We start from the raw sequence: 140,139 nt of genomic DNA, 5'->3' as shown, positions 1-140,139 counted from the left end.
TTTTCCTGTTACAAATAGTATAATCCTATTTTTTAACTTTTTTAAAGATTTTAGCCCTGGCTGGCGTAGCTCAGTGGATTGAGCACGGGCCTGCGAACCAGAGGATCGCAGTTCGATTCCCAGTCAGGGCACATGCCTGGGTTGCAGGCCAGTTCCCGGCAGGGGACACATGATACATTGTGTGTCCTCGGCAGAGGCAACCATACATTGATATTTCTCTCCCTTTCTCTTTCCCTTCCCCTCTAAAGATAAATAAATAAAATATAAAAAAAGATTTTATTTATTCATTTTTAGAGAGGGGGGAAGAGAAGGAGGGAAAGATCAATGTGTGGTTGCCTCAGTTGCCTCTCCCGCGCCCCCTACTGGGGACCTGGTCCACAACCCAGGCATGTGCCCTGACTGGGAATCGAACTGGCGACCCTTTGGTTCACAGCCTGCGCTCAATCCACTGAACTACGCCAGCCAGGATAATACCATTTTTTAATTTTAAAAAGTATGTGTGGTTTTTTTCCCTACAGGGTGGGCTTTTGAGTGATTTCTTTTCTTTTTCATGTCTCTACATTTCTAAACTTTTTAATAATGAATATTTATTTTCCATATAATGAGATATATGCAAATGTTTTAATAGAAAATAGATCCTTACTACTTATGATGAATTTACCCTCAAAGTAATCTCTCTGTCAAAAAACGTAGACATACCACTCAATTTCCACAATAGTTATGCATGTCTATACCACCTGATAGCTTTGAAGCAATAATTACAGTCATAAAGCTTTAATGAGATTATAGGGGTAAATTTTGACTTCTCTGCACCTCATTCTGGAACTTGGGGAATTGTCAGACTTCTCTGCCCTGGAGTTTCTGGTCCCATTTCTCCCCTGGCTGGGCGCAAATTAAGAGTGATATGGGCTTTGATGGTCCAACAGCCTTTGAAAACATTTTCTTTGTTATGTTTATATCCACTAATGATCATTTTATGATATAAGAAATTGAGGGAGCTAATTTGGCACATTATTTTAAATCTTTCAAAACAAGTAAGTCTCAAAACTTGACAAGCTAATTAATTTACAAACTAGATACTAAATTCTTATTGCAGCTTCTTCAAGATCAATGGGAGAAAAACAAGCTCATATAAGCAGCAGTGTAATGTTTAAATTTAACCAGCAGTTCCGATTTGAGGTGAACACATTCCTACACACAAAAAAGGGAGATGTTTATGAACAGTTTTATGTGTTTCCTTCCATGGGATTTGAAGGGATTTACAATTGAGAAGCAGTAGTGTATTATTCTAACTCCAGCTACTTTAACAAATTTCAGGATGGAGCCCAATTCACAGGTGGGGTAGTCTCATAGGAGGGTAGCACTCCATTACTCAATCCCAGAGAGATTAAGGCACCCAAGTCACATGGTTACAAGAAGAGCGATATTTAGAACCTTGAGTTCCCAACTGCTGAAATAATCAAGGAGCCCTGCCTGCTGTTTGCCTGAATCACACAGACCTCCTTTACAGTTTTCAGCCTCTACTATCTCCAGTACTCACATATTTGGGCTTGTTGTTTTGATCCTGCTCTTTATTCATTCATTCAACAGCCGTTTTTGAACACCTGTGTCCATGCCAACCACTGTCTCAACCGTTGGAAAAATAACCAACACATTGCAGTGTTTGCCACTCACAAGCCACTTTCATAAACACCGTACATATCATTTGGCCATGAAATGTGAGCTATTTACATCCAAGACCCAATACTCATTCATTCTCTAGTCTGTCATCTGGGACTTAGTTTGGTGCCTTGCTCAAAGCACCCAATGTTTGTTAAATAGATGCATAAATGAAAATGAAGGAGTGAGTAAATATATAAGCCTTATAGCCTTGGTCCATGCCATTTTTTATTTTGATAGGATTGTCAAACATTTACTTTTCTCCTTAACTCTTTTTTTCCCTTGGAAAAGATTTCTGGTCCCTACTCACTTCTTTCTCCCCTGTAGAGCACCTCCTAACGATGCTTAGGGGGCAAGACCTTGGCTTCTCAGTAAACAAGCTGCCTTTTTCTCTTGGCTGGGACCCTTGCCATTGGCTGCTAGCAATCTCTGGATGAGGGGACACTGTGAGTCAGCTATGCTCTGGCCCCTTTTTGAAACTGACCACCTCTTTGTGAAGAGTTTAGCAAATGATATGAAACAAATTTTGTCACTTTTCTTATTACTGTTATAGAATAATTTTAATTGGAATAAAAAGCTAGGCTTTTATTCTAACCTAGTTTTTATTCCAACTAGGTTTTCCTTGTTAAATCAGAATCAGGAAGGCAATATGTCAAGAAATCTAGGCAACATGGCCTTGGCCAGGAGGCTTAGTGGGCTAGAGCATCGTCCTGATACACCAAGGTTGGGGGTTTGATCCCTGATCAGGACACACACAAGAATCAGCAGATGAATGCATAAGTAAGTGGAACCACAAATCAATGTTTCTCTCTCTCTCTCTCTCTTTCTTTCTCAAATCAATAAGTAAAAATTTAAAAAAAAGAAATCCAGAAAACAGCAGTGGAAAACATAAGCTAATACTGATGTGCATTTAGTGCTATGGGGAGGACAGCAGGCAGAATCAGGAAATGGATGGCGTCCAGAAATTGCTACAAATATTTTTTTTTAATTATCTACTAGTCTCACAAACCAAAATGGGTCTTTTTCTATTTTTTAAAAAATACCTTACAGATCAACTAAAAATGTTAAAACCTTTCAAAGCATCACCTTGAAAACAGCCCCAAGGATAGATAAGACTCCAAAAAAACCAAACCCACCTTTCCCACCTAAAGCGGCAATGGCCTTGTTCCTTTGTGCTCTCAGTCAACAACTACTTACTGAACATTTATTTGTCAGGCATTTGGGGAGATACAGTGGTTTAAAAAAAGACAGACAAGTTTTTAGCTTTCAGCTCAGAGGAGGCCTAAGTGTGACTTTCTTCTGTCGTCCAGAACCTGGGTTCTACTGACACTGGCCGCCTCCACCAAACCACCTAAGTTCAACCCCAACAAGACCGAAGTCATATACCTGAAGTATCCTGATGGCGAAGTCGGTGCCACATCTACCCTGAGTCCCAAGAGGGGTCCTCTGAGTCTGTCTCCAGAAAGCGCTGGCGATGACATCACCAAAACAGCCAGTGATTGGTAGAGTCTGAGGGTTACAGTGAAACTGATCATTCAGAACAAACAGGTCCTCAATCAGGACCTGTTCTCTGCCTCTGTTCTACCTTCTGCCAGTTCTACCTTCTGCCTCTGCGCTGATCACCACAGCCCTCAAAGTACCGCCGAGAGACAAAAGGAAGCCAAAAAAAAAAATTAAGCATAGTGGAAATACCATTTTTTATGGGATTTTCAACTTTGCCCAACAGATGTGGCACTAATCTTTAGCTAGAGAACTCTCTGGAACCATTAAAGAGATCCTGGGGACTGCCCAGTCTGTGGGTTGCAGAGTTGATGCCCAGCCTGTTGATTCACAATGCTATCTTTTTTTTTTTTTTACTTGTTTGTCTCCCTCACTAAACTCACTAAAGGGAGAGTCTATAAGTTATCTATTACTCCCCAGCACCTAGCACAGTAGTTGGTGTTGGTGTAGAAATGAATACGTAGTAACACGTAGTGTAATGCTCAGCTAATTAAGAACTACAAAGGAGCCCTCACTGGTGTGGCTCAGTGGACGGAGCATCAGAATCCAGACCAAAATTCCTGGTCAGGGCACATGCCTGGGTCGCAGGCCAGGTCCCAAGGTGGGGACGGGGAGGAGGCAATCGATCGATGTGTCTCTCTCCCTCCATTCCCCTCTCTCTAAAAATAAATAAGTATAACCTTAAAAAAAAACTACAAAGGGAAATGTTTCAATTAAAGATCATTCAACAACCAAAGCAAATGACAGAGAGGGACACTGCTGGGTGGTAGTCAGAGAAGGGGACACTTCAACTCAGCCCTGAGGACGAGAGAGAACAGCACATGCAGAGCTCCTAAAGCAAAAAGTTCTGGGCTGCTCCCTCAGCTAGGAGAACAGACGGGGAGAACATGTAAGATGAGATCTGAAATGGAGCTAGAGCCAGACAAAGAAGGGCCTCAAGTTAGAGGACGCAGTTGGCTTTTATTCTGCGTCCAGTGGAGACCCCTCAGAGGAGTGGAGTGGCAGGTTCTGGTGTGGAGTTTGTTTGTTTGTTTGTTTGTTTTTAAAGATTTTATTTATGCCCTGGCTGGTATGACTCAGTAGATTGAGTGCTGGCCTGCAAACCAAAGGATCACTGGTTCAATTCCCAATCAGGGCACATGCCCCAGTTGAGGGCATGTGAGAGGCAACCACACGTTGATGTTTCTCCCCTCTTTCTCCCTCCCTTTCCCTCTCCCTCAAAATAAATTATTAAAAGATAATTCAGTATTAAAAGAATAAATTAAAAGAAGTTTTTTTTTGAGAGAGAGGGGAAGGGAGAAAGAAAGAGGGAGAGAAACATTGGCATGTGAGAGAAACATAGACTGGGTGCCTCTCGCATACACCCTGACTGAGGACTGACCCAGCTTGGCAACTTATTACATGACAGGCTGGTGAGGGAAGGGAAAGTGCACGAGGGAGGTAAAAATGGCTTCAAGGTTTCCCAGCCAGTAAATGAAAGACCCCTTACCCCTGATTTCCCTATTCTGTGAATGGTACTACCATTCTCCCAGAGAAGAGGATACCGTCTGAGAATACTCAGCAGACTTGGTGTCTTCGCTGTCCCCACACTACCCAAGTGACAACCTCCCTCTGGATGTGTGGTGACAGCAGTTGCCCTCAGTAGGTCCTGGGCCTGGGCCTCCTCTGGTCAGCAGGGGCTGTGGCTCCCCGGGAAGCTCGGGAAGCTCCCCGAGAAATGGAGGTCAACTGCAGTCTGAGATTACCTCCTCTCGTTTCTAGATCACAGCCACAGCTGCTCCTGCTTCTTGTTTCAAGGAATAAAGTGAAGAAATAAAATGGAGTCACTACGGTCAAGCTGCTAAATGATTACAATTAAGTAGGATGAGGCATGAGGAAATGATTCTATTCTTGCCCTAACTAGCCTGAGAACTTAAACTTCTGAACTTTCCAGTCCAAGTCAATGCCTGGATATACATCAGATCCTCAGATGACCATCTGAATGACCTCAGGAAGAAATTGTTCCATTGTTTTGACCACCAGACATCTGAAGATTAGCATCTTGGACCAATGGACAGGCTAAGAATGCAGGACCATAAGACCCTTTAATATTTATTTCTAGCGAAAGCCTCCTCCTGACTCTTTTTGAGTGTGTCTGAAAGAACCCATCTCCTAATGTTGTATCATGTCTGGCTCCAACAACAATTTGTTGTTGTCATTCTTTTTTGTGTAATGCTACAAACCCTTGGTCTATATTCCTGGCATAGAAACAAAGAGCTGGTTAAAGATAATGTGTTGTTCTAATGGAGCCGTGGAGATCAAAGCCAGAGGATGGGGTGGGCAGCTCTCGTCCATGGGCCTGGAAGCCCTTTTCCTGCCAGCACAGTTTTGATGGTCTCCTTTCCTCTGTTTGCTCAGATGATTCTTAGCTACAATAGAATCCTCTTGCTCCACTTGCAGCCTGATGCCAAGGGAGAATTCATGCTTACTTATTAAACCTTTGGAAAGAATAGAGTTGAGTAGGATGAAAATTAAGAATAGAATCAAATCAAAGGCTTAGTTGTTTTATTATGCATAATGCCACCCACATAGCCCAGGTCTGCTGATTGAGAGATAAGTGAGAAAGGGCTGGAGGAAAGAACCAGAGAAACAGGTAAAAGGAAAGTTTTCTTTACTAAAACTCTTCTGGTCCACAGCTCTTTGTCACCCAGTAATTTGACTACATTTCAGGGCCACTGTAACATACTAGGAGTACAGGAGAAATGCAAACCTTTCATTAATGCATTCAACATTCTGAGCACCTACTATGTGGTGGATATTGTGTAAGGAGGGCTCTGGGAAAATAAAGAAGAATTAATATACACTCCCTGTTCTTATGTAGTGGCAAGGATTAGGGATTAAAGCCTGGTACCAAGCACACAGAAGAAGGAACTGCAGCTACCTTCTGGGGAAGTTGGGAAGGCTTCAGGGAGGAGGCGATAATTCAGGTAATTCTGCAATGAGAGTAGGAGATAGCTAAGTATTAGAAACAGTATGTACTAAAGTACTGAATTGTAAAGAACATATTTTGTTCAAGGAACGTTAAGAAACTGAAGGTTTATATAATTTAGGCAATGGGAGGGGATGTGGCCAGAGAGGCAGGCTGGGAATGTACTATGAAGAACATTTTCTACCACACTAGGCATTTGGATTTTATCAGGTCATGGAGTTCTGGGAGTCTTTTAAGTAGGAGAGCTGCTTAGTGAGATTTTCATTTTAAAATGATAGACTGGATCCCCTAGAGCAAGGGATGTGAAGAAAAGAATAAACAAATGGGACCTCATCAAAATTAAAAGCTTTCTCATGGCTAAAGAAAACAGTATCAAAATAAAAAGAGAACCAACCGTATGGGAAAACATATTTGCCATTGATACCTCAGACAAGGGTTTAATCTCCAAAATATATAAAGAACTCACACAACTCCACTCTAAGAAGATAAGCAACCCAGTTAAAAGATGGGCAAAGGACTTGAACAGACACTTCTCCAAGGAGGACATATAGAGGATCCAAGGACTCATGAAAAGATGCTCAGTATTGCTAGCTATCAGAGAGATGCAAATTAAAACCACAATGAGATACCACTTTACACCAGTCAGAATGGCCATCATAAACAAAGCAATAAACAAGTGTTGGAGAGGTTGTGGAGAAAGGGAACCTTAGTGCACTGTTGGTGGGATTGTGGACTGGTACAACCACCATGGGAAACAGTATGGAATTTTCTGAGAAAACTAAAAATGGATCTGCCTTTTGACCCAGCAATTCCACTTCTAGGATTATATCCTAAGAACCCTGAAACACCAACCTATGCACTCCAATGTTCATAGCAGCACAATTTACAATATTCAAGTGCTGGAAGCAACCTAGGTGCCCATCAGTAAATTAATGGATCCAAAAACTATGGTACATTTACACAATGGAATTCTATACAGCAGAAAGAAAGAAGGAACTCCTACCTTTTGTGACAGCATGGAAGGAACTGAAAAGCATTATGCTAAGCAAAGTAAGCCAGGTATTGAAAGACAAATACCATATGATCTCACCTTTAACAGGAATCTAATCAACAAAACAAACAAACAAGGAAAATATAACCAAAGACACTGAAATTGAGAACAGGCTGAGAGTGACCAGAGAGGAGGAGGAGGGAATTTCAGGGGAAGGGGGAAGGGTTTGAAGGATCTAGTACAAAAAAACACACGGACAATAACATGGTGGAGTGGAGACAGGAGGGAGGTGGGGAGAGCTGGGGAGTGGGCTGAGTTGGGGGTAAAGGGCAGAAAACTGTACTTGAACAATTAAAATTTTAAAAATTAATTAAAAAATGATAGATTGGACTAAGAGCTGAGAGATTAAGGATAAACAATGGCAGGCAAGGGTGTAGAGAGAAGGGAACAACTGGCAGAAAAGACGGAGAGGAGACTGTCAGGGTGAACTCAGAAATTCCTGGCTGGGCAACTGCATGAGTGGCAGTGCTATTCACAGAGATGAGGAATACAACATAGGCAGCCGGCTTGGTCGGGGATTTACACCTTCATTTCAAACCTGTTTAATGCACCTGGTGCTCTCCAGGAAGACACCCAGGAAACAGCTGACCATACAACTCCACAGAGCAGGAGGTAGGGACTTTTAGCATTGTTAGCAACAAACCTGTGATGGAGATGCACCCACAGATGGAGAATCAAATGGATGCTACCAGGCAGTACAGGAGTTAAGTGTGAAATTTGTGAGTTTCTACAAACCAGAAAGAGCTCAGAAGAGCAGGTGACCCAAGAAGTGAAGAGTTGGTGACCCAGGAAGTGGGAGCATAATAGACAGAGAAAGCTTTAAGGAGCAGGTATATTCACCCAAGAACACATGACTCTTCCACACCAGGCGAACATCCGTGGTGAAGGTTAAGAAAACCCCTCAGGTGGAAGGCAGTTGAAATTCCTGCCTTTGTCTTTGTTTGGCTCTGTTCACTGCCTCTCAGCCTCATCTCTACTTCAAATCTAACCCTTTAAGTCCAGGGGAGTCAACATCATGTGGACACATTAGTTCTCTCCTCAAAGGCTCAGTTGCTACAATCTCGGAAGGAAAACAATTCATTTTTTTGTTATAAGATTCATGTTTTCACCATTATGAAATGAAAGATATAATAAAAGAGCCCTGGCTGATGTCGCTTAGGGGATTGAGCACAGGCCTGCAAACCAAAGAGTTGCCAGTTCGATTACCAGTTAGGGCACGTGCCTGGGTTGGGGGCCTGGTCCCCAGGGGGGAACACATGAGAGGCAACCACGCATTGATGTTTCTCTCCCTCTCTTTCTCCTTCCCTTCCCCGCTCTCTAAAAAATAAATAAATAAAATATTTTTTAAAAGAAAGATATAATTAAAGAAAATTTAAAAACAAAAAAGGAGAGACTACCTAGAGTTTCAGAAATCACAGTAATCTATGGTATATATTCTTCCAGTGTCCTTCTGTGTACATTGGGGTTTTGCTCATTGATACTTTTGTTTTATAAATGCACATAATGGTTCATTTGAAATGATATTATAAACTATGTTTCTTTTTTTACTGATCAAAATATATTAGACTCTTTTTTGTATTTTTATTACCATTTATCCCTCCACACCCTCTTCCACCTCCACCCACCCCTCCTACCCACAATATAAGCTATGTTATTATACATGTTTCATAACATCACATATAAGGCTGATTAAATTGCTTCCATTGGGAACAATAACTTATTTGAATAGGTTATAACATGTTCTGGTAAAAAATTCCAAACACAAAAAGGGTGCACATGAAAACTAAGCCTCTCCCATTCTTATCTCGCAGCCACCCAGGTCGCTTCAAACAGAAAACCGGTTCCAGTCTGGTAAGTGTTCTTTCCTTTCCCCCCTAATGGTAGTATATCACACACAGTGCCTGCGCTTTTCTTTTTCTCACTTATCAGTGTATCTTGGAGCCTGCTCCAGATTGCCAAATTAAAGCTGCCTTGTTTTATTGATTGGAAAAGCAATTTCTTAGGATGCGTTTCCCAGGAGCAGCTGGGTCCTCCCTCGAGCCAAGGTGGCAAGAAGTAAGTGTCCTGCTTGCCAGGTCTTCCCACATGAGCCAAGAATGTGAAGCCTGAGATTTCCAGCCCACAGGATAGGAATACTCTCAGAGGCCCAGGAGACAGGAATGTCTCGTGATAATAAATGGAAGCAGCAAATACAGAGAAAACAAGACTGGAAGAGTGAAATCTGATCTAGAAATAATGTTTTCTATCTCTCATTCACTGACTTGTACAAATCCACATACTCCAGGAAACCTCCCAAACCTCCCCAGCCTTCAGTCTCTCCAATACCTCATATGCAGATGGGTTCAATGGCCCTGAATAAGTGATGGGATATTCTTGGTATCCATATGGGGGCTGCTCAAGTAATGTTTCTTGTGTCCTTCCTCGCAGTCCTTTACTGTCATTCTAACACAGGTACTTGTCATCTATGATCTGGACTCTGACAAAGGCTTTCCAATTAGTGTTCCCCCTTCTGCTCCAGTGCTCTGTATTGATCAGGAATGTGTTCAGCTGTAACAGGAATCCCTACCTCAGTAGTTTAAACAAGTAGGGATTTAATATTCTCATGCAACACAAAGTCTCGGCGCAGGCTGATCAGCATTTGTATAGCTGTTCAAGGGTGTCATCTGAAAACCAAGCTCCTTCTGTCTGCCCATTCTATATCCTTGATATGAAACCTTCTTCCTCATGGTTGCAAGGTGGCTGCTGTATCTCCAGGTATTATATCCTTCTCTCAGATAAGAAAAAGAAGAAAGAATGTAAGGCAAAGTAACATATATTTTTATCAGCTAAACAATAGTTTTCCCTGAGACTATTAGAAGTCCACTCAGTAGACTTCCAAATTACACCTCAACAGCCACTTATATTGTCACATGACCACCCCTTGTGCCAAGGGAACCAGTCAATTTGCATTTTTGGCTGAACACATCAATGCCTCGAACAAAAAAACAAGGTTTTGTTAGTAAAGAATTGATATCTAGAAGCATCTGCTACATCTCCTTCCACATAGCCCCTGCTTCAACCCCTGCAGCGGCCTTTTACTGCTCTAAAAGAAACTCTAAAATCCTTAAAGTGGGAGCTTCCGGTGGTAGGGTCTGGGGAAGGGGCGGCAAGCACCATGTTCCGCCATGAAGGCGACAAGAAGAAGCCCCTGATGCAGCCCAAGAAGCAAGCCAAGGAGATGGATGAGATAGGGCATTCAAGCAGAAACAAAAAAAGGAGCAGAAGAAATTTGGAAAGCTAAAAGCACAGGCCAAGGGCCCCCTGGCTACAGGTGAAATTAAGCAATCTGGCAACAAGTGAGCTGTTCTTGTGCCTGAGGCAATGCTGGTCCTTCCTTCCACTCCTGTTTTAACATCTGGATTCCCTGTCATAACATCACTTGCCACCTATAGCTGGAATGAAGTGCTGTCCTGGAGCCTGTTGTACCTTTAATAATAAACTTTTGTTATCATTATCATCACGCAGTGGCTGTCTCATTAGTTCATCTCACTGCGATTTCAGCCTTAGCTGTGAGGTCAGAGTAAACCCAACCCAGAATCCCGTCAAAGTGTGTTCTTCAGTCTTTGTTCCACCCAGAATCCTGTACCAGCTGGAATTAAACTAACTCGTTTCAAATGGCAAAATAAAATAAAATAAAATCCTTAAAGTTGCTGTTAGGGATGGAATTGTGTTCTTCCCCGCCCCCCCCCACCCCCTCACTCCCACCCCTCTCATCCCCACCAATTCATTGTTGAAACCCTAAGTCCTGTTAGGAGATAAACTGAGGCACAAATGGATTTGAATCAGGAAGTATCCAATCAAGTAACTAGAAAGAAGCTCTGAAAAGCTGTGCAGAATGAAAGACTATTCGTAGGCAGAAGGGAGGCAGAACAAGGAAACTATTCTAGGCAAAAAAGATGGTTGGTTATTGGAAGGCCACTTTCTTGCAGTGGTGTCCAAACTGCAGCCCAACACAAAATCGTAAATTTACTTAAAACCTTTTTTTTTTCCCCACAGCCCTGGCTGGTGTAGTTTAGTGGATTGAGCGCGGGCCTGCGAACCAGACGATCATGGTTCGATTCCCAGTCAGGGCACATGCCTGGGTTGCAGGCCAGTTCCCGGCAGGGGCCAGTTCCCAGCAGGGGATGCACAAGAAGCAACCATACATTGATGTTTCTCTTCCTCTCTCCTTCCCTTCCCCTCTAAAGATAAATAATTTTTTTTTAAAAAAACTTTTTTTCGCTCATCAACTTTCATTTTTTGTGTATTTAATGTGTGGCCCAAGACAACTCTTCTTCTTCCAGTGTGGCCCAAAGACACCAAAAGGCTGGACACCCTGAGAAGATATCACAGGAGTCTATCTGCAAATTACCTAACTGGTACTGATGAAGTGATTCCTAATTGACTGGTTTAAGATTCCTTTCCCGAGAGAGGTGAAACTAAATGTTCGTTTGATGACCTGGGACTTAGTGTAAATGACCCCATTTTTGGCCTGTTGTCTTGTTTTTCCACAACCAAGTACTTCAGAATATAACTATGTTTGGAGCCAGGGCTTTTAAAAAGGGTAATTAAGTGAAAAGAATGCCTTTAGGATGGACCCTGACTCAAATTTGACTAGCACCCTCATAAGAAGAGTAGATTAGGACCTACAGAGAAGTACCTACCAGAGATGCTTGGGCACAGAGGAAATGCCCATCAGCAAAAAGGACACTATGGGCAAACCAAGGAGAGAGGTCCAAGGGGAAACCAAGCCTGTTGACCCCTCAATTTTGGTCTTTTAGCCTCCATTTCTCCACTGTGTGAAAATAAACTTCTGTTATTTAAGTCATCTCATCTGTGCTATTTTGTTATGGCAGCCTGTGCTGTTGTGATTTATAATAAGTAGTATATATTTTGTCTTCTCCCTATTCCTGGCACTAAGCTGCTAACACCCTTGGGATTTTCCAAGTGCTGAGAGCAGAAGAAGGTGTCTTTGTTATGTTAATGAGGCTTTTGGAAAGCCCCTAGGTAACCTGTGGATGGGGGCTGGTTGTCAGGGGAACCAACCACGTGATTAAAGGGTTGAAAATCCCTCACCCAGCACCTTCATTTCTGGTGAGAGGGGCTGGAGAGTGAATTCACTCACTGGTGACCACTGATTTAATCAATTGCTCCTATGAAATGAAACCTCCATAAAAACTCAAAGGGCAGAGTTCAGAGAGCTTCCGGATTGGTGAACACCCAGAGATTTGTGGAGAATGGTAAGCCTAGAGAGCAGGAAGCTTGGTGCCCCTTCCCACGCTACCCTAAGCACCTCTCCCATCTGGCATATTTCTAAGTTACATCCTTTACAACAAACCAGTGATCTAGTAAGGAGAATGTTTCTCTGAATTCTGGGAGCCAGTCTAGCAAATTAATCAAGCCCAAGAAAGAGGTCATCGGAACCTCCAGTGTGCAGTTGGGTTGGTCAGAAGCACAGGTGACAACCTGGACTTGCAATCGTGTCTGAAGGTGGAGGCAGCAGCCTTACAGAGCTGAGCCCTTGACCTGTGGAATCTGACACTGCCTCTAGGTAGATAGTGACAGGACTGAGTTACTTATTTGGCAGTGTGGGGGGGAAAAAAACCCTTCACATATCCTAAAGCCCTAGTAAACTAATACAGTTGCTGAAAGCAGCTCAGCATGATCCGGATCCCTACTGATCTGAGCTCCCTCTGCTGCTGTTCTCCCTTGCTCACTGCCTTCAAGAACCGCAGGCTTTCTCTCCCTGCTAGAACAGGAGAGCCCAGTTTCAGGCTCTGGCCTTTGTGTGCTTTGTTCCTTCTCCCTACAGCTCTGTTCCCCACTTGCTTTTGAAATACCCAACTCCTTGTCCCGTAGCTCACTGATCCCTTCCTCAGAGAGGCCTCCCTGACCACTCCATAGAACAGAGTGGCTCCCTGATATTCTTGATCCCAAGCTTTGGTATGTTTCTTCTACCGATCTTACGAAAGATTATGACATATAATAATTTAGTTTCCTTTTGTCACTATGTTGTTTGTCTTTTCCAGTAGAAGACCTCAAGCTCCATGAGTGTGGGAATGGATCTAATTCATAGTTGTGTCTCTATGCCTAGGACATCCTATGCTTTCAAGAAATAATTTCTGAAAGAATGAATGGAATGTATGTTGTGTGGTATTTTCTGTTGCTTAGATTCATTTTTTAACTATGTGTTGAATGAGAGGGGGAAGAACAAACCTGGCCTTTCTGGATGGAAGGTGGGTAGCAGGTGGATATGATCACTGCTAACAAACACAGCCCTGGAGTTTGAGGGGGTGACACTCTCCCCCTTCCTTTAAGCCATTTAATGACTTTTACTGACATCATTGGCATGGAGCAAAGATGATCTTCCAAACAGCTTGCTTGTTAGTGGTTCTAATAACAAGCAGCTCAGTGAGGGAAGAGTTTGCAAGTAGTTGTGTGACTTAAAATTGGTCAGAATTTTATTCACTGCAGTGTATTTTTTTAAAATTTTATTTATTAATTTTAGAGGGGAAGGGAAGAAGTATCAATGTATGGTTGCCTCTTGTGAGTCCCGTGCTGGGAACTGGCCTGCAACCCAGGCATGTGCCCTGACTGGGAATCAAACCACGATTGTGTGGTTCACAGGCCCATGCTCAATCCACTGAGCTACACCAGCCAGGGAGATTGCAGTGTATTTTCTTCTAACTCTGCTCCAAATTCTACCTAGTTTGTTAAATAAAAACATCCAAATGTATTCAAACCCTTATGTGTTTCCTTTGTAACACCCAACAACATAAAACCCAAGCTATTTTATAAGTTTTATAGATAAGAACATTATCCCAACCACCACGTATTGTGAAGGCTGAACTATTATTCAACAAAGAACTAACAAATGGAAATTGGAATCTGCTCCAACCCTCTAACACTCAGCCAGCGGCAAAAGGAGTCTGTTATCATCTCCACATCTAACATGAAACTGAGACTCAGAGCAGTGACTGCCCTGCCTTGGCTGGCCCTAAATATCTCCCGGTCTGAAAAATCCATGCCTGCCAGATTGCTGGAAAAATGCAACATTATTTCAAAACAACTAAGTGTGGGCAAAAGCAGTGAGAGCAATTAATAAAAAATAAGAATATAATGAGCTTGTGAAGTTTCATTACTAAAATCTACTTCAAAAGTTATTTGTATTCTCTGTCCCAAAGGTTTCTGAGTTTCTGAACACATTTAAGAGAAGCAAAAATATTGTTTGCATTTTCTTGCTAAATGAATCTAATATGAACAGAGTTGGCTAATCACCTCAATAATTAGCTCAGGGCTTTACCTCTAAAAGAAATCCAAATATTTGCATTTCCATTTTTCTCATTTTATAACCATAAGGGTGTCTTATTTCAAAAGTCCCTGACTGGTGTGGCTCAGTGGATTGAGCACAAGCCTATGAACCGAAGGGTTGCCGATTTGATTCCTGGTCAGGGCATATGTTTGGGTTGCAAGCCAGGTGATAAATGTATCTCTCACATGTCAATCTTTCCCTCTCTCCAAAAGTAAATAAATAAATTTTTTTTAAAAAACAGACCATTGTATTTCTGAAAGGTTGTGGGTGAACAACATTTTGGAAATGTAATCAGCTCATATCTAAAGATGCCAACTATGTCCTCAGGTGAGAATAAAAAAATTAAGATGCCAACTGTTAGGGATCCTTATATTGAATTTTGTTTGCAATGTTAGTAAATATGTTTTGATGAAAATATTCACTTTCTAATTCTTCCATATTTATAAAGTAGATTTTAGAGGCTCAGATTAGTTTGTCTTAGAGAGTTTAAAAAGGATTACACACTATGAGCAAGTAGGATTTATCTCAGGAATGCAAGACTGGCTTAACATCTAAAAGTCAATTAATGTAATGCATCAACCAATAGTATAAAGGTTAAACTCCATGGGATCATCTCAGTAGATGCCGAAAGTTTTTTTGACCCTGTCACAAGAAAAAAACACTTAACTAGTAATAGAAGGAATTTTCTCAACCTGATACAGAGCATCTACAAAACCCACAGTAAACATTATATTTAATGGTGAAAGACGGTGCTTCCGCACCAAGACAACGATCAAGACCAGGGTGGCCTTTCTCCCATTTCTGTTCAACACTGGGCAGGACATTCTAGCCAGGGAAATTAGGCAAGGACAAGACATACAAGCATCCAGATTGTAAAAGAAGAAGTAAAACTATTCTGTTAGCTGATAATGTGAAGTTACATATAGGAAATTCTAAGGAGTCCACTAAAAAAATGGAACTAGTAAAAAAGTTCAACAAGGCTGCAGAATACAAGAGCAGTATACAAATACAAATTGAACTTCTATACTAGAGTTACAATGAACAACCAAACATGAAATAAATAAAATATTTGCATTTGTAACAGCATCAAAAGTAATAAAATACTTAGAACTAACTTTAACAAAAGAAGTAAAACTTGTACACTAAAAACTATAAAATATCATTTAAAGAAATTAAGGAAGACCTACAAAAATGGTAAGACATCCCATGTTCATTCACTGGAAAACTTAAAATTTTTAAAATGGGACTATACCTCCAATTGATCTATAGATTCAACACAATGCCGTATCAATCCATATCACAGCTGAAGCCTTTGCAGAAATTGGCAAGTTGTTCCCAAAACTGATGTGGAAATTCAAGAGTCCCAGAATAGACAAAGCAATCTTGAAAAAGAACAAAATTGGAGAACTCACATTCTCCATTTCAGAACCCACTACAAATCAACAATAACCAAGACAGTGTGGTACTGGCATAAAGATAGACATATAGAGCAAGAAATAGAACTAAGGGTCCAGAAATAAACCCTCATATTGACTGTGAGCTTATTTTTCACTAGGGTGTAAGACCACTCAATTGTAAAATTAAAATAGTCTTTTCAATAAATGGTGCTGGCCCTGGCTGGTGTAGCTCAGTGGATTGAGCATGGGCCTGCAAACCAGACAATCGCGGTTCGATTCCCAGTCAGGGCACATGCCTGAGTTGCAGGCCAGTTCCGGGCAGGGGATGCACAAGAAGCAACCATACATTGATGTTTCTCTTCCTCTCTCCTTCCCTTCCCCTCTAAAGATAAATAAATAAATACTTTTTAAAAAAAGAGTTAAAAAAACAATAAAAAATGGTGCTGGGACACTTGATATCCATATGTAAAATAATAAAGTTAGACCCCCATCTCATACCATATATAAAAAAAATTAACTCAACATGGATCAAAGACCTAAATGTAAGAGCCAAAACTCTAAAAATGTTCAAAGAAAACATAGGGGTAAGTCTTAGGGACCTTAGAATAGGCGGGGGGTTTTTAGATGCCCAAATAATTAACAAAAAAATTAATAAATTGAACATCATCAAAATTTGAAACTTTAGCCCTGGCTGGTGTGGCTCAGTCGATTGAGGGCAGGCCTGCGAACCACAATGTCGCTGGTTTGATTCCCAGTCAGGGCAGATGCCTGGGTTGCGGGCCAGACTCCCCAGTGGGGGATATGTGTGAGGCAACCACACATTGATGTTTCTCTCCCTCTTTTTCTCCCTCCCTTCCCCTCTGCCTAAAAATAAATTTAAGAAAAAATATAAATAAATAAATAAAAGCCCTGGCTGGTGTAGCTCAGTGGATTGAGCATGGGCCTGTGAACCACACGATCGAGGTTCGATTCCCAGTCAGGGCACATGCCTGGGTTGCAGGCCAGTTCCGAGCAGGGGACTCATGAGAAAAACCACACATTGATATTTCTCTCCTCTCTCCTTCCCTTCCCCTCTAAAGATAAATAAATAAAATATTATAAATAAATACATAAATAAATAAATATTTGAAACTTTAGTGCTTCAAAGGACATCAAGAAAGTGAAAAGACAGGTCACAGAAGAGTAAAAAATATTTGTTAGTTACATACCTAATAAGAAATGTATGTAGAGTACATAAAAAAACCTTTACAACTCAAAAATAAAAAGACAACACAATTAAAAATAAAGGGGGATCTAAATAGATATCTTTTTCAAGGAAGATACACAAATAGCTAATAAACACATCAAAAGATGCTTAACATAACTGGTCATCAGAGAAATGCAAATCAAAATGAGAAACAAATCTGTCTGGAAACAGCTTATGGCACACTGTTATTTGTAAATCGCATTCAAAAAATAAAAAACACACAATGAGGTATTATAGTTTGGAAATTCCTCAACAAGTTAGACATAAAGTTATTTAATGAAACTTTAAATCATTTATTTATTTATTTATTTCTTAGAGAGATGGGAAGGGAGGGAAAGAGAAACATCAATGTGAGAGAGAAGCATCTATCAGTTGCTTCTCATATGGGCCCCGACCTGGGACTGAACCTGCAACCTTACTGGGAATTGAACCTGTGACCTTTCAGTTTGCAGTATGAAGCCCAACCAACTGAGCCACGCCCACCAGGACTTTTTTTTATCTCGATAATAGTTAGACAATGTGTTTACTTTGTAAAAGTTAATCACATTTACTTATTTAAGCACTTCCCTGTATATGGGAATTCATTTAGGAAAACTTTTTTAAAATTTGCATTTTTTAAAAAGTAGAACTCCAGATAATAGAATAAGATATTTTTATTTTGAAACCTGTATTTTTAAGAAATGGAAAGTAATACAGCAATATGGTAATAGGTGGTAAGATTATAGGTGACACGATTATAAGTGACTTATTTTCTTCTCTGCCACTTTCTCTTCAATAATCAGAAAATGATTTAATTTTTTAATAATCAGGTTAAAAATCAGCCCTGGCCGGTGTAGCTCAGTGGATTGAGCGCGGGCCTTCGAACCAGACGATCGCGGTTCGATTCCCAGTCAGGGCACATGCCTGGGTTGCAGGCCAGTTCCCAGCAGTGGACCTACGAGAGGCAACCATACATTGATATTTCTCTCCTTCTCTCCTTCCCTTCCTCTCTAAAGATAAATATATAAAATATTTTTAAAAAATAATCAGGTTAAAAATCAAACTTGTATTGCTTTCTAAATTGTAAACATATACAATGGAAGGCATTATTCTAGCACAATGCTTACAACATAATGCTTGAGAACTATGGAGTGAATGATTACTCCTCTATGTACTAGGTGAGCGCTCCTTTCCAAAAAGGACGGAGTTCAGCTGACACTCTTAACTCAAAGAAAACTCCTGCTGGTTCCTAGCAATGACTAACTCCATTTCCAAGATCTCACAACCACAGCTTGATGATTCTTCCCCAAGTCAGCAAGCCAGGGCCAGATTTAGAAGATAACTACCTCTCCCCTTACTCTACTTTCCTTACCAGGGATTCAAGTCACTCCAGTTGGCCAGGTGCTTTCCATACCCACCTTGAGGTCAGGATAGGATTTCCCTCTGGAGCCCCATCTCAACCATGATGGCTCTGCTGCTTTTATAAGCATGGAAATTATGTGAGAATTCTGCCAGCTAGTATGTACCACCTATCTTATTAGGACTCTTAAAAAATTCTTTGTTATACTGTGTTGTAGACTGCTCTGCCTGGTTTTAGGAATTGTATCTCTACCCCTTGTGGCTAAGGGCGAGGAATGACCTCTGGAATACGAGCCACAGGAGACAAAGCTCGTCTCTGGTAGCAAACGCTGCCTCAGTTTCCTCTTCCTGCCCCCAAAGCTTGTTCGGAAGTCAATGACGGATAAGAGCCCTCACAGCAGGGGGGCGACCTAAGCCAGACTTGATCACTTGGGAGGCCTTCATGGAAGGACTTGGGGGGGCTGCAACAAAGAGCAATGGACTCTCTCCCCCTTCCCCTCCCCTCGCTTTGACATAGCCTGAGTCCCCATATGCCCTGGGAGAAGCACTTCCTGTCTCTAATCCCCTTAAGCCCGAATACCTGTTGGGAAAAGTGCAGCTCCTTGCCTTGCTAGAGCATGTCCTGGGGGAAAATCTGGCATCACAAAGACTTCCTGATAAACCTGTGAAATCTGCTCTGCTAAGAGTGCTTTCATTCATATGTTAAGGGTTTGAGCAGGAAACCCTAAAACTCTGTTCCTGACAGACTCAGACTCATAGTAAGCCGTCAGATTTCTTTGAAATGTTTTCTACTGTTTGATCCTTGCCGCCCTGTATTCCTGTGTATTACAACCCAATAAAAGGCTATGGATGAGGGGGCTCAAGGCCTTTTTCTCCTCAGAGAAACTGGACACTGCTGGCCTTTTTCCCCTAGAAACTGGCCACAGCTCATCCCTCCTCCCCAAGGAGATCACATCATATCTTGGTCATGATTCACTCTCGTGCGTGGCACAAGGCAGGGGAGGAGGCTTGCGAGGAAGTGGCCCCCACAATACTGCTACCACCACCACCACAAAACAAAACAAAACAAAGCCTCGTTTATTTCTTTTGCACTTCTGGAAAAATGCTGGGAACTGCCACTTGTAACTTATAGAACCATACCACTCATTGGTCTTGCCCATGGTTTTGTACTGTTTTTAATTGGATCTTTGTCCCTTTAAATCTTAGCTGAGCCCTGAGAGAATACCAGAACTGTCAGTTTCTTATAATGCCACAACTTTCAACCCCAACACTGCATTGCCTGCTGTCCCTCCCTCACAGATATGCCACTTTTGAGGAGCTCCCATACCTCTCCAGCTTTATTTGTTTATTGATTTTTTCAGGATTCTGTCTAACTTTCTCCAGGGTCTCCCTGTATGGTGGAAGTGCTGGGGATAAACCCAGACATTCCTGACATGGTCTAGCTCTCATTGATGAGCCCAATGGATGGAAATGGGGTCTAATAGGGACTATAATGAATTCTCCTGCTCTTTCCCTCCGTGTCATAGCCCCCAAGCTGCCTCTGAGCGGCTGAGCCAGAGGTGCTATTGCAGGTTGTCATTTACAGTAATGACCCAGTTAGGTCACTTTCCCATCTACTTTTGTCACATGACTCTGGGGAACTAGCTAAGGGACTGGAAAATACACCTTTCCAAGTCCATTTGAAAGGCATCAGTTATATAGATTGTGATCTGTTGTCCAGAAACCTCTTTCTGAGCTCACTTGCCATATGAGAGAGGGACCCAGGGGTTATCTGGACACAATCTTAACTCCAACTCCGGCTGCAGGTCCCTTCCCCTGGTCTAGTGTCCGGGACACACTGTGCCTCTGCAGCCCTGGGCTGCAGCTGAGTGGCGGAGTGTGCTGCACTGAGCCAACATCTGCCACTGTGCTTCTCCATTTGAGCTTGAGGAATCAATCTCAATCTCATAAGGGTACTGGAAAACCCAGGAGCTTTGACTTTTGCTTGGCAAAAGCCCTAACTGTGAAATACTAGGAGCTTCGCCATTTCCTCTTTATCTGCCTTCTTCCACTGTGGCTCCTCCCCTGCTTAGTGGCAGGCGTCTGCACAATGTCAGGCCTTTCTCTATGTTTGGAACACCCCAGAGTGTGTGTGCAAGGGTCGGGTGTGGATGAGAAGGGAGGAAAAGGGAAGAGAAAGTTCTTTAAAGGAAGAAGCAGAACAAGAACAGATGAAAAAGCACGGTTATCTACAAAAAAAGGCCTATCTTGCATTTATGTCATACATAAAAACTTTTTTCCCTAAGGGCTTTGAAATGGAAAAAGTGCAGACTGGCTTCCAATTCAACTATTGCACAGTTAAAAATCCTAACATGGCCCACTCTGGGTGGTACAGGAAACACAGTGATATCTTTGCTGCTTTTAAATGTGTACAACTTAAATTGTTGTGAGAGGAAAGCAACATACATTTACAAGCAAGTTGACATTCTTCTCACAGCTAGCATAAATCTCAAACCAGCAAGCCCATTTTATCTTGTTCACAGTAACTTATTTCAATGGATATGAATAATAAATACTCCATATAATGTTATGTTTATATGCTAGGATGACTTCAGTGCAATAATAGGATGTTTTCATCATTTCTGTGATGTATTAAAAGTGCATTAAGGACAAATGAAGACCTATTTTTGCAAGTTCTTAATTTTAAAATGGACAAAGCACTGATACCTGATTTTATTTTTTTGTTTCTACTTTTTTAAAAGCATATATTTTATTGGTTACACTATTACTATTGTCCCAATTTTCCCTCTTTGCCTCCCTAAGCACAGTACCCTCCTTTCTTCCAGCAATCTCCCCCCTTAGTTCATGTCCACGGGTCATGCATGTAAGTTCTTTGGCTTCTCCATTTCCTATACTATTCTTAACATCCCCCTATTGTGTACTTACTAATTATGCTTCTTAACCCCTGCACCTTTTCTCCCATTCTCCCCCTCCCAGTTGATAGCCCTCCAAGTGATCTCCATATTTATGATTCTGTTTCTGTTCTGGTTGTTTGCTTAGTTTGTTTTTTTAGATTCAGTTATTGATAGTTGTGAATTTGTTGCCATTTTAATGTTTATAATTTTCATCTTCTTCTTTTCTTTAAATAAGTCCTTTTAATATTTCCTGTTAAAATGGCTTGGTGATAATGATCTCCTTTAGCTTTACCTTGTCGGAGAGCACTTTATCTTGATAGCTTTGTTGGATACAGTAATCTAGGTTGTAGGTCCTTGCTTTTCATTTGTCCCTTCTTGCCAGTCTCTTCTTGCCTGCAAAGTTTCTTTTGAGAAATCAGCTCATAGTGTTATGGGAACTCCTTTGTAGGTAACTCTCTGCTTTTCTCTTGCTGCTTCTAAGATTCTCTCTTTATCTTTAACCTTTGGCATTTTAATTATGATGTGTCTCGGAGTGGGCCTCTTTGGGTCCAACTTATTTGGGATTCTCTGTGCTTCCTGGACTATGTCTATTTCCTTCACCAAATTAGGGAAGTTTTCTCTCATGATTTTTTCTTTTTCTTTAATTTTTATAGTATATTTTATTGATTATGCAATTCAGTTGTCCCATTTCCCCCTTCATTCCCCTCCACCCTACACCCCCCCACCCCACATTCCCCCCCCCTTTAGTTCATGTCCATGTGTCATAAGTTCTTTAGCTTCTACATTTCCCACACTACTCTTGCCCTCCCCCCATCTATTTTCTCCCCACAATCTATGCTACTTATTCTCTGTACCTTTTCTCTGCTTTTCCTTCTCCCACTCCCCTGTTGCTAACCTTCCATGTGATCTCCATTTCTGTAGCTCTGCTCCTGTTTTAAGTGTCTGCTTAGTTTGCTTTTGTTTTAGGTGTGGTTGTTAATAACTGTGAGTTTGCTGTTCTTTCACTGTTTGTATTTTTTATCTTCTTTTTCTTAGATAAGTCCCTTTAACATTTCATATAATAAGGGCTTGGTGATGATGAACTCCTTGAATTTGACCTTATCTGAGAAGCACTTTATCTGCCCTTCCATTCTAAATGAAAGCTTTACTGGATAGAGCAATCTTGAATGTAGGTCTTTGCCTTTCATGACTTGGAATACCTCTTTCCAGCCCCTTCTTGCCTGTAAGGTCTCTTCTGAGAAATCAGCTGATAGTCTGATGGGAACTCCTTTGTAGGTGACTGTCCCCTTATCTCTTGCTGCTTCTAGAATTCTCTCCTTCATTTTAATCTTGGCTAATGTAATTATGATGTGCCTTGGTGTGTTCCTCCTTGGGTCCACCTTCTTTGGGATTCTCTGAGCTTCCTAGACTTCCTGAAATTGATTTTTTCAATTAAGTTTTCAATTTCTTGCTCTTCCTCTTCTCCTTCTGGCATCCCTATGATTTGGATGTTGGTACATTTGGAGATGTTCCAGAGGCTTCTTATATGTCGTTATTTTTTTTCTTTTTGCTGTTCTGGTTGAATGCTTATATCTTTCTTACGTTCCAAATCACTGAATCTCAGCTTCCTCCATTTCACTGTTGATTCCCTGCAGATTTTTTCTTTATTTTACTTAGTGTAACCTTCATTTCTTCCTTTATGTTGTTCCTGTCCTGTGAGGTGACAACATCCTGATCACCAGTGTTTTGAACTCCACATCTAATATGTTGGTTATCTCCATTTTGTTTAGTTCTTTGTTTTTTTTTTCTGTTCTTTCATTTCCATTATATTTCTTTGTCTCCTCAATTTGGCTTCCTCCCTGTGTGTGTTTCTGTGTATTAGCTAGAGCTGCTTTGACTCTTTGCCTTAGTAGCATGGTATATTATAAAAAAGGCACCTGTAAATTGTGTGGGGCAGAGCCTTATGTGGTCACCAGAACAGGGTAACCCATTTCACTGCTTTGTGGGTCTATGTAGAAGAAGGGCTTGGAGATGGGACAGTGCCAATTTCTGGCTTTTGGAGGTTTGACCCCTGGCACCCTTCCAGCTGTTGCCCTGGTGGTGAATCCCAGAGTGGATGCTTTGCATATGTTCTGAGACTGTGCAGATCCTTTAAGCGATGTCTTCCCACCCTCCCCAAATCTAGGCAGAATCTAGGGCAGACAGAGTTGTGTGGCTCTGGGGCAAGGACCACTCCACTAACCTCCCTCCGAGCCTGACCAGCAACTGCCACTCACAGAACATCTAAACCCTTTGAGACAGCCAGGGAGCTGAGATCAGGCTCCTTGGGGAATCTGGGACAGACTGAGTTGTGGCTCTAAGATGGGGGCCAGTTTTCCCTTGCATGTCTGACTGGTGTAGAGCCCTCCCTTCCATACCCAAATCTTGGTCTATCTGGGCCTGATACACTTTGCTGGCCTCACCCTGACAACTCCCTGAGACCTGCTCTACCACAGAGATGTTCGAACACCCAGAGTATGGCAGCTAGACTTGCTATACCCTGGGACATCTGCTGAGTGGCCTCAGACCCAGCACTGGCACTGAGTTTGAATTTGTATCAGTCTGGTGAACACCAGTCACCACTACCCGGTGACTCACTGAGAACCTACCACATACAACTCAAGTACCACCAGAGGGTCTTTCAGCAACCAAGACTACAAAGTAGCCTGTAGATGGAAGCGTATCTCTGGGTGCTTTGAGAATTTTGCTGACCCATTTCTGGTGCTGGTAAAGCTGGCCTTGGGACACAGCCTGGTCCTCACTGCATGCACCCAGGCCCAGCAGAAGGAGCCACAAGCTGGGGGTCTCTCATAGCTCCAAACAGGTTGCCCAGGGCCAGTCATTATGGGCAGAATCTGGCATAGGCCAGCACCAGAGTCCATCAGAAAGGCCCAGAACCTATATTCCCAGTGGGCAGACAACAACAGGGCAAGATCCAACAAGTTTCACAAGCAGCACAGCCAGAGATCACGAAACCCTGCTGAGGCAAATTCTGCTTCTAGTGATAAGCACCTGCACAGCAGCTTGCACACTGTGTTGGGTGTTGAGTTTCACAGCCAGCCAGCCTGAGGGTCAATCCCATGCACAAAAGAGCCAATAGCAATCGAGACTAAATTATAACAGGAGGAAATACATAATGTACAGAAGGGACATTCCTAGAATACCCAGCTCAGGTGATCAGGGACACTATACCACTGGGTCTCACAGGATGCCTACTACATTAGGCAACCCTAGCAATACTGGGAGTCACAGCAGAGCTACCTAATACATACAAGCAAACACAAAGTGGAAGCCAAAATAAAGAGACAAAGAAACATGCCCCAAATGAAAAGAACAGAAGAAATCTGCAGAAAAAGAGAGCTAAAGGAAACAAAGATAAGCAATTTATCAGATATAGAGTTCAAGAGAAGTGATTATAAGGATGGTCAAGGAACTTAGTGAGAACAGCAGCAGCATGAAGAAGGACATAGAAACCATAAAATGAACCAGTCAGAAATGAAGAATACACTGCAAGTAACAAACGGTTGGATGAAGCAGAAGACTGAATCAGTGATTTGGAAGACAAGGTGGCAGAAAACACCCAATTAGAACAGAAAAAAATTTAATTTAATTTAAAAAAAATGTAATGAGAATATTTAAAGAATCTATGGGACAACAAGAAGTGTAACAACATCCACAACATAGGAATTGAACCAGTGGCTTTTGGTTTGTATGACAACGTTCAACCCACTGAGCCACACCAGTCAAGGGTAACGAGAGTGTCAAAAGTAGCAAGAGAACCTTGGCTAGGTGTGGCTCAGTTGGTGGGGCATCATCCGGCAAAGCAAAAGGTCGCGGATTCAATTCTTGGTCAGAGCTCATCCTGGGTTGCAGTTCTGTCCTCAGTTGAGGTACGTGCAAGAGGCAACTGATTGATGTTTTTCTCCCTCTCTTTCTCCCTCCCTTCCCCTCTCTCTAGAATCAACAGGAAGAAAAACAAAAAGCATTAAGAGAAAGACAGTTATTTACCTGCATGAGAGCTCCCATAAGACCGTCAGTTGATTTCTCAAAAGAAACATTATAGGCAAAAAGGAATTGGCATGAAATAGTCAAAACGATGAAGAGCAAGGACTTCACATCAAGACTACTTTGCCAAAAGTCGGTTATCGTTTAAAGCTGAAGGAGGCCCTGGCTGGTGGGGCTCAGTGGACTGAGTGACAGCCTGTGAACTGAGAGGTCACTGGTTCAATTCTCTGCCAGGGCACATGCCTTGGGTCCCCGGTTGGGGTGTGCAAGAGGCAACTCATGTATTTCTCATGCATCAATGTTTTTCTCCATCTCTTTCTCCCTCCCGTTCCCTCTCTAAAAAATAAAAATAAAATCTTTAAAAAATAAAACAAGGCTCATATATATGCTATCTACAAGTGACCCACTTCAAAATGAAAGATATACATACACTAACATTAAAAGGATGGAAAAATTTTTCATGTAAATGGAAATTTTTAAAAAGCTGAAGTAATGATACTTATATAACAAAAAATAGACTTTAAAACAAAGACTACAGTATGAGACAAAGAAGGTCACTACATAATGATAAAGGGAAAAATCCAACAAGATGATAGAACCCTTGTAAACATTTATGCACCAAACACAGAGATACCTAATGTATAAGCAAATCTTGATGGACATAAAGAAAGAGAGCAACAGTAATACGGTCAGGACAGAAAATCAACAAGGAAACAGTAGCCTTAAAAGACACACTAGATCAGATGGATTTAATTGATATCTTCAGACAATTACATCCCAAAACAGCATAATATACATTATTTTCAAGTGCACATGAAACATTTTCTAGGACAGACCATATGGTAGTACATAAAACAAGTCTCAATAAATTTAGGATTGAAATCATATCAAGCATCTTCTCTGAACATAATTGTATGAAACTGGAAAATCACACACACAAACACAAACCCCCTAAAAACACACAGAGACATTAAGGCTAAATAACATGTTACTAACCAATGAATGGATTAACAGTGAGATCAAGGAAGAAATCAAAAGATACTTGAAACCAATTAAAATGAGAACACAACAATCCAGAATCTATGGGACACAGAGGAAACAGTCCTAAGAGGAAAATTTATAGAATCACAGGCCTACCTCAAGAAATCAGATAATCTCAAATAAACAACCTAACTTCACATGTAAAGGAACTAGAAAATGACAAAGCCCAAAGTGAGTAAAAGAAAGGAAATAATAAAGATCAGAGAAGTAATAAACAAAATAGTCTTAAAAAAATAACAATATAGAAGTTCAATGAAACCAAGAGCTGGTTCTTTGAGAAGATAAATAAGATTGACAAACCATTAACCAAACTCATCAAGAAAAAAAGAGAGAAAGGACCCAAATAAATGGAATCGGAAGTGAGAGGGAAAAAATAAAAAAGTAACAACTGACCCCCCCTGAAATACAAAGGATTGTAGGAAAATATTATGAACAACTATATGCCAATAAACTGAACAGCCTGGACAATATGGATAAATTCCTAGAAACATGCAATTTTCCAAAACTTAATCAGGAAGAATAAAAAATTCTGGATAGATTACAACTAATGAAATTGAAGCAGTAATAAAAAAAACTTCCATTATTTTCAGATGACATGATACTCTATATAGAGAATCCTAGATTCAATAAAAAAACTAAAACTGAAAAATGAAATCAGTAAAGTAACAGGACACAAAATAAATATCCAGAAATTAGTTGTATTTATAAACAGCAATAATGAATTATTAAAGAGAAATAAATATAATCCTATTCCCAATTGCATCAAAAAATAAAAAATTAAGTACCTGGGAATAAATTTAACCAAGATGTAAAAGATCTGTACTCAGAAAATTTTAAGACACTGAAGAAACTGAAGACACTATACTACAAGGCCATAGTAATCAAAAGAGCATGGTACTGGCATAATAAGTAGACACAGCATCCCCAGCCATCTCACCTACCGGGCCATCTATCCTGCTGTTGCCACTGCTGTCATGAGCTCCATGCAGTTTAACTAGTGGCCCTCACACAGGATTTCAGGCCAAGTCAAGAACTAGGTCCTACCTAAATATAACCCTCAGAAGGCAGAACTCTGTAGCTGGATTGAGGGACTCATGAGCCTATTGGTTGTCTTCCAGAACAGTCTGAAGGACGTGGTTATTCTGTGTATACTCAAGAATAAGCTGCAGCCTGGCACTGTCCCGAAGATCAACCACTCCATGCAAAACTGGTACCAGCTAGAAAACCTCTCCAATTTCATCAAGGCCATGGTCAGCTATGGCATGAACTCCATGGACCTATTTGAGGCCAATGATCTGAGAGTGGAAATGTGGCATAGATCCTGGTGTCTCTTCTGGCTCTGGCGGGAAAGGCCAAGACAAAGGGGCTGCAGAGTGGTGTGGGCATCGGCATCAAGTTCTTGGAAAAGGAGTGAATTTTGATGACACTACCTTGAAGGCAGGCCAGTGCGTCATTGGGCTTCAGATGGCAACAAGTGTGCCAGCCACTCAGGCATGATAGCATATGGCACAAGAAGACGTGCAGGACCCCAAGAACCATATCCTGCTGCCACATCCAATGCTAACCAGGTTGGCTGACACAGTCACGGCTTGGGGATGCCGCATCCAGTGCTAACCAGGTCGGCTGACACAGTCATGGCTTGGGGACAAAAGCTTCACAGAAGCATTTTCTAACCATGTCGGTTGACACAGTCACGACTTGGAGATGACGGCTTCACAGAAGCATTTTCCAGCAGGACGGATGTGGCATTAGTGGATATATGGTGTTGCTTTTATTCTTACTGTTTCTTAGTATTCTAACCTTTACACTTCTGATAATTTGGAATCTCCTAGAATTAATGACCACTCTCAGAGAAAAAACAACAGTTGGCTCAAGTCCTAAGCAATATCACCCTGGCTGAATTAAGGCATCGTACTTTACTTATTTGTTCCTGTGAAAGCCACCCAAGAAAGAACAGTTCAGGGAAAAATATGTATTCCCACAGAACTGCCTCATAGAATAGCAAAAACCCCTTTAGAAAATAGCCCCTGATTGTCAAAGAGTTGTTAGAGTAACAGCCCCTCCTTTACCTTGAATAGGAATATATATCAATTAGAATTAGACAGGCATAAAAACAGAAGAAGCTGGTTAGCTATTACAAACTAAGCACTTAGAAACAACTACCAAGGAGTCAGAGTCCTCAGTATACAAAAAACATTTTAGACAGCAAGATAGATAGCTAAGTTAGATATTACAAAGGCTTATAATGAATTTCCTAACCTCTGCTCGGTCTAAGCGTACCTGTTGCCCATGACAATTTCTGAGAACTTTAATAAACAATAAGACATTCAAACTGTATACATAGAACTATTTCAAATTGTCTGATTAATGGTTCTCCTGGTCAAAATAACTTTTGTTTAACATAACTGAAACTATGGGAACTTTCATACTTTTCCTGGTTACCTTTGTATTGATTTTTTCTGCTTAACTGATCATGCTGTACACCTGTAAATGTTAATCTATGCCAAAAATGAAAATATAAAAAATCAGCTTGTACTTGCAATAAACGGAACAGTGCTTCACCTGCCTTTGAGCTGTGTAGTTGCCTGTCGCCCAGCGCCGACACCTACTCTCACCTGAGGGACCCTTAGATGAGCTGTGGCCGGACTGCGGCATCCTGCCACCTATGGACCCTTAAACCTTCAGCTTCCAAGTAGGTGCCCCCAGGTGCCAGCCAGGGGTGCATGATGGCTCCTGGGACCAGGTAGCACACCTATGACACCAAGTTGGGGAACAATAACCGTGACAATTCCTCTTGTGCTTTGGATGGGCTACACACAGGGCACCAACCAGAATGGCTAGGTCTTTGGCTGGGGCCAGCACGATCCCAAGTGCTGCCTAGAAGGCCCAGTGGCCAACAGGGCTCCTGGGTCAGCAGGTGACTACTCAAGCCCAGGGAGGGCCCAGAGTACCCCACCCCACTACCGAGAGGAGGCAAGCTACTGAGGCCCTCCTCATGGGGTGTCTCCCTATAACATCACCTCATCTAGAATTTCAGGTTTTTCTGTCTTCATCTTCTTTTCCTATGTTCTTCATCTTCTTTTCCTATGTTTGAGGCTCTCTAAAGGCCAGATCCAGATGCTAGGGGTGGAAGGAACCTGCCAGGGTACATTTAGGTAGCAAGTTTCCCAGGTTTGGGCCAAGCTGTGGGGGGAAGAAACCTGCGCAAGGAAGGAACTGGCCCCAAATGGCTTCCAGGTTTTTCCGCCCCTCCACCCCTTCCCTTTTCTCTGCTGATCTGTTTGTGGTTTCCATTCACCCAAGTTTCAGGCAGTTTTAACAAAAGTAATTGGTGGGGGGGGGGGGGGGCAGTGATATAAGGGAGGGTGCTGGAAGGGAAGTCCCCTGGAATAGAGCCCGGCGACAGGCACCAGACAGTTTAGGCATCATAAGGGACTGAATTTCCCCAGGACCCTCCCAAGGGACCCAATGAGGAAACTGAGGCCCAGACAGAACAATGAAGTTCTGAGTGGTTGAGGCAAAGCCAGACACCCCTCTTTCACACTAGCCCCTTCTCCCCTACAAAGTACTATACAAGGACCCCCACCAGGAGGCCCTCTCTGGGACAACCCCACCCAGGAGCCCTAGGAACAAGAGATAATATGAAATACCAACTGTAGACCAAAGGCAATAAAAATCTTTTCAAGGGAAAACAAAGAACAAAAAAACCACACAGAGATTTACTAAACGGAATGGACAGCCCAGAAATAAGCCCACGCCTTTATGGCCAATTAGTATTTGACAAAGGAGGCAAGAACATACAATGGAGTAAAGATAGGAGTCAATAAATGGTCAACAAATGGGAAAACTGGACAGATATATGCAAAAAATGAAACTACACCACGTTTTTACACCATATGCACTTTGAATGCAAAGTGGATTAAAGACTTGAATGTTAGACTTGAAAACCATAAAAATTCTAGAACAAAAGAGGCAATAAAATCTTGGCTATTTCTTCTAGCAGTATTTTTCCTAATATATTTCCTTGGGCAAAGGACATAAAAGAAAAAATAAACAAATGAAATTATGTCTAACTAAAAAGGTTTTGTACAACAAAGGAAGCCATCAGCAAAATGAAAAGAATCTATGTCGAAAGAACATATTTGTCTATGATACATCTGACAAGGGGTCAATAGCCAAAATATATTTTTTAAAAAACTTCAAAAAAAGGAGAATTTGGGCCAAGAACAGGCCTAAGTAGAGACGCTTCGCTTCCTCACACAACCAAAGGGATAACAAACAATCCAAAAACAATAAACAGTCAGAAGTACCAAAAAATCAAACTGCACAAAACTCTACCAATGGAGTTAAAGAAACATTCACCCAGACCAGTAAGAGGGGGGGCGACAGGCAGCTGAGCTGAGAGGACTTGTGGCACAGTGGCAGACTGTACGAGCAAGGCAGGGCTGGCTGAATGGGAAACTAGACTCAAAGCTAGTAAAGTACTGTGGGGCCGCCACAGTGGCCAAAGGTCCCAGTCTCACATGAGAGTTTGAGTTCATTGCAAAGTGGGGCTAGAGTGGAGCAAGCCAGCCGAACTGTTCCCTCTCTGACCTTCCCCACAGACAGCGCCATAATGCAGCAGAGAGGGTTGCCCCACCCTCTGGTGTAGGAGACAAAGAAATACAGCCCAGATGAAAAATACATCAGAACTCCAGAAAAAGAGCTAAGCAACGAGGAGATAGCCAACCTATCTGATGCACAGTTCAAAACACTGGTAATCAGGATATTCACAGAACTGATTGAGCTCAGTTGCAAAATGAAGGAACAAATGAAGGCTACCCAAAGTGAAATAAGCAAAATATACAGGGAACCAACAGTGAAGGGAAGGAAACTGGGACTCAAATCAACGATTTGGGGGGAAAAAGGAAGAAATAAACACCCAACTGGAATGGAATGAAGAAATAGGAATTCAAAAAGATGAGAGGCTTAGGAACCTCTGGGAGAACTTTAATGTTCTAACATCAGAATCTGGGGTGTCAGAAGGAGAACAGGAGCAAGTCAAAAACTTATCTGAACAAATATCGAAGAAATACTTCCCCAATCTGGTGAAGGAAACAAACTTCCGGGAAATCTGAGAGGTCCAGGAAGCCCAGAGTCCCAAAGAAATTGGGCCCAAAGAAGAACACACCAAGGCACATCATAATGACATTAACCAAGATTAAAGATAGAGAGAATCTTAAAAGCAAGAGGAGTTACCTACAAAGGAGTACCCATAGGGCTACCAGCTCATTTCTCAAAAAAAACCTTACAGGCAAGAAGGGGCTAGAAAGAAGTATTTGAAATCATGGAAGGCAAGGACCTACATCCAAAATTATCTATCCAGCAAACCTATCATTTAGAATGGAAGGGCAGATAAAGTGCTTCCCAGATAAGGTCAAGTTAAAGGAGTTCATCACTATCAAGCCGTTATTATATTAAATGTTAAAGGGACTTATCTAAAGAATTGAAGATCAAAAACTATGAACAGTAAAATGACAACAAACTCCCAACTATCAACGACTGAACCTAAAAAACCAAAAACTAAGCTAACAACTATAAGAGAAACAGAATCAGAGAAATGGAGATCACGTGGAGGGTTTTCAGTGGGGAGGGGGTGGGGAAGAATGGGGGTGGAAAGGTACAGGGAATAAGAAGCATAAATTGGTAGGCACAAAATCGACACGGGAAGGTTAAGAATAGTATAGGAAACAGAGAAGTCAAAGAACTTATAGGTACGACCCATGGACATGAACTAAGGAGGGGGATGCTGGAGGGTTGGGGGTGCAGGGCAGAGAGGGATTAAAGGGGAAAAATTGGGAAAACTAATAGCATAACCAATAAAACATACTTAAAAAAAGGAGTGGGGATTCAGGGAGAGGGGGAAGAGGGATAACTAGGTGAAGCAAAGGGCACTTTTAGGTCAGTAAAGCTGTTCTTTATGATACTGTAATGGTGAACACACAATGCATTTGTCAAAACCAAAGAACCACTGAACATAAAGCGTGAACACTAATATTTTTAAAGTGTGATTTTTCCTTCCTGCTAAAAATGTTGACATTTTAAAAAATGGATGAAGGACCTGAACAGACACTTCTCCAAACAGGACAGACAGATGGCCAACAGACATATGAAAAGATGCTCAATGTCACTAAATTAGAGAAATGCAAATTAAAATCATAATGAGATACCATCTCACACCTGTCAGAGGGACTATCATCAGTACGTCAACAAACTCCAAGTGCTGGCGAGGATGTGGAATAAAGGGAACCCCCGTCTACTGTTGGTGGGAATGTAGATCTCTGTAGCCACTGTGGAAAACAGTATGAGGTTACCTCAAAAAATTAAAAATAGAACTGCCTTATTACCCAGTGCTTTCACTTCTGGGAACATATCCAAAGAAACCTGAAACACTAATTTGAAAGAATATATGCATCCCTACATTCACTGTGGCATTATTTACAATAGCCAAGAGTTGGAAGCAGTTCAAATGCCCATCAGTAGATGAGTGAATAAAAAAGCTGTGGTACATTTGTATAATGGAATACTACTCGCTATAAAAAAGGAAAGCTTACCTTTTGCAACAGTATGGATGAACCTGGAGAATATTATGCTAAGAAAAATAAGCCAGTCTCTTAAGACAAGTACCATATAATTCCACTTACACATGGAAACCAACGAGGAAAATAGAAACAGACTCACACCGACAGGTGTCAGGGGAGGTAACTAGGGCAGCTGCGTGAAAGAGATAAAGGGATTAAGCAAAAAACAAAAACAAACTCATAGACACAAAAAACAGTATGGTAGTTACCAGTGGGTGGGGGGTGGATACAAGTGGGTAAAGGGGGCATAAATGGTGATGGAAGGAGACTTGACTGGGGGTAGTGAACACACAATACAATATACAGATGATGTGTTAACTGTACACCTGAAATCTATATAATTTTCCTAACCAATGTCACCACAATACGTTGAATAAAAGGTTTAATAAAGAAAATTTCATGAAATAAACTGTAATGGGCAAACCAGAGCCAGAGGCATTGAATTGTGGAACAGACTGATAGCTTTAAGAGGAGGCCAGTGGGGTCTGGATGAGAGAGGGTGAAGGGATTTAGTCAAAGAACATACATGTTGGACCCATGGACATGGACAATAGTATGGGGATTGACTATGGAAGTGGGGAGCTAGCTGGGTGGAGGGGGGCCGAAAGGGGAAAAACTGGGACAATTGTAATGGCATAAACACCAAAACATTGAAAAGAAGGAAATTTCAAAATAAGCTGTTTGGCTTACTTCTGTTCAGTGTGCGAACACAAAGGCCCTTTGTGTGACCTAAATTTAACTGCCTCACACTGTAAAGTGTCCTGTGTCTTAAATTCTACCCACTCTCCCCCTATTAAAACTTCCTTTCTGTCAGAGAAGGGAGTAAGGCTCCACTTAGTGGCAGAATCTCTTGAAATAATCAATAGTTAGGTAATATGTCAATGATCAGGTAGTAAACATCTCTGTTAGAGACCTATGTTTTATGACACAAAGCTTAAAATCTCAAATTAATCTCCAACTAGTAGAATTTCAGGCAAAATAACTGAAAAGTAAAAAATAAAAGTCAGATTGTAGGTATGTGTTGGAGACGGGACAACTTTCCAGGTCATACTGAGTGTGTACACGCTTTCTTTGGACCATTTGTACTTTTCATGGCTTCTTCTTTTTACCTAAAGCTAAACTCAGAAACTCTCTGAGATACCAAAGGCTGTTCTGGACATCCTTCCTCATTCACCCAGCCAATGAGATGGGGGACTTCGCAGGGTAGGTGTACAGAAATATATCTTGGAGAAAAAAAAATGTCTCTAGTAAGAGGCTTACTTTCAGTCTAATAATAGTACACTACTGTTCATAATATATATAATTTACACTTCAGGTACATTATTATTATTGTATAAAAACATATAATAAAATCTTGTAAGAAACTTTGAAATAACCGATGCTCAATAATTCTCTAAATAAACAGATATCAATAAAACTGGTTATTGGCTAAGTTTCATCAATTTTTTTTAATTCTCTTTGATTTTTTCTCCTGGTCTTCTGTTATCCTTTCTGCAGGTCGCTTCTTCAATCCCTTCATTTTCCTGGTTTGTAGTTTGCTCAAGTCTTGCTTCTGCATATGAATCCTTCCGTAAGTTGTACCAAAAGTATCATGGGAGATATTTTTCTTCTTCTTTGGCTATGAAACAGAATATATCTATTTAACGGTCTCTACTATGATGACCTGATATAAAATCTAATGTATAACGACCGCACTAACAATCCCCATTAGTGAGCACGCCCACTCAATACTGTAGTCTGCGGTCCCACTGACCTCCTCAAAGTCAAATGTACATACAAATTTGCAGATCTTGTTAAAATGCAGATTCTAATTCAGTAGGTCTAGGGTGGGACCTGAGATTCAGTATTTCTAACAATTCCCAAATCAACAATTCCCTCATATCAGAGCCCACTTTGATATGCAACACAATAGACTACGCAAACCTTTAACATGTGCTGAGAGAATTTCCTGTGTTTAGCTTAAAGAATTGTGCCTATCACATCTTTATTGGCATTCCAAAGATGCCATCTCTACGTGTCCTTTAAAACCATTCAAAAGTCAAAACACATTTTATGCAAGTGCAGATTACACATCCTGTGCTCTAAATCCCCAGTCTTCACAATGCCCCAAACAATTCTCCTTTTTCCTGAAAACTGGCATTCCTGGCTACCAGAAAGTCCTCAGATACACTTGATGCCTGGTTTCTGCAAGCCTTTTATTTTTCCTTTGTGACCGGCTTATTTGCTTCCTTCTCCTTTTCTTAAAAGTCTAATTTTACCTATTGCATTTATCTCTTTAGGTATGTCCTTTTATGCATGCCTTTTTGAAAAGAGTGAGATGTACAATCCACAAATTATGTACCTTGAGGGCTTTTGGCATTTTCATGGATAACTTATAAAGGTCATCTGACGCCAGATGTGTCCTCCTCAGAACCAGATCCAGTGAGGGTCCCATCTCTTCTAATTCAATCCGTGGTGTCCTGCAGCCAGATTTTTTCAACAGCAGCCTTTGCCAAACAAGGAAAGACAGCTGTTACTCTGACTTTGATAAACATCCTGTTCCCACCAAATATTTTTGTCCAAGAAAATTACAGTTCCATAAAACAACAAAATCTTTAGAAAGGCTAAGCATCTTAACTACTTTATACATTTTGGCCAAATGTATTTTTGATTTGCACATTCTTTAAAATAAAAAAAGAGTAGCCCTCGATGGTGTGGTTCAGTGGATTGAGTGCTGGCCTATGAACCAGAGTTTGGTTCAATTCAGTCAGGGCACAAGCCTGGGTTGCAGGCTGGGTCCCCTGAGTCCCCGGTTGGGGGCATGTGAGAGGCAACTGATTGATTCGATGTCTCTCTTCCTCTCTTTCTCCTTCCCTTTCCCTGTCTAAAAATAAAATAGCAATATTGTTGAGAAGCACCAAGTGAAACAGACAATTCTTATAAGAAATGGTCTTGGATTCAGGGGATTTCCAGCCAAGATGGTGGTGTAGGTAGAAACACTGTGCCTTCTCACATGACCAAAATTAAGGACAACAAAGATTTAAAAACAAAAACACAACCAAAACAGACAGAAAATTGAACTATACGGAAGTTGAGCAACCATTGAACCACACTGGTAAGAGAGGCGGAGTCGGCAGCTGGCGGAGAGGGATTGTAGCAGGAAAAGGTGGTGGCTGCCAGACCTGGGCATGCGGGTGGGCGAGCAGGCGGTGCAGGGCGAGCAGAAACTGGGCATGGGGAGGAAACGAGCAGAGCGCGCAAGGTGGTTGGCTGACCACAGTCACACTTTCATGTGCAGATAGTTTATCTGCCTAGTTAGGCAAAAACGGGCAGTGAGAGGGGCAGTGAGACAGACCACACAAACCAGGGCCCTAGCCCTGGGAAATAAAGCCTAAAACCATCAATGGAAAAGGTGCTGGGAGAGACTCCCAGCCTCAGAGGAGAGTTCATTGAAGAGACCCATAGGGTCTTTGAACATACACAAGCCCATCCACCTGGGAACCAGCACCAGAAGGGCCCAATTTGCTTGTGGGAAGCGGCAGAAGGGACTGAAATCTGAGAGAGAGCGGAACAAGCACCATTGTTCCCTTTTTGACCCCACCCCCACACACAGCATCACAATCCAGCAACTTAGGTTGCCCTGCCCTGGTGAACTGCACCCTTCATATGTAACAGGTGCAACCTGACGAAAAATGGCTCAAACAGACGAACAAATCAAAGCCCCAGAGCCAATACTTTTAAGCGAGCAAAAGACAGCCAACCTATCAGATGCACAGTTCAAAATACTGGTGATTAGGATGCTCACAGAACTGGTTGATTTTGGTCACAAATTAGATGAAAAATAAAGGCTACACTAAGTGAAATGAAGGAGAATGCACAGGGATCCAATAGTGATGGAAAGGAAACTGGGACTCAAATCAATGGAGTGGACCAGATGGAAGAAAAAACCACCAAACAGAAAAGAATAAAGAAACAGGAATTCAAAAAAATGAAGAGAGGCTTAGGAACCTCCAGGACATCTTTAAACATTCCAACATCCGAATTATAGGGGTACCAGAAGGGGAAGAGGGAGAGCAACAAGTGGAAAACTTATTTGAACAAATAATAAAGGAGAACTTCCCCAATCTGATACAGAAAACAGACTTCCAGGAAGTCCAAGAAGCCCAGAGAGTCCCAAAGAAGGTGGACCCAAGGAGGAACACACCAAGGCACATCATAATTATATTAGCCAAGATTAAAATGAAGGAGAGAATCCTAGAAGCAGCAAGAGATAAGGGGACAGTCACCTACAAAGGAGTTCCCATCAGACTGCAGCTGATTTCTCAAAAGAGACCTTACAGGCAAGAAGGGGCTGGAAAGAAGTATTCCAAGTCATGAAAGGCAAGGACCTACATCCAAGACTGCTCTATCTAGCAAAGCTTTCATTTAGAATGGAAGGGCAGATAAAGTGCTTCTCAGATAAGGTCAAATTCAAGGAGTTCATCATCACCAAGCCCTTATTATATGAAATGTTAAATGGACTTATCTAAGAAAAAAAAAGATAAAAAATATGAACAGTGAAAAGACAGCAAACTCACAGTTATTAACAACCACACCTAAAACAAAAGCAAACTAAGAGGACAGCTACATCAGGAGCGGAGCCACAGAAATGAAGATCACATGGAGGGTTAGCAACAGGGGAGTGGGCGAGGGGAGAAGGTACAGAGAATAAGTAGCATAGACGGTGGGGAGAAATAGACGGGGAGGGCAAAGAATAGTGTGGGGAAATGTAGAAGCTAAAGAACTTATGACACATGGACATGAACTAAAGGGGGGGAATGTGGGTGGGAAGGGGTGTGCAGGGTGGAGGGGAATGAAGAGGGGGAAATGGGACAACTGTAATGGCATAATCAATAAAATATATGGAAAAGAAAGAAATGGTCTTTTTTTAATTAAAGATTTATTTATTTTCGGAGAGAAGGGAAGGAAGGGAGAAAGCGGGAGAGAAACATCAATGTGTGACTGCCTCTCATGCACCCCCTACTGGGGACCTGGCCCAAAATCCAAGCATGTGCCCTGAACTGGCAACCCCTTGGTTCGCAGGCTGACACTCAATCCACTGAGCTACACCGGCCAGGGCAGAAATGGAATCTTTTGATCTGACTTCATTTTACATTAAGATAAAATAATTTTAATTGGGTGTTTAAAGCATTATGTTTAAACAATTAACAAATTCTTTTTTCTCTAAGGTGCATTTAGAATCAACTTTTCTCCATAGCATGTACATTTACTGATCTCTATAGATTATAATGAACCTTTTAAATCTTAATATATCCACAACTTTCTAGATACCATTTTTCCGAACAGCTCTGGATCTGGAAACACAGGGGGTATAGTGAGGAGGCAGGGAGATCAACAAATTCTTTCGATGAGTGATACCACAAAAACAGCTGAAAGACCTTAAGATAATCTTAGCTGACTCAATTTGTTAGAGTGGCCAGATCTCCACATGGAAAGAAAGAACTGACTGAATAACAATGTTTATACAAAGTCAGCCTTTTCACACAAAAAAGTTGGTGTGTGGGAGAGGCAACAGGTGGTGCTATGAGAGGAAAAAAGAGGAAATTACACATAAGATTTCAATGAAAAAGTTTTCTGCTTAAAATGTTTACCTCCAACTAAGTGGAAACCTCGCCGATCCAGGACAGTGCAAGCCCAGTAAGCAGCACCCAAGGCAGAGGCAAACAATGGGAAGAAGTGCATCTGCAAAAGCCAATCATCAGCCCTTGGGCCTTACGTGCATCACATGCAGATGGCCAACCAATACAGTCCACCCACGGGAGTTGCATTTACTGGCTGCAGGAAGAGTCACAGGGATAAAGGACTATAAATTACTATGACTGTATCAGACATAGTAATTTATACCCAACTGATCAAGGGGAAAAAAAGGAAAGGAAAAAACCCCCACCAGCCTAGGATATATAAAGATGTTAAAACAAAAAAGACTATACTAACACTAAAAGATAAATGAGTATTAACATGGAACCTGAAGGGAGCAAGCACAGGGTAAAGAGCCACTCCCTTTACGTGGTTCCGGGAGAAAGGGAACACCTGTCTCAGGCTCACTGAGGGGAAAGTATTTTTAGAAGTTAGAATTGGCTGGCTCAGGGCATGTTTGCAAAGAACTAGTCTGAAGCCTACAGGGCAGTGATCATTGGACTGTCATATCACACACTGTTCTGCATTTGCACCCACATTTTCAGCACCTCCAAATTAACCATATTTATAATGCTGAACATATCAAGATTAGTGTCTTAATGAACAACACATCAAGAAAAAATGTGTTCAGTTGGCTACTTAAGAAATCGGGGAGCCCTGGCTGGTGTAGCTCAGTGGATTGAGCACAGGCCTGTGAACCAGAGGATCGAGGTTCAATTCCAGTCAGGGCACATGCCTGGGTTGCAGGCTGATTCCCTGCAGGCCAACTCCCAGCAGGGGATGCACAAAAGGCAACCATACACTGATGTTTCTCTCCCTCTCTCCTTCCCCTCTAAAGGTAAATAAATAAATAAAATCTTAAGAAAAAAAGAAATCAGGGAAATTACACATAAGATTTCAATGAAAAAGTTTTCTGCTTAAAATGCTTACTTCCAACTAAGTGGAAACCTCGCCAATCCAGGACAGTGCATGGCATGCCTAATGGATTCAAATCAGCCAGGCACCGCTAGAGGCGACAAAATTGTTCTAAAGCACCTTTTTACTCATAGAAGGGTCCTCCTAGCAAAGTAACCCTAGTGGTATATAGAATTAAGATGGTTTCTGAATAACTACATATGTTGCTATTTATCAAAGAACTAAGTGAGAGTGCCATCCTATTTATGTAAATGACTCATCTTAATCACTTCATATTTACTGACATCAAGTTGATAAGAAACAGAAGGAAATGTTTTAGTTTTCAGTTTCCTGCACATGGTTTCTGGTGACAGGCCTATCATCCCTTCTCTTTATTAAGCTTTTAATATATAGAATCTAAAATTATCTCTTATTAATCTAAAAAAAAAACCTGTTCACTCTTTCTCAGAGGAAATATATTAATAGAAAATTTACAATTTTTGTGATCATGCTATGAAAAACAAAGACTACTGTTAACTCATCAAAACCATTCCCTTCATCTTTATCCCATTATACACACTGCAATTCTGGTTTTTTTTAATTGTTTTTATTTATTTATCTTTAGAAGGGAAGGGAAGGAGAGAGGAAGAGAAACATCATTGTATGGTTGCCTCTCCTGCATCCCCTGCTGGAAACTGGCCCCTGCCGGGAACTGGCCTGCAACCCAGGCATGTGCCCTGACTGGGAATCGAACCGCGATCATCTGGTTCACAGGCCCGCGCTCAATCCACCGAGCTATGCCAGCCAGGGCTCTGTTTTTAAGATTTTATTTATTTACTTTTAGGGGGGAAGGGAATGAGAAAGAGAGGGAAAGAAACATGCAAGAGATAAATCAGTTTGTTGCCTCTTGAGCGCCCCCAGGTGGGGACCTGGCCTGCAACCCAGGCATGTGTCCCGACTGGGAATCGAACTGGTAACCTTTTGATTTGCAGGCTGGTGCTCAAGCCACTGAGTCACACCAGCCAGGGCCACACTGAAACTTTTTTGAAGAAAATACAGTAGCCCTGGCTGGTACAGCTTAGTGGATTGAACATGGGCTTGCAAACCAAAGAGTTGCTGGTACAATTATCAGGTCAGGGCACATGCCTGGGTTGTGGGCCAGGTCCCCAGTTGGGGGCACTTGAGGAGCAACCACACATGGCTATTACTCTCCCTCTTTCTCCTTCCCTTCCCCTCTCTAAAAAATAAATAAATAAAATCCCTTAAAAATGATAACAGTAGTGCTGCCCCCTTATGCATGGTTTCATTATCCACAGTATACTGAAGGTAACATATTAATATTAATTAATATTAGAAGAATAAGGCCCCGGCTGGTGTAGCTCAGTGGATTGAGCGCGGGCCTGCAAACCAGAGGATCGCGGTTCGATTCCCAGTCAGGGCACATGCCTGGGTTGTAGTCCAGTTCCCTGCAGGCCAACTCCCAGCAGGGGACACACAAAAGGCAACCATACATTGATGTTTCTCTCCCTCTCTCCTTCCCCTCTAAAGATAAATAAATAAATAAAATCTTTAAAAAGAATAAAAATAAAATAAAATAAAATATTAGGAAAATATTAAATGGAAATTCCAGACATAAATTATTCACAAGTTTTAAATTGCGTACTGTTCTCAGTAGCACGAAGAAAACATGCACCGTCTCATTCCGTCAGTCCCGAGACGTGAACCATCCCTTTGCCCAGTGTGCACATCTATACAAGCTCCCGGACCGTCACACGGCAGCCGTCTCAGTCATCAGATCCACAGTCAGGGTACTGCAGTGCTCGTGTTCAGGTTGCCCTTACTTTACTTGCTGATACAGACATAGTAATTTACAACCTCATGGAAATCGGGTTGCCCTTACTTTACTTTACTTACTTGCCCTTACTTTTAATGGCCCCAAAGTGCAAAAGTGGCGACTCTGAGAACTCAGATATGCCATCAAGTGCTTCCTTTAAGTGAAAAGGTGAAAGCTCTCAATTTAATAAGAAAACTCTCATATGGCAAGTAAGGGACGGCTACAAGTGACGCATCACACCATTTACTGCAAGTACGGGACGGCTACAAGTGACGCATCACACCATTTACTGCACGTACGGGATGGCTACAAGTGACGCACCACACCATTTACTGCACGTACGGGATGGCTACAAGTGACACACCACACCATTTACTGCAAGTACGGGACGGCTACAAGTGACACACCACACCATTTACTGCAAGTACGGGACGGCTACAAGTGACACACCACACCATTTCCTGCAAGTAAGGGATGGCTACCAATTCAGGAATAGGTTTGAACTGAAAATATAAAAATTACTAGAGGCAGCATCTGCTGCTGAAGAAAATGACAAGTTGATGAAGTTGATTAGGGTTCAGTATTATCCTTGGTTTCAGGCACCTTCTGGAGGTGGGGGGTTTGGAACACATGCCCCTGGGATAAGGTCACGCCAATGGCACAAAGCCACACTGAACGGCTGGCTTTCAGGCTACCCTGTCTGCCACAGCTCAAAGTCAACATCAGTCTGAGTTAGATCTTCAAAGCAAGACCATTTGTCCAAGTCAATGTGCTCTCTAGGAAAGCATGGGCTCTGTCAACTCAAAAGGCACAACTGCAGCATGTCATAAGCTATTTAAGAGAAACAAAATCAGCTGGTTGCGATTTATATTGTGGTGGGGGCAGGGGTAGTAGGTCTGGGCTGAAGAATGAGGATAAAATGAATCTAGGCACCAAGTCTTCCTATTCCCTTCAGACTGTTTTTCAGACTCAGGGTTTTGAGATTCACTTTGGCTGGCCTAAGTCTCACGGCCTGGTACTCTAAGTCTGGTCAAGAAAAACAAGGAGATCCTGCATCGGACAGGGTCAAGACTGCAGTAGTGCTCTGAGCTCAGCGGGAGTGCAGTGGTAGACGCTGGGGCCCTGGAAAAGCAGGGATTCATTCAGACAGAGGTGAGCAGGGAACACGCTTGCGGATCAGCGGGGGGCAGGGGGCGGCTGGGCCACTGCTGGTTGGCAAACTCGCCCAACTTCTGACCCAATATCAATTTCAAGTCTGAGCTCTGTAACGGTCATATTAAAATACTAACCATGGGGGTTAATAAAAACATGTTAGGAAAGGCACTTACTTATAGCTTCGAAAATAAATCTTCCCATTCAGTGCAGTGAAGTGCAAGACATACTCTAACCCAGCCAGGCGGATATTTGATACCGTGGGGCCTCTGAAAAAATCTAAAAGCACACACATTAGACTGTTAAAAGTAATTCCTGAAAAATGCCTGATTGCTCCATCCCACCCCTCCGCTAATCTCATGACTGTATTTCTGTTTAACTTACTAAGCCATTTTATTTTTACTATTATTATAATCCTCACCCAAGGAAATGTTTTATTGATTTTTAGAGCAAGAGGAAGAGGGGGAAGAGAAAGCAACATTGATTGCTTACTTCCCATATGTGCCCCCAGGTATGTGCCCTGACCAGGGATCAAACTTGCAACCTTTTGGTGTGGGGGGAACACGCTCTAATCAGCTGAGCCACCTGGCTAGGGCTAAGCCATTTTAATCTTTCAGTTTTCAAGTTCTCCCTCTAAGCCAATGCTCAGCATAGAAGTGTGTCATATTTACCATGGATATCAACTATCAAGGCAGAAAATTTTAACCTATAAAACAGGCAGGTTAAGATGGCAAATTTCTATAAAAGTGGATGTTGAAACATTGACTATTAAATCAAACAAGACTGTTCTATGGTGGAGGCCACACAAAGAAGGAAATTCTACCAAGAAATCTCAATTGTTAAAGGCAAGAAAAACCCAAGATCCGTGATTAGGCTGTTTTTCCCAGATTGATACAATTGTACCACTGGTGGCACATGAGATTATCTTAAATTATAAACAGGCAGATATAATTTACTCTATATTATTTATTTTGTTATACATCATTTTTCACTCATGGTAGGGACAAAAAAGTTCCTTTTAAAAAAGAGAGTTAATGTAAAGGAAAACCCCCAGTGAACGCCACCATGGATGCTAACTGCCTGGACTGGGCTAAAGCTACGAAGATCGCATACGAATGAAGGAGTCTGGTCCCTTCATTTTACTGCTAAGAGCACTGAACCCTGAGGAGGGTAAATGGAAACACACAAATAACACTGAATAAGAAAAGCACACGTAAGTCTATCCAACTGGAGTTCTCACACATGTTGGTGGAAAAATGCAACTGGACAACCTCATGGAAATCGGTTTGGCAGTTTCTTCAAATGCTGAACAGGTACCAGTCAAATGACTCTACCATATATGTTCCTAGAAATGAAACCATGTGTCCTCACCAAAATCTGTATGTAAATGTTTATACCAGGTCTACTGATAACAGTCAAAAGCTGGAATCAACCTAAACATCTATCAACAGATGAGGGAATAAACAAATTATGGAACAGCTATAAACAGAATACTGCTTGGCAATAAAAAGAAGTGACTATGGATACACAGAGCAACATGGATGAACCTAAAAACAACTGAGTAAGAAGACAGGCCAAGAAAAGTACACACTACAAAATTCCATTTATCTAAAATTCTAGAAAACGCAAACTAACCTGTGACAGACAGCAGATCACCATTTGCTTAGAACAGAGAAACAGGATGGACTGCAAAGGTGGTGGGGAAATTCTGGGAGCTGGCGGAAAGGTTCTGGTCTGCAGTGGTGTTTGCACAGGTGTACACGTGTCGAAATCCATCAAATTTTTAAACTGTAAATGTGTGCCTGGCTGTAAATTACACCTCCAAAGCTGTTTAAAAACAACTTAAAATGAAATAATTTGAAGTAATCTCTAAAGTTCAAAACAAAATGAAATGAACCTGTGTACTGAGCTGCAGGTATAACCCCACAGAAAAGATCTTTCAAGTGACTTCAAAACACTCTTCCCAACACGGGGGATCACACATAAACACAACCGTAAAACAAACGAAAACCAAAAGCACTCACGTGCACTCAACCGTCATAGAACCAGTGGTAATACTGGTGCTTTATGCTGAGACTGTGTGTACAGCACAGTATAGAGCACCTGCACAATGATGCCGAAGTCCCTGAGAACCTGGATTGTTGTCACGGATGAAAGAAGGTACTTCAGTGAGATCAATGAAAGATGGTTTTGTCCTAAGTTTTGGTGTGAACTCAGGATGTATTTTATCTCAGCAAATAAACAAATTTCATAGTTCTGTCAACTAAAAATGCCTAGAAACAATGATTAACCCAGAAACAAACCAGAGCACCCTGATTGGTGTGAATCAGTGGGCTGGGTGTCATCCCAAAGACTGAAAGGACACCAGTTTGATTCCCAGTCAAGGCACATGCCTGGGTTGTGGACCAGGTCCCTGGCTGGGGGCATGCAAGAGACAACCAATAGATGTTTCTCTTGCTCATTGATGTTTCTCTCCCTTTCTCCCCGACTACCCCCCTCTCTAAAAATAAATAAAATCTTAAACAAACACGGCTCCTTAGAGAAATAGCTGATCCGGGGTTAGGGCAATAAAAGAACAAGAGGAGCTTGAAACATCAAAGGGGTGATGTGATGATGGATGACACTGAACCCTGGACACTGCCACAAAGGCGCACCCTAAAACAAGCAGAAATGATGGTTTGGGTATAACGGAAATGAGTACAGAATGGGGTATTCCAGTCAAACAGGACTAAGGAGGTGGAAGAGGCAGAAGATAAATTGGCTGTAATCAGAAAGAAAGCCCCAGTTTGGACATTTTTCCAATGGCTCAATTCTAAGTAAAAATAAGATCTGAAATATTATGTCCCAAATTCATTGGGAAAGGGCCAGGGAATCTGTGTCAGAGAATAAATCAAACCCTGATTCTACCACTTACAGCTCTTCATCCACAACATGGGAATAATATTACCATAATAAACTGAATGTTTGTGTTCCCCCAAATTCATAGGTTAAAGCCCTAGCCCCTCGTGGCTGTATTTGGAGGTGGGGCCTCTAAAGAATGAAGGTTAAATGACGGTTTTATGAAGGTTTTCATTCCCTCCCTCTTAACACTGCAGTATGTGGTTATCCCTACTAACATCCAGTAGAAGCACAAAACACCTTTGAAAAAAAAATTTTGGTCATTGTCTTTCATATATTATTTTTTTTAATTCATTAAAAATACAGGTTAAAAGCCCTGGCTGGTATGGTTCAATGGATTGAGCACTGGCCTGTAAACCAAAGTGTTGCCAGTTCAGTTCCCAATCAGGGCACATGCCTGGGTTGCAGGCCAGGTCCCCAGTAGAGGGTGTGCAAGAGGCAACCGCACATTGATTGATGGTTCTTGCCCTCTCTTTCTCCTTTCTTGCCCCCCCTCTAAAAATAAATAAATAAAATCTTTTAAAAAATACAGGTAAGCACCTGTAGCAAAGACTCTACAAGGGAATTGTTCACTACCGGACAATAGGGGCAAAAAAGCTCAGGGTTTTGATTCTGGCTCACCTACTTAATAGCTCTTAACCTTTCTGAGCCTCCATTTTCCCACCTGTAAAATGGAATGTCACATATTCAAGAGCTTTAGAAAGGACTGAATAGGTTATAGTGATACCCAAGTTTTCTAAAATTAATCATTTATTAATAAAGAAATGAAAAGTTCAGAAAACTGTTAAACCCAGCAATAAGACCATAAATAATGCAAATAAGGAAAATGAAAGCAATGTGTCTGTCCACAAACCTTTTTTGGTCAACATCTGTAAAGAGCATGTATACAATTTATTTGTAATATATAACCAATGCTTCAGAAATGATCTAGGGCAAAATATATAAAAACCCAAAAGAAGGGCAACCGAAAAAGCATACGACCTAGCTTATAAGCTTGTAAAAATGATGCAAGAAAAGCTGAAATGAAATAAACTACTTAAACTTGGGATAATGCTACTGAGTATCAGAAGTGTCTGTATACATAGGCACTAACTAAACTTCTTTCCAGAGTTAGAAAAGAGCTAGCAGGTGTGACTGCAGAATGAGTATTAAGAGCATTTAAGAAATCTTGGAGAACAATTTATGCCAACTTTTCAAAAAAGAAGAGAAAAAGTGGTTTGAAATTGGCAAAATTAATGTCAATCCAAGACGATGACAATAACTACATATTCGACTTTAAGAAGTTGACTTATGAACACATAGGAAAGAATGTAGCTGTAATGTAAATCATCAGGAACTAGCACAGTTCAATAAGAAATCTACAAAACAATCTTACAAGGTCATTGTGAGAACGAAGCAATATATGTAAAGCACCTAAATACACCTGACATGTCGGATAACAACAGGGAAATAACCGGAGCTGAGGACGTCACTGAGGATTTCCTGGGAGAAAAATGAAATTTGTGAGAATAGAAGAAACCTGATAGATAAGAGGGAAACTGGAAAAAACAACAGGAATAGGCATAACATACTTTCAATAAACCACTTTTATTTGTTTTAAAGATTTTACTTATTTATTATTAGAGAGAAGGGAAGGGAAGGAAAAAGAGAGGGAGAGAAACATCAAAGAGTGGTTGCCCCTCACACACCCCTCACTGGTGACTTGGCCCACACCCCAGGCATGTGCCCTGACTGGGAATTGAACTTACAACCCCTTGGTTCGCAGGCCAGCTCTCAATCCACTGGGTTACACCAACCAGGACCAATAAACCACTTTTAATGGAAAAGTAGGAAGAAAATTGGGGGAGATAAAGAAAGCAAGTTATAGTAGGAAAAACCTTGTATATCAGATTTTAAAAAACTAGTAGAAATTTTAAATGGAAAGCGAATGATGTATAGCCATCTAGAAAACTTAACTTTTCAACTTTCTAAATTTAATGATGTCAATAATGACAGGAGACAATTGTAAGCATTTTATAGAGTATAAAATGCTATGTAAATGGGTTGAGACCAAAGTTACTATAGCAATAACAAAAATAATGATCTATAGAATATAGTACCCCTTTAACTCTCTCATTAGTGGAAAATAGAAAATAATGAAAAGGGTCCTGGCTGGTGTGGTCCAGTGGATTGAGTGTTGGACTGTGAACCAGGTCCCCAGTAGGGGGCACTAGAGAGGCAACCACATTGATATTTCTCTCCCTCTCTCCCTCCCTTCTCCACTCTCTAAAAATAAATTTTAAAAAATAATGAAAAGGAAAAAAAGAGATCAAAAAGAAAAGGCTGTATACCTAGAGTGAAGTGGCAGAGCCACCAATAAGCCTTAGACTGCCTACCTGAGCTACCCTGCAGATAAGTATTAGAACACTTACCCGTAAGAAGACTTTTTAGCCTTCTGTAGTCTTCTGTTACATCAAAATCATTACCAGCGAATATTAACATGGGTTTTGTTCCCTCAGGGCATTTACTATTCTATGAAATAGGGAAAAATAATTATATAATTATCAAGTCTAAATTGTTATATGCTATTTTAAAGTTATTGATACTTACACATAATGATTCATTTTCAGTATTTCTTAACTGTCCTAAAACTATGTCTACAAATAATGATTTTAGATGTAAAACCAGAGATGAGATTTTGAACTTACAGATTTTTAGACTGAAAATACCTTTCATTCCACCACCTCATGTTGCCAAATTAATTAGTCAAAGAATGATATAAGCTACCTACTAACATTATTCTATGCAAAGAATTAAAAAAAGCTAAACTCGCTATAAAACAAGCATAGCACTCTAATAGCCAAAGTCAAAATAAATTTAACTGTCTTTGAATTATTTGTACCACTGTGCCCTTCCTACTATGTTACATAAACAGTATTTTTAAATGAAAGCTAAATTAAATTACCAACTAAACAGTCATGTGGGAACCAATATAATTTTATACAAGCTAGAGAAAGAATGAGTTAATCCTCACTCAGCAGGACTGAAGCTCTTACTAGAAAAAGTATTTTGTCCAGCTCTGGGATTTCCTATACTAAGAAGAATGTGATATAAGTAATAAGAGGATTTAAATTTAAAAGCTATCAAAGTGAGTGAAAATCAAAGAAAAAAGTTTAACTGAAGGATTAATTTATAAAGGAAGGTAAATGGCTGTTGGTCTGAGCTCCCCACTGATTCTAGTATCTCTGCTCTGACATCAATCAAGGATTACTGGAGGCTAGCAAAAGGCAGGCAGGCAGGCCAAAAAAAAAAAAAAAAGTCCTCTGCCGTAGGACTATAAGTCACCTGTTGCTTCCCTGTTCACCATGACCTCTCTTGTTGGCCTTCCCTGCTTCCAATTCTTGAAACTTAACTGTCTATAATTCAGAGATGTGCCTAAGATCTGTCTGTCTGATCAAGGACCCCTAAATGGACTTTCCAGACCCAGTGACTCCCCTGTGCTCCAACTGTCCTACCTGCCATCCTACTGCTACCTCTAGGTCGTCGGTCTCCGGGGGTCGTTTAAGTAGTAAGAGAAAGTGAGGCAATACCAACTATAACTCTGGCTTTTACACCATCCTAACCACAATGCATAGTAAAAAAAAACAGTATTTCAGGTCAAGACCCAGTATACACATCATAGAAATGCAACAAGTTATGCGAAACAGTACTTATCATATAGATCACAAACCCCGAATAGAAAAAGACACAAAAGAGCTTTACTTGGATGGCCTGGAGGTATTTAAAATTTTTTAAAGTATATACTATGATACAGTACACTAAAAATGCTGTAATTATGATGTCACTGAACTAACCCTTTTTTATAAAGAAGTGACATTTATTACTTATGTTAGTGTGATGTACCTTTTATTTTTTAATTATATTTTTCATATCTGAAACTAGTCTTCACATAGATTACATACATTCTATGAGAAATCTGTACTTTCACATATATAAAACCACATATTCACATGAACTAACCTTCTGAAGTGTTTTTAAACAAAGAAAAATAATTCTTATAAATTATACACAAACTTTTCAAATGTAATGTATTTTGTGCTACCTGAAGTAAAATTGACTAGCCTTAAATTTTAACCATCTCACTCATAAAGGTTTATTTTATGCAGAAAAACCATCCCTAGAAGTTTGGCCATCTTCAAAAACAGGTTCCTCGAATAATCACTCAATTTCCTGGTGAAGTCTAATCTAATGCCGCTTAAGTGTTATCGGGGATGAGGCCTGGCAATAAAGGAAAGTGAGAGAAGAAACACCTGGGGAAGATGTCTTAAAAATGAGAAGGCAGAATAAAGAGTAAATAAACATGAAGAAAAAAGTAGAACAAAACATGCAATCCAAAACAGACTAAAACTATAAGCTTGTAGCCAAATAACGTGGTAAAAAGTGACGGGCTAACTGACTACACGGTGACTGCCAATGTAAGCATATACTCAGCAATTAACAAATTTTGTGGTTATGGATATGCTCCGTGAGTGAAAGTTTAGTATTCCATTTAAATGGTTCTCGTTAAGAATGAGACCTGAAAAACCATGCGTGGTCCAGTTTACAAGCAGCAGTGACAGTGGAAAGAGCAGGGGGGTTGGTGTGCATGCACTATCAGCCAGTGCTCAAGCCCACTAACTGGTGACCACGCTGGCAGAAGTGGTAAAGGCAACACGCTGCTCATTTCCAAGAATCTGGGCACAGTCACAAAGAGAAACTAAAAAATGATGGCTTCCACGCTAATAAAGCACCACAGTTTACACACTTTACAAAATGCATTCCAGTACATTATTTTCATTAATAAGCATTTTCTCGTATATTTTCTCATTTGATGTTGTTACACCTATTTAATACTTCATTGAAATTGAGCACTAGGGAAGTAACCGACTTTATCAGGTTACAAATGTCATCTTAAATGGCCAAGACAGGCCTCAAACCCAAGTGTTTTCCCTCTAATCCAGTCTCGAGCTACTGTTCTACACCGTGCCTGAGGACACTGGTGTAGCTAAGTGGGGATCTGGTAAGAACCGTTTTTTCAAACGCGTGGGAAACCTGAAAGTTACGTCCTCTTTTTAGAAGACACTGGGGGAAGGAGTTATTACAATATTTGCTATAGTTCTTTCAACTTACACCATCACCCTAAAAGACCCATAAACTGAAGCAATTACATAACTTTCCATTACAAACTTCAGTATCCTTTCTTTCAAAGTCCTTGAGTCCTAACTGTTTATACCCTTTACTTTACGTATGACTCCGAGTCACCACTGGAATTCCTCTGGGCTTCAATCTCTAAATGTATACAATAGGGAAAGTAATTTCTGCCTTTCACAGGATAGTTATGAGGTCTAAGTGAAATAATGTATTTGATGGAATACACTAAGTCCAGAAGCAGAGTTCTGAGGGAGCAGAAGCCCAATTTGGACCCAGCAGCTAAATTTCTTGCTATTTACTACTTTCCATCTCATAATCCCATTCAAACAAAGGAGGCACCAAGATCCAAGTCTTAAAGGGGAGGACTGAGCTAACAGCTGGTGACTAGTAACCAAAATACTGTAGGATCAGTTAAAGCTTCCTAGGTTTAGAACAGGACTCACTTTGAAAATTCAAGAACTTCTGGAGTTCCATGAAATAGGTACTGTGATAACTCAGAGGGAAACAATAGCATTTAAACTATGGGCCCAGACAAGAGTTAGTAACCACTCTGAAGTCTAACTACCAGGAGACCCACATGTGCTATACATTATAAATATATTCTTTTTAAAGTAAAGGTCAAATGAAATTGTACTTTCATCTTAGAGCACATTAGTATAAAAACAAAGTTCTTTCTTATGGTACAAAATTGTACCAGCACTGTTCACCACAAGATGTCACTACTGCCCAAGCAACATTATAAAAAATTTTTTATCACCATCTTACCTTAATATCTTTTAGAGAGACAAACTTCTCAACACCTAATTCAATCATATCTAGCACATGGTAGTCATACATACGACCTAGAAGGAAAATCATTTTCTTTTAAAACATTTATTTTTCCCAAACAGCTTATCTGCAATGTTCAAAACGTTCCGGTATCTGCCTCTTTTCTTTTGGCTTATAACCCTCAAACACGTTTCCTCTACTTTAAATTCTCAACATTACCTAGGATAGATTGTTGCAATCTAGGTCCTTAAAGGATCTTAGAAATAGCCAAACTCCCTTATTTTACAGAAGAGTAGACAGAGGCCCACAGAGGGTACGGGGTTTGCTTGCCTGACCCACTGAGCATGCCAGACTATGTCTCAGAACACCCAGGCAAGGTTTTCCTTTTCTTTTTAAATGTATCCATTATTAAACAGATATTTATTAGGAAAGGGTTAATCTATATAGGTAGGAGGGCTATTTTTTTTCTAACTTTAATACTGATTTAGGAGATATATGTCTTACATTAAAAAAATATCTGCAACTTGAAGTAGGGCAATATTTATGTCTACTCTTTCTTTACCTGAAGACCAGTAGACAAAAAAATTTATTCAAACTCACATGGAAAAAAAAATTACTTTAGAGCTTAGTAGTCACTCCTGAATCCTCAGTATCATCACTTGTCACAGAAGTGACTCTGTAATAAAAATATCACAAAGTAAATGATACTTACCTATTACTAGATTATTTGGCCGCTTCTTATTATGGGAGCCAAACATAAATAAAGAACAATCTGACTTCTTTGAAAAGAATTCCTAAAAAAACAAAGAAATCCCATTCAATCAATGAATAAAATAAGAAACTTAAGAACTATACCTCTGAACTAAATATGTGTGTGTACATATCAGTTTTTTCCCAGTGTACGTTAATGAAGACTTAATAAATTAAATGGGAATGAAGCTGAAAAGAGCTTTATTTCTACCTCTTACTTCAAAGTTGCAAAGACACAGAACTTCAAAAATAAATATATGTGAAAACTACTAGGTTAATAAATAAATGGAGACCATTTATATTTTCAGCTATACAGTTAGTCTGAAACAGCACACCGAGTATTTAATTTGCTGAACAAGTACCTTTACTCATGGGACATTACTGCTATCATTAATCAACGTGGTGCTTTTGGAATTTTACAACTGGACTCAGAAGCTTACAGCGCATACATCTACTTTTCATTACAAACTTCGTCCACACAAGGATCTTGCCCTAGAACCTCTACACCACCCCAGCTGTGCCTAGTTCCATTTTGTGTACACAGCAAAGGCTGACTGACTGAACTACGTTGTCCTACCAGTAAGAATTACCTCTTCCATTAGGCTCTCCAAAGTGCTGACTTCCATACAGATCTGATAGGACTGGAAAGTCATCCTGGACAGCTCCTTTTATACGGATACACATACTCACTATACCCTACAGTTTGATTCAGTTTACTGAGATTCCCAATCTCAGCACAAAAATTAGATTCAATGTGTTCCAGTCTAGTTGGAAAAGGTTCTTAAGTTAATTATGAAACATTAAAGAGCAGATAAAACTATCATGATCCTCAACTTCTCTTTAATGGTTACAAGACTCCCTGAGGTGTGGGCCCCTGGTGTGGTTATCACTCATTCCAGTGTTTGAGCAGATGCAAGTGGGGAAAATACCCACTTGCCTACCCACTACCCGTGTGGAGGATGCAAAGCCAGAAAGCCCAAGGATTCTAGCTGTTATTTACAATGGAAGGTGGTCCACCTTTCTGAGAATTTTATCACGTGTACATCAGGGGTAAAAACACCTCAGGAAAAAATCTTTAAGGCCCACATGATTTGTCATATATGAAAGTACCTGAAACTGTCTCGGGCACAAAATAGGTGTTCAAAATGTTTTTTAAATGGCCAAATCAATAAAGATGCTTTCTTAGCATGTTTTTTTTTTACATCCTCATGTTATGACTAACACTCCAAGCTTTCCATAAACTACCTTTCACATATATACTTCATTGGCCAGAAAGTTTGTTTTTTTCCCTCTAAGATGGCTCTAGTAGTGCTTAGTTGTTTAACTTTATTCAAAACAATTTTGTTAGACTGTATTGTGACAGCTGTCATAAGAGTATGCATTTAAAAAAATTAACAAAATTAATGAATTTTTGTGGAGCCATTTTAATATTGAAAATGGAAGAAAACACACAATATTTTGGGCATACTATGCTTTACTATTTCAAGAAAAGTAAATATGCAACTGAAATGCAAAAAAAAAAATTAGTGCAGTGTATGGACGTGGTGCTATGACTGACTGAGGGTGTCAGAAGTGGCTTGCACAGTTCTGTGCTGGAGATTTCTCACTGGATGATGATACTCCATGGTCTGATAAATAAGCTGAAGTTGACAGCGATCAAACTGAGACATTAACTGAGAACAATCAACATTACAACATGTGGGGAGGTAGTCAACATACTCGAAATACCCAAATCAGCAAAGTCATTGGCAAAAATGAAAAATGTCTTTTATTTTACAAAAAAATCATATAGACCTCTTGGCCAACCCAATAATACCTTTCTCTCTGCTGTTTTTCTCTATAAAGCCCACTTTCTGTTAAAATTCTAGAACAAGGTTTTGTCAAATTATCTGCAAAATGCCAGAGTGAATGTTTTAGGATTTTTATATAATTAAAAAAAAAACCTTTAAAAATATAAAAACCATTCTTAGCTCTTGGGCCTCACACCAACAGGGATCTGGCCCACAGGGAGGTATACTTGCCAATTCTTATTTTTATTTATTTATTTTTTAATCCTCATCTGAGGACATGCTCACTGATTTTTTTTAAAGAGAGGAGGAGGGAGAGAGAAGCATCAATGTGAGAGAGAAACACCGATCAGTCGTCTCCCGCATAACATACTAGTCACAGTGAAAGGTACGCTCTATAGTCATATTTTAAAAGTATGAAAGCCTTATCTCCCCTCTATTTTATACCAAAATTTTCTTGCACAGGATAATTTCTAATTTAAAAAGTATGACATATTAGATGTACTAAATAATTGGTCTGAATAATCACTTACATGCTGTCTTAAATGAGAAAGATTTTCATACTTACCAATGATGTCTGATCCTCAAATGGTCTTGTAATATTTTTCCTACAAATATTTTTAAAAGGCAAGCTAAGGTTTAATAATCTTAATAAGTAATTCACCCATAACATATAATATATAAGTATATTTACTTAACATTACTTACTTAATATTCAGATGATCAAAAAAAAGAAGCTAGGAAGATACTCATTCATTGAAATATTTATTTAGGACCTATTATGTGCCAGACTCTGTTCTAGGAGCTAGAGATACCCTAATGCCATGTCAAACAAGAGCCTTGCTTTCTTGGATATTACATTCTAGTGGAAAAATTAAATAATTTCAAGAAGTAACAATTATTGTGACAAAAAAAAATAAGGTATTCTCCCAGTGTGAAAAGTAGAAAATGAATATTTGAGCTGACACCTGCAAAATGAGGAGTTAGCCAGAGTAAAGTTTGGGGGTTAAGACTAGGAAGAGGGACTAGACTAAGCAAAGACTCTGAGATGAAAACAAGCATAGACTATTCAAGAAACAGAAAGCAGGCAAGTGTCACTGGAACTTAGTGAGCAAAGGAACAATAGTGGTTAAAGATATAGTACCTTTCTGGGCAAAGTTAGGGAATGTACACATTAAAAGAGAAAGGGAAGGCACTACAGAATTTTAGGCAGGAGAGTACTATGAATGCATTCAAGTTTTCCTCCCAAAGGACTGCTCTGCCTTCGGTATGAGAATGGCAGGTAGTATAGTAAGAGTGAATGGCATCAGTAAGGACCCATATAAGTAATATAGGAAAGAAAAAAAAAAGATGTAATGGACCACAACACTAGTAGAGGAGATGGAGAAGCAGTAGGTAGAGAAATGGAGAACATGCTATCTTTCATGTAAAATAAGAATATATACTTTTATTTACTTAAATATGCATAAAGAAATTCTGGTAAAATACATATAAGAAATTAGGAATGTTGGATGTTCTGGAAAAACGTATTTATATTTTCAGTGTATTATTTATGATTTTTAATCAAATAATATAAAAGTTTATAATTTTTATGAATTTGAAGAGAAAATCATATATACAACATGATCTCAATTTTGTTTAAAGAATAACTGTACAGACATAAAAAAGATGAGCAATAATTATGTCAAAATGTATGGTGCTTATCTATGCATGATTATTTACTCATTATTGTAATTATCTAACATAAATATATCATTACTTTTTTTAAAAAGATTTTATTTATTTATTTATCTTTAGAGAGGAAGGAGAGAGGGAGAGAAACATCAATGTATGGTTGCCTTTTGTGCGTCCCCTGCTGGTAGTTAGCCTGCAAGGAACTGGCCTGCAACCCAGGCATGTGCCCTGACTGGGAATCAAACCACGATCGTCTGGTTCGCAGGCCCAAGCTCAATCCACTGAGCTATGCCAGCCAGGGCAATATATCATTACTTTTAAAAGAGGTAGCTTGATTAATAGCCAACAGCAATTTCCAAATAAGTAAATATGACCTGTTGGAAACATATAGAAGTGTAAGTGAAACAAAATTATCGTTTTCATTTATCAATTAAAAATTAGGTAAGTAAAAACAGCCCTAGCTGGTGTGGCTCAGTGGATTGAGCGCCACCTTGTGGACCAAAAGGCTGCCATTTCAGTTCCCAGTCAGAGCACAAGCCTGGGTTGCAGGCCAGGTCCCCAGCCAGGGGAGAGGCAACTGATGGGTGTTTCTCTCTTTCTCCCTCTCCACCCCTTTCCATAAAAAAAAAAAAAAAAAAGGAAAGAAAGAAAGGAAGACAGGAAGAAAGAAAAGAAAATCTTTGAAATAAAATAAACCAATAAAACAAAAGTAGGTAAAAGCCCATGTAACTTTTATATTGCACTCTGTCAAAAGGACAAACTTTTCAAAAAAAACAATAATGTTAATATGCTATATTGAGCATGAAGCTGTAACCTGTAAACACAAGTCTAGGCACCTCATGTAGGATCTAATTCAAAAGATAACTCATTTATGTAAAAATGACCACTTTAGCATTATTTCTAAAGACAAAAAAGTGAAAAACCTAAACACTTCCCATTTTAAGGAATTTTAGTATAACCATTTAATAGGCATTATACTAGCATACTGAAAGGACCACTATTTATAACATAAATGGAAAAAGCTTGATACAAAAATGCATGTTCGGAACAACAGATAAATTTTAAATTTTAAATTCTTTCATTGCTAATGAAAGAATATAACGTCAGAGGCTGCATGTTGTGTAATTTGATTTACACGAAATCCTGACAAAGGAAAGACTGTAAGGATGGAAAACAAGTCATTGGTTACAAAGGAGAGAAAGGGGGAGAACTATAAAGAGCACAGCACAGAGGAATTTTCAGGATAATGCAACTATTTCTGTATGGCTGTTATAGACTCAATGCATCTGTCAAACCCCACAAAATTGTATACCACAAAGAGTAAATTTTACATACATAAACTAAAACCACCACCAGGATGCAGCTGAAAACCCAAAATAAAAATACAAACTGTAAAAAATTAACTCTAACTGTAGTATAAATAAGTAACAGTCACATTAAAGAGGAAAAGCAAACAAACAAAAAAGTATGTAACCTAAGTTATATTGGAAAACAGTACTTTGGTTGGATACTGTAAGGTTAAACACACAAAAAATTCTGTACTCTAGTTAGTACATTGTTTCTTATAGGGTTAGAAATTCTGAAACTATGCGTATACTAGAATTATACATATAGATAAATATAAATAATGGAAGCCAGGTTTCTCACTGTTAGAAGTTACAAATAAGAAAAGGAGAAAGATGGAAACGAAGTCTGTGGTACAGAATTGAAATTGAAAGTATCATTATGAACTCAGGGTTTTTAAATATACAGTGTGGGGCATAGTACGCTTACAGTTGTTCATATGGAAAATAATAATTAATAAATAGTAATACAAGAATAAACAGTTTCATGTACTCACAACTGTAAACCTGTTGCTCTGCCCCATGAAGGTAAATATAAACAAATGGAGATGTACATGTATGCATTGGTTAATTTATATAATATGCATTTTTAAGATCTGGCTGCCCAGAGCACCTAGAGACAATGACATTTCAGTAGCAACTGAGCACACTTAGTGCCCAGATCTTTGTTTCTCCAAGGCTCCACCGAGCAGGGGCTGATTCCAGGGCTGCAGCAAGGAAAATACAAGATGAGCCTGGAGTATGTGGGGTCCCAGAAAGTAAGGACTCAAACAGGGTACATGCTGAAAGGGCATAGGAGCCAACCTGAGAGAAAGCTCATTGGACAAATGTAGAATAATATAAACAACAAAAATAAATAATAATAGCATGGGATTATAACTCAAAAGAATATAGTAAGTATCTGTAAGCCCACACTAATAAATAAATAAATAAACAAACAGAGAAGGGACAGATTTTCTTTACAGAATTCCAATTAATAATATAGAAGAATGAGGAAAATGGAAAACAATTAAACCACCACTATAATCACTGTTGTAGACCAGATCCACAGATAGATGCTAAAATTAATAAGTAGAAGTTTCAGGAGAAAAAGGATTATTTGCAAATTTGACCATTTGTATGGTCTCAAAGTATCTCCTCCAAACTGTAATGTACTAGTTGCAAAGAGAAAAATGGTAACTTTATAATGGAGAAACCCAGCAGACACCCCTGTAACCAAGGTTAATGCCACCAGTATAAGACATCATCACGTACTCCCCAGTTTGATTTTCTGAGAAAAAGCACATCACTATGGTGGTATTCTTGCCAAAAACGCACAATCTCGATCTATTAATGAGAAGCTTAAGGCAAATCCAAAATGAGGGATATTTTACAAAATAACTGATGAGTATCAGGGTCATGAAAGACAATGAAAGATTGAGGAACTGTCACAAACTGGAGGAAACTAAGGAGACATGTTGACTAAAGGCTATGAGGGATCCTGGGAGAGAAAAAGGACATTAGTGGAAAACTAGGTCCAAACCAAACCAAGTCTGCAATTTAGTTAACACTATTGTACCAGTGTTAACCTCTTATTTTTTATCATTGCACTATGGTTATACAAGATAAACATTAAGAGAAGCGGGTTGAAGGACATATGGGGAACTCAACTATTTTTTGCAACTATTTTTTTTAGACTTTTCTTAAGTCTAAAATTATTTCAAAATAACATATATGCTACTATTACAATTATGTAAGAATATTCAATACATGTGAAAACAGACTAGAAAGAAATAAATTTTAAGAAATACAAATAGCTATATGTAAGGAACTATAGTGTTTAAAAAAATATGTTCCTGAATCTTTCTTAAAGTGGCTGTTTGTTATTTTTATAATAAATTAATATAATTTAAAGTTAAAAAAACTTACTTTTTATACAGGACTCCATATGGTTTTTTCAGTGCATACTGTAAAACATAATTTAGAGCTTTCAAAACAAAACACATTCAGTAAAGCAGAAGTAAAAATAAAGCATTGTAACAGTCATTATACAAGATAACTCTGCTCCCTAAACCCTATTCTGATGTCCTCTGCTTGGCTCCCTTTTGATCACTTACAACAACTTGCAACATAAGCTTAGTATTTTAATTTAGCCCGGACTTACCTAGTTATAATTTTCTATGCCCTTTCAATTGTCTATCCAGCTTAAATGCTTCTCTTCATTTCTTTAAATTCTACCTACTCCATTCTTTTCAGGCAAACAATCTGAGAGTAGAAAGACCAGAAGGAAATAGAAAAAATAAATACTACCAGGAAAAGCTGATAGAATTTAAATAGTGTCTGGAAATGAGGAAACTGAGACAGTTATAATGATGGCAATCAGAATACTAGCCAGTTGAAGCCCTGGCTGGTGTGGCTCAGTGGATTGAGTACTGGCCTGCAAAATGAAGGGTCTCTGGTTTGATTCCCAGTCAGGGCACAGGCCTGGGTTGTGGGCTGGGTCCCCAGTAGCGGGCATGGAAGAAGCAACAAAATACTAGCCAGTTTAAACACAGCCCTTAAAAAAGTTTGTTATTCACGTTGGCTGGTGCGGCTCAGTGGATTGAGCACCAAACTGTGAATCAAAGGGTCACAGGTTCAATCAGGGCAAATGCACGGGTTGCGGGCCAGGTCCCAGCATGGGGCATGCAAGAGGTAACCACACACTGATGTTTCTCTCCCACTCTTTCTCCCTCCCTTCTCCTCTGCCTAAAAATAAATAAATAAAATGCCCTGGCTGGTGTAGCTCAGTGAATTGAGTGCGGGCCTACGAACCAAAGGATTGACGGTTTGATTCCCAGTCGGGGCACATGCCTGGGTTGCAGGCCAGTTCCCAGCAGGGGATGCACAAGGGGTAGTCATACATTGATATCTCTCTCCCTCTCTCCTTCCCTTCCCCTCTAAAGATAAATAAATACAAATTAAATAAATAAATAAATAAAATCTTTAAATTTTTTTTCCTGTTTTTCAACCCTCTTTTCATTTTTCTTCCTACTTATTTTCACCCATCCACTAACAATCAAATTATTACCTATATAGTCAGTGCCACAGGGAACAACAAAGATCTAAGACATTACCCTGCATTACAGAAAGGTAAATGAATGAAAACAATGAAAAATAAGGTGAAATGATTATTCATTAACTATTACTGATGGTGATCAAAAGAAATCCACCAACCCTGGCTGGTATGGCTTAGCTGGTTGGAGCATTGTCCCATGACTGAAAAGCTGCAAGTTCAGTTCCAGGTCAGGGCACATGCCTGGTTTGTGGGTTCAATCCCTGGTTCAGGTGTGTAAGGAGGCAACCCACAGATGCTTCTCTTTTGCATCAGTGTTGCTCTCTCCCCTGCCCCATCCCCTCTCTCAAAGCAATGAAAAAAATGTCCTGAGGTAAGGACAAACAAAAAAAGAAGGAGAGAAGAAATTCACCAGTTAAATCTATCTTTTTACTAACACTTATCATGATTCTTGACCATATTTCACCACTCTGTGGAATGAAGATTACCACCTATTCCTTTTTTAAAAATTGATTTGAGAGAGAAGAAGGGAGGGAGGAAGGGAGGGAGGGAGTAAGTAAGCCACAAGGATCTCCTGTTCTACTCATTCATGCATTCACTGGTTGATCCTTGTATGTGCCCAGACCAGGGATCAAGGGTGCAACCTTGGAGTATGGGGACATCACTCTAACCAACTGAGCGACCTAGCTAGGGCCATTACCACCAATTTTTGACAACTCAGGAGTCATCAATAGGAGTGTTAACTATAGTAATAATCTGTGATATTGTGCTGTTCTTAGAGATTATGTAAATACAACACAGGGTTATTGTGTTGAAAGGATATTGGGAGGACAAGAGCAGTACCCCATCAACACAATGACATTCAGACAAACAAAAAGAATGAATATATGTTAGATAGCTGAATTGACTGCTGTTTAAATATCACAGGGAGTTTAGTCAAGTTTTAAAATCTATCCAATTATTTAGTTGATTTAACTCCAAGAGTCTATCTGCTGTACTCAAGCACCTATTACCGACTATGCCTTTCACTCACTGATTAAACATTTACTGAGCAACTACTATGTGCCAGATACTTGGCCTGACATGAGGCTACAGAGATACATAAAACTTTTATCTTCACCACTTAAATTACATGTTCTAAACTGAACAAATCACTTTCCCCCCCAAACCTGCTCCACATGATTTATTCTTTAATTGGATTATCACTCATCAGGCATCCAAGCAGTACCTGGTAAGTCATACTTCTCACTCATGCACATACTCTTCTAACCTTAACATCTATTCTCTCTGATCATCTCTCATTTTCATCATCACCACTGTCACTCTTTACCTGGCTGACAGCAAAGACTTAAATAGTTTCCTACCTCTGTTTCAACCCTCTTTAGTCAAGTTGATTAAATGGATCAGATCTCTTACTTAAAATCTTTCAATGGTTCCACTGAGCTCAAACTTCATATTATGTTATCCCTACCTATTCTTCTAGTTTTCACCTAGCCCACTTTTCTTTGCCACCCCAATTATTTTCAGTTCCCCAAATGCATCATGATCCTTCACACTTTCTTGTTTTCTTTTTTATTAAAAAATATATTTTATTTATTTATTCTAAAAGAGAGAAAGAGAGGGAAGAAACATCAATGTGTGAGAGAAACATCGATCAACTGCCTCCTGCTTGCCCCAACTGGGGACCCGGCCTGCAACCCAGGCATGTGCCCTGACAAGGAATTGAACTGGCAACCTTTTGGCTCGCATGCCAGTGCTCAATTCACTGAGCCATAACAGCGAGGGCCTTGTTTTCTTAATCCTCAGCCAAGGACATGGTCATTGATTTTAGAGAGGGGGAAGGGAGCAAGAAAAAGAGGGAGAGAAACTCTGATGTGAGAAACACCAATTGGTTGCCTTTTGCATGCACTGCAATCGGAACCAAACCCACAACCCAGGCATGTGTTCTGACTGGGAATTAAACCTGCATCCCTGCAGTTCACAGGCCAACCAACCAAGCCACACCATCCAGGACCACACTTCCTCTGAACAAGCTTTTTCCTCAGCCTTAGAAAACATCTCTTCCTCACCTAGATCTTGTTCCAGCGCTGCCAACCATCCCACCCTGTGCATGCTTCCAGCACAGCACTCAATACACAATGCTGTAATTTTTTACTTGTCTGTCTCCCTCACAAAGCTCACTGAAGAGACTGCTTCATCTAACTATTAATCCTCAGCACCTAACACGGTTAACTGCTGTTGGTGAACAACTATATAGTAATATGCGGTTATTTCACTTTACAAGTTAGATATGTTCCTTAAATGTGAGTAAATCAAATGTTAAAATCAAGTGCTTTAAGGAAAACCAGTACTCAGTGCCTCGGCAAGGCAAATAACCTTTACTTGAGCTTTTCTCCAAGGCTAGCCCTTGTTAAGGCTACGATAACGTATCTACGCATATATTTCTCCAGCAGCCCAACTCGTATGCTGGAAATGTCCTAAATGATTTCAAAACCATTTTAAAATACGTATATATACATACCACATCCCTGAGTATTTGTGTCACTGTCGAGTTTGCATTTCCCCCTTTAATAAGCATGGCATTTTTAACATTTTCACTGAGTTTCGGTTCTCTCTTCTCAAGGAATCTCTTCGCTCTTTTTGTTTTAGGTTTTCTGTTCAGAAAAATCACAATACATAACAACTTAAAATATTTTCTTTATATTATAAAACTTTAACTTGGCTAATGTGTAAAATCTTAAAAATCAACAGAAACATTACATAACACTTATCTGTTAGAATTTCACCACTAAACAAAATCTTTCTAGGGAGATAATTAGTAAAAAAAACCCAAAAACCATTCAGTTATTACTGTTAAATAAGTTCATTTTATTAGCTTTTGAGGTTTTTTAAAAAATGGCTTTCATTTTAATATTCCCAACATTCTTTTATTACTGCTTCTTCATAAACCTTTTTTTATTAAAGGGGGAAAAAACTCAAGTGAATACTGTTGATATTTTTACTTCATTTTTTCCTCAATCTTAAGACAATCAAACTCTACTCTGTAACCTACCACAAAGAACTGCACACCAATTGCTGATCAACCTGTGGGCAGTTGCTAAACACAAAGAGGCTCATTATTGCTCATCCTTTCTCCAGGTTTAAGACCACAATGCTTGCCAAGAATTATACACTATCCCACTCCAACAAAACTGCTGAGAAAGTCACACATTATTGTCATCAAAGGGGAATAATGGCTGATACTTATTTATAGAACCACTCTATTAAGGCTTAACCTTCACCAAGACCCTATGAAACAAGTTCAGTTATCATCCTCATTTCATAGATGAGGTCCGTGAAGCCAGAGAGGTAGAATGCCCAAGGTTACACAGCTTGTAGATTGTCAAAATCTTCAAAATGAGCTAGATTTTAAAACTCATCTAGACCAATCACCCTGCAAAATACGAAGGGAAAACAAATTCAGTGTTCTTGTTTTATAATGTGACAGGAGAGGTGGAATGGGTTTTACACATTCCTGTTCAGAAAAAGAGCTTCACCTCTGCTTCCACTACAGTGAGATCTTGCTTTTCCAACAGTTCTCTGCCATTTACTGAAAGAACTCCTCCTCTCTTAAATAATTATGACCATCCCTCCTTCTACCAGACCCTATGGACACTTCAGGAAGGAGAGAAAAAAACAAAACAGAATGTACACATACTCTGGTTTGCCATGCAAATTTTTGAAAATTCCCTTCCAGATAAAATGTCAAGCACATATAAAGCTCCTAATAATTTATATTAATAATTAATATAATAGTCAAGACATATTTAGTGTGTTTACATGGCAGTATAAATGCTATTTATATTGTACATGTACCTTCAGATAGTTACTTCTCACCAGCCAGCAAAAAATGCAAGTAACACCTTATGTTTTATTTGTTCCCCAAGTAGATCGTAAACTAGTCTTACTCATCTGCTCCAGTCCCCACATCTAGAGGAATACATAGCAAATTCATTTTAGAAACCTCTAAATTAATGACTAAAAGAATACTTTGTTAACCCAGGTATTGGAAGAAAGTAACAGCAAATAACAGCAGGAATATTTAGGAGACCAACAAATATTTTTCGAATTAATTTATTAATAAATAAATTTATTTTATTTTTATTAAATAAATTTATTTAGTTTTATTAATTAATAAATTTATTAATTTATTTAATCAATTAATTTTAATAAATTAATTCATTGAAATATTTTTTCGAAAAATTAATTTTTCGAATTAATTTAAGGATAACTCGGGGAAGTGTACATGGTTGGGAGGAAACGAAACGCTAACGAGCATTTTTACGCTGTAGCAAAGGCTTACATACGTTCTCCCAACAAACCTCACAGTTCTATGAGGTACCTTTAAATCACAGAGGTACGATTATGAACACTTGCGAGACAGTTCACAAAGCGAGACTTGGGGAAATTGAATGGTCCAATGCCACAAAGCGTAAGTGGACGCGCCTGTTCTGTCATCTAGATCTGTCAGACAGATTCCGAGGCCTGTGCTTGTAATGCCCCACCCCCCGCCCCCGCCGCCCCACTCTTCCACCTCCCTCACACCTCGGAAATCGCAACATCTGTATTTGGCTACAATCAAAAAGCGGCCAAAACTCCTGCGCAACCTCTCCCTTCACCCGCCCACCTCTGCGGCTACCACGGTGGGCTTCCCCGCGATCCGGCTCGGGGTAGGCAGACCAACCCAAGAGTCCCAGACGAGTGAACTGATCGGCCTCCACCCGTCTGACTGGCAGGTATGAGGAACCAGGACGGGATGAAGAAGCTACAACACTCCACTCCTCCACTGGCGCCCCTCTCCCAACGTTGCTCGCGGCTTCGAGTCAGAAAACTTACACAACCCGATCCAAAGCATCCATCGCTACCGCTGCGCGAACTGAATGAACACACGTGCACCGCGCGGTTACTGCGAGATTGGACAGTGACCCGGAACAAGCGGAACCGGAACTTCCGTGTGACGCCAGTTCCGGGGGCCGGCGCGTCGGGGATGCCTAGAGATACCAAACTTGGAGGGGATTGCGTTCTGTTCCCTCGGTTACGTGTTCTTTTTTTTTTGTTGTTTTGGCCCTTCTGTCGTGGAAATCGACGTATTCAGGGACCTAGTGCTCTTCTGGGACTGCCCCCGGATAGTAAAAAGGTTGATAGGTATTTATGTGATCACTAGAAATATATCAGTGTGAGGTGTGCACAAAATTACACGACGGATTGTGATTTTTGTTCCAATTTTTTAATTAACATATACTTAACATACCCTTTAATTTACCCCCATACAGTGTACAATGCAGTAGTTTTTCGTATATTCACAAGGATGTGTCACCATCACCACTATTCCCAGAACATTGTATCTCCCTAAAAGGAAATACCCGCTCTTTGCAACACAGTAGCAGTTACTCCCCATTTTCCCCTCCGGTTCCCATCCTCTGGCAACCGGTAGTCTATGTCTCCATGGATTTACCTATTTTGAACATCATACAAATGGATCCAACCCAATGTGGCCTTTTGTGTCAGGCTTGTTTCACTTTGTATGATCGTATGTATTTGTGTTTAAGGTCCATATATATGCTGTAGCATGTGTCAGTAATTCACTTATTTTTTGAGGACTGAATAATATTCCATCCTATGGATATACAACATTTGTTTATCCATTCAAAAAATTATGGACATTTGGGTTGTTTCCACATTTTGAGTATTATGAATTATGCCATTTTAAACATTCACGAACAAGTTCTTTAGTAGACTTTTATTTTCAATTCCCTAAGAGTATATTTGCTGGATCATATGGTAACTCTATACTTAATATTCTGAGGAACTGTCAAATTATTTTCACCTGCACCATTTTACACTCTCATTAGCAATGTAAGAGTGTTCGGTTTTTTACTGTTGCTGTAACAAATTATCACAATTACTGGCTTAAATAACACAAATTTATTGTTACAGTTCTGAAAGTCGTAAGTCTGAAATTAGTTTTGTAGGTCAAAAATTAGAATGGGACTGCATTTTCAGTAGGACTGCATTCTCTTGGAATGCTCCAGGGAATAATCTGTTTCTGTGCGTTTTCTAGATTCTAGAGGCTATCTGCATTCCTTGGGGTTCTTTCATCTCCAAAAACCATGGATTGAACTTGTTTCCATTGTCACATCTTTTTCTCTGGCTCTGACGCAACTGACTACCTCTCATAAGACCCCTGTGGCCCTAGTGTATGTTGCTTTGTTGGTTGGAGTGTTGTCCCATTATCTAAAGGTTGCAGGTTCAATTCCCTGTTGGGTCACATACTTAGGTTGTGGTTGTACCAGTAATCCCTGGTCCTGGCATGTATGTGAGGCAACCAATGTGTCTCTCTCACATCGACGTTTCTCTCCTTTCCTCTCTCCCTTCCTCTCTAAAAGCAGTGTGTGTGTGTGTGGGGGGGGGGATGTCCTTGGGTGAGGATTAAAAAAAACACCTTTGTGCTTATAGGGGGCCCACCTGAATAATTCATGATGATGAACCAATGTCAAGCAAGCAGCAAATTTTCTTTGGCCCTTTAAGGTCTTTTGATGGGAGTCTTAGTCTATCAACCATATATTCTAATTTCTCTATTCCTCACCAAAATTTGCTATTGTCCATCTTTTTTTTCCCATTAAGCGACCCTAATGGATGTGAAGTAATACATCATCGTGGTTTTCACTTGCAGCTCCCTGATGGCGGGGAGATGCAAGTGAGCATCTCCCTGTTGAGCATCTTTTTAGGACTGATTGTCCATTTTCATCTATTTAAGTTTTGAAATTTGCCCATTTTTAAATGAGTTCTTATTTTATTGTTGAGTTATAATAGTTTTTATACATTCTAGACACAAGTCCCTTATCTGGTATATAATTTACAAATATTTTCCCTCATTGAATAGATGCCTTTCATTTTCTAGATAGTGTCCTTTGAAGCAAAAAAGTTTTCAATTTTAATAAAGTCAAATTTATCAATTTTTGTTCTTCTTGCTTATACTTTTGGTGTCATGTATAAGAGGCCTATGTCATGTACAAGAGGCCTATATATTCATTCCCTAATCCAAGGTGATAAAGATTTACACCTATATTGTCCTCAAAGAAGTTTTATAGTTTTAGCTCTTACATTTAGACCTTTGATCCACTTGGAATTAATCTTTGTGTATGGCATGAGACAGGGGTTCATTTCATTCTTTTGCATATGGATATCTATTTGTCACAGCACTATTTGTTGAAGAGACTGTATTTGCTCCATTGTATTGCCTTTGTTCTGTGGTCTAAAACCAATTTACTGTAATTATGGGGATCTATTTCTGGGCTCTCTGTTCTGCTCCATTGACCTCTTAATCTGTTCTTTCACCAACACCACACTGTCTCTTATCACAGCTCTACAGTAAATTTTTAAGTCACATAGTATCAGTTCTCCTACTTTGTTCTTCTTCAAGAGAAGAAGAATGGCCACTGTGTTGGCTATTCTGGGTCTTTTGCCTCTCCGTATAAAGAATAAGTGTATTAACTGTATCCTGCCTCCCTGCTGTAATTGCTTTTTAATTCCAAGAGGTTTTTGTTGATGCTTTCAACTTTTCTACATAGGTGATCATGTCATCTGAGAACTATGACAGTTTTATTTCTTCCTTCCCAGTCTGTGTACTCTTTATTTCCTTTCCTTGTCTTATTGCATTAGCTAGGACTTCCAGTGTGATGCTGAAAAGCAATGGTGAGAGGGGACATCCTCACCTTGTTCCTTATCTTAGCAGGAAAGCTTCAAGGTTCTCTCCATGAAATATGATGCCAACTGTAGGGTTTTTGCAGATAATTTTTGTCAAGCTGAGAAAGCTCCCTTCTGTCCCCAGTTTGCCAAGTGCTTTCTTAAATCATAAATTGGTGTTGGATTTTGTCAAATGCTTGTTCTGCTTCTATTGATATGATCATGTGATTTTTCCTCTTTAGCTTTCCTATTTAGCTAATGAAAAATCATTAGTTTTTGAATGTTGAACCAGCTTTGCATACTTGAGATAAATCCCACTTGGTTATGGCGTATAATTCTTTATATACATTGTTGGATTCAATTTCCTAAGATTTTGTGAGGATGTTGGGGTCTATGTTCATGAGATGCTGGTCTGTAGTTTTGTTGTAATGTCTGTGTGTAGTGTTGGTATTAGGGTAGCGCTAATAGAATGAGTTTGAAGGTTTTCCTTCTGTTTCAAGTCTTCTGAAAAACATTGTAGAGAACTGGTATAATTTCATTCTTTTTTTAAAATTTTTTTAAATATTTTATTTATTTATCTTTTTAGAGGGGAAGGGAAGGAGAGAGGAAAGAAACATCAATGTATGGTTGCTTCTCGTGCACCCCCCGCAGGGAACTGGCTCCTGCTGGAAACTGGCCTGCAACCCAAGCATGTGCCCTGACTGGGAATCGAACCGCGATCGTCTGGTTCACAGGCCTGCGCTCAATCCACTGAGCTACACCAGCCAGGGCTAATTTCATTCTTAAATATTTGGTAGAATTTACCAGTGAACTTATCTGGGTATGGTGTTTTCTGTTTTGAAAGGTTATTAGTTACTGATTCAATTTCTTTCATTGCATCTTTTGACGAAAAGGTCCATTTCATCTAGTTATGAGATTTGTGGACACAGAGTTGTTTATCATATTTATTGATTGTCCTTTTATGTCCATGAGATCTGAAGTAATGTCTTTTTCATTTCTGATATTAGTAATCTGTGTTCTCTCTTCTTTCTTAGGTAGCCTAGCTTTAGAATTATTGATTTTGTTGATCTTTTCAAAGAACCAGCTACTGGTTTTGCTGATTTTCTGTATTGATTTCCTGTTTTCAGTTTCATTTGACTTCTGCTCTAATATTTATATTATTATGTTTTTCTTTTGCTTATTTTTAATTTAATTAACTTTTTCTGGTCTCCAATGTGGAAGCTTAGATGGTTGATTTTAGAACATTCTTCTCTTCTAACATATGCATTGAGTGCTATAAACTCCCTCTAAGCAGCCCTGGTTGGTGTGGCTCAGTGGATTAAGTGCCAGCCTGTGAACTGAAAGGTTGCTGGTTTGATTCCCAGTCATGGCACATGCTTGGGTTGCAGGACTGGTCCCCAGTTGGGGGTGTACAAGAGGCAACGGATCAATGTCTCTCTCACACATTGATGTTTCTCTCCCTTTCTCCCTTCCACTTTCTCTAAAAATAAATATTTTTAAAAAAATCCCTGCAAGCACTGCTTTCACTGCAAAACCCAAGTTTTGATAAGTTATATTTTCATTTTAGTTTAAAATATTTTTAAATTTCTCTCAAGATTTTTTTTGACCATGTGTCATTTAGGAATGTGTTGTTGAATCTCTTGAGCATTTTGGAATTTTCCAGCTCTTTCTGTTCTTGATTTCTAGTTTAATTCCATTGTTGTTTGACAGCAGACATTATATGTTTATCTTTTTGTATCTGTTAAGGTGTGCTCTGTGGCCCCCCAGTGTATTGTGTTGGTGAATGTCCCATATGATCTTGAGAAGAATGATATATTCTGCTACGATTGTGTAAAGTTGTCTATAGCTGTGCATTGTATCCAGTTGATTGATGGTGTTGAGTTCAAATGTCCTTACTGATTTTCTGCCTGTTGGACCTGTCCATTTCTGATAGAGAGGTGTTAAAAGTTTCCAACTATAATATTAGATTCATGTACTTCTCCTTGCAGTTCCATCAGATTTTGCTATGTATTTTCACTCCTTTTAAGCACATACACATTGATTGTTATGTCTCCTTGGAGAATTGAGCCTTTACCACTATGCAATGGCCCTCTTTATCCCTGATAACTTTCCTTGAAGTCTTCTCCATCTGAAATTAATACAGCTACTTCCACTTTCTTTTGATTAATTTTACATGGTATATCTTTCTCTAGCCACTTACGTTTAATCTGTGTCTTTATATATAAAGTGGGTTTCTTATAGACAACATTGAGTTGGGTCTTGTTTCTCGAACCACTCTGACAACGTTTTAATAGTGCAATTGGACCATCGACATTCAAAATGATTTTTTTAAAGTTGAATTAATATCTACTATATATACTGTTTTCTATACATTGCCACATTCTTTGTATTTTTTCTTCCAATCTTCTGCCTTTTGCAGCTTAATTGAACATGCTATATAATTCCATTTTCTCTTCTTTCTAGCATATTTGGTTATACTTCTAAAACATTTCTTAGAGATTGCCTTTTATAGCACGTAGGCCCAGGGAATGGCCTGGAGGCTGAAAATCTATCTCAAGCAGAGGGCAGTGAAAGACTGAAGAAAAAGGCTGGCCACTTTGGTATGGTGATTAGTAGTTCATCAAGGGGAACTTACAGAAGAGGTGCATTTTAGGAAGATGCAAGATGAAATGGACCCCTGTGCCACTTGACAGATGTTATATAGGGTGAAGTGGGGGAGGACTGATATGGGTATTAGTACCTGAATGCTCCCAGGTACAAGAAATTACATGCTTGGCCAGGCCAGGCCAACAGCCTGTTCCAGGAACCAGCACATAACAGGTGACAAGGTATTGATGTGCTGGTGCACATCAATATGAACATCAATTATAACTTCTAAGGGAGGTCTGTGGTAAGCCATCTCTATTCTGGCCATTTGTTCTGGTCCAGCTCCTGTGTCAGACAGCAGTCACGTTCCTAGAAGCTGGAAAAGGATTTTTAGGAAATGGATTTCCCTCTTGGAGCCTCCAGAAGCAAGGCAGCCCTACCAACACTTTGATCTTATCTCCCTAAGATTGAATCTTGGAATTTGACCTCCAGAATTATAAAATAATAAACTTATGTTATTTTAAGCCACTAAGTTTGTGGTAATTTGTTACAGCAGCAATAGCGCACTAATACTGTCATAAATTTGGAGCCTGGAATATGAGTAGGAAATAGAAGCTTGTTAAGATATGAAAATTAAAATCTTATTTTGGATATGAGAAAACTAGAACCTTGGCCACCTTGACATTATTATTAACGATATGTGTGTGTCTCCGTTAAACCCAGATACAAAATACCAGTAACCCACCCCTTCAAATATGAACAACCGAACCTTTAACAGGAGAGCCTAGGCAGGGCTGCTTTGGCCATCTAGGAGTGTTATGGGAACAAAATGAGCCTAGTGGGGCTACTTTGGCTCACTGAAAAGTCATGGAAGAGGGGCCTTGGAAACAGGTTTTGAGGGTTAGCCTGGGATGAGCTACCACTGACTATTACTTCCCTGGTTGCAAGGCTCTTGGGGAGCCTTAGAGTTAGGAGATGCATACCTGAGAGGAAGAACAGGAAGAAGGAAAAGACGTGGGCATGCTTCCCAGAGGGGGGGAAAATGCATACCAGAAAAAAAATTTCAAAGAAGGAAAAAAATGCTTAGAAACTTTGAAAATGCTTTGGAAAAAATTTTTAAAGAAAGAAAAAAATGCTTAGAAACTACAAATTGTCATTGAAAAGGCATATTCACTCTGTGATGGATTAATAATGTACAGTGTACTTCTAGACAATTTTATAAACAGGATTTTCTTATTCTCCAAGGGAAAATGATGGAAGTCATAAAAGAGAGTCATAAAACTATTTCCAAAAACCACTAAGAACATTTCTGGAAGATTGCTCTATGCAAACCTGACACATTTAGAAGCTTGTTCGGTTTCACATAAGCTGTTGGAACAAAAGGAAATGAAAACAGTAGGTTTAAAAAAAAACAAAAAACCCCTTAAACTGCTGCTAAATGAATAGAAAAGCATACATCAACAGCTTCACTAAACTGGTCATATCTGTCAATAAACTTATGATCATCCATCTATGGCATAATGAACAAATGAGTGGATTTTCAAACATTTCAATAATGGACTGAAAAATAATTCCTACTGAGGCAGCTTAACAGCACAGCCCTTTTGAATAGAATATTATCTGTAAGCAGAAGCCACCCACTGCGTTCGATGACAGTAGTGTGTGGTGGGACACTATGTAGGGACTGGCTCCGAGATTAGCTTGTAAGTAACCCTAGTAAGTTAGTAAAACAGATCAATGGTGTAGAAATTCTAGTTTTACAAAGTATTTCACTGTTGAAAAATAAGATTTAACCCTACTTAATTCCAAGCATTTCACCTTAACATGTAAGAAGCTGAAACATACGTTCTCTTCAGAACTTATGACTATATTTTCCTCTTCAATTTAAGGTACAACGTACCTCGGTCTAGATGTTACTTTTGCAAGATTACAAATCTTGAGAATCTTCCTCTCAACTTTATACTTTTCTAAATATTTAAAGTTTGCTGAGCCCTGACTGGTGTAGCTCAGTGGATTGAGCATGGGCCTGCAAACCACACTATCGCGGTTCAATTCCCAGTCAGGGCATATGCCTGGGTTGCAGGCCAGTTCCCAGCAAGGGACTCATGAGAGGCAACCATACATTGATATTTCTCTCCTTCTCTCCTTCCCTTCCCCTCTAAAAATAAATAAATATTTAAAGTTTGCTGAAATACATAATGTATCAATTAGGAGTGTGTGTCTATTACAGGGATTTCTTTCTTTCTCAGGTAAAGACCAGGGGTGCACAGTTACAATGAACAGCAGTAGTCATCAAGGGTTTGGAATGACAGTCACACTCAAGAGGTCCCAGCCTGGCACTAGACTCATTTATCTTTACAGGAAATGTCACAACAGCATGAGCCTTGTTTCAGCAGGAGTCTTTACTCCAGCTGCCTAAGTGTCAACACAGATGTAAGGGAACAAGACCCTTTGGGTGGGTGCAAAAGTTGTGCTGGCTTAGAAGCTTCATGCTTTCTAAGCATGAAGAACCAGTATCTCTCTCTTTTTTTAAATAGTAACATCCTTCTTAGCATTTTTTTTAGATTTTATTTATTTATCTTTAGAGGGGAAGGGAAGGAGAGAAGGAGAGAAATACCAATGTATGGTTGCCTCTCATGAGTCCCTTGCTGGGAACTGGCCTGCAACCCAGGCATGTGCCCTGACTAGGAATCGAACCGCGATCGTGTGGTTCGCAGGCCCACACTCAATCCACTGAGCTAGACCAGCCAGGGCAAGAACTGGTATCTCTTGAAATAGTATGAGTGTAGCTTCAAGGGATCTTAGTGATAAGAAACATACACTCTTTTTACAGCCCAAAGCCCATCCTACCTAGTTAGCTCAATCAGTTAGAGTATAATCCCAAGACACCAAGGTTGGAAGTTCAATCCCTGGTGAGGGTGCACATAAGAAACCACCAATGAATATGTAAGTGGAGGAGCAAATTGGTGTTTCTCTCTCCCCGCCTTCCTCTCTCTAAAAATCAATAATTAAAAGTTTTTTTTAAGTCCAAAGCCCATGTTTTCCAATAGCTATTTATAGTTCTTTTCACAGTCTTCTTGATCCAGATACAATTTACCAGCATTGTTAATCATAAACAGTATTGCCTGGCATCACAGCTGATGGGGTTTTTTTTTTTAGTATCTTGTCTAGTAAGTTTCCAGAGAAAACAGTTCTGAAAGGTAAAAGTGAGGTCTTTTTACTGGGAGAACTTTATTAACTCTACTCAGAGCAGTCCAGGGCAGAACCATAAAGTTAGGCCCCAACCTTCTGTCTCACTTCGCCACCATGGCTTCTATTTCCAAGGTTCCTTCACAGTCCAAGAAGCCTGCTGCAGCTCAGTGTTCTAGCAGGAAGAGAGGACAAGCTGGCCCATTTCCTTTCACACCTAAAGTATAAGGAAACTTCCCAGAATTACCCATCACTCAACACTTCTGATTCTATGTCATTGGCCAGAACTTAGTCATATGGATATATATATATATATAAAATCAAGGAAAGCTGGGCACACTGATGACCTGAGTAAATTCTGGGATTCTATTACAAAGTAAGAAATGAAAGAATAGATACCAGGTCAGGTAATTAGAAGTCTCCCCTACACATACATATGGTGCAGAAAATAAGCTTTTTATTACACAAAAGCTGAAACTAAACAAGTCATATAAAAAATGGAAGATACACATGCTTGTGATTTGGAAAATTTTTTAATCAAGGTAAATTGTTTTTTGTAAAGAGTTACAAAACTTAAGGAAAAAATAATTCATTCCATAACATTAGTTCTCTAACTTCTCATACATAGTTATATTTTCCAATAGTTATGATATAATTAATATAGATGTGTTTTAACTTATTAGTACCAGGTTAAGCCACATGAAATTGCCTGCTTTTTATAGTCTGAAACAATCAGATATTGGAAATTTCATGGTTCGATCTGTAAGAAGGTAGAGTTTGTGAATATTTTATGTACAAATTAGAGCAGATCCAGGTCATCATCATAACAGAGTGGCTGTTACAGCCAAACGCCAACAACCTTTCTCCAGTGGTAAAGGAACGAAATTACAGCTGGAGTAGCAGGAACGTCACCTTCATCCTTAAGCACTTCTGAATTATTTTTCTGTTCCTGGACACATAATACTTACTGTGGTATGGCAGACTGGATAATGCCACTGCCCCTTCCTCCCACAAAGATTCTCTTGCCCTACTGTTCAGTTCTATACCTATTTATGTTAAGTGACATGGCAATAGGGACTTCACAGATCGATTAAAAGTCACATAAGAGGGGCCTTGGAAACAAGTTTAGGGGGTTAGCATGTTTTTTTTTTAAAGGTTACAGACCTTAAAAGAGTGGATCAGTCAGATGGACCCAATGTATTCAAATGGACTATTAAAGGTGGAAGGCAAGAAAGGTGGGTCAAAGATAGGGTAATAGAGGGGTGGGATGGGATGGGAGTAATAGACAGAAAACTGTACTTGAAAAATAATTAAATAAAAAAATTGGAAAAAAATTTAAAGAAAAAAAGATAGGGTAATAGAAGAAGCAGAATAGATTTTAAGCAGGAGAGACACTTGACCTGCCATTGCTGGCTTTGAGGAGAAGTGCACCATGAGCCAAGGAGTGCAGGCAGCCCTAGATTAGAATGATCTTTAGCTGACAGTTAAGGAAATGGAACCTTGCTCCTTCCATTGCAGGGAAATGTCCTCTCTACCCCTACCTCCCACTCCAGAGAAGAATGAAGCCCTCCCTACACCTTGATTTTAGCCCAGGTGAGACCCATGTCAGACTGCTGGCCTACAAAACCGTAAGAAAATAAATACATTTGCATTGTTTCAATAAAAGTTTGTGGTAATTTGTGATAGCTGCGATAGAAAACTTACACACTTACCTTAGTAAACCTCCAATTTAAAGGACTCATCAGAGAAGTTTTCCTATAGTTATTTTAACCAATTTTTAAAAATTCCATTTATATCTGGTCCTTAATGACTCTGGCATATTAAGTAGGAGCTATAACTGAAAATATTACCAACAAAAACAATAAAAGAATGAAAGCTTCACAGGCAATCATTTTATATAAAACTTTTCAAAGTTCATCACTATTTATTACAAAAAGCATTTCATTTAGGAGTGATTTCTTTTTTTTTTTTTTTTAATATTTTATTATTTATTTATCTTCAGAGGAGAAAGGAAGGAGAGAGGAAGGAAACATCAATGTATTTTTGCTTCTCGTGCATCCCCTGCAGGGAACTGGCCCCTGCTGGAAACTGGCCTGCAACCCAAGCATGTGCCCTGACTGGGAATCGAACCGCGATCGTCTGGTTCGCTGGTCTGTGCTCAATCCACTGAGCTACACCAGCCAGGGCTTCATTTAGGAGTGATTTCTAAGGCAGTATCCTGAGTTTCCATAAAAACAGAACTTTCTGTTTCAGAGGAAATACTGGTAAGAGGAACAGAATGCTCTACTTCCAAGTGTGGTGGCTTCTCCTGTTCGTAATTCAGGTTTGAATTATCTTCCATTTGAATCTCTTGTTCTTCCAACTCCAAAGGTTTATCTGGGGCTGGGGCTACTTCCTCATCTTCATTTTCATGTAGAAAACTACACATCATGTTGGGTCTGTAGGAGAACTCGTTACCTTCGATTTGCAGCCATTCCACACCATCTAGCCGGGGCGGAAGGGGTGATGGTAAAGAGTGGGAAGACAAACCAAGAAAGAAACATGAGAAAGGAATTTCAGTTACTTAAGTATATTTTTCTTTAAATTTCCATCATATCAATATATGTCTAAGTAAAACCTCAGCATGAACCAAGGTAACTACTGATAAACAATAACACAATTCCCATCTTATATGGAGACCTTGTTATGCTTTACAGGGCACACATCATCAAAATCACTAAAAGTAATCTACTGCAGCTACTACTCTAAGCTTTTTCTTCTTTTCAAGGATTTTATTTATTTATTTTTAGAGAGAGGGGAAGGGAGGGAGGGCAAGAGGGAGAGAAATATCGATCTGTGAAAAACATTGTTCAGTTGCCTCTCACATGTCCCCAACTGGGGACCAGGCCTTCAACCGAGGCATGTGCCCTGACCGGGAATCAAAGCAGTGACCTTTCGATTTGCCTGATTGCACTCGACCAGCTGAGCTACACCCGGCAGGGCCAAGCTTCCCCCACCAACGGTTCATTTTTATCTCATTCTGAGAGATAGTTGAGCTCTCACTGCCATTTCATGCCTTAAAGAAAACTGTCACTTCTCTACCATTGTCTCCTTACACACTTAGATTTCCTAATACCATGGATGATTCTATTCTATCACCTCAAATTAGCACTTATATGTTATTCTGAGTTGGGACACCCAATTGCAAATAACATACCGCTCAAAAAATAAAACTTGAAAAAGTGTTTGTTCCTTTCCATACTCGCAAAGCTACAATCCTTCAATACACCTATATAACCCTGGCCGATGTGGTTCAGTGAACTGAGTGCTGGCCTGAAAACTGAAAGGTCGCCGGTTCCATTCCCAGTCAGGACACAGGCCTGGGTTGCCGGCCAGGTCCCAGGTTGGGGTGTGCCAGAAGCAACCGGTTGATTTATCTCTCGCACACTGCTGTTTCTCTCCCTCACCTTCTCCATCCCTTCCTCTCTAAACATAAATAAATAAAATCTTTTAAAAAAAGAATTATTCCAATGCTTTTTTAATTTTTGTTACCCTTTCAGGCAAATATCTTCAATGGATCTTCACTAATTTTTTTCCTCATTAATTTCTTTAGCAAGCCCAAAGCTATTTAGTGTTAACCTTAAATTCCATGAGATGTTAAGATACTCCAACCTATATTGCCACCCTATTCACATTTCCATCTGCTCTTATTCCTCACCATAAACTCCTCTGCAGTTGTTTGTTGAAACTTCCTAACTGCCGATCTCATGTCTTTTCATGTTATTCCTATTAAAGTCACCATCAAAAATTGATTAGTCCTTTTCTCTCCAGTTCAGCTTCAACCACTGACTTTCCTATTTTCCCCTGCAAGAGCAACGTCCTGCCAGTTCCCCTTGCGGCCATTCTTCACTCTCACTTAGCAAAATACTTGCCACATAGCAGGTACTTAAATTACCATATTTTGCCATGTACAATGTGCACAGACATTTTTGGCCCAAACTTTCAGGGAAAAAAATCACTTTAATTTTTAATTCGATTATTTGTTTTTCATATTTTGAAACAAAACCGATTATCATATTCCAGGATATCATTTTGCATATGGATATAATTATTGCTTTCTAGAGTTACACTTTTACCATATAAGCATAAATAAAATAATTAGCATTTATATAGACACAGAATTAGTACTACCCGTGTATAACATGCATCCTTATTTTTCCCTCAAAAAATCTGGGCAAAAAAAGTATGCATTATACACAGCAAAATACAGTAAGTTGAATGAAATGAGTGTTGTAACCTTCAGCCATGTGCAGCAATGTGATTTACTTTTAGAGTGCAATTTCCTAGAAAGTAAGGGCCACGTCTCCTATCTATTCTGTTCTGCCTCCAGCATACTGCCACATTTGATAGCCATCATCCAGTTGGCCTCCATTGACCCTCACCTTCTTGGTATTCAAGCTCATGTAGTCCTCTCCCACACTCAACAGGATATTGTAGAAATGACAGAGTGACTTCTAAGACTAGTTCATAAAAGACATCATGGCTTCTATCTTGTTCTCCCAGATCATCTGATCTGGGATAAGCCAGCTGCCATATCAGGAGGGCACTGAAACAGTACCATGGAGATTCAAGGAACTGAGGTCTCATGCTAACAGCCAGCACAAACTTGTCAGTCATGCGAGTGAGCTATCTTGTAATTAGATCTTCCAGTCTTACCCAAGCCTTCCGATGCTTGCAGCCCAGCCAACATAGTGACTGGAACCTCATGAGAGGCCCAAGCCAGAACCACCTAGCTTAGCTACTCCCAAACTCTAGATTCACAGAGACTATGTAAGACACCCGGTTCTTTTCATTGTTGTTATAAGCCATTAAGTTCACAGGTAATTTCATATGCAGCAATAAGTAACTAATACAGCCTTAAATAATTGGTTACTAATTTATTTGATTAAACAAAACACCCAAATCTTCATAAAGATCTATCAGGTTATTAAAGACTATAGGAGAGGAAATTCTGTAATTTCCTTATACTAATAATCAGAGTATCAAAATACTAGCCCAGCTTATCTGAATGTCTTCAAGTTCATTCTATAACTTCAAAATTCCTCCCTCTTTCTGTTATTTTCAACGTGCCTAAAAAAGGGGGATAGTTTAGGTACATGCCTGGTAAGAACCAAAATTTCTTATGTTGTTATCTGTAGTTGGTACAATTAAATTCTGCATGACTAATGTACTTTCAAATGTTTATTCCTTAAAATACAATACATCTATTAAGCCATAAATATTCATCACTAGAGTCACATTTACGAGAGTTTTAAATATGTCTTTTAGCAATGAGCTTTTAGAATTTTTATTTTCTATTTTCTTAATCCTCACCCAAGGATAGATTCGTTGATTCCAGAGGGAAGGGGTGGGGGGAAGAGAGACGCAGAGAGTGAGAGAGTGAGATTGAGGGATAGGGGGAAAGGGGGAGAGGGAGGGGGGAGAGGGAGGAGGGGAGAGAGAACGACTGGTTGCCTCTTGTACACACCCCAATCAGGTACTGAGCCTGCAACCCAGGCATGTGCCCTGACCAGAAATCAACCCATTACCTTTTGGTGCACTAGGTGATGCTGCAATCAACTGTGCCACCCATCCAGGGTGCGCAATAAGCTTTTATACCATCGGGTGATTATCTGTTCATCTCTACAAACACGTAACTGCTACGGTGCAAGCAGCACTGGCCTCAAGCCTAATCTCGGACAATCGGCAACTAGAGAAGATTACGTGAATGTAATGAAGAACCAGACTCAGGAATAGCAACTGTGGCCCTAGAGTCCCTCCCTCACGTATAAAGCTAGCTTCTTCCAGTCATAAGCTTCTTAGGGAGGGCTTGCTGCAGCCGCCAAGTTTCCAGGAGATCCTCTGAGGGTACATCTTCGGAATCTAGAACTGCTAATACATCTTCTCCACTTACAAAGAATTTTTTTTAAACATTTTTAAAAAGATTTTATTTATTTATTTATTTTTAGAGGGGAAGGAGAGAGGGAGAGAAACATCAATGTATGGTTGCCTTTTGTGCGTCCCCTGCTGGTAGTTAGCCTGCAAGGAACCAGCCTGCAACCCAGGCATGTGCCCTGACTGGGAATCAAACTGCAATCGTCTGGTTCGCAGGCCCGCGCTCAATCCACTGAGCTACGCCAGCCAGGGCCAAAGAATTTTAATTAAGGGAAAAAACAAACAAACAAAAAGGCGACTGCTGATTTCCCCAGGGGTTGGGAATCACAGCAAGCTTCTCGACAAACACCTCCCAAATATTTCCAACGCAAAGCAGAGATTTCTTATATGTTTTCAGTGTGCTCTGCTACATTAGAGTTCAACTGATTTTATTTATTATTATTATTATTATTTTCCTCACCTGAGGTTTTTTTTTTTTCAATATTTTTAGAGAGAGAGGAAGGGAGAAAGAGAAACATCAATACACACCCAGACCAGGGATTGGACTGGTAACCTATGCGTGTTCCCTGACCAGGAACTGAACACACAACCCTTTGATTATGGGACGATGCTCCAACCAACTGAGCCACACTGGCCCAGACTTGAACTCAACTTCAAATCTATGTTTGGTACTTTTCATGGAGTACCTTCAATAACATATTACATATAGTTGTTACTACAAAGTACAAAAATGCTCTGGTAGCAATGTGTCACTGTCAAAGACAACATTAAATCACCCGTTTTCAGAGAACTATGTGAACTAACCTATGTTTTCTTCTCCTTCCTTCTTTTCTGTCAGAAGAGTTCTTGTCATGCTGAGCTTCTTCATTGTATGGCATTTATATTTTAGCATTGTTTTATTGTTACCTTCTGCATCCACTAAAACATAAAATGAGCTCAATTATTATACTGCTTAATGCAGTATAGTAAAATAAAATACAAATAAAATAATCATGTTAAGCCTGGATAATTCCAATTTAGGGAGTTAGACTAAACCACTTCTTGTCTAGATAGGTGAGTAAGTTTAAAAGTTAACTCATCCCTCCCACTCCAAGCAGAGAAATGACAGACAAAACACAGTAACGATGGAAGGCAGAACTGGACTCCAAACAACAAACAACTCCAGGGTACAGCCACACAAAGCTATGAGATTAAAACTATGGGCCTACTAGGCTCCAGCCTTGGAGGAGGAAAGTGAAGCCAGAAATTTGGCTGGCTCTGTAGGGTAATGAGGCCTAAAATTCTATCACACAAATGAAGGACCAAAGTGAGACTTTCTACTTAAAGCCAGAGACAAGAGTCAGGACGTTGTCAGTCATGGAAGTAAGGCTGAGAAAAAACATGATGCCAGCCCACTGCTTGGGAAGAGAGCTTTACAGAAAACTGTGGGCATAGGCAGGAGGGAGGGAAGATGAGGCTCTGAGCTAAGGATGTGAAACGCACTGCAAACTTCCGTACACTGCTGCTGTGAATGTAACTGCTACATGTTAGAAAGCAACAGTCAGTCGAGCTACATGAAATTGTCAATACTCAGCCCAAATTGGTTATTTCATACTGTTGAACCAAACACATAGTCATCGATCTAGCAACTCCATTACTAAATATATACCTTAAATATTTTTACACATATGCACAGGGAGACATAAAAATATTCACGGAAGCATTTTTGTAGTGCATGAATAATCATAATTAAGTACATGGGCTCTGGAGCCGACCATCTGAGTTCAAATCTGACCCTGCCTCTTACTTTGAGTATGACCTTGGGCAGGTTATTTACCTCTCTGTGCTTCAGTTTTTTCCACTGTAAAATGAAGATAACATGTGGTCTACCTTGTAGACTTGTGAGGATTAAATGACTTAATACATGTAGCACTGACAATAGTGCCTGACACATAGAAGATACATGATAAGTAGTTATTAATAAGCACTGGTAAAAATGGAAACATGTCCATTAACTGGAGAATAAATTGTGGTATAGTCACAAATGGAACACTAAGAAATAGGAAAAACAGAGTTATGTAAATCAGCATCTCAAAACATATCTCTAATTGAAAAAAAGATTATAGAACAATGATACTATGCTATAATTGATATTGTTTGAAAATATACAAAAATACTATTTATTTTTTGTGCATACACACTATGTAATATAAAATTAAGTATAGGAAAGAAAAACATCAACTTCAAGTAAATGATTATGTCTGAAGACCAAAGAAAGAGAATAAATTTGGAGAGGTGCATACAAGGGGCTTCAAATGTATCTGAAATGCTTTTTTCACTGTGTGGCAAAATGGTATGATTTGATACAGCTAGACAATGGGTACATGAAACGTTTAATTTTAATATTCACTGTACATAAGTATGTTTGAAATATTTCATAGTAAAAAGTCACCATAGCAATGACTTACCATGTTCCACATTTTCTTCAAATATAACACAGGTCCCAGGAGTGTCTGTGAAAAAATTTAAAGACTTGATGACAAATAACAAAGTTGCTTTCTTGGAAAAGCATGTAAAAAAAGGAGTTTCGTCTATCTGACATCCTCCTACCTTCATACTCTCCAGCAAAGACATAGCCGTCCACTTGCAGAATGGGCCTCTCTGTGTCAATTCCCTACATCAGAATAGAAGATCATAACAAATCATCGTCAGAAAAAGCCTTAGGAGTTGGGTAAAATGGGTGAATGTGATAAAAAGAAACAAACTTCCAATTCTAAAATGCATAAGTCCTGGGGATGTAATGTGCAGCATGGTGACTACGGTTAATAATGCTCTATTGTAGCCCTGGCTGGTGGTAGCTCAGTGGGTTGAGTGCGGGCCTGCGAAACACACGATCGCGGTTCGATTCCCAGTCAGGGCACATGCCTGGGTTGCAGGCCAGTTCCCAGTAGGGGACTCATGAGAGGCAACCATACATTGATATTTCTCTCCTCTCTTTCCCTTCCTCTCTAAAGATAAAAAAAAAAAATAATGCTCTATTGTATATTTGAAACTTGCTAAGAGAATAAATCTTAAAAGTTCTCATCACAAAAAAAGGTAAAATTTATAACTATGTGGTGACAGATATTAACTAGACTTTTGCAGTGATCTCTTCACAATATGTACAAATATTGAATCATTATGTCATACCCCTGAAACTAATATGTCAGTTATATATCAATTTTTAAAAGATTTTATTTATTTATCTTTAGAGGGGAAGGGAAGGAGAGAGGGAGAGAAATATCAATGTATGGTTGCCTCTCATGTGTCGTCGTCCCCCGCCCCCGCCCCTGAAACTGGCCTGCAACCCAGGCATGCGCCCTGACTGGGAATCGAACCGCAATCGTGTGGTTCGCAGGCCCACGCTCAATCCACTGAGCTACACCAGCCAGAGCTATATATCAATTTTAAAAAAAGGAAAGAAAGAGAAAGGCTTCCAGATGTAACCTTGTTACCAAAGTGAACGTCTAACAGAGATGTCCAGCCTGCGGCCAGGGAACCACATGCAGTTCAGGATGGCTATGAATGTGGCCCAACACAAAATGGTAAATTTACTTAAAACATTATAAGATTCTTTTGTGATTACACGTCGAGATTTATTTAATGTGTGGCCCAGAACAACTCTTCTTCTTCCAGTATGGCCCAGAGATGCCAAATGGCTGGACATCTCTGCTCTTGTCCCAGCAAGTACAAGATAAGCTAAACCTGCTCTGATCACAGCACCTACAACCTGCACACTACTTAATTCATACCCCAGCAGACAAGTCTATTTCAGTCAACATGCTCTTCAAGTTAGGCTAAGAAGAGGGCAAGTTTTGTCAACAGTAGCTGAAAGATTTTAAGGCAAAGTGATAAAACAGATAACTCAGAATACCATACATAACTCAAGGCAGCAGAGTGTGAAGTCTCTGAAGTATGAGGTTCTCTCAGTAGGCACCTTCTCTCCCTTCTCTGAATGTAACCTGTGTGCACATCCAATTACCCTCGCTCCTCTCAGACTAAAACAATGTATTTTTTCAAATTACATCGTTCCATTTCAAAATGCCACCTCCTCCAAATCTTGAACTCTCTGCAGCCAAACATTCGACCACTCGAGCAGAGTTAAACGTTTTCTCCCTTGCGTCCCCCTGTACATCTATGACTGTCTTCAGAGTTCACTGCTTTGTAACATGGAATAATATCAATCTTTGGGGATAGATGGGTCACCATTCATTCTTTTTCTAAATTTAAGAACATCTAGAACCATCCTCCACTTCCAGAAGACTTACCAAAATCTTGCATTTATTTTCACATTTTGAGAGAAAGTCTGAATCAATAATTCCCGTCAATTCCACCAGAACCAGCTGCTCCTGGAGGAAGAAAGGGGGGTCTACATGCTAGCCTGCGATTGGTGTGCAAGAAGAGGCAGTTAACGAGAGCACCCCAGAATCACCAGTGCAACAATCCCACCCCTGTGAAAACTACGTCTTTCCAGGTGAAGAAGCAAGCGACGTTACCCTAAGGGAACTACTCTACTTCCCCACTCTGACGACAACGCAGCAATTAGGCTTGAGGCAAGCTCCCCTGCAGCCCGCCCGCCCCCTCCCCGGACCTCCAGCAAAAAGCCCGCAAGGCGCCCCTGGGGGTCCGTGGTGCCCGCCGCATCCTCGCTCCCTTCCCCTCTCTCAGAAGTGCGGCTCTCACCGCCACCGCCCCTCGCGCAGGCTTTCGTAGCACTTACAGCCTCCTCTTCCCCATCTCCGGGACGCCGCTCCTCGGCTGCCGCCATGATCCCACTGCTCCTTGCAGCCACTGAGAAGCTGGCCACGCCCACTACGGGCGCCATCTTGCGTGTGGGCAGCGCCCCGCCCCCAGTCCTTTCTGCGTCTGGGGCTCTGCGAACGACTCCTAGGAGGGGGCGAGGAGGTCGCGGCTGTGTCCTCGTGGAGGTGGCGTCCAGGCTCGCCTCTGTTCGTTTGTTTTTCTTTTTCTTTTCCTCTTATTCCTTTCTTGCGGGCTGGAGCCGGGTCCCTGGCTGGCTGGAGGTCCGGTGACCTAGGCACCCCTTAGCCGCCCCCAGTAAGAGGAGAGGACTGGTGGGAGGGGAGGGGGATGGGACAGGGAAGGTGCGAGCGATCGAGCCACCGCCTGCAAGGCGATGGAGTGGTCTTGTGTTAGTTGAGTCTGCTTTCTTGGGAAGAAATTCTTAATACTGTGGAGGGGCAAGTAACTTCACTGGGTGATCCGAGTATAAGTTCCTAACTGGGCTGGTCGTGGAGGGTGGTTACACCCTAGGCATTAACTTCTTAGTAAAAGGCTTTTTATCCAAAGGTAAGTACGCTCTGTGCATCTAGGGCAATACACCTTTGAAATAAGCAGTAGCCACCTTAAAGAGAGCGCATACTCTTGTTATCTGTCCTGTAATCCAGTCCCTGCATTGCTTTCTCCCACGTGCGTGAAAACTTACTCAGTTCCCTCACTTATGTGATGCATAAAAGAAACATTCTCTGGAGCATTTGAGATCTCGCTCCCTGGCATATGCATCAGTGTGGCTCAAACTCATAAAATTCTCCACAGGTATGGACACGCCTATGTGATGATATCCTGCACCACTAATCCCCAGTTCAAGTTTTCCCTGAGCCCATTTCATGTGGATGAAAAGAGGCCACAAGCTAAACCTGAGAAGTTTAGGGGACAGCGTTTAGGGGAGAGAAGTGACAGCGTTACAAACTCAGAGACCTAAAGTAACCACATAAAATGGTCTGAAATTAAAACTTTCTAACTAAAAGCAGGTCATGGCCCACGGTGATGTCCAAGACTAGAATCTTCCCTGACAAGTCAATCTTTACTTTAATCGAGATTATCGTCTTCTTGCATCTGCAATAACATACTTTTGAAATCCCAGATTTCCTTTTTCCAGACCCACGTCAAAGCACAGGCACTCAACAGAGTGAAGATCACAAATTCCCTCAGTTGTTGTTGCTGTGTTAATTGCTGACTGTTAACTGTCCTGTATCCACCCATGTAAAAGAAGTATATCTCTATCATTTTACTTTTTTATTCAATCCCAGATGTACCCCGCCCCAGCCTGACTTTGCTTTCTCCAGCCTCCCTAATCTATCCCCAGTGAATTTCATGTAACCCCCTTAAGCCTTCTGTTTTGGTTGTACTATGTAAAATAAGGTGCAAAACTGCCATTTTCTGGATCATGTACTCAATCCACTGAGGTTTTGTTTCCCAGCAATCATCTTAAGTTGGGCTCAAATAAACTAATAAAAATTCTTAGAGGTTTAGACACTTCTTATGGTAGAGCACTCAAGAATTGGAAAATTTTAGTTTAAGGTAGATAAGTAATAAGCCTAGTAAGTAATGCATATGTTAAGGCTATTGTTTCAGAAACTACAGATAAGGCCCATCGGAGCTCTGGGGAGAGACTGCCAACCTCCTGGGGCACTGCTAAAGATCACCGCCTAGGGACAAGTGGAGGCATCCGGGCCATTGTGTTCCAGGGAGAGACAGCCAACCACCCACCACTGGGAACAGCCTAACTGCTTAGAGCGAGAATACTGCAGTTTTTTAATCTAATTTTCCCTGAATTTCAAAACCCCTCACTGAACTTTGTTCTCTGTTATAAAAACACTGGCCCGGGAAGAAAATGTAAGATGGTTTGTTAGGGTACAAACCCGCCATCTTCTCAGATCACCAGCCATCTGAATAAAGCACCCATAAAAATTTAATCTCGGTCCATGCTTATTTGGTTTGGTAGTGACAGGCAGCACAAGCTTTGGTGTCTTTTCCAGTTTCACTTACATTGACATTAAGAACACGTTTCAGATTAATTAGTGTGAGCTACCCAAGTGACTTCTGGCCAAGGTGGAGGTACAGGTAGACACACTGCCTGCTCTCACAACCGAAAGAATGAGGACAGCAAATTTAAAATAAAAAACAACAGAACTAACAGAAAATTGAACTGTATGGAAGTCCGACAATCAAGGAGTTGAAGAAACATTCAGACTGGTAGGAGGGGCAGAGATGGGCAGCCAGGTAGAAAGGACTCGTGGCAAGGTGGCAGTTGGAGGACTGGGCAGTCCCACATTTGCGTGCAGATAAACCAGGAGGAACAACTGGGGAGCAAGATAGACAACAAGATAGCACAACCCAGGGCCCCATTGTGGGAAGATAAAGCCTCAAAGTCTCTGACTGAAAACACCTGTGGGGGTTGAGACAGCAGTAGGAGAAACTCTCAGACTTACTGGCGAGTTCATTGGAGAGACCCACAGGGTCCTAGAACGTACACAAACTCACCCGCCAGGGAATCAGCACCAGATAGAACCAATTTGGTTGTGGGAAGCAGGGGAAGTGACTGAAAACTAGCAGAGAGAGGAGCAAGTGGCACTGTTCCCTCTTGGACCCCTCCTCCACATACAGCATCACAAGGCAGTGATGTAGGTTGCCCTGCTCTTGTGAACACCTAAGGTTCCGCCTCTTACTAGGGAACAAGCACCCCAAGACCAAAAAAAATGGCCCAAATGAAAGAACAGTTCAAAGCTCCAGAAAAAATACAATTAAGTGACAAAGAGATAGCCAACCTATCAGATGCACAGTTCAAAATATTGGTTATCAAGATGCTTCAGGAACTCACTGGGTACTTCAAAAGCATAAAAAAGACCCAGGCAGTAATGAAGGTTGCATTATGTGAAATAATGCAATTTCTATAGGGAAATCTATAGGGAAACAACAGGGACAGGAAGGAAACCAGGACTCAAATCAACAGTGTGGACCAGAAAGAAGAAGGAAGCATTCAACCAGAACAGAATAAAGAAACCAGAATTTTTAAAAAATGATGAGAGGCTTAGGAACCTCCAGGACATCTTTAAGCATTCCAACATCTGAATCAGGGGTACCAGAAGGGGAAGAGGAAGAGCAAGAAATTGAAAACTTATTTGAAAAAATAATGAGAGAACTTCCCCAATCTGGCCAAGGAAATAGACTTTTAGGAAGTCCAGGAAGCTCAGAGTCCCAAAGAAGTTGGACCCAAGGAGGAACACACCAAAGCACATCATAATTACATTAGCCAAGATTAAAGATAAGGAGAGAATCTTAAAAGCAGCAAGAGAAAAGGAGAGAGTTCCCTATAAAGGAGTTCCCATTAGACTATCAGCTGATTTCTGTAAAGAAACCTTACAGGCAAGAAAGGGCTGGAAAGAAGTACTTGAAGTCATTAAAGGCAAGGACCTACATCCAAGATGACTCTATCCAGCAAAGCTTTCATTTAGAATGGAAGGGCAGATAAAGTGCTTCCCAGATAAGGTCAAGTAAAAGTTCATTATCACCCAGCCTTTATTATATGAAATGTTAAAGGGACTTATCTAAGAAAAAGAAGGTAAAAAATATGAACAGTAAAATGACAACAAACTCATAGCTATTAGCAACCAAACTTAAAAAAAAAAAAACCAAACAGCTAGAACAGGAACAGAATCACAGAAATGGAGATCACATGGAGAGTTATCAGAGGGGGAGGGGTAGTGAGGGGAAAAAGATACAGAGAATAAGTAGCATAAATGATAGGTAGAAAATAGACAGGGGGAGGTTAAGAATAGTATAGGAAATGTAGAAGCCAAAGAATTTATATGTATGACTCATGGACATGAACTAAAGGGGGGGAATGTGGGTGGGAGGGGGTGTGTAGGGCAGAGGGGAATAAATGGGGGGAATGGGACAACTGTAATAGCATAATCAATAAAATACATAAAAAAAAAAGAATGAGCTACCCAAAAATGTGCTCCTGGGCAGAGTTTTCTTAAAGTAGCCTCATGGATCGTTTTGATGATAAATAAGGGATTTTTGTACATGAGACAGGATGATCTAGCTCCAAAGAGTATGAGCTTTGGGTCTAATGCTTGTCCAGTTTTACTGCATTATTATCAGCAAGGCCTTGTACAAGTTGGTTATTGTGAGGATTAAATGAGATATGTCATATCAAATAGATTTAGCCCAGCGTTTGGCACATATTAAGCACTTAATATGCTTTTAATATATTACTAGTAGTAATATACAAAATTCGAGAATATTACAACTTTAAAAAATATTTTCACATATGTTTTTCAGGTTCTTTCTTTTTACACACTTTATTTAAAGATTTTATTTATTCTTAGATGGGGGAAGGGAGGGGGAAAAAGAGAGGGAAACATCAATGTGTGGTTGCCTCTCACACACTGTCTCCTGGGCACCTGGCTTGCAATCAAGGCAACCCAGCCATGTGCCCTGATCTGGGAACTGAACCTGAGACCCATTGGTTCACAGGCCAATGTGCAATCCACTGAGCCACACCAGCCAGGGATATATAATGGAATCCTATCCAGCTATAAAAAGGAATGAAGTACAGATACATGCTACAGCATTGTTGAACTTGAAAGCATTAAGAAACCAGATACAGAAGGCCACATACTGAATGAGTCCATTTGTAGGAGAGATCCAGAATAGCAAACCTGTAGAGAAAGAAAGTAGATTATTGGTTGTTAAAACCTACAGGGAAGACTTTAATTCGGGGAATGACTGCCACTGGATGTGAGGTTTCTTTTGTGGTTGATGAATATGTTCAGAAATTAGGTCTCACACCTTTCTCAATATACTGAATTGTATACTTTAATAGTGAATTTTATAGTATGTGAATTGTACCTTTAAAAGCAGTTATTAAAAAAATACTAACAACAGTAGAAGCAGCTAGTTTTAAACTGAACAGGGAAGAGAAAATTGCTTGGGTGATTAAGAAAAAAATCTTTGAAGGCTAGATCCAGGCCAGATACCATTGAAGCTGCGTAGCAGAAGTATAATTTGGTCCTGAATCCAAAACCAAACCAAACAATAGCTTAAGAACCGATATCTGGGAGTCAGAAGGAGCTGGTAAGGATCAAATATCATTAGCCTCTTTTAATTGGACCCTTTTAGGCCTCACAACAGTCTCAAGAGGTAATAATTATAAAGAGTGATATTCAAAACATATAATGACCAAAAGGCACAGCACTCAGCCATGCTGGAGTCAGGTCGTGGGAAAGCTGGGTAATGTCTAGAGACACCTGGAGGCTCGAGGCAGTTTCTTTTCACTGAACAATAGGGCAGTTTCATTAATTTAACAGCTGGTATGGTTTAACCACTACATACAAGTTGACTATCAGCCTTCAGTAGTCTAACTTCCATTTTACACATCAGAAAACTGAGACAGAAAATTAGGAAACTTGCCTGTCTGACTTATTCCTCTATACTGTCATCTTTTCTGGGAAAGGAGAGAACCTTAAAGGACAGAGTAGAGATGCCAAGCTCTGCATCAGGCTACCTAGAGTCAGAGAAATGAGATAGAACATCCAATCTTTTTTTTTAAAACATTTTATTTATTTATCTTTAGAGGGGAAGGGAAGGAGAGAGGAAGGAAACATCAATGTATTTTTGCTTCTCGTGCATCCCCTGCAGGGAACTGGCCCCTGCCGGAAACTGGCCTGCAACCCAAGCATGTGCCCTGACTGGGAATCGAACCGCGATCGTCTGTTTCGAAGGCCCGTGCTCAATCCACTGAGCTACACCAGCCAGGGCTTAGAACATCCAATCTTAACAGTGTTGAAAGGGGAGACAAAGAACGAGGGAGCCGCACACCTGATAAAACTGGGCTGGCCTCATCCTTCTGTACTGCAAGACTTGAATGACGTTACAACAAGTGTCACTTTTTCTGTGAAATGGCCATCACTGTATGATTGCCAGAAGTAGAAACTTGATTTTCTTTACTTCCTTGTTTTTATTTTTTAATTTTTCAGTTATTGATTTTTAGAGCGAGAGGAAGGGAGGAAGAGAGAGAGAAATATGGATGTGTTGTTCCACTTATTTATGCATTCATGGCTGATTCTTGTATGTGCCCTGACTAGGGATCTAACTGACAGCCTTGGAGAACTGGGATGACACTTTAATCAACTGAGCTACTGGCCATGGCAGGAACCTTATTTTCTTCAATCTGGCCTTTGTTTTTGTTTTTTATTTTTCCTTTGACTCAAACTGACCTCACCCACCTCCTGTCCCCCTTTTAATCATTACCCCCTTAGGACAATGAGGTTCTGATCAGTACCCAGGAGTCTTAGAAACAAGGTCCTGGGACTATTGACCATTGAGACAGAGTTTTCTATCAAACTAAACATAACATCTTGGCCTCGGTTGTATTTTCGCTCCAGACCCAGGAAAGCAGAACGATCCCACAGAACAAATCCTTGCAAAATTGGACAGAACAACTCCATGGCTGATTGACATCAGGACCAAATGCAATGATCAGTTACCTCTATCCTAGCACCAATCAGTAGAGACCATGATCCTAACTGTATTAGACATCATGATTAATGATTACAAGCCAGCTCTTAGTCCACTGAGCCATACCAGCCAGGGCTAATGATTGTTTTTCTTTTTTAAAAAATATTTTATTTATCTTCAGAGGGGAAGGGAAGGAGAGAAGGAGAGAAATATCAATGCATGGTTGCCCCTCGTGATTCCCCTGCAGGGAACCGGCCTGCAACCCAGGCATGCGCCCCGACCGGGAATCGAACCTCGATCGTGTGGTTCGCAGGCTCTCGCTCAATCCACTGAGCCACACCAGCCAGGGCTGATTGTTTTTCTTATATAATCCACATTCTGAAACCATTTGGAGAACCAGGTCTTTGAGCATGAGCTATCTGTGACTCCAGGCATGGCACCTCCTTAATAAATCCTTCCCTCCTTGGCTGCACACTCCTGCTTGTGTCTTATTGGGCTTTGGTGCATGCAGGCAGATGAACCCCTTCAGTCCAGTAACAGCTATATTCTACATCTCCTTTTGCTTTGTTCTTTGTTGTAGTTCCTAGTATGTGAATTGCAACCACAAACTTGGGTGTATAAGAAAAAACATGTTTTGCCCTGGTGGGTGTGGCTTAGTGGATTGATTGCTGGCCTATGAACCAGAGGGTCACTGGTTCAATTCCCAGTCAGGGGACTTGACTGGGCTGCAGGCCAGGTCACCATCTGGGGGTGTGCAAGAGGCAGCCAATCAGTGTATCTCTCACACATTGATGTTCCTCTCCCTCTCTTCCTTCCCCTCTCTCTAAAAATAAATAAAATATTTTTTTAAAAAAGAAAAAAACATGTTTATTTTCTTAAATTAAATTAAACTCGATTGAGTCCCTGTCACATCAGGATGGCATAAAAATTTAATCTCAATTTACTCCCCTTAATACCTCCAGATTATACACAGTATTTGGAGAGAACTTTCTAGTGTTCAGTCTGCATTGTTTAGTGCTGAGACTCCTGTGGTTGAAGACACAGATCCATGAAGGTCAGGGGCTCTGTGTCTGCAGAGCGTGGGAATCCCTGCTATGTTTGGGAACCTTAATGTCTGGTCATTCTAACCAGACCACAGGTCCTGGAACCTCTGCAGGGTACTGCTGGGGCAATGAGGGTACACCAGTTTACACTCCTCCCAGCCTAAACAAATCTCCATTTTTTTTTCCTTCTATTTTGAACAAAGGCACCCCTCTACTTTTCTCTCTCAAATATCTAGCATAATTTCAGAGGCACACCCTTCAAGTAGCTTCAGCTTTTCATTCTTTAGGCATTCCAGACAAAGGACTACAAATGGCCTGACTACCTGTCTGGAAGGAATAAAGCAGAATATGTAGGGCATTAGTATCTCCATAAAGTAACCTGTTATATCAATAAACTCTTTTGGGAAAAAAAGCAAACCTTGTCTTGCTGGTTTCAAAAGAGTTGAAGGAATTAGTTCACACCCCAGGTCAATATAGCCTGGGAGCCTGAGGGCTCAAAGTGTTCACTGGGGAGAGATTTGGTGGCAGTGGCCATCCTTGTGCCCAGGTCTGGCATGGTTCCTCGGGCATTGCAAGAAAGTGGGTGGTGGGTCGTGGGAGGAACATAAACCCGTGATGTTTCCATCCCCTAAAGGAAGAAAACTCATTTCCGAGTGTTCTCAGTAATGAAGTTCTACTGCTAGAAATTATGGGTAAAAGTAAGAAAGAAAGAAAAAAGAAGTTGTGGATAACAAAAGGAGGGAAAAATTAACAAGTCCAATTAAAAGCCATATAAGAGACAAATTGCATAGTTTTGTGTAACTGTGGTTAGATATAATAGATAAAAATCTATTTAATTTGGTGGGGAGGGGCAATTGATTTGAATTGTGCTAAATAGAGGACTATCAAGAAAAAATTCAGAAATATAATTTCTGAGACATATAAATGGGTGTTGTGCTCAGTATTTAAAAGCCTGCCACTAGGAGGAGACAAACGAATTAAACATTATGTAGTCTGCTCTTCAGAACACATTTCCAAAGTTAAGAAGAACCTCATGAAAAATATATTTAGTAGAAGAATTTTAGTATGAGTCTTTGATGAATATTAACATTTAGTTTTAAAAATGAGCATTTTAACTTTAAGTAAAGTGTATACTAATTAAGGCCTTTTAAAAAAGCCTTTTCTTTTCTTAAAAAGAAAAGAAAAGATTTTCTTTTTTTAAAAAGATTTTATTTATTTATCTTTAGAGGGGAAGGGAAGGCGAGAGGGAGAGATATATCATTGTAAGGTTGCCTCTTGTGCATCCCCTGCTGGGAACTGGCCTGCAACCCAGGTGTGTGCCCTGACTGGGAATTGAACCGAGATCCTTTGGTTCACAGGCCCTCGCTCAGTCCACTGAGCTACACCAGCCAGGGTAGGCCTTTTCTTTTTTCTAATCTATATCTTACTCTGTTTTATCTGACAGCTAAATGCTAGACTATTGGCTCTCAAACTTCAGCCACCTCAGAATCGCCTGGAGGACAGATTGCTCAGCCCCATACCCAGAGTTGCTGATTCACCAGGTCTGGTAGAGAACAGGACAGAAAAACGTCCATTTCTAATAAGTCCCACATGATGCTAATGCTTCTGGTCTGAGAAACACATTGTGCTACAGAAGTAAACCCCTTGCCAACAAACAGATTCAATTCAATATTGAAAACATACTAACTAAAGTATTTCAGTATGTTAGGATGTGACTTAGCATTGGAAGTAAGATTGAAATGATAATTTTTGAGGGCTCTGAATCCAAAAGAAAGCAATCCAATAGCAACACAGTACCACTACTGCGGCGTGTGTTTATGCAGTGGTGAAGTTAAGTGGCGCAGAGAAAGACTGAAGACAGAGACCAGGTGGAGCCTACAGGGTCCTTCTCAACCAAGGGCACAGGTACCCTCTATCAGGGGTGTCCCCCCCACCCCGTTACGTACCATACTGGTCCGAGACCAGTTAGAAACGGGGCTGCACAGCAGCAGGTCAGCTTGAATGTGATGCACTTGGATTATCCTGAAACCATCCCTCTCACCACGGGCCATGGGAAAGTTGTCTTTCACAAAAGTGGTCTCTGGTGCCAAAAAGATTGGGGACCGCTGCCCTATATGAGGCCCAGAAAAATATAGGAAATGTTTCCAAAGCATCATTTTTGGTTCACTGACCAGTAACTACTAAAAGCAATCTTTTAATGTTAAGACAAAAATAGATGGAGGGTGAAAAATCTGCATTTTTTTCAGAGATTGACCCCTAGGGGGTGCTCCATTCCCATAGGTACCACAATACCGGGTGGTATGGAGCATGGTATGGATAGAGCAACTCCTATTCCAACTCCCTGCTCCAAAAATCCGTTTAACATGTTGCATGGGATAGAGGATGTATCAGATGTTACATTGATAAGAACTGGCTTGATCTTAGCCAAGGGGCTGAGAAAAATTGCATAACTTTTATTATTTTAAAGATTTTATTTATTTAGAGGGGAAGAGAGGGAGAAAGAGAGGAAGACAAACATCAATGTGTGGTTGCCTCTCTCACACCCCCTACTGGGGACCTGGACTGCAACCCAGGCACGTGCCCTGACTGGGAATCCAAACTGCGACCCTTTGGTTCTCAGGCTGGCACTCAATCCACTGAGCCACAAGAGCCGGGCTGCAATTGCTTACCTTTTAAAAAATTATTTATTTATTTTTAGAGAGGGGGACAGGAGGGAGAGAAATATCCATCGGTTGCCTGTTGCATGCCCTCAACTGGGGACCTGGCCTGCACACAACCCAAGTGTGTGCCCTGACTGGGAAGTGAATGATGACCCTTCAGTTCGCAGGATGATGTGCAACCCACTGAGCCACACTAGCCAGAGAGACAGGAAATGGGGGAGAGAGAAACATGGATTTTTTCGTTCCATTTATTTATGCATTCATTGGTTGATTTTTGTATGTGCTTTGACTGGGTTCGACCCTGAAAACATGGCATATATAGGGATGATGCTCCAATCAACTGAATTATGGGGGTGGTGGTGGCAGGGCCTCTCCTATCAATTTTAAAAGTTATGCAGTCACAGCCTTGGCTGGGTAGCTCAGTTGGTTGGAATGTCCTCCTGATACATGATGGTTGAGGTTTCTATCGCATTCAAGGCACATATAAAAATCAACCAATGAATGAATAAATAAATGGAACAATAAATTTGTTTCCCTTTCTCTCTTTTTCTTCTTTTTTCTCTCTCTTAAAGTCAAGAAAAACTTTTTTAAAAATATATTTTATTGGCCCTGGCTGGCGTAGCTCAGTGGATTGAGCACAGACCAGCGAACCAGAGGATCGTGGTTCAATTCCCAGTCAGGGCACATGCCTGGGTTGCAGGCCAGTTCCCTGCAGGCCAACTCCCAGCAGGGAACGCATGAAAGGCAACCATACATTGATGTTTCTCTCCCTCTCTCCTTCCCCTCTAAAGATAAATAAATAAATGAAATCTTTAAAAGAAAACATATATATATATATATTTTATTGATTATGCTATTACAGTTGTTCAAATTTCCCCCCCTTTATACTCCTCCTCCCAGGACCACCCCCCTCCATTTCCTCCAGCATTCTCCTCCACCTTAGTTCCTGTCCCTGAGTCATGCCTATAAGTTCTTTGGCTTCTCCATTTCTTATGCTGTTCTTAACATCCCCCTGCCTATTCTGTACCCACCAATCTGTACTTCTTAATCCCTGCATCTTTTCCCCCATTCTCCCCCTTCTGTCTTCCAAATGATAACCATCCAAAGACCTCTGTATCTATGATTCTATTATGCTTATTTGATCAGTTTGTGTTTTAGATTCAATTGTTAATAGGTGTGAATTTATTACCATTTTAGTGTTCATAATTTTGAGCTTATTTTTCTTGAATAAGTCCCTTTAACATTTCATAGAATAAAGGCTCAGTGATGATGAATTCCTGTAGCTTTACCTTGTCTTGGAAGCGCTTTACCTACCCTTTAATTCTAAGTGATAGCTTTGCTGGATAGAGTGATTAAGGTTGTAGGTCCTTGCTTTTCATAACTTTGAATACTTCTTGTCAGTCCCTTCTTGCCTGCAGTTTCTTTAGACTGGGAACTCCTTTGTAGGTAACTATCTGCTTTTCTCTTGCTTCTTTTAAGATTCTCTCTTTATAATTAATGCTTGGTATTTTAATTATGGTGTGTCTTGGAGTGCATCCATCTTGTTTGGGACTCACTGTGCTTCCTGGATTTGCTTATCTATTTCCTTCACCAAATTAGGGGAGTTTTCTTTCATTATTTTTTTCAAATAGATTTTCAGTTTCTTGCTCTTTCTTTCCTCCTTCCAGCACCCCTATGATTCAAATGTTGGTATGTTTGGTGTTTTCCCAGAGGCTACTTACCCTACTGTCAGTATTTTTGGATTCTTTTTTCTTCTTGCTTTTCTGATTGAGTGTTTTTTCTTCCTTGTATTCCAAATTATTGATTTGATTCTTGGCTTCATCTACTCTACTGTTGATTCCCTGAAAACTTTTCCTCATTTCCCTTAGTGTAATATTTATTTCTGCCTCATTCTTTTTTATGCTATGGAAGTACCCAATGAGTTCCCTGAACAACCTAATAACCATTGTTTTGAACTCTGCATCTGATAGATTGCTTGTCTCCATTTTGTTTAATTCTTTTGCTATAGTTTTGTTTTGTTCTTTTATTTGAGCCATATTTCTTTTTTAAAATATATTTTATTGATTATACCATTACAGTAGTTCTATTCCCCCCCTTCATTCCTCTCCACCCGCACACTCTCTCCCCCACCATTCTCCCCCCCTTAGTTTATAACCACATGTCTCAAGTTCTTTACATTCTATATTTCCCCCACTATTCTTGTCCTCCCCCTATCTATTTTCTACCTACTGTCTATGCTATTTTCTTTACCTTCTCCTCCCTTCTCCTCCTCCCTCTCCCCTGTTGCTAACCTTCTATGTGTTCTTCATTTCTATGGTTCCACTCCTGATCTAGCTGTCCTCTTGGTTTGCTTTTGTTTTAGGTGTGGTTGTTAATAACTGTGAGTTTGCTGTCCTTTCACTGTTCATATTTTTCATCTTCTTTTTCTTATATAAGTCCCTTTAGCATTTCATATAATAAGGGCTTGGTGATGATGAACTCCTTGAACTTGACCTTATCTGAGAAGCACTTTATCTGTCCTTCCATTCTAAATGAAAGTTTTGCTGGATAAAGCAATCTTGGCTGTAGGTCTTTGGATTTCATGACTTGGAATACTTCTTTCCAGCTCCTTCTTGCCTGTAAGGTCTCTTTTGAGAAATCCGCTGACAGTCTGATGGGAACTCCTTTGTAGGTGACTGTCCCCTTATCTCTTGCTGCTTCTAGGATTCTCCCCTTCATTTTCATCTTGGCTAGTGTAATTATGATGTGCCTCGGTGTGTTCCTTCTTGGGTCCAACTTCTTTGGCACTCTCTGAGCTTCCTGGATTTCCTGGAAGTCTATTTCCTTTGCCAGACTGGGGAAGTTCTCCTTTATTATTTGTTCAAATACGTTTTCCACTCGTGGCTGTTTCTTTCCCCCTTCTGGTACTTCTATAATCCGGATGTTGGAACGTTTAAAGGTGTCCTGGAGGTTCCTAAGCCTCTCCTCATTTTTTTGAATTCTCATTTCTTCATTCCTTTCTGGTTGGATGTTTCGTTCTTCCTTCTGGTCCATTCCATTGATTTGAGTCCCAGTTTCCTTTCCATCACTATTTGTTTCCTGGACATCTCCCTTCATTTCAATTAGTTTAGCCTTCATATGTCCCTCTAATTTGTGACTATAATCAACCAGTTCTGTTAGCATCCTGATAAACAGTGTCTTGAACTGTGCTTCTGAGAGGCTGGCAATTTCTCGGTCGCTTAGAGTTATCGGCTCTGGGACTTTGAGTTCTTCTTGTGCCATCTTTTGGGCTGTTCGTGCCTGTTACGTATCAGGATCAGAGCCCTAGGTGTTCACCAGGGCCGGCCACTCAGTCGCTGGGTTGTGATGCTGTATGTGGGGGCGGGGTCAAAGAGGAACAATGGCGTCCTGTCTGCCCCCTCCCGCCACGGCCCCCACAGGTGGCCGGTGCCGCAGCTGCCACCGGCACCCTGGCCCGCACATTTTGTCCCACTGCACGCGAGTGTGCTACCGCCGTTAGCCCTCCACTGGGTTTGGCCCCTGGGGCCTGCGTGGTCCATCTCACTGTGCGTGAATGTGCGACCTCGGTCAGTCTGCCCCACACCCTGACTGGGTCCGGGCCACTTGCGCGCCTAGGTCGGGGGATCTTTTCTGCCCGACCCTGCTCCGCTGCTGGCTCCTACTGTCCCAGTCGAACGGTTAGTTGTTGTCGGACTTCTGTATAATTCAATTTTCTGTTCTTTGGCTGTGTCTTTGTTCTCCAAACCTTTGTTATATTCAAACTTGATTGTGGGAGAAGGCACAGTGTTTCCACCTATTCTTCCATCTTGGTGGAAGTCCAGAGCCATATTTCTTTGTGTCCTCATTTTGGCAGCCTCCCTGTGTTTGTTTCTATGTATTAGGAAGAGCTGCTTTGACTCCCAGTCTTAGTAGCATGAACTAATGTAGAAAAGCACACTGTAAGTTGGATGTGGTAGAACCTTAGGTAGTTGCCTGGGCAAAGTACCCCATGTGAACCAGGTTGATGGAGTCTCAGATATGGTGTTGCTGCTATGTGGCTCTGTGTGGGAAAGAGCTCAGAAAAGGAACAATGGCTGCTGCCTGGCCTTTGGAGTTTTGTCCAGGAGTAAGCTTTTCCCTGGCACATGCCATGATGACAGACACTTTGGCATATGGGGTTTGTCCCCATATGTCACTGGTGACCCTTTAGCAGCTGCCCTGGTGCTGGATCCAGAGGGAGTGAGTCTGGGTACGAACTCCTAAGTCTGTTTTTGGCCCTTTAAGAGGAGACTCCTGAAAACCCTGCAGTTTCTTTTGGCACCCCAACCTTCATGGATTTTTATAGCCAGAAGTTATAGGGACTTATCTTCCTGGCACTGGAACCCTGGGTTGGGTGGCCTGGGCTGGGATCCCTCACTCCCATGACATCCCTCCTGATTTTTATCCATCACAAGTGGGTGTGGACTACCTGTTCCACATCTCCACCCCTCCTGCCTATCTGAAGAATGTGACTTCTTTAATTCCTTGGTTATTGGACTTCTATACAGCCTGATTTTCTGACAATTCTGGGTGATAGTTGTTCTGTAATGCAGTTGTAATTTTTGCTGTGGTTATGCAAGGAGGCAAGCTTGTTTACCTACACCTCTATCTTGACAGGAAGTCAAACTTTAAAAAATAAAGTTGGTAGGAGTCTACCAAGATATTTCTTGAAAGTGGTTAGAGAAAAATTTAAAAAGCTGCTTAGGGCTACATTTCCTAAGGGTATCCTCCTCCACACAGTCTACATTTTCTTTACAGTTAGAGGTACTATCATGAAAAAGTTTGAGAAATGCTGGTGTAGTTCAAAAGCAAATGGCGGCTTGGAACATCATGATAACATCTGTAGTTAGAGAAGTGCCCCTATGATTTGTAGTTAGGTTTCAGCAGCCTTATGATAATGAGATTGAATTGGCATCTAGTTAGAAGAAGTAGCATGAAGGGAAGAGAGAAAAGAGGAGCAGATAAGAGAAAAATTTGAATTACTACAGTTAAGAGCCTAGATGGCTCCCATAAGATTGTTAGCTGATTTCTCAAGAGAAATTTTGTAGGCCAGAGGTTTTGGCATAATATATTCAAACTGATGAAAAGCAAAGAACTACAACCAAGATGACTCTACCCAGCAAAGCTATCATTTAGAATCAAAGGGCAGATAAAGAGTTTCCCAGACAAGAAAAAGCTAAAGGAGTTCATCATCACCAAACTAGTAGTACATAAAGTATTAAAGAGTCTTCTTTAAAGAGAACGAAAAAATATATAAACAATAAAATGGCAATAAATACAAAGCTATCAACAACGGGGTGTGAAAAACAAGATAAATGAACAAGCAGAACAGAAAGAGACATAGACACAGAGAACATTCCAATGGTTGCCAGATGAGACCAGCATTTGGGTTTTGAGGGGTTGGGTGAAAAAGGTGAAGGGATTAAGAAGTACAGCTTGGTAGTAAGAGAATAGTCATTGAGATGTAAAGTACAGCATAGAAAATGTAGTCGATAGTATTCTAATAACTACGTACAGTGTCAGATGGGTACAAGACTGATCGGGATGATCACTTAGTAAGTTATATAATGTTTAATCACTGGGTGTACACCTGAAACTAATATAATGTTGTTTGTCAACTATAATGGAAAAATAAAAAATGATTTAAAAGAAAAAAGGAAAAGCGATAGGACTTGGGCGACTGTGTAAATGAGGAGGCCCCAACGAGAAAGACATTTTAAAAATCTCCCGCTTCCGAGCCTGTGAGTCAGTGTGGAAGCACGTGATGGGCAACGTGAGGTAGTGGCTCAGCTGCTCTGTCCAAACAGATGAAAGAGCGATTAAGCAGGCCAGTGATTCTCAAGTGTGGTTCCAAGACCTGCGTAGTCAGCATCGCTTGGGGTTTGTTACAATTCCAATTCTCAGGCCCTTCCCCAGACTGCTAAATAAGAAACGCTAGGAATGCGGCCCCGCAATCTGTGCTTTAACAAACTTTCCAGGTGATTCTGACACACAATCAGTTAAAAATTGAGCTAGACCAGTTAGATTTCTTTTTTTTCCTTTCAAGAATTTTTAAGTGGGATACAGAGGGAGAGTCAGTCTGTTGATTGTGGGGAAGGAAGCTAAACGTTGGTTGTAGAGAGACTGTGAGTAAGTTGGAATTATGACTAAGCAGAAACCCTAACTAAATGCAGTCGTTGGCTGGTAGTGGTAAAGACAGGGAAGAAGGGAGACACCCTATGCTTGGGGATACTGCCTTTCTGCTGCAGCCTGGAGTGACAAGTTAACTCAGTCTTTGGGTGGGCACGGAATTTGTCCAGTCCCATGTTCACGTTAGTTCCCAACCGAAGCCTGATCACATTGCTATTCTTAGGTTCTCATGATATTCTTATCTCTTTTATTGTCACGTGTGTCCTTAAAATAGAGAGACTTCCCGTTAGCTGAGATGACCTGACTGAATCTGTATTCCTAAAACATAAAAAGCTGATAAAGCTCTGAAGTAGATGGGGCAAAAGTTTAAATTAATAAAAAGAATTGCTTTTTAAAAAAATATGGACACTTCAAATTTTTTGAAAACAAATATACCATCCTAACCACTTTAAAGTGTACAGTACACTAGTTAAGTATATTCACTTTGTTATGAAAGCAGTTTCCAGATATTTTTCATCTTGCAAAGAATTTTTTTTAAAAAAATTACTTTTTGGTGCTATTCAAATGTATTTAATGCTATTACATTTGCCCTTGTACAACTGAACAATTTCCAAACTGAACCATCCAGTCTGATGCTCAGGTTCATACTTGGAGTTTGTTTTTTTGTTTGTTTTATTTTGTTTACTTATTGGCTTCCTTTGTGCAGGTAGTCACTCTGAAAAAGTACTATTACTTTTTCAGCTAAAGTATATCTTGACCTCTCATTTCCTTCAGCTAATGCCATCGGATCCAGGTCTAAATGTCCCACCCTTAGACTTCAACATCTTTTCTTTTTCTAATTTTTATTTATATGTTTCACATTTTTGTTATTGATAATGAAGCAATTACAATCATGCAATTCAGGTAGAGTTGTAAACATAAAAGATCCCATCAACTGTTGGCTTCCTCAGTACCTTAGACAGGACCCTATGTTGCCTGGACGCTGGACCTCACATCTGGTAAAAGAGGGGTTAAATTAGATGAGATAATCTCCCAATTGTGTCCACCCCTGAACTGCCTATATCATTATATTGTGCTTTATCATCTTGATGGTATTTCCCTTTATTCTATTTATAAAATATTACTTACTTAAATAACTTGAGGTCTTGTAGAATTAGCATTTTCTTACGATTATATTACCAAAAAAAAGAAGTCACCCTGGCCAGGTAGCTCAGTTGGTTAGACATCATCCAGATGAGCCAAGGTTGTGGATTCAATCCTGGGTCAGAGCACACACCAGAGTCAACAAATGAATGCACAAATAAGTGAAACAGCAAGTCGATGTTTCTCTCTCTCTCCCTCAAATAAACACATAAATAAATAATTTTAAAAAGAAATGGAAGTTCTAAGAATAAAACTGTTATACTTAGGATGTTACAAATATTTTGAATTGTTATGACAGTTTGGCTTGTATTAGAACGTACCACACCTTATCAGCCGTCACACTCTTCCTTTTGACCCACCAACTAACCCTCTTGTTCTAACCAAGCCAATCTGTTGAAACTCTACATCCTGCCTTTTTTTTCTTTTTGCCACTGGGTCTTTGCTGATGTCATTTGCTCCACCAGGGTGACTTTTGCTCCTTCTCAGTCAATGCCCATTACTTCTGTTACTCCAAGAAACTTGTCCTCATTCACTCTAATCTTACATTCATTCATCAAACCCACATTTACTGAGTACTTAATATGTGCTAAGCCCTCTCTCCACTTTTTATGTGAATTTCTGTATGCAACTTTAAATTCTATTGTGCCTATTCTGTTTTGTGTTTGTTAGATTTGCATACATATATATTTTTTCTCACTTTGAATTCAAGTGCCTTGAGTTAATGTTTGGGCTTTTTTGTACAGTGTTGTGGGTTCATTAAAGTTATTGAATGAATGGATGGATAAGTGAATTAAATAGTGTGCAACTAGTTTAATTTAATTCAGGGGTATTTGAGGGAAACACTTAACTAGAATTTACAAGTCATTCTAAGTCCAAACAGCTTTGAGGATTATATTGTAACTGATCCCACTGAGATGCTCTGTCTGCACTGTGCACTCCTGTGTAAGGATTTTGATTGGGACCACACTTCTTTTTAATTTATTGACTTTTCTAGAGAGAAAGAAGAAGAGATAGGCAGGAGAGGAAGAGAGATTTTTCCACTTATTTATGCATTCGTTAGTTGTTTCTTGAATGTGCCCTGACCAGGGATGGAACCCACAACCTTGGTGTATTGGGATGACACTCTTATCAGTTGAGCTACCCTGCCAGGGTCCGAATCACTCATTTTTGACCCCTACTTTTTCACTGTTAACATTATTTCTTATCTACAGAAGAGAGCTGACCCAATGACTGATACACATCAGATGTTCAAAGACTCAATAATTGAAGTAGTCTCACCTACATAAACTTTAGAATTATACAATTCTGTGTGTACAGTTCATACTCAATAAATGCTTCTGAAATAGATAAATAAAATGCTTTTCCCTCAAAAGAAAGAGACCTTATTAGGAGTCAGCACTTCTCAGTATGGTACTGGACCCCTTATATTAGACTCACTTGTGATGCTTGTTAAAAAAATATAGATTCTTCAGCCACATCACAGACCTACTGGAATCAGAATTTTGTGGGGATGAGATTGGGTGGATAGGAGGTATAAGGACCCAAAATACACACTTTTAACAAGCGCTTCTGATGATACTGATACTCCTACAAATTGGAGTACCACTGCCTGAAGTTCAAGGTCAAACTAACAAATAAGACTCATGAAGGGAGCAGATGGAGCATAGACCTTAGAGCCAAAGTGCATGGGCTCATCAAACTCTACCACTTTCTAAATGCATGTTCTGGGCATACTATTCAACTCCCTTGTGCCTCAGTTTCCTCATCTACAAAATGCTATAATTATACCATAAGGCTGTGAGAATGAAATGGGTCAGTACATGTAGGGTGCTTGGAACAGAGCCTGACATTGTAAGCACTATGTATATGTTGGCCATTATCAGAATTCTAAGTATCCACTTTTCAGCAAAAATAGTACATTTCTATATAAAACCTGTCTTGTTATAGAAAACCTAACCCACAGAGTTTGTTCTTTCTTCCTTTCTTTTTTTCTGTTTTAGAGACGTAGACATGTGAAACCAGGATATTGCCTTATTGCAGGTAAAGCTACACAGGGGAAGCTTAGATCTTTTGCCACGTGCTGATGAGCCAGAGATCAGCACTCTGTCTTTTGTACAACTTCCCCATAATTAAAATCACATGAAAAGGGCAGGGATTCAAAACGTGAGTCTAGCATGTTTTCTTACTTGCCAGAAAGTGTTTGTGTAGCTACAAAGGGTAACAAAACACAAAGCCTATTGTAGCAACAGTCCTGCAGCCAAGTCATCTCCTGTCCCAAGTCTCTGTGGAGATCATGTTGACTACAGGGCCTTTTCTTCCTTTCTACCCTGTCTCCAGGAGTTTTGCTAGCCTCTGACAGATAGAAAATATTCCCAAGACCAAACAGGACAGTTTATATCTCCCCATATTCCTCCCATTTTTTAGTGAGATGAGTTTTAACAACTGGTTCCTGGAATACAGATCCTTAACAGCGGGTGTGCTTGGGAAGTTTAAGGACAGTTTTTCCACAATGAGCTCCTTGTTGTTATATGAAGCCTGTCCAGAAAAAGTCTGGCCATTGTTAATATAATGAGAACTGTTTGTGTGACAGCAGTGTAACCTGGCAGCCAAGGAGAGTGGACTGGAATGTGCATGCTTGAACAATGATGACTTCACTGTACTAGTCAGTGGGGGTGGTAGACACTGTTGAGTGATCATGTGTACTGTGTGGCCATTGTATTCAAAATGAGTGAGTAAAGCAATGAATCTGCATCAAATTTTGCATTAAGCCTGAACATTCCTCTGCAGAAACTATTTGGATGATTCAGAAGGCTTTCAGGGATGATGCAATGGGTGCAGCACAAATAAATGTGTGGCACAAACGCTTCAAAGATGGTCAACAATCTGTTGAAAGTGATTCACATTCTGGAAGACCTGCAACAAGTAGAACACCGGAGAATGTTGAACGTGTACAGACTGCAGTTAACAAAGATTGGTGGCCGACAGTGTGAGAACTAGAAGCTGATCTGGGGATTCCAAAAACTACCATGTCCAAGATTTTGATGCAGGATCTTGGCATGAAACGTGTCATGGCAAAATTTGTTTTGTGGATTCTGTTACCACAGGAGAACAAACATTGTGCTTCAGTTGCTAAGGACGCTGCAAGAATTGGGCCTACTTTAGAAGGGGACTGAGGTATCACTGTCCTATGTACACTGTTTCTTGTATCTTGTAAGTTCTTCAATAAATGTCTTATTTTTCATATTACATGGCAGTATACTTTCTGGACAGACCTCATATGTATTTAGACTAGATATGATGATTAATTGAGTCTTGATGCAGACTCTGGCTCATTAAGTTCACGTGTTGTGGATGCAATGAACAAATTCACACGAACTACAGACGTCCTGTGGGGGAAAAGGGGTGGCACAGCTGCTCTCTGAGAGAGAGGGCCCCGACCCCTGCCTGGACAGGCTTTTATTGCTTTTCTGGGTACATTACATGGAGGATGGTCCTCATTTACTATGCACAGGTTCACTGTAGGTGATTATCTTTTACAGATAACAAAGGAAAGAATGTTGCTAATTACTTCAAAGAGAAGGATGTTACAGATCCAGGGGAAAGTGGTTGAACTGGTTATACTCCATACTTGAGAGGTTTAGCACGGACTTTAGGAAATTACTTTAGAAATATGCAGTAAACACTTTCTGCCTCAGTCCAGGGTGAGGGAATTTTAGCAAAAGCAAGTCTCATAGCAGCCTTGGTACAATGCAGGTCTGATTCCCCACAGAAGAACCTATCCATGGGCGTGGATCCTGCATGCTGGACCTTGCTCCCTACTGGCCTTTCCAAGTGGAAGCTGGGCTACATTTCCCTCCCTGTGTGGAATGGTCCCCTATAGAACTTAAAATTAGATTTTCTTCTTATCATGTGACTCCTAGAAAGTTGCTTAACATTGGAATTTTTATTTTCCTATTTGTAAAAAGGAAGTTACATTAAATGTTAGTGGTAGCTAGAATTTCTAAGACAATTTAATATAACTTTAAATTTTTAAAAACAGGCTGGATCCAGAGAGGTTGAAGAACTTGTTTAAAGTCAGAGTTGGGTCAGGAACAACACTTGTGCAATTTAGTTAATTTTGTGATCAACAAAGGGATAAATTTGGGGAATTTTGCTTGAAGACTAAAATGCATTGGTAATTTACTTTCTGGAATATTTCTGACAATCTAACCACTGAACAAAAACATAACTGTTTTCTAGTATTTCATCTAATGAGAATATAGTAGAAACATTGGTATTAAATTTAAGTTATAGAATTGTTAAAGTTTCTTTTGAATATATGTCTTTTATAATAATTTGAGATCATCATTTTAATTGCTATATTAATGAATTGATTCTTTGAAGTTGCAAGAACAGCACAAAGAATCCCAAGTCTTCACATTAGGACATTATATATATTTCTCTATATACTTTCTATATATGTGTTTGGTGTTTTTTTTGGAGCCATTTAGAGTAACTTGTAGACACAATGGCCTTCTAACCTTAATTCTTAACTGGAAACAAATACCACACCCAGTAACTGTAGAGTAATCCAGTATCGGTCTTTTCAGCAACACCCACTCAAACAGATAATAATCGTGGTTGATGGCATCATTTTTAAATTGTAGCACCTTCTGACTTGAACAATGGTAGATAAAAATCTACCTGTAAAAACAATTAATACAGTCTTTTCATTCAACTGACATTTACTAAGGAGTACATTGGTGCCTTGGTGGATGGAAGAATAAAACGTCCACATTTTGTTCATTTGAGAGTTGCTGAGCTCAACAAATCGTCTTTCTCTCTCTTACGCCCTATTTCCCCCTTAAACACTGAAGCATTTTCTTTCAGAATGAGAAGATTTAAAATGAAATTGCATTTACTCATAAATTAAAGATCAAAGGATCAAAGCAGAGGTGTGAAGTGACCGTTCTGAACTGTCCAAGGATTGTCTTATTTTCTGCAGTTTACTGTGTTAGCTGTTTCTGTTTTTGTTGAAGTTGGAATGAAATTTGAGAGTATCTAATAGGTCTTTAGGAAGTTTCTCTGTCTTGCTCCTTTTGACTCGTCTTCCAAATGATGTTAACATTCAGTGGATGCTGGCAGTACTAAGGAAACTTATTTGTCACCTTGAATACACATTCTTTCTTGATCTCCTCATGAGTCCTGATTACTCTGGCATTAATAGCCATAGATATTGTGAGATCATATTAAGGGCACAGTGGACAATCAACATGGGTGCCCTTATACCTAAGCTACCCTAGGATCTCTCAGTAGCCAAAGAGGGAGACAGAGGGTCCATAATAACACTTGGCGTTTAGTTAACTATACTAGATTTCCAGTGCTATCTTTTGTGAACAAAGCACCCTTGTGTAGGAAGTTTGTTGTTGTTGTTTTTTTATCATCACTACATACAACAGTATAAATAATCAGAGAGCAAAAAGTCCTGCCATAAGCCAAGCTCATCTTTACAAACAATAGAGTTTATAACATTTTTAAAGCAACACCCAGGCCTTTATTCCTGGTTTTAAGCACAAACATTTGGAACACACTTATTTCTCATATTTGCAAGGACAATTTTGTGAAAGATAGCTAAATTTTAGTTACAACCTCATCATCCTGTGCTTTTTGACGTCAAACAGCTTCTTCCCAGATGAAGAGAACATGACTTACTGATTTAGTAATGCCTCGTACTGTGAGGGCACTGCCATCTTTCTGGGCCAGTGTGGCTTTGGTAATTAAAGTCTGAAAAGAATACTTTGTACTGTGAGCATGAGTAAAATGCACCTTATTTTTGTTGCACTGACAGTCAAAGCATAAAAAAAAGTAAAAAAAAAAAATCCAACTAACCTAGTGCCTGCTGTAGAAATGTAGAGTCAGTGAATATTTATTGAGTTCCTCTGGTACATGATACTCTCTTATGATTCACAAGTGTGGAAATAAATTTAAAAGCTGATGATGCAAGTTGATTAGATTATGCTAGAATTTATTAAGCTGTGATTTTCCCACAAGATAATGTTTCTTTTCATATTTTGCATGATACAGAATTGCAACTAGTTAAGAATAAAAACATTCAACATTAAACAGAAATTTCCCAGTATTAAAAAATAGAATGTAATTAAGTAGTTGTCATTGGATGTTTCTCTTATTTTGTTTCATCTTATTCTTTGAAATGATATCTTTACTGTGAGGAATGAACACCACTATCATCTTAACTGGATTCTCTCAGTTACATTTATTTTCTCAGATATTAGCTCACACACCTGGGATGGGTTTTAAATGAATTCTCCCCCCGCCCCCCCATTTTAAGGAGGGAGGCACTGGTTTTAGTGGCACAGAGCTCTCATAATGATTCTTCAAAATTTTGTAAGTGGAAGTTTCTCTGGGAGGTGAGGAACATGAATGGACATTGCCAGGGGCTTTTCACAAGCCCCTGGTGACTTTAGGTACACTTCAGGGAGAAGAAACAATAGATTACTTACATTACGCTAAATCAACAGCATCTGTTCACTTTTCATGAACTCGTGTTCCACGAAACACTGCCCAGTATCTGATAAACAATTTGAGGGTCCGGGACCACGTGTGACTTATTGTGTTCTTTGGCATTAAGCACAAAACATTACCCACTGTAGGAAATCGGTAGGTACTTGATGAATTGGAAAATGCCAGTTTGCAGGTAAAAATTTAGTACATAAGGGCAAAAGGAACTGACTTGGAGAAACAAAGAAACCTCAGTCTTCTAGTGTTCCTAACATTTAAACCTCATATATTTCCATTCAGAAGTATATTACCTAATCCACTTGGGTGACATATCAAGCTGAAGCTTGGGGGAAAAAAGATAGAATATAGTAATAAAAAATAATTTTAAGTTTCTTATGTGTTATTGTATTTGAGTATTGAAGTTCTATCTGGAAAAATGGTGAGGGAAGTGTTGCATTAATAGTGGGGTGTGGGGTGGGCAACAGGGGTTTCTCAGAGCACTTAATGCTGTCAGTGCCAACTTTCTGTTTCAGATGCTTCACATCCTGCATTAGTCATGAGAGCGGAAGTCCCCAAGTGACAAGTTATAATATAAGGCTTAAATATATTAAGTGCATTTTCATTAAAGAAATGAATGAAGGAAAAGGCCTCATGATCTTTGAGTAAGTTCTTGAAGAGGCCCCAGCTGCCTAATTTGTAAAATGAGAAGGTTGAAAGAAAAAAAAAAACAAAACCGTGCCCCCACAAGTTTAAAAAATGAGAAAGTTGCATTGGGTAATACTAGGTCCCTCCCACACAGCTTCTTTATGCTTTTTGAGGAATGAAAATGCTGTCACGTGGCTGAACCAAGGAACTGACAAAAACCAGTTACTGTGAAAATCATGATAAGGATGATGATGGAATAACACAGGTATCGCCATTCAGTAGTGCAGATCTGTGGATTTCTATACACCCATACTAGGCACTCTGTTATTTACCTGATGTAATCCACAGTTATATTTTACCCATATTTGCCTTTGAAGGGATTTGCTATGTTCTAGAGATGGACTGACTACACAATGATGTGGTGGTTAGGACATTTTTATTCTAGTCTTTGGTCCCAGCTCTCTGAGCTTCTTTCTTTCTGCAAGGTATGAGTCAGGTATTTACACACTGGTGTTTTCCACTATATTGTAAGTGCCTGCAGGCAGAGATCACACCCCATTCATGTCCAGATCCCATTCTACCTTGCGTAGTGCTTTGCAGATAGTAGGTACTCAATAATGTCATTAGAATGGTTTCTTCATCTATAAAATGAGGACGAAACCTAGTTTTGAATGACATTTTACATTAAAGAATATGATATTCATATAGTATCTACCACACAAAGTATTTTCTTTTCCTTATGTTCATTAAGCTTTTGACCCTTTCCTTGGGGTTCAGATCAAGTTCATACTTCTCTATGAAGCACTAACTGGTTGTTACAACCTGTGAAGATGGCTTATATTTTGCTCTACTCAGGTGGCTTAGCATATTGAGTCACATGGTCTACGTCACATTCAATTGTAAGCTTTTCACAAGGAAGAAGAGTTCAGTGTCTCCTTGTACCCTGTAAGCATGATGCCTTCACAACAAAGGTGCTAAATAAACATTTGTATGTGATAAATATATGTGAAGGCCATAGTGATCATTATGATCAATAATTTGTGATTTACTGTTAAGGTAGCTTCTTACAGCAAACCCCAGAGAATGTTAACCGCATGTTTTGCTCCTGTGTTCCTTGGCATAGACCTCTCCTCCAGGTGCCTGCAGCCTGTCTCAGCTTATACCCAGGCAGTGCCTCCCGTGTGTCTTATTGTCTTAGTTTTCCTGCAAGTCAGGGGATTTGGGGGAAGAGCAAATGTTTAAAAAAAGAAACAAAGAAAATCAAAATGGTTTTCCATGTGTTAATTGTGAACATAGTGTACAAAGGGTAACCAAAGAATAGACTAGAAGATTTTGAGGACATTATATCTCATGGGATAATCTGCACACATAAAACTGAAAATATGTAATAATGTATAATACAGAAATACAAATGTAATATAGTGTATGTAAGCAATTGTATCTCTGTACTCATAGCCAAAGCTAGTCAAAGAAGGCCTAAGGGAAGGAAAGAGGCAAAAAGAGGAGGGAGGAAGGATAGAAGGAAAAAAAGGCAAGATAAAATGAGTACTAGGGAGGAGGGATGGTGCTAAGTGAAGCTTTGGGGTGAGTGTGGATGACCTTTGAGCAGTATATTTAGCTGTCTGCTTTAGCAGAGGGGAGCTCACCCTCCACAGCAGGTTAAGAAACTGGTTTAGAAAAGAGGAAGAGGTAAATTGATTAGGGCCCTTAAGACACAGCATAGCCCTGGCTGGTGTGGCTCAGTGGATTGTGTGCCAGCCTGTGAACCAAGGGGTTGCGGTTCAATTCCCAGTCAGGGCACATGCATAGGTTGCAGGCCAGGTCCCCAGTGGGGGGTGCATGGGAGGCAACCACACATTGATGTTTTTCTCCCTCTTTCTCCTTTCCTTCCCCCTTTAAAAATAATAAAATCTTTAAAAAAAGACTTAAGTATAGATCATGTACAGTTTCTATGAGGAGCTGCTTTAAAGGTTTATAAAAAAGGACTTATATTCAAAACAGTGCTTGAAGAAGATGAATTGTGATATAATAATAATAATAGCTAATATTGAACACTGACTATTTGCTAGGTGCATACAGTATGTAAGAGCTTTACATACTGTCCCATTTAATCTTAAAACAATCCTATGAAGGAGGCGCAAGTTACCTCTGTAGTATAGGCAAGGGTATTGAGGCAAAGACCTATTAAAGTAGGTCCCATTGCTCTAAATCGAAGACCTGGAATATAAACTCCAGCAGTCCTATTCTAAACCTGGTGCTCCTTCCTGTCAGGTGACAGGGCCTCCCTTTCCCTGGAGCCATTTACCTATTTGAGAAGGAGCGGGGAGGTTCCCAAGGAGGTTGTAGTTGTGTGAAGCAGAGAGTGACTAGACCCCAGGCTTGGACAGTGGTCACAGAGAAAGCAAGGAAGGAATGAAACAGAAAAATTCCCAATGGAGAACTAACCAGACTTGCTAGATATATTTGAAAATGGAGATGAGAGAGATGAGGCAGGAAACTATGATACCTGTTTATATCATTTTGTCCCCCAAATATTTACTGAATACTTACTATGTGGCAGGAGCTGTTAGGTGCTAGGGAAGAAACAGTAAACCAAATCAGCAAATCCCTACATGTATGAAGCAAGATCGTGTTATTAGTAAAAAAGGTTATATACGCATATATATGCACAGACTGTCTAGAACTGGCAACATGGGTTGTTTCGGCGGGTTGTTTCAGCAGGAGCAAGCTGGAGGCAGGGGCGCAGACAGGAGGGGAACCTCAAGTATTAAGCCTGTTGGATTTTAACACATGGCTATGTTATTTCAAAGTTACTGATATTATTTTTTAAGATTGAGTACTAGGACTGTGTGCTGTCTACTAAGACATACGTGTATGTATGTATATGTTTACCTGTGGATGCAAACACATATCTGCCTGTATATGCAGACTTTCTGGTGGTTCATGCAAGAAACTGGCAAAACGGAATGCCTCTGAGGAGGGGACCTGGGCGGATGGGAGAGTGAGGCAGGAAAGTGACCGCAGGTCACCCCACACCCTGCTGTGTCATTTGCATTTTTATGAATCTGGTTATTTAGTGTCATGTGCAGAAGTACTGATTTTAAAATCACCTGAGTTTTAAAAATAGTAAGCAGAAACATATGAATCGAGGTTTTACATAGAAATAAAATCCCACAAATTTTGAATGTTTTATACACTAGTATGATTTGGCGGGGGTGTAACTTCTACCAACTTAGCATTCAAAGAAAAACGTGTGTGCAGGCACCTGTACATGCAGTGTAGGGGAACCAATGAAAACGCTGGTGTTTGTGAGATAGGGCGTTGAAATACTTTGGCTTTTGGCTACCGTAGGAGAAAACGCCTCAGCTATCAAAATTGTCTAGATTTAAGTTTAAAAAAAATCGCCTAAGGCAGTTTCACTTCATACAATAGACACTCTGTTGAAACAGGTTCAGGTGGCAGCAGGCTCCGCCCAGAGGCTCCAGGGGGTTTGCGCTTTGTTGTGGAGCCAACCAGCCCTGTCATTACAGCTTGCCCTTTGTTTTAAATCTGAATCGATCGCTCAGCTGCAAACAGCATTTGGATTATGAAGCCCCTTATTCTTTTACAGAAGTGGGATGGCCAGTTTGGTGAAACCATGACTCGAAAATTTAGTTTTGTTGCACATATTTTAACTTTCAGGGTTTTACGGACAGATTTATTTATTTAACTTTCAGGGTTTTACCAACAGATTTATTGAGGTACAATGGACATAAATTTATACATATTAAAAGTGAACGACTCAATAAATGTTGGTATGTGTACAGCTATGCCCACAGGCGAGGCATGAACACATCTGTCACCTCTTAAAGTTTTCCTCGTGCCCTTTTAATAGTCCTTCCCGCCCTCCCCGCCAGACCACCTCCCCTTCTCAGGTAACCACAGGTCTGCTTCCTATCACTGTAGAATAGTTTGCACTTTCTAGAACTTACTTAGATTTTTCTCCCCGGCGTGGGCTGTGTTTTCCTGCTTCTTTGTACGCCAAGTTATTTTGTATTGGAGGATAGTGTGAATTTTGCCTTGTTAATTTCCTGAGCTTTGTTCCGGAATGCAGTTCAATCACCTGAAACCAATTTGATCCTTTTGGGTCTTGCTGTTTCAGGAACACGGAACCATTTGGGCTAATTTTACCTCACTGTTGAGGCAAAAGGCTTTTGACTGCCCTACCCAATATCCACTGAATTATGAGGTTCTTTAGTTTGGTTACTAGGAACAGGGACTATTGCCATCCATGAGCAAGCCCTGAGGATGGTTCTCCCTACTTAATCCCTTCAGGGGATTCTTTCCTTGGCCTCTGTAAGGTTCATTTTCACACACACTGATGAATATGTTGCTATTCAAGGCAAACCTCTGTAGATATTCAAATTCGGTGTGTACTCCTCCTGGGTGGTACTCTGTCCTGTGAACTCGAGCTGTATGAACCTCCCCGCACACACTGCCGTAGGTTCTCAATGCAGGGCACAGCTACACTTTGCCCTGGATGCCCCATCCTGTGTCTCAGTCTGGAGTCTTTCCGGGCAGACCATTAGGTTAATTATTTACCTTGCTTATTTCCTTTCCCTTTTCACTGTAAAAACTGTTTTACAGGGCCATCAAGGAGCATGTACAAAAGACACGCAGACAAAGCTGACAGAGGATAAGATCGAGGAAAGTTGGGGGTAGGTGGGGCGGGGGCGGAGAGTGGTAGGGGGAAAATGCAGACAATTGTACTGAAACAACAATTAAAAAAACCCTTTAATGTATGGTTTTTCAGTTGTTTCAGGTGAGATGGTAGATCCTTTTTCCCCATTATTCCATATTGGTCAGAAACAGAAATTTATCTCCACAGTTAACTTTTTTTTTTAGAGATTTAAAAAAATATATTTTATTTATTTATCTTTAGAGGGGAAGGGAAGGAGAGGAGAGAAACATCAATGTGTGGTTGCCTCTCGTGAGTCCCCTGCTGGGACCTGGCCTGCAAGCCAGGCATGTGCCCTGACTGGGAATCGAACTGCAATCGTGTGGTTCACAGGCCAGCGCTCAATCCACTGAGCTACACCAGCCAGGGCTCCAAGTTAACTTTTAAAAAATATTTTATTTATCTTTAGACAGAGGGGAAGGGAGGGAGAGAAATACCAGTGTGTGGTTGCCTCTCACGTGCCCCTCACTGGGGACCTGGCTGCAACCCAGGCAAGTGTCCTGCCTGGGAATCAGACCAGCGACCCTTCAGCTGGGCTGGCACTCAATGCGCTGAGCCACACCAGCCAGGGCTCTCTCCAACTTTTAAAGATCTTATTATGTAACTCCCCCAAATTCAGCAGCTTAAAATAAACCTTATCGCCTACAATTTCTCTGAAATCTGGGAGGAACGTAACTGGGTGGTCCTGGCGCAGAGTGTCACGAGGGTGCAGACAGTATGTTAGCCAGGACACCTAAAGGCTTGGCTGGGTCTAGATTTATTTCCAAGGTGCTTTTTTGACCTATCTTTGGAAGTTGTACTTTGTACTTCCTGCAATACCCTATTGGCCACGTAAGTCAGCCCTATCACTGTGGGAATCACTGGGGACCATTGGAAGCTGGCCTCTAAACCCGGGAAATAAACAAGAGACAAATCCCTGCCCTCAAAGTCTATCTTCTAGTAGAAGCAGCTAGATAGTAAACATAGTTAGTATATAATAAAAAATGAAGATTAAGGGCCTTTAGAATTGCTTTAGGGTTGGGTTGCAAGTTAAAGCCAGAGACGGTCAGGGCAGGTCTTATCAAGCCATTTAAACACACTTCAACTGGTGAGGGAGAAAGATGTGTAGATGGTTACAGGGAAACCACTCCAGGGCACAGTAGGTGCTAAGGTCTCTCCTAGGGTTCACCTTGAGCTCACATACTAATAAATTCCTAAAGCTGAAGCCAAAAAAAAGCAAACATGAGGTCAAGGATGAGGAAATAATTTTGAATTGTTAACAAAGTAGGCAAAATAACTGAATTCCCAAGATTTGGGTTCGCGTAAAAGGGAAACTTCAGGAAAGATTTAGCCGAGGCAGAGGTGATTAAGACCACGAACCATCCTTTGACTACGGAGGCAGAAACATGTGCAAATTTGGGCAGGGATTTTTCTCAAGTAGTAAAGATCCTTTCATTGGGCTGAAACAGAGCACATAGTCCAAGATCTGGAAAAGCTGACTCTGCCCATGAGGCTCCCTCAGAGCAGGGTAGGAGCACGGTGTAGGCCCCTGCAGGGCTCCAGTGAAGTAGGACAGCACCAGTGGGTGGGACCTGACACAGGGCCTGGCTCCAGACCCTGGCAGGCTCGCTTGGGTCTCTGGAGGCCTGGGGAGCAGCAGGTGCCTAGGAGTGGGGGTGCTGATGAACAGCATCTACCAACACCACTCTGCGTCCAATGTGCCCTTTTCTAAAAAAAATTATTTTGAGAGGAGAAAGAGAAAGAAACATCAGTGTGGGGTTGCCTCTCACATAGCCCCCATTGGGGACCTGGCCCGCAACCCAGGCATGTGTTCTGACAGGGAATCAAATCTGCAACCTTTTGGTTCACGGCCCGTGCTCGATCCACTGAGCTACACCAGTCAGGGCCAATGTGCCCTTTAACTACCACTCAGTACATTTTGCAGAAAGATTCAAGGAAAATACATAGGCTAGAAGTAGTGTGCACAGGGGGTGGGCAGATAAGACAGGAAGCCCCCATGGCGGGGGAGGGGTGACACTTAAGTGTCCCTGTGAATGTAGGAGCTCCCGCAAACCTCAAGGTCCACTTGCTCCTGATTGCCCTTCTTGGCAGTGTTTTATCCCATTGCTGATGCAGGCAGCACAAAAGGTTTTTTCTGTCACAATGATCTGTTCTGAGGGGTAATCTGGCATGGGCAGGTGGACTGAGGCGTTGTCAGCTCAAGGTTTTACATACAAAACATAAAATTGGCTAAAATGCTTTCGTTGTTTCAGAAAACCCTGCCATTCTGAGTTCCCTCCCACACCTCACAGGCCACCCCAGTCAACGTGACCCCAGTTAGCCACCGCTACACAGTAAACCAAGGTTAATTTAAACAAGGTATTTAGATCCAATACTTGGGGCCTCTTCCAATCCAAAGGTTCCATTACCGAGCTCCCCAAAGGCAGGAATAGTACTTTCACATAATAAAGGAGACAGACTACATGACCACCTCAATGCATGGGGCTGGGTGGGGGATGGGTAAGCACCTGACCAACACCCATTCATGAGAAAAACAAGGCAAACTATAAACAGAAGACTATACAAAAGATGCCATCTACATCAAACCAATAGCAAACATTCTTGATGGGATACGGAATGTCTTCTTCCTAAAGTTGGAACAAAGTGTATGGTCTTCCTACAGGACTCCCCTAAGGAGTAGAATGCAAGGATGAACTTCACTCAAGGTGCCTACTGCCAACATCTTGACTTAGCTCCACGAAGTTTGTTCCCTAGGTGTCTTGCTTGCCTCACCTTTGCCACAGCCTGCGCTTAACCACTTATACTCAATATGTATTAGAGGTGCTAACCAGTGTAATAACAAGTGTTTAGCAAGTCTCATGATACAAGGATTTAAAAACCAGACATCAAAATTATACATCTAGGAACTGGAAAAAGAAATTCCACTGAACCAGCATCAAAAAAACCTAAAATACTTCATGCAGATTATTAATATTACATCCAGAGGCCACAAAAATGTTTATGTACAAACTCTAGCTGGTGTGGCTCAGTGGATTAAGTGCCAGCCTGCGAACTGAAAACTAGTTTGATTCTCAGTTAAGGCACATGCCTAGGTTGAGGACCAGATCCCCAATTGAGGGTGTGTAACAGGCAATTGATGGATGTGTCTTGCACATCTGTTTCTCTCCCTAAAATTTATATGCAAATATTCATAGCAGCTTGATTGAGCTTTCCCCAAAACTGGAAACCAGTAAAATGTTCATAACAGAATGGCTAAACAAATTGTGGTACATTTCACGAGTCCCAGATACGATGGATGCAGAAGAGGCCCACTCCAAGGTATGCCATTCTCAAAAACCAAATGTTAAAAGGACTCTTAAAAGCAAGAGGAGCCCTGGCTGGTGTGGGTCAGTGCATTGAATGCAGGCCTGTGAAGCAAAAGGTCCCCAGTTTGATTCCCAGTCAGGGCATGTGCCTGGGTTGCAGGCCAGGTCCCCGGTGGGGGACACATTGGAGGCGGCCACACATTGATGTTTCTCTCCCACTTTCTCCTCCCCTCCTCCCTTCTAAACATATTTTTTTTTTTAAAGCAAGAGGAGTTGTTAGTGGAAGGTTGCCAGGTAAGGGGGTACGGGAGAATGGGTGAAGGGGTGAGGGGACTAAGTCCAGCAGTCACTGAATAGCTATTGGAATGTAAGGTGCAGTATAGGAAATGGAGTAGCCAAAGAACCTATATGCATGGTCCATGGACATGAGTAATGATGGGGAGATTCTCTGAAAGAGTGGGAAGTGCTGGGTGGAGGGGGACAAAGCAGAAAAAATCAGGACAACTGTTGTAGCATAATAAATTTTAAAAATAAATTACTTTAAATTGTTGAGATTTGTGTTTCAATGTATATCTTACCTAAAAAACGTGTAATGAATAGACTGATGTGTCGAAACAGAACTGAGGATTATTGAGGTTCAGGTATGAAGGTTCAAAGTACTACTTTATTTTGTATGTTTGCAAAGTCTCCAATGTTTGATTACAAATCACTTATTTTCGAGGTTCCTAGCTCATCTATCCAACAGCCTACTGGACATTCCTTGACACTTCCGATCAACAGTTTTCCTCCCATCTTAGTTATATCACAGATCTATGGCCCTATCTCAATTTCATCCTACACTTCTTGTTTAAGCATCCAGGAGAATGATTGTAAGTAGTTGGAGAATTCAGTTTGGGGGTTAAGAATCTGGGCACTTCTCATCCTGTAAAGAATTAAGAAAGCAGATCCTAAGAAGCAAAAAAGCAAGTGGGAAGAAAAGTAGGAGAGTAAAACAAACTAATGGGAAACTAAAGAAAAGTAACCAGACTTCCAACCAAGATGGGGGCATAGGTGTAAACACTGTGCCTCCTTGTACAACCAAGTTTAAAGACAACAAAATTTTAGTAACAAAAATGCAACCAAAACACAGAAAATTGAATTGTATGTAACTCCGACAACAACGAACCGTTCAGCCAGACGAGTAAGAGGGGCAGAACCAGCAGCTGGTGGACTTGGCTTGCGCAGGAAAACAGCCAGATAGACCCAGGCATGCAGGCAGCTGCTGGCGGATCCCAGGTGTGGGGCAGCAACAGGTGGACGCAGTGAGGTCACAAGGCGCCTGGCTTACCACAGTCACACATTCGTGTGCAGATAGACCAGGCGAAGGAGCGAGCAGTAAGACAGACCATGCAGGCCCCAGGGGCGGGAAGCAGAGGAGGGGACTGCCATTGACCCTCTTTGACCCCACCTTCACATACAGCCTCACAACCCAGCCACTGGGTCACCCCACCCTGGTGAACACCTAAGCCTCTGCCCCTCATACACAACAGGTGCAAACAGACCAAAACATTTTGGCTCAAGAACTCAAAGCCCCAGAGACAATACCTCTAAGTGATCAAGAGATAGCCAACCTATCAGATCCACAGTTCAAAACACTGGTGATCAGGATGCTCACTGAACTTGATTTTAGTCACAAATTAGAGGAACAAATGAAGACTAAACTAAGTGAAATGAAGGGAAATGCAAAGGAAACCAACAGTGATGGAAAGGACATTGGGACTCAAATCAAGGGAGTGGACCAGAAGGGAGAAAAAAATGACCAAACAGAAAGGAATGAAGAAACAAGAATTTTAAAAAATGAGGAGAGGCTTAGGAACCTCCAGGACACCTTTAAACGTTCCAACATCCGAATTATAGGGGTACCAGAAGGGGGAAAGAAACAGCCACGAGTGGAAAGCTTATTTGAACAAATAATGAAGGAGAACTTCCCTAGTCTGGCAAAGGAAATAGACTTCCAGGAAATCCAGGAAGCTCAGAGAGTCCCAAAGAAGTTGGACTCAAGGAGGAACACACCAAGGCACATCATAATTACACTAGCCAAGATTAAAATGGAGAGAATTCTAGAAGCAGCAAGAGATAAGGGGATAGTCACCTACAAAGGAGTTCCCATCAGACTGTCAGCTGATTTCTCAAAAGAGACCTTACAGGCAAGAAGGAGCTGGAAAGAAGTATTCCAAGTCATGAAATCCAAAGACCTACAATATCCAAGATTCCTCTATCCAGCAAAGCTTTCATTTAGAATGGAAGGACAGATAAAGTGCTTCTCAGATAAGGTCAAATTCAAGGAGTTCATCATCACCAAGCCCTTATTATATGAAATGTTAAAGGGACTTATCTAAGAAAAAGAAGATAAAAATATCAACAGTGAAAGGACAGCAAACTCAGTTACTAAAAACCACACCTAAAACAAAAGCAAACTAAGAGGAAAGCTAGATCAGGAGCGGAACCACAGAAATGAAGAACACATGGAGGGTTAGCAACAGGGAAGTGGGAGGAGAAGAGGGGAAACGGTACAGAGAATAAGTAGCATAGACGGTAGGAAGAAAACAGACAGGGAGGAGAGCAAGAATAGTATGGGAAATACAGAATCTAAAGAACTTGAGACATGTGGACATAAACTAAAGGGGGGAATGGTGGCGGAGGAGTGTACAGGGTGGAGGGGAATAGGACAACTGTAATGGCATCATCAAAATGTATTTAAGAAAAAAAGTAAGCAACAGTGGGAATTACTGCAGAGAATTAAATTACAAAATCTCTGAAGTTAGGAATGGGTGGAACCCAGAGGAACAGCACTTCATCCACTGTAAGATGAGGATGAGAAAGCAAAGTTTGAAGGTGGGGAGCCAGGAACTGGTGACAATTATCTGGCCAGGAAAATGAAAACAAAGTCCTGTATTTTTCATAATGCAACGTCACATTTACCATTTACACGCCTGTATCTTGTCAGTTCACCCAATGAGTACTCACTAGTGTCCTCCAAAGCTCATGTTTCAGTAAAGAATCTGGCATTGCACAAACATGTTGCTTGTCTAGTATCAACCCCTTTGTTATTCAAATTTCAGAAAAAATATTCTCTACTAAGCTTGTTCTAACATTTGAACACAAATTTTTATATTCTGATCTCTAGCTTCCTGTAGCTAAAGACTGAAATCTTAACAAATAAATGATCATAAAATATGTCCTTGTCAATACAAGGTCGAGCTTGTATTGTTCTAGTTAACAGAAATAACCACCAGTGAATAAAGGAAGCTCATAGCCTATTTTTCCCTAATCCCCATTACAAGGGCTGTTTCATGAAATAAAGGTTGGAATATTCCACCTTCAAACCTTTGACTTCCTCTAAGACCAAACTGAGACATTCTTTTTCTACTCTGATATCCTGGTATATAGCCCAGATAATTTACTTTTAAAAAGGCCTTATCTGAGGATATATCCACCAATTTTAGGAAGTGGGAAAGCCCAAAACAAAACATCAGCTGTTTTCTGCACACACCCAATCGGGGATCTAACTCACAACCCTCTGGTGCACAGGACAACGCTCCAACCAACTGAAGCACCTGGACAGGGTTCGATACTTCCCTTGAACTTCAGTTATAAAGCCACTAACAAAAAATGTTTAAATCTGAATACAAATTAGATATTGTCCCAGGAGCTTAATGACCTTTTGTCTTCATAACTCACAAATCTTAAAATAATCATTAAATGTAGATTTCTTCAATTTGAAAAACTTTCACATGTCATATTTGGTCATGTATACTGTTTAAAAAATACATCAACAGAACACTTTCTGAATGTCACTAGACAATCAATTCAGCGAACTTTTATTGAAGCTTAAAGTGTGGTACATAAATACATTTCAACCAATTTAAGTCCAACACCACCAAAGAGAAATTAAGGTAACAAAAATTTCCCTCCTCTAAACATACTAGAATCAATTTAAATTACTATTTAATCTACAGTTTTCATTCTTCTAGGTTTTATTTCATATAAATTTGTGTAGTTTCTCAACATTAGATAGAAATCTTAACTCTATTAGAAAAAGATTAGACCTCAAGCCAACACATCATCAAATCTACTGGGACACTGTTCAAGAACAAAATCCACTTTGAGCATTGGTCCTCAAAACAGCACCAAAACACTAGGTACTGTGTGCTAGTTAAGAATCAAACTGATCCACTGATTGAAAGCTTCTTCAATGAAACTTTGAATCAAGAATGTGCATAAAATAAAAGTAAGAAGTGTTCCAACCACTTGATTTCAAACCAAGTAGATTTTAGGTTTAGAAACACTAAAAAAAATGTGTTTCATTTATAAGTACGGAAGGAACAAAATATCACTGCATCACGCCACAAAGGAAAAAAAACTTGAGGACAAGAATACAAAAATTTAGTCAATTTTGCTGTTTTCTAGGCTGCTCAAATCTCACAGTATTTGGAAATGTAGCCAAAAAATGCCAACTCTTGAAAGCCTGTATTTCTAGTCATTTCCCATTGACCACTTTGGAAATTCTTATGTCTCATGGATAATTCGGCTTCACTGTGTATGTCTGAATGACCTGAAGAGTTCTTATTCTGGCCACTCACTCGATCTTCTGGAAACATGGTGAAAGCACCCCCACCAGGAAGAGGAACCCACAGAGTCAAAACACTATCACATGTATTACATACAAAGTCACAGAACTTCAAGTCACAAGATGGCAAAGACACTGGTGCTGCTTTGAACTAAAGTTTATGGTACATTACTAATGGATATTGGTGGAAATGGCTGCTAAACTAAAAATTAAGGTGAGTGATCTGATTTGACTTACTGAATCCAGTACATCCAGTATCTGAAATCTCCTTGCTAATAAATGTACTAACATTTTTTATACTACTACTTACCAAGGTAGTAAAGACATGGTACTCATGAAAAGCTAATAATTTACTGGAGAACACAGAATGGCATCCAGTTCCCATATAAATTCTGCCAGTATGTTCTAATGTTAATTTATGTGTCTTCCTTGCTAATCAACACTGTAAATTTATTTTTGTCACCATCTTCCAAAAGAGCCAATGCCAATAAAAAAGCCAAACTCCCTTGACCTTAAAAGACAATTAAGCCTAGGGTCCATCCCCCTTCTTCCCCCTCTAGGGTATAAGATTGGTATAACCCACAGTGTAACAGTATATTGCTTTATTGGGGCAGGGTTGGGAGGGGAGACACCATGGTGAGGAATGAAATCAAAGGAATACAAAGCGCTGGAAGCAATGTTAAAATAGTATTACATAAAATGGATAATTGCAATCACTTTCTTAGAGGACTGTACCCGTGGAAGAAAAAACTTTAATTGCTGTTGCAAAAAACATCTGTATAAAGTAGAAATGGGTTTCAATAACATTAGTAGAGAATACGGACTAGAAATTGGAGGTAACTGGATGTAATTATCCTGGGCAGCAATTTTAGAACAGTCCCGGATGGTTCGGCTGAGGCCAATACCTAAGGAGGACGAAAGCCTTGTCTGTGGGGAATTTTGGATGATACCTGGAGAAATATTACACTGTGCATAAACCGAATTGAATTTTTGTCACAAGTGTTGTAAAGATTCACATAGTAAAAGTTTTTTTCTACATGCACTTCAATTTCACAGCAAGAGTGGCATAGGATACCTAAACACAGAAGAGAGCATTCATGCAAGATATCTAACTCCTTGATATAATAATGCATACAATTCAAAATGATTACACTATCATTACACCTAGGGCTTTCTGCAACTACTAGGTGGTGGTTATGGAAAGCACAGCCCTCTGTATCAATATCTAAAGAGCAGCCACCACCTTCTTCTAAGTGTGTTCTCTTTTTGCGTTTTTTCTTCATTTTTCTTAATCAACTCTGCTGTTGTTGCTGCTTCTTAGCAAAACTGGTAAAAACAAAGTTGTAATCATTGAACATAGCACTCTGGCAATCAAGACGTTTAAAACCTTCAATCTTCTGGGGTGAAGAAAGCACTGTGCGACATTTAGAACTCTGGGCAAAAAAATTAAATAATCTATTAATACTTCCAATCTGCAGAAGTTATGCAAACAAAATAGCCATGCCACAAATACTTAAAACTACTACCTTAATAAAACTGTGGTATTTGAATATTTTAGCTGCCTTCTTATGGGCTGGAGCAAGATATCTTATGCCCCCCATCCTCTACCCCAACCCCAGGCCTGCCAACAGGGAAAATAAACAGGATGGTGAGAAGTCTACCAATTAGGTTAGACAAAAAACAAGAGAAAGCTAATGAAACACATAAAGCTTTTCATCGCAATAATCTCAAACAGCAGCATCTCTAGATATCTGGCTGAGAATGGGCCATCCTAAAACTTTATATGAATAATGGGGACAACTGTAATTGAACAATTAAAAAAAAGGAGATTATTTAAAAAAAGACCATTATATGACATTCCTCACTATCCTTATTTTCTTGAAGACTTTAGTGTCAATAATAAAAACAAATTACCTGGTTTACAAACAAGGTGGTCACAAACTTTCCTGGCTTGAAGACTTCTACAACTTTCCTGATCAGGTCATCATAGGAGGTCTGACTTAAGTTTGTTTCAAAGCTAACATAAGAAAATTCTGGTTCTGGAGTGATGTGAATAGTCCAATAAGTTCCCTTAGAGAAACAGTTTTGTGTTAATAGTGGAAAGGGTCGACTTAAATATTTAAATAAGTATTAAGCAAATAATACTACTTACATCCGATTTCATGCCATTCATTGAATACCCACAAGGATTGAACATTGTGGCATCAATGACAGAACCTGGTATCAGGTCACGAATTCCACTCTCCTGGCGAGGGGGAAGAGGGGAAGGAGAGACTGAATTAAATACAAATTTGAAACACAAACCAAGAATGTGATAAACAATATATTTAGTCCCCAAGCAGAATCCAGAATTATTGAAAAACCTTACACGAGTGACATCCTTTGCAGTAACACCATCTTTCATGTAGAACTGGTCCATAACTGCTGGGTCAAGCTCACTCATCAGAATTTCCAGGGTTTGATCTGGCTGACTGATTACCCTACTCTCTGGGAAATCCAAAGTATATAAGTACCTACACAAAAGAAAATAAAATTGTTTCTAAAAATGACAACTGAAATTTAAAGTAAATCTCATATATATATATATAAAAAAAGTCCAGGAAATTGTATCCAACATACCAACAGTCAGAATTCATACGTCCCATACAATATGCTGCTCCATCTGTTAAGGGAGAAGAATGTAAAATAAATTCAACAGATACATTTGATAGGATAGATGGCTTTTTCTCACCTTGTCAATAGCTAGGACAATACTATTTGCCTATCAGAAATATCAGTAAAGAAAAATTTAAGTGAATGAATTCATAAAGTAGGCAGGATTCTCCCCTTTCACCTTTAAAAAATGTATACCGGCTGTTATTTGGAGACACACTTCAGCGGCCAGTGAGTCAGTCTAGATAATGCTGAGGAAACTATGGCTCCTTCTCTTCTAAAACTCCATTAGGAAATAAAATTTAGTTTCCCATATGTCTACTCTCCCAAATAAATACAAATCGTTTTGTGTAATATTGGGTTGGCCAAAAAGTCCATTACGTTTTTTCTATACAATGGCTCTAGTACTGCTTAGTTGTCATTAACAAACAAAAAAACCAACAACAACAAAAAAAACTAAAAACACTTACCAAAATTGGTGGCCATTTTGTGTGGGAATTTTTGTGTGGCCATTTAAATACTGAAGATGGAAGAAAACGTGCAATATTTTTGGCATATTATGCTTTATTATTTCAAGAAAGGTAAAAACAACTGAAATGGAAAGAAAAAAAGGCTCGTACAGTGTATGGAGGTGTTGTGACTTATTGAACATGTCAAAAGTAGTTTGTAAAGTTTCTTGGTACAAATGAAATTTTGGCCAAGTAATTCTTTGCTGTGGGGCTGTCTTATGCATTGGAAGATGTTTAGCAGCACCCTTGTCATCTACTTACTAAAAGCCAATAGTGGGAGATAGCCAGCATACTCAAAATATCCAAATCAATAAAGTTATTGGTGAAAATGAAAAATGTGTCTTTTATTTTATAAGAAAACTAAACAGACTTTTTGGCCAATCCCATACTTCTTTTCCATATTGTTTCTAAGCCTCACTCAACACAGTAAATTAACTGGTAGTAGATACTTACACTAAATTATACTCAACACTCTGTTACTTAGATGAAATCAGTATAGTTTCGTATTAGTAGCCAAGTTAAAAATAGAACAGAAACCAGACTTTCTTTTAAAATCATGCCCATGAAAGTTTTCAGCCTCATCTAGGATATAAGGGTATTAGATTAGATAACCTTTAGTTCCGTGACCTTGACACTCAAAAAGGAAAGTCTATAAATAAAAGCTTTGTAAATGAATGGAAGAAAATCTTGCCCATTTGTTGAAGTCACACTATGATCTCACTGTGTTGGTCATTTGCAAGTCAGCTTTATTCCTGTATATAATACTGGACCAGTGTCTTAACACAAGACTATGAGGTCATTCACTGGGTATTTCCTGGATGAAAGGGTACGCAGCCTTTATAACTACTAAGTTAGTCGTAAGTCAGAGCAAGTGGCTGGATGAAGATGAACTCTCCCCCTCTAGCAGGTGTCCCATTACTTAATTTTCTTTTCCCATCACTTTAACAATGTGAGGTGCATACATGCGTACTCTAAAATTTGTAACCAGCTATACTGATATGTTTATCTTAATTTTATAATGTGCTACTATTTAAACTTACTTGGAAAAATTGCATTAAGAAACTCTATTTCTTCCTGGAAATTCCGGTGTGGGTACCCTTGGTGAGAAGGCTTCATGAAATTCTTACGAGAATAAAAGAAGCTCTAAAAAAGACATATAAATCAATATTTAAGAGTTAAGTGTTATAAGAAGCAACGTTATTTTTAAGTTTCGGAGAAGTCTCAATAGAGTATTAGTAATATAGGGTGCATCAATGATTTTCTAGAAACTAAAATGCCCAGTCTAGTGATGATGGGTCACAACTACAGTGATTAGGTCCAGTATTTCTAGAGCAGAGGTTTCTAACTTGAGCTTTTAAATAGGCATGAAAGTAAATGCTTTGTGGAAGAACAATATGTATGCATTAAAAGAGGCAGTGATTCAAAAATTAAGAACATACTGTTTTAGATTTCTTATAAGGGTCAACAGTTAACAAAAACTCTTTTAGGTCCTAATAACAAGACATCCTTTACCCCAATTAGGTGAAATATTAATCTTTTTCCATTTGATTTTATTCCAACTCATTCTCCGCTTCTTCCTTACTCTGTTATTCTCGGGCATCAGGACGAATACTCTTCCTCCCACAGTGGGCTTGTCCTTACCCATCACAACTACAGAAGTATATAAATTTATTTATAACCTAAAGGATTAATTAATGTGTTTTGATTACTTACTTGAATTGAGTCAAACCCACTGTAATCCCTAGCAAGTTTCAACAGGGGAACCAGTGCTTTCAGCAAGAGGGTGGTACCACATGTCTTCAAAATGAAACGTCTCTTGGAGACAAACATGCTACTCTCACTGCAATCAAAAAAAGTTACAACATTATATGGCTGCTTATGTACTACTAAGATACAATTAACCTATTACTGGACTATCATTTACAATATAAATTTTTGGGTAGTCATTTAAATGTTAAGATTTCAAAGAAGTAGAACTAATGTTCTACAGTAGTCGTCCTCTTCTATCATACAAAAATCGGTTTAAGATCCAAGAACCCACAGAAACAATCTTTGAATTGTATATAAAGCATATTACCTCATTACACAAACCCTCTTTTTTACCGCTAATTTTTCTTCCTCACTTCATCTAACCAAAGACATTATTTACTAAATTTATACTCTACCTCATCTTGCACCACCCATGTTTTTCTATAGCCATCTCATTACTTCTTACAGTAGAGGTAGTAAGCCCAGCGAGGAAAGGAATGTTTGTTTTTATTCACCATGATATCCCTATGGCCTGGCACATAAGCCTTTGATAAAGGTCTGTATATACCAAACACAAGCTTAGTAAAATACAGGTATATTTTGGGACCTTGTTCAACCCAAGGCTCATTATAGTATGTATAGAGTTCAATGTATTTATTGAAGAAATTATTTTTGTACCTATAAAAGGGTTTAATGGCTTTCTTCTGTTATATATGACAATCCTCTCTGTATGGGGAAGCTAATTTTCACTTTGTCTGAAGTTCCGATATTGAGAGGCATATACTAAAAGGAAGACCTGCACCTGCGGTTGAAGGTAAAGGAACAAGGTCATTCGCCTGGCTTGACAGAGACTTCCTGCTAACTACGTGGCAACCATCTTGAAGACCTTTCAGGTAAGACCTCAAAACCTACTGCCTAGGGATACCCGAAGTAAACATTTTACTTTACACCATATTTTAAAAATAATATACAAGTAATTATGGAACTAAGGTCCACAGGGACAATTTGCTGTTCTATATGCAGTGTGATACAGGCTGAAATGTGTTAGCTAGCACTTGTTTTAGAGGACTTACCTGAGTACATAAGCTTCCTGCTTGTCAGTTTTTGTCACACTTATGATTGAACATTGCACATCCTTCAAAAGTATGTCCCACTCGGATCTATTATTTAACAAAAAGGGATAATTAATTCATTAAACTATTTGCCTACTCTTGAAAATTATCAATTTCTCACATTTAAAAGTTTTCCAATGATCAACATAGGATTTTATTTGTTGGCACATTCTTATTCTAACTTCTCTTATGAATACCAACTCCCACCCCCAAATTGTCTGTCTATATTGACATCCACTAAATAAGCTGAAACATTTTGCTATGTATGAAAAAAATTAAAAAGCAAAACAGAAATGTAGAAATTAAGAAAAAGACAGATAGATAAAATCCTGTGAATAAGCCACATATAGAGGAAATTCAAGAGGCTCATAAACCCAGGAAAACCACTACCTTTTGCTAGTTAACTGATTAAAGAAAAGCAAGTTAAAAGTTGATAAGCATTGTCAAAAAAAAGAGAACTTATCCACTTTGTTGTAGATACTGTTGGAATGGATTTCATCCTACCTAGAACCCAGGTCCCCAACTCTCCCCTCCCTCCTGCTCAAGTTAGCCCACTAATTCCACCAGATCAAATCTGTCATTAAAAGGTATTAAAGCTCAGAAGACTTGTCAAAGTATTTTATTTGTATAGCTATTTTGGTATTCATGTCAATTCTCTAGTCATTCCAGGTAGTTGGGGGCTGTGCCTACTAGTTTAGTTTGTTAACAGGCTTTCGAGTACTTGTTGAATCTAGCAATAACTATTCTAATTAGAACTTAAAGGACCTGCTGGGAAATCATGAACACCCCTAAATTTTAAAAACCTAAACTACTGTCACAATCCTTTGTTTTGTTTTAAATTGGTCACCACAATAATTCACATATTTAGAGGGTACACTCTTGAAAAAAATAATGATTCATTTGACAGAATTATCTTGTCAGCCAACTATAGATATACATTCTACTTAAATGCCATCTTATTTTAATATACATAAATGAAGCTTACTCACCTCACTGCCAAATAACTTAGCTGCTATAGAACCCATTCATTATAATGAGCCTAGATGTGGATTGTTTTCTTAAATATTTTTTATGCAACACTCCCCCTTTCTTGAAATCTGCTGACACAGGCCCCTCAGGTTCTGTTCATCCTCTCCACCCCACAGTACTTTTCCTCTCTTGCTGAGTTGGTAATCCCTAACAATCTGTCTTCAAGTTTACTCACTTGTCTGTCATTTCCATTCTACTAAAGCCTGTCCAGTAAACCTTTATTCCAGTAGTTACTTCTTTGTATATTTTTAAGATCCATATTCTATTTCTCTCCTAAGACCTCCTTTCATTGTAAGAGTGTTCACTCTTCTTACAGAATGGTTAGGACAGCTGCCTTTGAGTCTTGAGCTGTATCACTTCAAGGCTAGTAGTGTCTGTTGATTATCTTCTGTTGAGAGATGCTGAGAATTTCTTGGTCATTTGTATTATTGAGCAACTTATGACTGCAGCCTGGACATTTTGATCACGTTATATAATTTTAAATCTTATTTAAATCCTATGGGGCATGTTGATTTTTAAAACTTGTTTCAGCAGGCAACTGAAATGTTTAAGGTTCAGTCTTCAAGTTCTTACCCAACTTCTTTCTGAGTTATGTTCCAGTTTCAATTTAGTTAGGAAATGATATTATGCATGCCATGGTATTCAGATCTGTCCTATTCAGTGGCCAGTATGGGACTGGGAGGTGAGCTATCAGTTTGCAAAGCCTTTGATATTCTGTTTAGGGCCAGAGCCATATATGAACAGTCCGGGGGTGTTCATATAAATCTTAATGGCATTTACTTTATTCAACTCCCCCTTCTCCATAACCGCTGACAACTTCTGGCTCAGAGATGGGCAAGTTTTCTGGTCTCCTGGCTAGAAAGCCAAGGCTTTACTTTTCCCACTCTGCAGCAGTCTGCCTGTGATTGTTTGTCTCTCTCTCTCTGGGCAATGGGGGAGATGACAAAGAGCAAAAAAACCACAACAGGAATATATCCCTGATGCTATTCCATCTTGGGACCACATAGTTCCTCTGGTCAAAGAAAGGTTCCCCCCTCCCTTGGAGTTCATGGCCTGGCCACGATTACTACAAGACTGCCTGAGCAATGGCCGGAGAAGAAAAAAACATTAACAAAATCCAAAAAGGGATTTCCCTCTACTCTCTCTAACCCAAAGGGGTCTCCTTTCTGTCTTTACAGACAAGAAAAAGAGGACTTTTTTGATCTCTTTATTTGTACCTGGCGTGCAGGTCTGGGTTTGTGGACACTTGAGATCACCTCAGGAGATTCCAGAGGGGGAAAAAAAAGAAACAGATAATCATGGTTGTTTTCATGGTATTTTGAGAATTCTGGTTTCCTTATCCCATTCACCTGTTATAATTTACTTCTCAGAGTCCTCAGATTGCTGCTCCATGCATTCTGTCCAGAGTTTCTAGTTGCATTTAGCAAGGTGCTTATTCCATTTTAATGAAAAGCACATGCTCTTTTAACTCATTCATCATTACTTAATAAACTCTGCAACCATATTCTTCCTCACCAAATAGAAACCCTCAAGCAGTCAGTATTTTCCCAAAGTCAGAGTATGAAAAGAAGCAATTATGTTAAAACACCTTGGAACAAAACACAGTCTGATGGCCTATGAACCAAAGGATTATAAAGACATAATCCTAGGGGAGCTCATAGGCTCAAAAATATAATAAATCAAGGGGTAAGAAAGATGTGTCCAAGAAATAAAACTAAAAACATTAATATAATGATATACATGTACACAAAAGGAATGGGGAAAAAAACACAAAAACAGCCAAGAATTCCAGCATATTATTTTATTACATTTCTGTGGGGGGGAAAAAGCCTCTTTTTATAAACAAAACTTTATCGGATCCTAGCCATATCCACTCATTTGTATATTGTCTATGGTTGCTTTCTCTCTGTAAGGGCTTTGCCCTTACAGTATCTGCAACATAGAATGTCTGCCTTACAAAATTTAAAACTTACTCTTTTGCCCTTTACAGAATTTGGCTGACTGTTTTAAAGAAAAGGTTTTCAGTGCCTTACTTTATGCCCAAATTTAATGATGAAAAAGACAGTGTTTCATATAGCTGAGCAAAGCATTTTCTAAATTACTTATTTGTGATTTCAAAGTAAGCTGGTACCAAGTTACAGAACAGAATGTCACAGCAGGCTCAGTATGGTAGAAGATGCCTGTGCTTTGCTCCCAAACACACCAACACCTAGACTGAGAATCACTAGTCTGTACTACAAACTACCTTACAAAATTGGTCTTCTTGTCAATACAGATGAGTTCAATAAATCAAACTGAAAAGTAGAATGAAAAAGACAGTTTTGGAATGTGTCACGTAATACTGATTTAGTGACTGGAAAACACCGCAAAAGGTATTCGGTGTTACACAATTGCTACATGTGATAGAACACAAGGAAATTCACAGATAAATCCAAACATTACAATTTGAATTATATTTTCTCTACTTAAATGCTGCTATCTCACCTCACTGGTCTAATTTAGTGGTTTTCAACTGAAGATAAATGTCACCCAGAAAACGTTTGGCAGTTTTTGGAGACATTTTTGGTGGTCACACCCCAGATAGTGGTGTCACTGCTGGCATGTAGTTGGTAGAACCAGAGATGCTGCTACAGCATATTAGTAAACAGGACTTACCACACACAAAAAGTTATTTAGAAAAAAAAGTCACAAGAGCTGTCGAAAAATTTTAATTAACTTAAATGTAAAGTACTAAAAAACAGCATCAGCCCTGGCTGGTGTAGCTCAGTGGATTGAGCGCTGGCCTGCGAACCACACGATCGCGGTTCGATTCCCAGTCAGGGCACATGCCTGGGTTGCAGGCCAGTTCCCGGCCCCTGGCAGGGGACACACAAGAGGCAACCATACATTGATATTTCTTTCTCTCTCTCTCCCCTTCCCTTCCACTCTAAGATAAATAAATACAATCTTAAAAACAAAAACAAAAAAAAAAAACAAAACCAGCATCAGACCTGATTGGTGTGGCTCAGTTGGTTGAAGCATCATCCTATAAACCGAAAGGTCACAGGTTCAATTCCTGGTCAGGACACACACTACCTACATTCAGGGTCTGTCTCCAGTTGGGGTATGCGCAAGAGGCAACTAACTGATCAATGCTCCGTCTCTCACATCTTCCCTCTCTAAAAATCCATAAGCATGTCATTGGGTGAGGATAAAAAAAAAATAGTATCATATCATGATAAATGATCCCAAAGAAGTAGTATTCTTTACTAATGATAGTACCTAGCCTGAATAATCTTGGTTACTATGCCTGAAAAGCAAACATTAATGGCAAGCCATATTTTATATTTAAAGCTTTCTTTCTTAAAGAATCTGTGGTCTAATTAAAAAAACAAGTTGGAGTGTTTACAAGGGAAAATATACTATTAACATGACAACAGACTTACACATCGCTTGATTCAGTCACACTTTAATGACCAACTGACTACATTTTTTATGCCTCAGGTCAGATGACCTTTAACAAAAGTTCTAATTTGGGAAAGGAGAGCCTCTTCATCAAATAATGTTGGAAAAATTGAGTCTCCGTACAAAAGAATGAAGTTGAACCCTTACACTGCACCATATATAAAAATTAACTAAAAATGGAGTGAAGGTTTACTACATTAAGATCTAAAACTAAAGAACTCTTATGACTGAGGGAACAATGTTGCTGGCAGGTTTTCACCCTTATCACCCAAATGGTTGAGATAGGTCTTACTCTGGGATCCAGTAGTCTGACACTACAGATAGTGCCTGAAAATTTACATTTAAAAAGCCTCCATGTGATTAGATTCCTTTAATAGATTAGATTACCTCCTTAAAGTAAGAATCGCTGGTTTCAAAGTTATCAATTTACTCAAAAAGCCTATGTGAATCTTCTCTCAACTGTAACATGAGCTAATGGTCAGACTTGTCTATGTCAGAGATTCTCCATACAGTCAGGCTTCTCCACCTTACCAAGGCCACACTCTAAAACTTTAAGATTATTCTTCAAAATCTAGACTGACCAAAATAAATTCTGACCATGCCTTCCTAGGGCAGTTAATTCAGATATCCAGAGAAATAAATCCATCCAGAATGCACTGCTAATTATAATCACAGTACACTCTACCTCAAATCTTTCCGCCAAATTTAAATCACTATCAGTATAATTACCACTACCTTCAATTAACTTACTTTCAATGTGTACTTCGTAAAGAAAGGTGGTTTAGAGAAAGCAGTTCAAACTTTTTTGAAACTGCTGTCAGGAATGTGATGAGTTAAATTCAATAGGAAGCTTTTCTACTCTAAAATGTTTACACTAAAACGTTTTTTGGCAATAGGTTATAAACTTCTCCACTGTGAATTATCAATACTGCAATACTGTGCAATGATGTAGTCAAGTAAAGCATGAGTTCTGGGAAAGTTAATACTAAGATGTAATTTGCTATGTTTGCAACTGTCCCAATCCTTTACTGCAGATTATGTTTTAGCTTATAAATGTAAAATAATCCAGACTTCCTCACAATAAATTAAATATTTATCCTCTTCACCTCCACTAGCATTTCTCATCTGAATTCACCTCCTTACTAAGAATAGGTCAGGTCCGTGATGAATTCAAAAGCAAAAAACCTGTTTTGTTGTCTTGAGAGACCAATAAACTCTTTTCTTTTCACCAAAATTTCTAATTTTCTAACAGATTTCCTTCTCATAGCTGCCATCAAAGTAAGACTCATGTTTGGTCCAACATTTTAGTTTTTAGCAACTCTAAAACATTTTTATATATCCTTTTCCTCCATCTTTTGAAATATGAAAAACTAGTAGACAAAACTGTAGATTAAACCTAAGATACCATCCCTTCTTTTTACATTTCAACTTTAAAAACTGCATGAAATAAGTTAGTTTTTCCTGTATTTACTTGGATTTGCCAGGACGACTACTTTTCTTCAACATATGATTAACCAGCATTCTTTAACCCAAGCCATACCAGACAAGATTCCCTACTAAAACAACACCCCGATCACACATGTCCTTTTATCTCTCTTGAGAAATTAGTGGATAGATGGTCAGTATTATGTAATATGTTTAGATTACACTCAAGACAATTCTAGTAAATGGCCTATAGGAGGATGGGGAATGTTTAACAGAAAAGGCTAACATTCAGGAAGAGGGTTCCAGCTTGGCTTGGAGTTATATCTTAGAAAGATAAGCCAATTTTACTTTAAGTGTGTTCTATTCCCTCATGCCACATTAAAAAAAATCAATTCCAGATGGATTGCAGATATAAATGTGAAATATAAAACAATGCTTAGGGGGGAAATTATCACAGAATGAACAAGTTATCTCAAATAGTTGTGGATGAAAAAGGGTCCATATATACTAAACCCAACAAGCTCAGGGGGAAGAGTGTATGATGGCCTTAAAAACTTAGAGACCTAAAGTAAACCATATAAAATGGTCTGAAATTAAAACTTCCTAATTAAAAGCAAAAAACTATGGCAGGTAGTCTGGTACTGGGCCACTATACAGCCTGACAACGGTCAATCTTTACCTTAACTGAGTCTATTGTCTTTTTCCGCATCTATGATAACACCAGTGCAAGTCCAGGGTAATTTACTTTCCCACACTCCTCAGGGCACAATCTCCCACCAGAGCATACCTCAATGAGAACCCCTCACTGCCATTGTTACCGTGTTAATTGTTAACTATCCTCTATCCACCAATGTAAAAAAAACGTGTCTATCCAATCCCAGAGAGTTCCTGCTTTGCTTTCTCAATCATCCCTCATTGATCACCAATGATTTTCATGTAACTGCCCTTCTGTCCTCCCCTCTGATAATGATGCATAAAGTGGTAACACTGTCACTTTCTGGCTCAAATAAACTCATGAGAATTCTCTACAGGTTTGGATGTTTTTTACATCAACATAGTGCATAAAAACTGCTACTCATTAAAGGAAAAATATCAATAAACTTAATTACTTTAAACTTAAGATCCTCTATTTTTAAAGGTATCAGTAATGGAATAAGGAAAACCACAAAGGGCTTATTTGTGTTTTTAAAAAGACTTTATTCTTTAGAGAGAGGGTGAAAGGAGGGAGAAGGACAGGAAGACATTGATAGGTGGCCTCTTGCATGCCCCAACTGGGGACCTGGCTGGCAGCCCAGGCATATGTCCTGACCAAAACTGAACTAGTGATCCTTTGGTTTGTGGGACAACGCCCAACCCACTGAGCCATATTAGTCAGGGCCATAGAAAGGTATATTTGTAATACACATATTGGATTGATAATTCATCTGTAATATATTGAGAACTGTAAATAGAAAGTCACCCCAGAAGAAAAATAGGCAAATAAAAAAGAAAACTCAACTCCATTAGTCCATTAGTATGCATTCCATTAGAATACATACTACCACACATACACAAACAATAGCTAAAATTAAAAATATCATGTGTTAAATATATTGAGCAACTGGAATCTTCAAGCTCAATATATGCAATCTAAGGCCCAACAATTCCACTTCTAGATGTATGTATATCTAACAGAAATGCATAATGTTTGGTAAAAGACACATGGCAACAGTGTTCATAGCAATATATTTGTATAGCAAACTGGAAACTATTCAAATGCCCACTAACAATTGAGTGGGTAAATGGTAGTAGTGCTATAGTCACACAAAATACTATGTATAAAGTGAGAATAAACTACAAAACCTCAAACATAATGTTGAGCACAGGCCTTACATGATGCGAACAAAATGATTCTATAGCTATAGAAAAAGCTACAGAAAAAGGGGATGATGGACCCTCATCCCTTGGTTTTGACTGCAAAAGTCTTCTAATCTCTTGGCTGCCTTACTTTCCCTGCTCCACCTAAGCCTAAAACAATGGAGTGGGTGCGGCCCTGTGCTGGAAAGGGCAGGTTCCCTGGGGGCCATCAGGCCTAAGAAAGAGTGCATACAATCCTGTGAAACCTGCTTTGCTAATACCCTCAATTTAAATGATAAGGGTCCAAGCATGAAATGAGTTTGTTCCCCAAAGTTTTATGGCCTTCTCCTGTGAGATCGTCCACCTTTCCTTCCCAAGCAGATCATGTCTCAGTAGACTTATTCTCATCAGTGGTGGCAAGAGAGGGGTGGGGGTGGGGTGGGGCCTGCAGGTAGAGTCCCCTACAGGCATATAATGCTCAAAGTTGATTTCATACAGATGCTATACTAGGTTTACATACATGGGGGGAGGGAGAAGAGGGCTTAACAGCAACCAAAATTATCCTTTGGTTTGTAGCAGTAAATACAATATGTATGTCAATAATTACATTAATAGTTCTCCTAATAAGGCAGTTCAATCGTACATAAGGGTGTGAATCACTAAAAAGTTTAAGTTACTATGCAAAAATGATCAGACTGTTTATTGGGGGCACACATAGGTTTAACTTGTGTTGTAGAACTCTAAATTCATCCTTACATTTAACCAAGATTTCTGACATTCATATCTACTTGTAAAACTGTCAATCACAATGACAGTGACCACTCCCACAAGTTCCAACATACCTCTTTTCATAATCCACCCTTTCCTTCTTCACTCCCATGCTCAGGCAACCACTGATCTGATTAGTACACATTTTCTAGAATTTTACAGAAATTATATCGTACTTTTTAAGAAACTGCCAAATCATTTCCCCAAGTGGTTTATTCACTTTCCATTCTTACCAGCCACATGAGAGTTCTGGTTCTTTCACAGCCTTGTCAGGGTTTGGATATCAAAATTATGCCAATTAAAAATGAGCTGGGAAATGTGTCCCCTCTTTATTTACAAGAGTATGTATAAAAGGCTGGAATTATGTCTTTCTTAAATGTTAAGAAGAGCCATCCAATGAAGCCATAGGACCTCAGAATTTTCTTTATGGGATGATTAACGACTAATTCAATTTATGTAATGGTTATAGAACTATTTAGATCTCCATTTTTTCTTGCATCAATGTCAGACAGGTATTTTTCTAGGAATTTTCCCTTAACACCCCATTAAGACCTGTGTGCTTTATCACTCTCAATGTCCTTGAGTTTTTATGCCAGTGTAAAAAGTAGATTCACCTTTCATTTTAAAAAGTATATATAATTTTTTTTATCTCGCATAATGTCTAAGGACATTTTTCCATTACTTTTAGAGAGAGAGAGAGGAAGGGAGAAACATCAGTGCAAAAGAGAAGCACTGACCAGCTGCCTGCCTGATTCCCCTGGATGGGGGCGGTCTGGGCGTCACACCTGCCATGCCCAGACCAGGGATCAAACCAGCAACTTTTATCATACAGGACTACACTCCAACCAACTAAGCCACACCCACCAGGGCCATTTTTAAATTTTAATCCAGTCTGTCAATGTTTCTCAATTGTGACCTTTCAAAATTCTTTCAAATGTGACTTCTTTACATTTTAATGGAATTACTTGAGGCAAGGACAAACAAGGACTTTCTAGCTTCCCAATTCTTGTATCATTAAATAAGAACAAAGCTACTAAAGACTGAATGAAACAATCTAAAAATTCCCAGTGACACACTACCTCTATTCGAATAAAAACTACATCGAATTGTCAGAGCACCCTTTAATGTGTAGCCTTTTATATTGTAATCGGATATATTTTATTCTCCAGCCTTGGTTGCTTGGTTGCTTGATTTTGTCTTAAAAGAGCAAAGACTCAAAGATAAATAGAAAACACTCGTACAGTGGTATGTGTCACTGTTATTAGGTTCTATAGTATACTAACCCACTCAATCCTCACAACCACCCCAAGTAGATAGTTTTCCAGTCGAGGAAACATCACACAGCTATCTAATAAATGCTGTTTGATTCAAATCTAGACCATGGACCATTTCATTATGCACTCTCTCCTAGATCAGAGTGTCAAACTCATTTTCACCTGGGACATCAGCCTCAAAATTGCCTTTAGTGGGCCAAAGTATTTAGGACCGTATAAATATAACTACTCCTTAACCAGGGGCAAGGAGCTTGGCGCTGTCACCAGGTAAAATAAGGTGGAGGGCCAGATTTGGCCCTCAGGCCTTGTGTTTGCTACCTGTGTCCTAGATGACCCATTACCCTTCCACAGTCTCTGGGAGTCCAGATCACCCTTCTAGTGATCAGACTCCAGTGATTCCCTCTTGCCACGTCATGGACTGTAGGTGATTTATCTAGATGTAATCTTTTGTCAGGTACTTTTTTAACTTCCTCGTAAAATAACCCCTCTGGTTCACCCTTGTTTGACTGACGGTTCACTTGGGAAAAAAAAATGTTCCCAGAGAGGTTACCAAGGGATTTCTCAGTTAAATTGGACAGGTTAAACTTTTAGTTCTTAGTGACTTCACCTACAACAGCTGAAATGCGCTGCAAGACTCTCAAAATAGTGGTTTTACGAATATTAAATGGCACTACATCATGAATTGTACAACACAGAATATTCTGCCCTTAAGATTAAACTTTTGCCATTGTTTTAGAGCCACACTCACGCAACAAAATAATTTCTACTGATAAAAGTACACAGGAAAAGTGATTCTCAAATATTTGAAGAAGCTGCCCTTTTATAAACCTTTCTGTCCCTCTCGGATTCAGGGAACCTTCCACCACCAATAAACCAAACCAAACAAACAAACAAAAAAGGCCCAAACTTCAATTTTGGTGAATCTACACAAGAACCTGGGAAGGAAAAACCCTCTTCCTTTTATTGTAAAGAACGTGTTCTTAGGAAGAAAGCTTCAAAACATTTACTGAGCCACAGCAAAACGAAGTTACTCATTTTATTTAATAAGATTTTCTAGATAATCCGACCACAATCGTTTTACCAAACGCCTATCACCAACACCAGGGAGGTTTCCCATTTGTGAAATGGAGGAAATACTAAGCTTCCCCATATTTGTAAAAAAAGTAACTGCTTCCTGTAACATACACATAAGTGTTTAGAACTGAGCCTGGTACATTGTAAATATTTTAAATGTTGCACAAAGCTTCAGAAATGAGACGTGTGACAGAACCTATCACGCAGCTTTTCTACTGGAGAATCAATCCTCCAAGACATAATGCCTTAAAGTTCCGGCAGCACGTGTCTTCCCAGAATCACTTCTCCAGTTGCTTTTTTGTGAGGGACAGCAGTCAGCCCAGCCAACATTCCTGAAACGCCGATTGGCTCACACCCTGGGGCCAGGCTCTCGGTGGGGCCCAGGAGCTCATTGGTCGTCCAAGCTCAATGAAGCGGCCACGCCGGTCCCTGCGCAGCACCGCCACAACTCGTGCGCGCGGAGGAGCCTAGAAAGGCTAGGGGTGTCTAGCGGGATGGGTGCCGCGGTGAACAGGCCCAGGCACCTGCGGAATTGCCCGCGCTTTTATTTGCGCTTAGATTACCCAAAGACCACTGGAAGACCTCTCACTTTCTGCGCAGGCAGCCCAGCTCTCTCGCACGACTACCGGGGTGGGGGGCTGGGGCCCCAGATTCCTATGCTGGTTTAGGCATTTCAAGATACCAAGCCCGGAGCTGGACGGGCCTGCTCCCCGTAAATGCAGGTAAACCTCGCACCCCGCTGGAACCCCACCAATTCAGTAACAGATTACACCAACCAAGGTCGGCAGACTCCGGAGCAAGCCCCGGCGGGCTCCGCAAATGTCTCCGGGGTCGGCCCCGAAAAGGCTTTGGTGCAGAGCATGTTAGGGCGGCGGTGGGGCCCTGCCACTGCGACACCACCGTTCCCCCTCGAATTCGCGCCGCCCGGGAGCCACAAGCCCACATATCGGACCAAGAAGAGCGGGAGGTCTGCAAGACAGCCCCTCAGCCCCGACCCGTGGGGGCTTCCTCCTACCCACTGCACTCGGCGAGGACTAGTCTGGTTCAAACCCGCTCCCTCCCTCCTCCACTCCCCGAAGCCGGCACGCCCGAATTAGCGCCTGACTAAGCCCGTGGAGCCACACCTGCCCAGAGAGCTTGCAGGGCTGCTAGACGTCCAGCCCTCGGGGCTCGGACCCTCAGCGCCAGAGGGGAAAGTCGGAAGCGCGGACCCCAAACTGCCCGGAGCGGCCGCCCGCGCCCGGCCAGGGACGTTACCTGAGCACGAGGCGGCACCGGCCTCTCCCCTCGCCCCAGGCAGCGCCCGGCCCGGCAACGGCAGAAACCAGCTCGGCCCCACGTGAAGGCGGCCGCTCCCCCCAGCACCGAGGTCCCTCTCCACAGCGCCAAACTGACTCCCGAAGGCGGACCTGCCCCCACCTGAAGGCTGCGGAACCCGGCCCCGACTTACGCCAGTGGTTAGTATGTAAGAGGCAGCGACAGCCCCAGACCAGACTGTGAGCGAGAGCTCCCTACACCCACCTCGGGATGGTGCGAAGATCCCCAGATCCTTGATTTGCGTCAGGTTGCTGCCTGGAGAACCAAACCTCCAGTAGCTTCTCGGTCCCTTCGAAAAAATGTGCAGCTTCCATCACCGTGAGACTAGCGAACAACCAACAACCACAGAAAATCAACTAAATTAAATCTCTTCTCCTGCCGCTGCTGCGGATTGTTTCAGCTGTTACTAAAGTTCAGGTTCCTTTTTTTTTGCTATAATTT

At 40.2% G+C, this 140,139-nt stretch overlaps 3 protein-coding genes, 1 non-coding gene and 2 pseudogenes across 5 annotated transcripts in view; 2 read left to right on the top strand and 4 right to left on the bottom strand.

Moving 5' to 3' along the window:
* Positions 1-10,302: 10,302 nt before the first annotated feature.
* Positions 10,303-10,517, top strand: LOC119000074 (translation machinery-associated protein 7-like; annotated as a pseudogene).
* A 16,904-nt stretch (positions 10,518-27,421) lies between these two features.
* LOC119000179 (calponin-2-like) lies at positions 27,422-29,432 on the top strand (annotated as a pseudogene).
* A 4,744-nt stretch (positions 29,433-34,176) lies between these two features.
* On the bottom strand, positions 34,177-65,018 carry RPF2 (ribosome production factor 2 homolog). Its single transcript, XM_037065050.1, has 10 exons — positions 64,922-65,018; positions 62,568-62,700; positions 58,921-58,958; positions 54,564-54,603; positions 52,171-52,252; positions 51,456-51,532; positions 47,933-48,032; positions 42,800-42,902; positions 35,409-35,553; positions 34,177-34,685 (listed from the first exon to the last, which is right to left on the bottom strand). The coding sequence occupies exons 1-10, from the start codon at positions 64,942-64,944 to the stop codon at positions 34,506-34,508; spliced, it is 921 nt and encodes a 306-aa protein (XP_036920945.1). The 5' UTR covers positions 64,945-65,018; the 3' UTR covers positions 34,177-34,505.
* Positions 65,019-75,205: 10,187 nt separating this feature from the next.
* Positions 75,206-84,302, bottom strand: GTF3C6 (general transcription factor IIIC subunit 6). 2 transcript variants are annotated; one of them, XM_037065048.1, is made up of 7 exons: positions 84,198-84,302; positions 83,746-83,826; positions 82,049-82,112; positions 81,907-81,951; positions 80,264-80,377; positions 75,735-76,030; positions 75,206-75,475 (listed from the first exon to the last, which is right to left on the bottom strand). In XM_037065048.1, the coding sequence occupies exons 1-6, from the start codon at positions 84,300-84,302 to the stop codon at positions 75,735-75,737; spliced, it is 705 nt and encodes a 234-aa protein (XP_036920943.1). In that variant the 3' UTR covers positions 75,206-75,475. The 2 variants fall into 2 exon arrangements, with proteins under 2 accessions (XP_036920943.1, XP_036920944.1); XM_037065049.1 differs by having other exon boundaries at positions 75,206-75,495; positions 75,743-76,030.
* Positions 84,303-94,043: 9,741 nt separating this feature from the next.
* On the bottom strand, positions 94,044-94,229 carry LOC119000358 (U2 spliceosomal RNA). The gene has a single exon (XR_005069298.1). It is a non-coding gene; the product is annotated as a U2 spliceosomal RNA (small nuclear RNA).
* Positions 94,230-120,727: 26,498 nt separating this feature from the next.
* Positions 120,728-140,139, bottom strand: part of AMD1 (adenosylmethionine decarboxylase 1) — a 19,614-nt gene continuing 202 nt past the window's right edge. The window contains exons 1-9 of the mRNA XM_037065047.1: positions 139,903-140,139; positions 127,493-127,579; positions 126,384-126,510; positions 125,711-125,813; positions 124,129-124,171; positions 123,878-124,022; positions 123,662-123,754; positions 123,424-123,579; positions 120,728-122,942 (exon numbers count right to left, since the gene is read on the bottom strand). The exon at positions 139,903-140,139 is cut by the window's right edge and continues 202 nt beyond it. Of these exons, the coding sequence (XP_036920942.1) occupies positions 122,802-122,942; positions 123,424-123,579; positions 123,662-123,754; positions 123,878-124,022; positions 124,129-124,171; positions 125,711-125,813; positions 126,384-126,510; positions 127,493-127,579; positions 139,903-140,012 (1,005 nt within the window). The 5' untranslated portion in view covers positions 140,013-140,139 and the 3' untranslated portion in view covers positions 120,728-122,801. The remainder of the gene's footprint in view (positions 122,943-123,423; positions 123,580-123,661; positions 123,755-123,877; positions 124,023-124,128; positions 124,172-125,710; positions 125,814-126,383; positions 126,511-127,492; positions 127,580-139,902) is intronic.

This window comes from Sturnira hondurensis, unplaced genomic scaffold (assembly GCF_014824575.4).
Source record: "Sturnira hondurensis isolate 20B ecotype Veracruz unplaced genomic scaffold, ASM1482457v3 Scaffold0015596, whole genome shotgun sequence".
In the NCBI taxonomy this organism is placed as follows: Eukaryota; Metazoa; Chordata; class Mammalia; order Chiroptera; family Phyllostomidae; genus Sturnira; species Sturnira hondurensis.
This window is presented reverse-complemented; position numbering and strand designations above follow the sequence as displayed.

What these genes read in the sequence shown, in the direction of transcription:
- GTF3C6 (XM_037065048.1), bottom strand. Translation starts at nt 84,302, where the DNA reads ATGGCGCCCGTAGTGGGCGTGGCCAGCTTCTCAGTGGCTGCAAGGAGC. An exon ending in AAAATAAATGCAAGATTTTG is followed by an intron (nt 82,113 to 83,745) that starts GTAAGTCTTCTG and finishes ATTCTGATGTAG; the next exon opens with GGAATTGACACAGAGAGGCC. An exon ending in CTTTGCTGGAGAGTATGAAG is followed by an intron (nt 81,952 to 82,048) that starts GTAGGAGGATGT and finishes ATTTTTTCACAG; the next exon opens with ACACTCCTGGGACCTGTGTT.
- RPF2 (XM_037065050.1), bottom strand. Translation starts at nt 64,944, where the DNA reads ATGGATGCTTTGGATCGGGTTGT. An exon ending in GCCAAATAATCTAGTAATAG is followed by an intron (nt 51,533 to 52,170) that starts GTAAGTATCATT and finishes TTTTCCTTCTAG; the next exon opens with GTCGTATGTATGACTACCAT. An exon ending in AAATGCCAAAAGCCCTCAAG is followed by an intron (nt 34,686 to 35,408) that starts GTACATAATTTG and finishes TCTGTTTCATAG; the next exon opens with CCAAAGAAGAAGAAAAATAT.